Genomic DNA, 144,179 nt, shown 5'->3' on the forward strand with positions numbered 1-144,179 from the left:
TTGTGCTAATGAGATAATCTGTGGAGACGCAAAATGAAAATAGTTCCACTTGTGTGCAGAGTGGTCAGAGGTTTCTGTGTGTAGTGGGGGGCGGGGGTAGAACAACAAGAAAAGGGGATTTGAATGATCATAAAGGAGAACATCCAACTAAGCTGCTTCTGTAGTTGTGGAAACAGGCCAAGAATGACTCATACAAAGGGGCAAATCAAAGGCCACTGCTCCCTTTGCAGTGCACTGGGATCAGAGTCTAGTATCTTGCAGGGAATGATGCAGTTTTCATTTACTATGGTTAGTATATTTCAGCTGCATTTGCTCAGTTCTTGGTGTTTCAATCTCTGTAATGAGCTTTGCTGTCATAATGTTAGCTCAGAGTTCCAAAATGTTGTTATCAATACCATGGAGAGGCGGCTGCTGATCACATTCATTGCAAGGAAGAGCCTGCAATCATGTAAAAGCAGCTCGCAACATGGAAGAGTCAGGCTAGTGGACTGCATTGGGGCTGATACTGCATTAGAAAGGCAGCAGAGCTGGAGCTGTGAGGAGTTATTGTACCCCATTCTGTCATCATTTCAGAGTTTTGTTGTATTTGAATTTCATATTTACAGCTGTATGATTATGTATTTGCATACTTAGCTGTTTTTGTTATTCCCCAAAATCTGAATAAAAATGTACAGCTGATCATTTAAGCATATAAAAAGTAGAAATATCTCACTAATGCAACCTATATTTATTACTAATCACCTTAGTTAGTTTTAGAACATATATTTCAGCTTTAATCATTTTAGAAACTAGCTTTTTCTATTACGTCCTGTGAATGTTGTATATTGTGGGAACTAATTCTGGGTGTGCAGATTGTTTGCAAAGAGCTTGTTACAAGTATTCAGAATTCTTGATTGGATACATGGATCATGTCACTTATAGAACCAGGTTTCTGGTATAAATGCTTATAATTGTTTGTTCAAAATTTGCTTTTCTCAAATATTCTCCCAAACTTGCTTCCTGCTGTGAAGGCAGGGGACTGGACTCGGTGACCTTTCAAGGTCCCTTCCAGTTCTATAAGATAGGTATATCTCCATATTATGTGTGGAAACCAGATCCCTGTGTTTTATTATGTTTGACAGTACCTCTTCCTTTTGCTTTATGATTCTTGTCCTCCTCTGCTGAACTGCACCTGTGAAAGTTATTTGAATAGTTAATATTTTACAGGGACAGTGGACATTCTGTGCTTCAGTTAAATCACTTGCATCTATGAAGAGCTGTTAATTCTTGTAATCAATAGTTGCACTGTGCTTTTGAAACCAAAGACATCCTTCAGTGACACAAAGAGAAATATTTTTTTTTCTTTGAGTTAGAATCATAGAACATCAGGGTTGGAAGGGATCTCAGGAGATCATCTAATCCACCCCGCTGCTCAAAGCATGGCCACTCCCCAGACAGATTTTTGCCCCAGATTGCTAAATGGCCCCCTCAAGGATTGAACTCACAACCCTGGGTTTAGCAGGCCAATGCTCAAACCACTGAGCTATCCCTCCCCCTCTCTGTGAGTGTGTTCTAGGAGCAAAAATTATTTGCAAATAATTAACCTCACATTCTTGAAAGATCCATTGCAAGGTGTCTAAAGAGTGTGGGGCTGAATCTCTCCTCACTAACACCAGTTTTGTATGTCCAATGACTTCACTGGCATTACTCCTGATTTCCACTGGTATAACTGAGAGGAGAATCAGGCCTTTAGGTTTAATCATTTGAACTAACTATAGTATTTTCGGTACATATCCCTCCAAAATACCAGTGTCTCCCTGTGACATTTCCTTTTGGGGGAGGTCCTGAAGTGTTGCTCATAACTTTCCATCCCTCCAACGTCAAAGGCTACATTTTGCACTATTATTTGTGATATGGGACAACATATTGTTGCAGTGCCCTGATATTGAGCTACAAACATGCCAAAGTTTGCATCTTGAGTCACAACATGGAGACAATGTTGCATGGCACCAGCACAATGTCTTTATTTACAAATGCCATGGAGTCATGCTGTGAGTCTCTAATCTGACACTGTGTCAGAGAACCCTAATTAAGTCCATGACCCTTGAGTTGTCTTGTGACAACTTCCCCATGTTTTCATAATGGATGAGGAGTATCGTACACATTTCAGGGCATGATGTCATGGGACGTCTTCACTCTGGCTGGGAGGACAGCACATGGACTTCCCAGTAGCTAGTCAGGGTCATTTGGATTTGTTCATTAAAAAGTAATTTTGAAGAATCTGAAGCACCAACAGCAGTGAGTGAGGTGTATGAGGAAGACCACTCACCTTTATGCTCTCTGCAGCAGAAGGACAGCAACAGAAGGAGCAGGAGGAAACTGAAGCCTCCAGTGATCTGAAGTCCAAGAAGAAGGTGTGGAGATTGATTCGGTTCATTTCCTGTTTCTTTTCTTGTTCCTGACATATAAAAGAAAGTAAGTTGTCAGAATATTTTATAAGGATATAACTATAATGGCTAATGTATATTTTTCAGAGAAGGTCTTGGTAGGTTACAGGATTGTGCTGAACTCAGGCAGCAGTGCTAGGACAGCATAAGGTTGAGAACCACTGACTTTCCAGACTACTGTACCCCTTTCAGGAGTCTGATTGGTCTTGTGTACCCCCAAGTCTTACCTCACTTAAAAACAACTTGCTTACAAAAATCAGCCATATATATTGTACGTATATTTCAGTGTAAAGTATAAGAGCAGTATAAACAAGTCATTGTCTGCATGAAATTTTAATTTGTACTGACTTCACTAATGCTTTTTACGTAGCCTGTTGTAAAACTAGGCAAATCTCTAGATGAGTTGATGTACCCCCTGGAAGACCTCTGCGTACCCCCAGGGGTACATATTCATATCAAATTTGCAAATAGTTTTTGGTTGAAACAAATGTCGTTTTTGATTAATAAATGGATTTGTCCGAAGATGTTCACACAGCTCTAAATGTGAAGTGCTCACTGCTCTGAACTCCCAACACATGCTCGGAGAATCAGACCCTAGCGCTCTGTGTCATTCCCTGAGCACAGTAGTGCATCCTTGCTTTATTCAGATGACTGCCAAACAGTGCTAAAAATCATGCTGTTCATTCTATGCATGCACAAAATGTAATTTCCAAAGGAACATAACTCCAATAAATTAAACTCAATGTTCACTGGCATGTTTAAAAGCATTTCTCCTCAATGAGCACTAGCTCCCTGCCAATGTCAGCTTTCTATCCCTAACTTTTTTTTGGCACCAGAGCTATTAAACATGGGCTGTAAGAATCTTTTAGTCATGAAGAAAGTATATTTTTCCATTTTCCAAAATTGCTAAGCTATTTTTGCTCAGTCATTCTAAAACAAGTAACCTTTAGTCAGACACTACACCTTGAAAATTTCAACTTGATCAGTGAAAGTTTTGGAAAGTTTTGAGAACTAAGAATAGAACTCTGACCTTAGCTGGCACAAGCACACCTGCTTAATGAACGGCACACAGCAATATGACACAGGAAGTGAGGAGGCGTTCTTGAGCATTATTGTGCCTCAGAGAAGATTATTATTACATATTGTCTGTGTTCCGTATATTTACTTCCCATTGTTGTGTAACAGCCACACACTGTTTTTGATTTTTGCTTCTATGTTTTATTTTGGTTGTTACTTGTTACAACAACAAAACTGATGCCTGGTCAATTTCTACACTAGAGTTAGGTTAGGTCGACGTAAGGCAGCTTACGTTGCCGTAACTATTGAAGTGTCTATGCTCAAATTCCACTCTTGCTGACGTAACTGCCCCACTTCACTGACTTAATAACTCCACCTCCAAGACAGGCATAGCGTCAAAGTCAACTTAATTAGGTCGATGCAGTGTCGACTGTTACTGGCTTTAAGGAGACATCCCTCAATGCCCCACACCAGCACTATCGATACAAGTGCATCTGGTGAGGATGCGCACTGCAAACACAAGAAGCAAAGTGTAGACATGCACAAGTGATGTAATTACTGTGAAAGTGAGGGATTGATCACATCTTCACCATCTGGACCCGTGGGAAGGAGACTCTGGAAAAATTCCAGCATGATTTCAACAGCTTCCACCCCATTATCAACTTCAGCCTGGACCAATCTACACGGGAGGTCCACTTCCTAGACACCACGGTGCAAATAAGTGACGGTCACATTAACACCACCCTATTCCGAAAACCCACCGACTGCTATGCCTACCTTCATGCCTCCAGCTTCCATCCTGGACACAACATACGATCCATTGTCTACAGCCAAGCACTGAGGTACAACCGCATCTGCTCCAACACCTCAGACAGAGACCAACACGTACAAAATCTTCACCAAGCATTCTCAAAACTATGATACCCACACGAGGAAATAAGGAAACAGATCAAGAGAGCCAGACATGTACCCAGAAGCCTCCTACTGCAAGACAAGCCCCAGAAAGAAACCAACAGGACTCCACTGGCCATCACATACAGTCCCCAGTTAAAACCTCTCCAACGCATCATGAGGGATCTACAACCCATCCTGGACAATGATCCCTCACTTTCACAAGCCTTGGGTGGCAGGCCAGTCCTCACTCACAGACAACCTGCCAACCTGAAGCATATTCTCACCAGTAACTGCACACCGCACCATAGTAACTCTAGCTCAGGAACCAATCCATGCAACAAACCTTGATGCCAACTCTGCCCACATATCTACACCAGCGACGCCACCACAGGACCTAAGCAGACCAGCCACACCATCACCGGTTCATTCATCTGCACGTCTACCAATGTAATATATGCCATCATATGCCAGCAATGCCCCTCTGCTATGTACTTCGGCCAAACTGGACAGTCCCTATGGAAAAGGATAAATGGACACAATTCAGATATTAGGAATGGCAATATACAAAAACCTGTAGAACACTTCAATCTCCCTGGACACACAATAGCAGATTTAAAGGTAGCCATCCTGCAGCAAAAAAACTTCAGGACCAGACTTCAAAGAGAAACTGCTGATCTGCAGTTCATCTGCAAATCTGACACTACCAGCTCAGGATTAAACAAAGACTGTGACTGGCTAGCCAACTACAAAAGCAGTTTCTCCTCCCTTGGTTTTCACACCTCAACTGCTAGAAGAGGGCCTCATCCTCCCTGATTGAACTAACCTCGTTATCTCTAGACTGATTCTTGCTTGCATATTTATACCTGCCTCTGGAAATTTCCACTACAAGCATCTGACGAAGTGGGTATTCACCCACGAAAGCTCATGCTACGTCTGTTAGTCTATAAGGTGCCACAGGACTCTTTGCTGTAATTACTGCAGTGGCTGTACACTGAAATAAGTTACCTTGACTTAATTTTGTAGCTTAGACATGGCCTGAGAAAGAGGACCATCCAGGAAGCCTTAGACTTGTTTCACTTTTATCTAGAGATGAGCCTGAAACTAAACCAAATGCTGGGTGCTCTCCAAATAGCAGGCCAAACCAAAAACCCAAATCCAAACAACCTCAAATATTGGGGAAGTTGGGATCCAGATTAAAATTCTGCAGGCTGGACCTACATCCAGTTTTGTCAAAAGAAGATGAATTAGTCTTTTAAAGTTAAAAAGCCTCTTGGAATCATACCAAGCAGAAAAAGATTTACATTCAGTACTAATCAGTTTGATTCAGTATTGGCACTGTGCAAAATGTTTGCAATGAAATTTGACACTGCATAAAACTCAGCTATTTTGGGGTTTTGTTACAACCTGGAAATTCAGACTTGGATCCTCAAAAGGTGCACATTCCTTTCTAGAAACCCTAGGCTGACTTTTGGCTTTGCACTGAAATCATGCAAAATTCCACATGGCTCTGATGCAAAACCAAATTAAATATGATGATTTTGACTTGACATTTCATTTCAACACAAAATTCAAGGTAAAAACTCCAGGCGTGAGAGACTGTCTAGGATATGTGCAGTTTTCCCTGCAAAATATGAGGGGACCTCCTCACAGCAGCAGATGCTCAGGTCTGTGGTAGGCACAAGGCAGTCTCGATTGACCATGGTCATTGTCTAGAACTGTTCTTTTGGCCAAAATTTGCCAAGTGCTGTTGCTTTAGAGAAGAAAGATCCCTGTTTTCTTCCCAATCATAGTCTAGGATCGCATATTCCTTACACCATCATTGGTCAAATTGTGTGGATCTTCCACCACTGATGATCAAGCCTCCTGTTCTCACATTTCATTGGTCACTGTTTATCAGTAAGCCATGACACGGTGCGAGTAATGGAGAGGATAGAGACATTTAGGACCAATGTGTCAATGGATGTGGATAGAAAATAGTTTAGTGTTTGACCAGACCATTGACAGTCTGGGCTCATAGGGTATGTCTACACTGCAAGAGAAGGTGTGATGTAGCACAGGTAGGTGAACCCATGCTAGCTTTAACCTAGAAGCATGTGTAACAATAATGGTGAGGATGTGGTGGGACAAACCCACTGAGGAGCCTGGGTACACAGTCAATTTGCTAGCCTCTGCTGCCACATATACACTGTTGTTACACCTGTTGGATAGATTAAAGATATCACAGCTTTGTCTGCCCATGCTCCAATCACACCTTCACTTTGAGTGTAGACAGACCCACAGACAAACAGCTCTCCAACCAGAAGCAGTGGAAATCCTCTAGATCCATGAATTCTAAGAATGGGGGTTTGGGTGGTTGTTCCTTTCATCTGATGGGATTGTGGTAAGATTCTGATCTCAGCCTGAAGGAAGAGAGAGTTGGAACAGGATAAGGGTGTGATTAGTCCCTTCCTGATGTTCACCTCTGCGGTGATAAGAGCTTGGGTGCGATTAGCTGTGTGAGTAGATTCAGCAGCTACCATGCTTAATCCTATATTTAATATACCAAATTTCAGGCTACTTTGAAACAATGGAAAAAGACCTAGTAGTGTTCCAAGAAACACAGTGGATGACCACAAGCAAAGGTATACTGTAATACATGGGAATATACCATACAGGAAGAACATATTTGGTTATGAAGGTGGGAGCAGTAGCCCTGTACCTAAAAGATTCCAGTAGACTCTAAAGAAATAGCATTTCTGAGAGGACAGAAGCATTTGGTAACACGTGCATGGCTACAAATTCCAAATGACTGGATTATACTACTGGCCTTCCAACCACGTTAATGATAGCGATTGGCAGATCAACAAAGTTGATCAAAGAGGCCACAAAATCTATTGAAACAGTGACAGTGGATAATTTCAGCACACTGCATATCATCTAAGCAAATAACATTTTGAGACACAGTTTGCAGAAGCAATTTCTCAATGCCACAAAACATTACTTCTTGGAATAGCTAGTTCTACAGCACTCAAGAGGAGAGGCTATTCTCGCCTGAGTCTCAATTGACTCACCGGAGCTAGTTTCAGAAGTAGCGATAGTTGAGCAACTGTGTAATATAATAATACTCAAAATATAATTGAATTCAGTATCCATGTGGGAGGGGGAAATATAAAAAACTAGCCCTGTCACACTAAGCTTTAGAAAGGGGGATTAAAAAAAAAAAGAGGATGCCACTCAGAAAGTAATTAAAGATAAATGTGAAGAATTTAAAATCCCTAGAATCAGCCCACAGGCTAATGAAACAGCATATCAAATAAGAGAGGCATCCATACCAATAAATAAAACAAGGAAAATGGAAGTCAAGAAAAAATGGGCAGGTGTCAGGGAATCAGTGAATATTCAAGCAGGAATGGCGTACTTCAAAAGCGAAACCAGTTGAAAGGACCAGGAGCTAAAGCTGATAAATTGTAAAGTAGAAATGAGGGGGAATTAAAAAGGAATATGATGAACAATTAGCCAAAGTCATAAAAAGAAACTGCACCAAATCATGTAAGTGTGTTTGGTGTACGAAGACTGAGAGAATCAGATGCTAGCCTAAAGATATTGTAGAAAAGCTCAGACCTAGGTTTTTAAAGTGTCCTCTGATTTTGGGCATTTCAGTTTTGGGCTCCCTATTTGTGAGACTTAAACATGATTACCAACCCCAAGAATGCAAAATTCATGACTCAGGCTAGAAAAAAAAATGAAATTGGTTAAAAAATGAGATTTTAAAAAAAATAGATTTGAAATCTTTATTTCCCTTCAGCATTTTAGCTTTTAGGATACATGTCTTCAAGTATTCTCCACAACTATGGGTTCCAGAAATTTTTTTTATGTAAATAGAGATTCTCACATGACTCCAGGAGCTGGAGCTTTCAGATAAGCACCAGATATCATGAGATTTGCAATAAAATTATGAGGGTTGACAACACTGCTTAAGACCTAATTCTCACAGGCACTTGAAATTGCAAATTGTGAGTACTCAGTACCCCTGGTAATCAGGCCCTAAGAATTCCCAGTTTGGGTATCCAAAATGAAGGTATACAAAATTAGTGAAAACAGTCTTGAAAATTTTGGCCTAGATGACTACTTTGCATCAGTCTTCCCCACAGTGTATATTGGGGAGATACCTATCCTAGCCCCATTGAAGTCAATGGGAACAGGATTTCACCTGCACTCATTTCAGGTAATAAAATAGAACCACTGTCAAAGACTGAGGTGTCAAAAGAGGTGCTGGAACACATTGGTAAAATAAAGAGGAGAAAAGTTACCAGGACTGGGTAGTGTTCATCCAAGAGTTCTAAAAGATCTTAAGCATGAAGTGGCTGAGCTGCTAAAATCATATGATTAAAGCCAGCTAATTGTATCATTAAATGAGCTATTGAGAAATGGAAAGCTAAGTATTTATTAATGTAATTAATAAATGCTAAATATTGCTACTACTACCGAGGATCAATTTTGTACCTATTTTAAAAGATGTAATAAAGATGATCCTGTAAACTACAGTTAAATGAGCCTTACTTCATTTTCAGGTAAACTGATGGAACTAATAACTATAGAATGTTGTAAGGCACCTAGATGAATGTCATTGGGTGAGCTGGTCCTATAAAAGAGGTTCAATGTCCAACTTTAGCCCTGTTACAGTTCTGGTTCTCAATTCCTGGTCCCTGGTCCCTGTTCCTGATTCCAAGACTGAGGCATCCTGGGACTTCTAATCCAAAGGGACTGAGAATAGTAGACTGTGCAGCAATGTATGCTGGGTAAAGGGGCAGGAATATAAAAGAACTTTTGCTCTAGTAAGAGAGAGACCAGGGAAGAGTCAGGCTCTAATGTGATTGTCTCTACCTGAAGGAAATAAGACCTGTTATTGGTTTCTCCAAGCAAAAGGCCCAATAAGGGTTTAGGAAAAACTTGGAGGGGGGGACTAGAGGGATTTGGTAAAGCAACTTGAGAAAGTTTTGTTTTGGGCTAGAAAACTAGAGACAGGAGGAAACCTGAAGAGATCAATAGCTGTTTATGGGTCTCCATCACAGGGTTCTGGAAGTAACTCAGTTTTGTTTGGACTCTTGCTTTTATCCCAGTCAGGAAGGATCTGTGGGATTTGGCCAAATGACTACAGTACCCTAATGAGTAAGGGGAAACTGCGGCAACAGCTGCTTTATGATGAAATTACCTTTGATACAATTAACATGATCTGATAGAAACCAGTCAGTTTGGCATCTGGGAAGGAACATTTGCCTCTTGACTCTGCTAGAACTCTCCCAGGGCCTCTGTAAAATAATATTTGATATTATTTACTTGTACTTTCCAAATCCTTTGTAAAGTCCTTCACAAGAGGCTATTATGGCAATTAAGTAGTGAAGGGGTGAGAGGTAAAGTTCTGCCATATATTGGAAAAAGGTTAAAAAATAAAGCAAACAAAGTGCAAGCACAACTCTTCAATATGTAGTATAGATAGGTTAATATTATTAATGGAAGTGTCCAATATGTACTAGGCACGCTCCAAACATTCAAGAGAGATGGCATGTGCTTTGATAGTGCCTGAAGGATCCACACCAGGACCGATGTTTATGTATTAATGATCTAGAAAAGGGAGTGAACTGTGAAGTGAATGGCCAAATTAGCAGATGATATAAGCTATTTAGTTTAGTCATGATTAGAGAAGACTGAAGAACTGCAGAAAATTTAGCTACATTAGATGCTTGGGTAACGATATAGTAGAAGTGGTTTAATGTAAAATGATGCACATTGGAGGGAACTGCTTTTCACTGTTACCAATGGAGGGACAGATTTCCTCAGTGCTGTGTGCATTGTAAGTTACATACATACCACCGTCTGCATTTCTACGGTTCAGGTGAGATTCAGATACAGTTAATGTGATGTGTCTGGTTTGCTGTGGTACTTTGAAGGTGACGCTGTAGACTCCACTGTCGCTGAGCTGCAGGTTCTGAAGGAGCAGAGAAGCATTTTCAGGAAAAAATTCAGTCCGGCCTTGGTATGCAGAAAGTGTATAATTATATCCAGAGCAGCGGGTGGGAATCCCCTCGGCACTGACAGAGCAGTTAGTCACTGTGTAGGTGGTGAGTAGATTAGAGGAGTTACTGAAATACCACTGAATGGACAGAGGAGAGGGAAATGGCCCCTGGAGCGTATAGGAGACGGGCAGAAGGACAGAATGACCGACAGTTCCATTAACTGAATCCAGAGGAATGTCAATGAGAAGAGCGTGAGACAAACCTGCAGAAAACACACCGACAGAGATCAGCAAATCACCTGCACCTGGCACCAGAGAAAACTTCCCCCTTATAATAATTCAAGTGTCTGTAGGAAAATAATAACCTAATGCTATTGGTAAAGACAAAATATGAACAAAATATGCAGTGTTACAAACTGCACCAAAACTGGGCACACTGAGGTAAACTCTAGCTTCATGTGTCATTTTTTATTATATTCCAATATATATGGTTACATCATCAATATTGTAGCTCCAAGAACAGTGCTTTCCAGCAGTACACTGGAGTGCAAATTTGAACACAATGAAACCTACATGCGAGGAGACGGCAGTAACCTTGGTTCATGCTGAACAACAAATCTCCAGGGGTATGCTTATATCCCGGAGACAACTGGTGCTGCTCCAACTAAAGTTGATGGAGACTGTGTATGTGCATGTGAGGAGATGGTTGGGCGCCATGAAATCTCTCAGAATAAAGTTGTTTCCAGGGTTTCAATGAATAAACCAACAATAGGCAGGGCATGACCGTAATAGCAAGAAATGTGGTTGCATCATTTTGGGAAATAGGCTTTTTTAAAATAACCCAAAGTGCTCTCAAGAATGTTTAGTTTTTACTCATTTAATAAAAAGAATAAGGGCTGATGGGCTACTCTCTTGGCACCTGCACTGAGAGAAAGAGGGAGGGTGAAGTGCAGCTGAATCCTGCCTCTCAGAAGATCCTTTAAGGACTTGGAGATGTAATAGCTTGTATCAAGCTGGCCCCAAAGACTTTGCTTGGTGCAGAGACCCCTTGGTACACCCTGGAGATCCAACTGGGGAGATGGAGGAGGTTGCTTAGGACTAGGTTAGTGGGGGATGGGTCACTCCCTTCAAAAGACATCAAAAGGAAGAAACGAGGGACTTGAATAGGAGGTGCTGGGAAGAGGGAGAGAGGGTTTCTCCTTGGAAGTTCAAGTTAATAAGACTTCATCCTCTTAGTGAAGGTACATGTGACAGACCTCTACCTACTGCTGTGAACCCAGCCCACAGTGTGTGAGCTCCAAACCAACAGAAATCAGTGGGGTTCAAACAACATTCATACTAATCTACAGGGAAATAAGGTAACATATGTTGTAATAGTTAACAGCAAATGAACCCATTCAGAAAAGATGCCTGTACAATAAAATCTTATCATATGCTGCACCTTGTAGACTCACGGTGCCCCCAAGGCTTAATGGATTAATACAATCAAACCTTTACAGGGTATTCAATTAAATCAAATACAAACAGAAAACCTTTTTGGGCTGTACCAACCAGTTGCCTTTTCCTCACATGATGTGAAACTATGTAAGTGCTGATTACAATTTAGAAACAATGCAGAGCCTATTCGTCAAGTTTAAGTTAGGACATTTCCAATGAGGCATTTTCAGATCTCTCCCTGTTCCATACTTACCGAGGAACAGTAGGATAGACCAGCAGCTCCTGCGTGACTTCATGTCTCTTCAGAATCAGTATATGTGGCTGCAGCAGAGAGAGTGCAGGAGGAGAGCCCCTCGTTACTGACCTCATAGTCCAAGTGAACGTCTCTGAAATATCATCTCAGCCAGGAAGGAAGTTACTGACGCTCTCAGGGTCTCTACAATAGGCAGAGGGCTTTATTTATAAATGGACAAGGTTCAGGTTTTTGCCCCCATCACTTGAAACAGGTATAAAAAATTGTAGAAGTTTTGAAATAGAATCTAGTTGACCTCTTCTTAAAGTTAGTACTTACTAAAATAAGGTCTCAATTTCATTGTGAGCCAAATTCTGTACTCAGATGCACTGGTGTAAATCCACAGTAACTCCACTGAAGTCAATGGATTTACATTGGGGTAACAGAGCAGAATATCACCCTTTGCTCATAATTCCACACCCACTGAGCTCAAACGCTGTATTGCATAGCTATCTATGAGAGGAGATCAACCATAACACTTTTAAAATCTTCTCTGAAGAGGCAGTGTTCTCTAACAAAGAGACTCTTTCTTAAGCTGTGGCAGGGCATTTGCATTTAATATATGCAAGAGTAAAACAAAGTTTTAAATAGTCTGGAATAAAAATCACTCTCTCTCTCTACCTGGTTACACTTCATAGGTACCCATGATGTCATAATTCTATTTCCAGTTTTCATAGATTCTTGGAGGAAAAACAAATCAGATAAGAATATCTACAAGTCCTGCTTCCAATAAATACAGTAAGAATGTACAAATATGAGAGCACTTTTGGGAGAAGATAATGAATATTCTGTCCATCCATGAACATGGAGCTGAAACCCTGTTTGTAATTTTCCTTGGCCATTGGTGTCTAGAATTAGTAATATCAGATGACATGAAACTGAGATGAAAGAGAAGGAGACATAATTTCTAAATGGAACTGACCAGGTTCAATTAGAGGAGCAAATTCTGCTGTCAGTTAACGAATGCTGCCCTACAGGCTTCAACAAGCTTGCAAGTTCTAACTGACGGTGGAATTTGGCCTAGTTACTTCAAGACTCAAGCAAAAATTCTTAGTTGCATGGGGTGAATGAATGATGCAACATCAACCCATGCACAGAGCCTTCTTACTGTCCCAAGGGGAACCTCCATATCACCAGAAAGGACATAGGGAACACAACAATTTAAATATAATTCATGGTACTGCATATTAAACACAGTAAATATTTCCTGTGGAATTCTGTATATATGAGACAACCCTCTGTCGACAACATGTTTGCCCCCTCACTCAGACATACAGCCCTTCAAGAGCTCATGCTAACCACAGTGATAACCCTGCTTTAGCTAAAGCAACTCCAGCTTCCTGCTTCACTGGTCTTGAGACTGAGACAAGATGGGGCTTTCTCTTCTTGTGTATTCACTGAACTGTGACCTCCAGGTGTTTGAAACAGAGAGAAAGCCCTCTTATCACCTAACCCAATCTTTGTCACTGCCATGGCCAGTGGACATAGCTACATGACAAGACTGTTCTTTTACACAATGCATTTGTATTACATTGTGCTGGGGCCCACAGAGACGTATTCTATTATCCAACACACAACCTACATTATTATTGCAGTAACAGATTCAGGTCTAGTTCTGTTCTTACATACTCTGGAGTAATTCCATTTACTTCCATGGCATTCCTCCAGAGTACTGAGAGCAGAATATAAACTTAAACCTCCAAATATCCCACCAGGCATAGCAAAGCCCAAGGCTAGTAATGGTGGAAGAATTGGTTTTATCCCCCCCACTAGTTCACATCAAGGTTGTGTCTGCATTTGAGTTTTTGTCTTACCCATAATTATTCCCAACAGATGCAGACTGACTGGTGGTGGCAATGGCCGAGGAGTGGATGGTTTGGAGATGGCACATGCATTTTTTCCCAATTATGTCATCTAGACCTGCTCAGAGAATGTGGTAAAAATGCCAGCATATCGTTGACGCTGTAGCGTCCATTGTTGCTACCACTGGTGGGGCTGCACTCACTGGGCATTACAAGTAATGTACTGTAGACAAGGCTGTGATGAAGAGGCACGTGAAGGGAGGATAATGGATATTCTCTCCCTCTGAACATATTACATTTGTAATATTGCAATAAATAGCACTGAGGATAACAAAGGGATTAACTCCAAGCTATCATAGTTAAGAGTTTCAGAACTCATGTTCTGTCACATTTTCCTGTCTTATCCCATGCCGAGGCCAGCTAGTTGGATGTCAGTTTGGGCTGTGTGGAAAATGCACCCAACAATCTGTGACACTTCATGAAAATAATCACAATTTCATACTGGGCCATATTGCCTCATACTTCAAATTGCTACCTGGCTGAGCCTTCTTTCCCAGCAAGGGACTAGGCCAGTGAAATAGGGCTGCTTTCAGTGAGCAAAGGGGAGAATGAAAATGAGACTTCCATTTCTCTGTCAATTCCTCTCATTCTGATCTAATCATTTTGTGTAGAGTTAACATCCACCATGCGTCCCTGAAATGTACCTTTAGAACCCCCTCACATTTCTGTAGGTAATTACAGTTGTACAAAGCAGTAAATTCAGCTACACAGATACAAGTTCTGGGGCAGCAGCCTGAAGGTGACTAACATGCAGAGAGCAGTTCAAAGCAGCAGCTGCAAATATGTTCTGGTAATAAAAGATGCCACAAATTCAGCCCACACACAAGTAGCAGCTAGTAGACATAGCAAATGTGGTAATGGGTTGGCTCTCCAGAATAGAATACGGGTATATGTGTATGAAATCAGCTCAAGCAGAGAGTTTACAATGACTTTTTTGCTCTTATTTTTTTATTCTCTCTTTTAAAGTAAAGAAACATATTTGTTGACTAAACTTAATATTTTCTGAAGCAAACATTCTCTCCAGTTTCAAGTGTCTACTGAGTGCACTAGGTGCAAACCTGGTCAAATTCTTAAACCGAAAGACATAAAAAACAAACACACTGATTAGCAAATTGCTTTGCCTAGTTCAGTTCATTGTGATTTGTGAGATCCTGTTATCCACCACTTGCAACTATTTAGTTAAGTTGACTGCTGGGAATTTCCGACAATGCTTGCAGGTGCCAGGAGTTTCCCAAAATTTAGTCCCCATGATTATTCATCCAAAAACCTGTTGCAGAAGTTAATTTTAAAACCTTTCAATCAAGTCAGAGAAAAGCAACAATACCATGCAACTTAGGCAACCACTCATACAACACCCATGCTGAATGCCAGATATACTAATTGAACAATTTGAAGTAATCAATAGGCTGAAAATTTTTCACAGAAACTATTTGGTGAATACTTACAAATAATGAATTTGCAGAAATCAGGAACAGTTCACATATGATTTGCTAACCAAAATGGAGGTCATATTCTTAACTAATGTTCTTTGTAGCAAACAGATGAACCAGCTCTGCTCTGCACACCGGGGTTTAATAGTTTAGGGTCTCTTGAAATGACCAGGACCCTTGCAGCATATTCAGCTATAATTGTTAGACAGCTGAGGATGGATAGCCATGGTGACTGAGCTATATAGGAAGAAATATAGCGCTTTTGCTGTTTTTTGGGTGGGGAACTATTTTAGGAAGTAAGTATAGTTCTCTCTGTTACCACACTGTTAGAAGCTTAGTTACTGTTTAAGAATTTAATCTAGATGTTCAGTGATTGTGACAGGAGTGTGTTGAACTAGATCACTGAAAAGTTGTGTAGTGCAATGGTGGTGGGGTTGCCAGGTGTCCAGATTTTGACCAGAATGACAGGTCAATAAGGGACCCTGGAGGCTCCAGTCAGCACCACTGAACAGGCCATTAAGAGTCCCTGCCTGCCATGGCTCTGCGCAGCTCCCAGGAGCAGCAGCATGTCCCCTGTCTGCCTCCTACCAGTAGGGGCAGCCAGGAGGCTCCACACCCTGCCCCCACCCCAAGTGCCGGCTCTGTGGTTCCCGGCCAATGGGAGCTGCGGGGGCAGCACCTGAAGATGAGGCAGCGTGCAGAGCTGCCTGGCCACACTTCTGCGTAAGAGCTGGAGGGGAAACATGCCTCTGCTTCTGGGAGCTCACCCCCTCCCACGCCCAATCCCCTGGCCCAGCCCTGCTCCACCTCCCACCCTCTGAACCCCTCAGCCCCATTGGAGATCCCCTTCCTGCACCCCAACCCCCTCAGCCCCATCCCCAACCTGCACCCCCAACTGGAGCCCTCATACACCCCTACACTCCAACCCTCTACACCAGCCCAGAGCCCCTTCCCGCACTCTGAACCCCTCAGCCCCAGCCTGGAGCCTCGTCCTATACCCCAAATCCCTTATCCCCATCTCCACACCGGAGCCTGCACTCCCAGTCAGAGCCCTCACCCACCCCACACCCCAAGCCTCTACCGCAGTCCGAACCCCCCTCCCATACCCTGAACCCCTCATTTATGCCCCCCCTGGAACCTGTACCCCCAGCCCAGAGCCTGTACACCCTCCCCCTGCCTCATCCCAGAGCCCCATCCCATACTCTGAACCCTTCAGCTCCACCTCCCAGCCTGGAGCCCTCACCTACAGCCCAAACCCCTTATAATCGGCCCCACCCCAGAGTCCGCACCCCCAGCTGGAACCTTCATCCCCTCTCACATCCCAACATCTGGCCTCAGGCCAGAGCCCCCTCCCTCACCCAGAACTCCTCATTTCTGGCCCCATCCTGGAGCCCGCATTCCTCACCCCTTCCTGCACCCCAACCTCCTGAGCCAGTCTGGCGAAAATGAGTGACTGAGTGAGGCTGGGGAGATCAACTGATGGGAGGTGGGATGGAGTGAGCAGGGGTGGAGCCTCAGAGAAGGGGTGGGACTGGGGTGGGGCCTCGGAAAAGGGGCAAAGCAAGGCAGGGCAGGGTTGTTTGGTTCTGTGCAAGTAGAAAGTTGGCAACCCTAAATGGTAGTAATTCATGTTGTTGCCGCACATGAGAAGGGAATTGTATGTATGTTTAAAGTTTGTGCTGCGAAGTTGCATTGTATTCGATTACTGTGCAACTGAATTGTTATCTGACCCATGGTCACTTTATAGTTGTGTTCTTTGACAATGGAATGTTGATACGTTATTTTATGTATAGAAAGCAGCAGCCTCCTGGGCAATTTGTCCTTTTCCTTCCTTCAATATTATGTCCACAATTTAGAAGTGAAAATAAAATTATGCTTCCTCTAAAGTGCTGAGCATCTGGTTTAGATCTGTGCCTAGATCTGTATTTTGGATTACAGTAACATGTAGCTCTCCGACCATGGATAAGGGCCCCATTGTCCTAGGCCTTGTACAAAGAGACAGTCCCTGCCCTGAAAAACTTACGATCTAAGTATAAAAACACTTGAGTATTAGTTGTTCTATCTGTGTAATTTATACCCAATGTTAACAAGTGCACTAAACCTGGCAGTGGAATTTTGGATCAAAAGTGTTTGATTCACCTTTGGAACATGCATTATCTGTTTATCTCTGATTTCAAAATGGCAGACTTTGGGAAGTTAAGGGAATAAGCTAAAATATTCTGCTGGATTGAAGAGTGCAAGGACTTAAATATAAAGGCAGTTTGAAATTTCTTCAGCTCAACTACAAAAAGGCTATTAAATGTGCATCCCAAGTCAGAAAGCCTGTAGGAAATGAAAAAAAGGAGGTGATCAGCAAAGAAAGCTACATTGTGAAGGTTAGAAAATGTAGGAATAACTGAGAATTGCTAAAAGTCAAGATGAATTTGCCCTAGTCAAGGAAACTAAAATAAATATGAAGAGGTTTTTTAGTTATATAAATGAAAATAGATAAGGAAGGATGAAGTTTGGCCACTGTGCAGTGTGGCTGGGAAGGAGATGAAAAATAATCTAAATATAATCCAAAAACTAAATGAATATTTTGCCTTGGTATTCAATTAGGATAATAATATGGAACATGTGCATGAAGACAGTATGGCTGATGGGAATACATGTTTAGAAATGGAAATTACCACATCTGAGGTAGAAGAAAAACTTAAAGAGGAGAGACCTGGGTGTGTGGGTTGATCACAGGATGACTATGAGTCACCAGTGTGATGCAGCTCTGAAAAAGACAAATGTGATCCTAGAATGCATGAGGTGAGGCATTCCAGTAGAGACAGAAGTTTAAATGCCACTGTACAAGGAACTGGTAAGACCTTACCTGGAATTCTGTGTGCAGTTCTACTCATTCATGTCCATGGAAGATTAATTTAAACTGGGACAGGTGCAGAGACGAGCTACTAGGATGATCAGGAGCATGGAGGGCATATTTTATGAGAGGAGACTGGAAGAGCTTGGATTGTTTAGTCTAGCAATAAGAAGGCAGAGGGGGATAACATTCCTCTGTATGAATTCATTAGGAGGGTAAATACTAAGGGAGTGGAGTGAAGAGATATTTAAGCTAAAGGACAATGCTGGCACAAGAACAAATTGATATAAAATGGCTGTGAACAAATTCAGACTGGAAATTAGAAGAAGGTTTTTAACCAGCAGGGGTGAAGTTCTGGAACAGCCTTCCACTAGGAGTTGTGGGACCAGACAATTTAATTAGTTTGGAGAGAGAGCTGGACAAATTTTTGAGTGCAGTTGTATAACAGAGTTGTATGTGATGATAGGGGACAGGGCTCGGCAGTCCTGGGGTTCTCTTTGGTTTATATATTGTTGTAGCTAAAGCTCATGCTTCAGGGTTTGAGCCAGCATTGGCAAGGGTCAGGAAGGGACCCCCTAATATATTTTGGGAGGATTTTTTAAACTCCTTCACTGAAGCCTTAGGGATGGTCATAGCTGGAGATGAGACATTGAAGTGGCACCAAGCATTCTCTTTCTTAGGTGTTTGGCTGACTGGTTCATGACCATGTGCTCTAACTGATCGCCGTAGGTGTGGGTCTGGAAAGAATTCTTCCCTGGGTAGGACTGGCAGTGAGCTTGAGGGATTTTAGCTTTCTTCTGCAGCATGTGGGTGCAGATCACTTGCCAGGATTATCTGAATATACCTCACAATCATTTCCCTGTCATTGTGGGGGCCTTAGGTACTGGTGCAACTCTGTCCCTTCTATTCTCTGCCTGTGGCACATAAAAGTCTAGTCTCCTGTGGGCTGTAATACTTTGGTCTCCTTTCAGTTGTTGGTGTTAGTGTAGGTTCTGGGTGGTGTTGGTGCCTAATGGCTGTCCACCGCTTATCTTCAATCACCTTCTCCAGCCTTTCTTCCTAGCCCCCTAGGCTAGAATCATATCAATGATTTGATCATCTTTCTGGAACACAATACAGACTCTGGAAACAAGTAACAAAGTCAGCAAGTTGGGTTTGCTAGTTTGTTTAAGAAACTAAATGTTCTTTTTTAGATCCCTCCACTGACTGAGTGATGGGTTCATTAGAGCGACAAGGAGGATGAGGTCGTATCTTTTATTGGACCAACTCTATTGGTGAGAGAGAAGCTTTTGAGCTACAGAGAGCTCTTTCTCAGGTCTAGGAGAGGTACTCAGAGTATCACAGCTAAATACAAAATCAAAGAAATAATACATATTCTAAAGGACCATTCAAGGCGAAGTGACCAGTTAACACACCTTCAGTCACAGGACAAAACAAAAAAGGCGGGGTGGGGGAGGTTAGTGGATTACAGATTGTTGTAATAAACCTTCAACCCAGTGTCTATTAAGACTGTGATTTTTAATGTCTAGCAAAGTTATGAAGTTAAGCTCTCAGGCTCATCTTTTAAGAGTGTTGTGCTGGTTTCCTTTGAGGATCAGGACTGATAGGTCAGATATAGTAGGATCACTTTATAACAAGTGTGATAGGGTGTTTTTGTCTTTTATCATTTTCCTTTGTGAATTAATTTGAGAGTATAGCGATTGCCTCATTTCACCCACATAGTAGCTAGCGGGGCATTTAGTGCACTGAATGAGGCACACCACATCTTGTGATAGGTATGTGTAGGATCCATAGATCTTGAAAGGTGTTATGGAGGATGTTGATCATTGTAGTAGTGGATACATGTCTGCAAGTTTTGCATCTGTTGTTGTGACAGGGTCTGGTGCCGCTTTGAGTTGGTGTTGTTGATGGATTCATTGGCACTTTGGGAACAACCAAGCCATTTTTAACATCGATTTATCTAAAAATTGTAACCCAGAGCACTTCATTATTAAAAGCATTAAGCTATGAACAAACTATAAAAGCTGGAGGTGGCCACCCATGAAGTAACCGTCAAAGACCTAGTGGCCAGACAGACAAACAAGCTAATCTAATACAAAACTGCTTTCCCAGCCCAGATTAATGCTTCAGGGCCAGATGTGGTTGTTCCCTGCAGAACATCCCACCTCTCACACATGAAGTTCAGGATACCGCAGGCCCTACGCTCTCCTGTGTACAAGGACTATTTTCTACTAGTGCCCCTGGGAGGATATGGAGCTATAGCTCCCTATTTTGTGCAGGAGAATTATTTGCCAAGGGCAAGGAGGGCAGTTGCCTCCACCCAGAATTTTCACGAGTCTACATGCTCTCACCCCCAGACCTTGCAGAATGTAAAATAATCTCACATAATATTCGATATGCTGACACAATTTTACTTCCCTCCACTGAATTTTTCTGAAATGACATTCCTGATTCTGTGCTACCCAGTAAAACTAGCCAGTTGCACCCTCTTAAATGGTGCAGCAATGACTATGGTCCCACTGCACCATGAGAACCAGGGCCGGCTCCAGACCCCAGTGCACCAAGCGTGCGCTTGGGGCGGCATTTTGCCGGCAGGGCGGCAGGCGGCTCCGGCGGACCTTCTGCAGTCATGCCTGCGGAAGGTCCACCGGAGCCGCGGGACCAGCGGACCTCCCGCAGGCATGACTGCGGAGGGTCTGCTGGTCCTGCGGCTTGGGTGGACCTCCCGCAGGCATGCCTGCGGAAGGTCCACCGGAGCCGCGGAACCAGCGGACCCTCCGCAGGCATGTCTGCAAGAGGTCCCCCGGAGCCGCGGGACCAGCGACCGGCAGCGCGCCCCCTGTGGCATGCTGCCGTGCTTGGGGCGGCCGGATTCCTAGAGCCGCCCCTGATGAGAACTCAGGGTCACATCAGACCTCCCCAAGGGTTGTTATGGCACCTACTTGTCCCTTGCCTACACAAGGTGCACTCCACACTCTCCTTATTATTCAACATATAAGGGACCAAATAATGCAACACAGGCTGCAGGGCCAGCAATTTGCAAACACCCAGGTCTATAATTGCTTCATATCAAATGCAAACAGGACCCTCTGCCAGTAATCTCAATGCTTAGTTAGCCAAATAAGCACCTGGATGAAAACCAGCAGGCAAGTACTGAAGACCAGCATGTCTGAGGTGATGCTGGTAGAAAGACGGAAGTGCTCTGAATAGCTTCCTTCCTTCATAACTATCCCTGATGTTGAGAGTATGTGCCCCCAGAATGTTAAGGCAGTCCATTGCCTCGGGATCCTCTTGGACTCAGTGCTGTTGAACACCCAAATACCCACAGTAACAAAGACACCATTTCTATCTGCACCTGGCTAGAAGGCTGTGCCCTGTTCTAGCAGACTGCCACCCATCTGACAGGTTTTGTTGGAAGCAGCAAGAGTCAGGTTCAGCTAGCTGGTAGTTCCTTTAGCAATTATCAGACACCACCAGCTCAAGCCCCCTCTCCATGAAAACCTGGGAAAACTAAATACATCCCCTGGGGCAATAATTCCCCACTCACACGCACTGAGTCTGTGCATGAAGCAAGGAACATTGTATTAGAAGTGGAAAAAGAGACACAGAATCACCCTGGGGGAAACTAGCAAAATAAACCACAAATGTTTCTCTATATAACTACTAAATAAAAATCTCCCACCCACTCACCCCCCAGCCCAACAGTGTCTTTGGTAATAGTCTTTAGAATCAGTTTCACTTGTGATCTAAACACCCAAACAGGCAATGCTCCTTCAATAGCCAGTCCACCCCTCTCTTCCACTGCACCCCCGCTCACTGTTTGTTGTCTAGAGTTAGTGAAGGCCAGAGTTTATCCATCTCCAGCCCCTAAATGAAATGCTGGCAGGTCTGCTCTGGGGCCCCCAAGATATAATGTAGCTGTGGTGGTTTCAGCTCTAATAATTCTCGGTAGACATCACTCAGTTTCCCCCCTTATGCTGCTGCTGTCCTTTACAGCTTCACCAAAAACCACCTCCGTGCTGCTTCAGGTCACATTGTAGCAGCTGCACAGCAAAGTCGCCTCTCCACAAACTCTTCAGAGAGGGATCAGTGGCATATAGGACCCTGAACAGAGTTCCTACCACCTGGAGTGCACTCATACCAGAAAATAAAAACCTCTTTCTTTGACTTTTTCTAGGCTCTGCTACTCAACTGTGCCAGATTGCTGTATTGGTCAGGGTGACCTGTCACCCCAGGGACATTTGGTGCTGTTCTCTTGCCCTTTCGTTACCCAACAACTTTTTATTATTCCCCCCCACAAAAAATAATAAAAAATTACTGAATTTTGAATAACATTGCCTAAACCTTCACATACCAAAAATGTAAACGAGGCCTGAACTATTCAGTCATTTTCCACAGCTTACCAACAGATGTCAGCGGAGAGCTCTCTCCCCTATGAACCCTCAGACCACCTGGAGTTCTCAAGCAGCTCTGGACTGCTCTTTCCCCTGTTCAGCAATAGACAGTAGAAGTGAGTTCCCGTCTCTTCAGAGCTTCAGGCCACAGGACTTCCAAGACAGAGACCTGGTCACAGAGATCCATGCATTCATGATCTCCAGGCTTAAATATTGCAAATCATTATATCTAGGAAAGAAACCAAACTCTCCAAAAAAGTTCTAGCTCGTACAAAATGTAGCAGCCCATCTGCATAGGACACAGGTGAGTGCAAACATGACTACTTAGCGCTCCGGGTCTGCACTGGCTCCTAACTGAACACAGAGCTCTTTTCAAAAGGAGGCTACTCCAAGCCCTAGCATTGGCCCTAGGTACCTAAGGGATCTCCCTCTGTGCTCCCACGACAGATATCTTCCAGTGGAACACATGACATTGTCAAACAATAGGGGAAGTTCTTGAATAATTCTTTTGTCAACTGGGGCCTCTCTGACCCTTCCATACTACCTCACCCACTTGGCATCCCCATTCCCTCAACCTGAACTGTGGTCATGCCACACAATTAATAACAAGGAACTTTGGTTCCAGTGCTCCCTCATTAGCTTTAACATGTTTTTATAGATAGTGTTTTTTACCCCCACTTTTTTCTCTTTTGACATCCCTGCTGGGTGCAATTAAGGTTGTTTGGGTGCCATAACTGTATATTTCCATGTCTTATCATATTTGGATATTTTACATCTAGCTAAGTAGGAATCTCTTGGGTCTATAATGCTTTTGAGGATGGGATGTTTATTATTGATACATATTCTCATCCTTAACTCCAGCTTAACATGTTTTGGCTGGCAGTTATTAAACCACAATGAAACAGAATTATCCAAAACAGCCCTTTTGTTATTGTAACTAAGACCTAATCCTGCTGCTTACTCCATCTTGGCAGACCTCCAAGGAGACTCCTTGTGGTTGCAGGGGTCTGCCCAGGCAGAGTGATTTGCAGGAGCAGAGCCTAATTATAGGTACAGCCATTCTAGTTTAATTCCCCATTTCTCCACAGGTTTCTCCACAGCCCTTGTATTGTATATGATCTTCCTCATGTTGGTGATCATGGTAACACTTCTCATAAGTGTGGTCTTGGCAATTTGTCCCCAACACCTTGGGATGTTTAAAAAGAAAACAAGTAATAGATTACTTATGTATGTACCTATATATCTGTGACATTTAAGAAAAAGTTAGACAAACATCCATCTGGGATGGCCGAGGTGTAATTACTCCTGCCTCAGTGCGGGCAGATGGACAAGAGGATCTCAAGGCCTCTTCCAGCCCTACACGTCTATGAGTCTCAGAGTGAGTGGTGTAGTTGTAATGTATTGTAGCAATTATCATTGGTTATATGATACATTTCTTGAAATGCTGGGCTTTGTTGGCACATTTGGTCTGAAGCGTGACAACCAGACTCCCCCAGTTAGTGGCCTTAGGCCTGTTTTTTCCCAATACCAATTGTCCTCATATGAGCTTAACACTGTGCCCTACTTGTTGAAGGTAATAGACTTCCACGTGCCCATCAGAGATGCTAGGTAAGTACTCAGGCCGACTTGCCTCTCCCACAGCTACACTGCTATTTCTAGCATAGTAGCGCGATGAAAGCTTGTGCAGGTCTGTCTCCTCAAGCTGGGAATCACACCTCCAGCTCAGAGTGTAAACGTATCCCATATGTTGAAGGCTGTCCATGAGCTAGAGGGAGAAGAAGGTACAAGGACATTTTTCTCCCGCCCTCACCTAGCACATCTTACAAGGAGCCAGACTCAAAACTGACCCAGCAATAAGCGGTGCAGCTGGCATGCCTGCAGAATTCCATATCCAGCAAGACTGTGATGCGGGCAAGGCCCCCACGCCTCCTGAGCAGCTGCTAGTATTTCCCCCTTCCTGGCTGCTGTTTAGTAACATTTGCCCATACCTGCTTTGCCTTAAAATGTTAAACAAAGAAAACATATGTACAGAGAGCTTAACATCAAATAACATGTTACAAAACTCAATAAACCATTGCAGACCTGCTGACTCCTGTTGCTACTTGCTTCACTGAATTCTCAAGAGCTGAGACTCACTTCAAGAATCAGGTTTCAAAGGCTTTTGCAATTGTACAGGAAGCAGGAATGATCCTATGTACAAAGAGAAGAAAAAAAACAATCTCCATCGACATTCAGTTGTGTCAATCGAATATGGCAGCATTTTATTATTTTTTTTCTCTCTCCAAGTGCACTGGGTCATTCTGGATACTGCAGTTCCTGGGGGAGTGATTCTACTTGTGTTGTTTGCCATCTTCCTTATATAGCATGTCCAGCATCTCCAAAGTAAGCCCCCATCCTGCACGGATTAAAATTTACACTGTGTAGATTCCTGCAAAGATGCCCCCCCTTTTTTTAAAAAGGGAACGTAGTTATATACAGACTCAGTGCTAGTTTTTGTGCAGTTGAATTTCTTATCTGGTGCAAAATAGAGATTTCAAGTTCCTCCCACAGCCCACAGCAGCTGAGAATCTCCATAGCACTCAATGTTATAGGGACCCTACAGACGTCCTTTCCCATCTCCTGCCCTGTCCCTGTCCAGCCTTCTACACCAGGGCTTGCAAAGAGGCCTGTGTAGGATTGCTTATGACAGCCGTATGCAGTGGTGTGTCAGGAGAATTCTCCCCTGCCATCTGAAGGCAGGGCCATCCCTAGGAGGGTGCGGGGCCCAGGGCAAATCAGCCTGTATGGGGCCTCCCTTAACATTTTTAATACAGGTGAAACCTGTTTACAGTGAACTTCAAGGGCAGCTGCTGGCTGCAGGTTAAATCTTGATAGTGCCCAGCTGTATAATTATAATGTTGTTATATTATTCTTTTTTATAATTATAATTAAGTTCATATAATTAAAAAAACCTCACCAATCACGATAAGTGTCGCACCGCTTACATTCTGAAATCTACCTTCCTGGACTTCCTTGCAGCAAACTCACTAGCATATGGTGTTGCTACCCTCAGTGGATTTTAAAAAAAATGTAATTACACATTCGGAACACTGAGAGCCTATATCTCAGGAACTGGGTGGCTCTTGGAGGACCTATATGTGACCTGGTGCTGGGGGACCCCAGCACCTTCCAGTATGGAGGAGGGGCTCTGAGATCTGTTTTCTCTGGTGGCTGGGGTGGAGGGGAGGCAGAAAAACAGATGGATGGAGGAAAAAAGAGATTGGTGACAATTACATGGTGCGCCGGTGCTGTTGGTTATCATTTCCTTTTGGAGGGAGTAGGAGAGATTGACGATGATCCTGTTGTAATGGGAGAGGTCGGACCCCTTCCAGCACAAAATAATTTTATTGCCAAAGCTGCTGATACATGTGTGTATGATAATATAAATCCTTTAACTTCAAAGCATATAGATTTCATTTTACTGGAACAGGGAAATAATAAGGGAGACACAGGCAGGTATGACTTTGATTACACCAAAATGCCAAAAACTAACCACTTCAGCCATACTTCTTCTTTACAAAAATATTTTGCAGATCTTCCTGTTTTCTCTAGTATTGCGAAAAGACAATAGTCTCGTGGAATTTGGATCAGAGAACCGCTCTCAGATCCCATTTTTATGAAGGGTTCTAGTTTCACTCTCACACCACAGAGTCTCCAGTGACTTTCTTTGTGTAACATCTTTTCCTTCCACTGGGTTTGATGCTTATATAAAGCACTAAGCAGGAGTTAATCTGTCTATGCTTTCCAGATCACAGGAAGAAAAAAAAAACAAGAAAAGGATCAGCAAGAAAGAGAACCTGCAGAAGTAAGGATGCAGTGCCCCAGAAAACCTTGTCATTGGACTTTGAAAATATTCTCATTGGTTCTCCATAGTACAACAAAAGCTGAGAAATCCCCTTAATTCAGCCAGAACTTTTTTGAGCTTCCAGTACTTCAAAGCACTTTACAACTGCTTGTGTAAATATATAGAGTTACACAAACACACAGAGGACTATTGTTTAACATTTCCCAGTAAAACACCACATCTCTTTAGGCCAGGAAGGGAAGAATTTCACATGCACTTGAAAAGCTGAGAATTTCTGGAAGCAAAATGTAATGAAAGAAGATGGACTGTAGCCAGGATGGAGGGATCAGCTCTGCTGCTTTTCTAGTGGCACTCGTTACATTTTTCATGACTTGGCAGAGAGGAGTTCTGTATTTTACATCTGCTGTAGATGACAATGCATGCAGCAACACAATGCCCCCAATGCCATGCCTGGCCATCAGTGCAGTTCTAACATCAGGCTAGGTTGTAGAGAGTGGCAATATTCGATTTCTTGCCCAATCCCCTGCAATTGAGCAGTAGTCTCTTGCTCTTGGAAGGAATTGCATGCCATACAGAAACACCAATGCTAGTTCTGGCAGTACCTGTTTTCTTCCTGGAGCTGCTCTCATCAAGAGCTCTCATTCCCTCTGCAGTTCACGGAAGTGTCATGCATAGGCTCCTGGAAGATGTTCCTTTGTTGTCCAGGCCTGGAGGTAAGCTGAGAAGAAATCAAAGGTGCAGAACAGGAGAGCAATTAACACAGAAAAAATTATATTGCATAATCAGAAAGAGATTAATTTGATTTGCCACCAAACTATGCTGCAGCCTTCCTGTGATATTGTTAGTGACAAAATTAAGCTAAAGGGTTTTAAAACCAGGAATTGAAAGGTATCAGTATTTTTTAAAAAATATGAACTCAATTTAAAAGATAAAACTACTTCTAAAACAGCAACATAAATATAATCAAAAGCAAAGAATGAACAAGTTATTGAATTAAGAAATAATGCTTATGGTGTCAGCATTTGCAATTGATTAAATGTTAAAGGATAGCCGAGGCATCAGATAAACTGCAAGTTCTATTTACCTACACATTTATAGCTTCAGATTGCTTCCTGTTGGAGATGTATTAACTGAATCTTGGCTTGGGCTAAGTACATTTCAAAGTTGACTATTACCAAGTCAACAGATTAGCAATCTCAAATTATTACAATGTATTATACTGAGGTATACTCTCCTCTCAGACTAGAGCTCAGCATGGCTATTGTGAATCCATCTGCTCTGAAATCTCTGCGCATGAACTTCTACAACCATGGGACACCCCCTAATCCCAAACTTCCTGATATGTTGCCCAACTCTTTCCAATCAGAATGCAGAGCACTGCACCACTGAGAGATGACTACAGCTGTGGCTAAGTCCTAGAGCTCCCTAACTTCCTGGAATAATTCTGGCTCATCATAAAGACTCATTCAAACCGCATCAGCAGTCTTACATAAATAAATGAGAAAGGTGTATTGAAAATGGTACATATTGTATTAGAGAATAATAACACTGAAGTGTTAGAATTATTCAGAAAGAAGTTGGTCCATAGAGCTGTTCTGTGAAATATGCTTTGTTGAGTTAGTTTGTTCCCAGCACTCACTGGAGAGCAGTGATGTTAGTTAACATGAAGACAGTCTTTTGAGATTTCCTCTACCTTTCACTTTTTAGGAATTTGTTCCTATTACCAAATCCGCATATAACCTTAGGGCCAGATCCCCGGCAGTGGCTAAATTCTGCTCAGAATAACTGAGGGGAGTAGGGCAGGAAAAGTGGCTCTAATCCCCCTTTCAACTCCCCTGACCCCGTAGAATGTTGGGGGATGTTTTGGTCTCTGGCATAATTTAGACTAGCATAAGGATGGCTCTAAGTTACACCAGTGCCACTACAAGTGCAGGTTCAGATACAGGCACAATAGGTACACACCTAGGGGCCCAGGTCCTGAAGACACCTGCTAACATCAGAATCTTAGCAGTTTTTAAAAAAACAGGTGTCTATCTCTCATGGTTGTGAAGAACAGCTTGAAACATGAGCCTAGTGTAACTAATATAGTGATGCCTGCCTGAGTTTTCAGACAGCCTATAACAATAGCCCTGTTGACTTGTCTAGATGATTAGTCAGTTAGTGGGAAGTTAGGTCATAAATCTAGCCCACACTAGCCTGCTGGCCATCAGGTGTCTGTGTGGACCGTGCTACTGCACACTAACATTTCCCTGGTGCACACTGACCTACTCATGTTCCAAAGCAGGGTACACCAAAGCTCTCCAGGGAATGGTTGGTGAGCAGCCGCAGGGTTCGTAGGGACAGTTAGTGTTTGCCCAGCTAGCACGAGGTAGGTTCACACTCCAGCTTGCCATACACTGTTTGTCTAGATAAGCCCGGACAGCCATAAACTGCCCTGTTCCTCTCGCCACAGGGTTTCCCCCGTAACATCCTGGCGTGGCGGATGAGACCATAATGGGCGAGCTGATGGCAAATGTGCAGCTTGTGATTTAAAAAGGTCGCTGTGTAGCAGCAGGCTTGGGTTGGCACGTACTTTCTCCAGTAACTTGCCAGTGGCAACCTCTCATCTGATATGAGGAGAAGCAATATTGCTCAGAACTGGAAGCCATGGGAGTGGAGTCGGATGCAGGGTGCCAGAGATGATAAGCATGGTGGCATGTTACTGTGTGTCCACCAGTTCGGTCTGTGATGATCAACTCCAAACTGGTGTGCAGTACTCTGTCACCGACTACGAGGTGGCAATAGCTGATGTCCGCAAAGTTGGAGCATGAGCACCCCATGACGAACCTGCCAATTTGCTAAGAAGATTGTTGCGCTTCTTAATTTTAGCTGCTGTCTTCTTCAGGTGGGCCTGGTAACTTAGTGTGTGGTCTAAGGTCTCATCTAGATAGATTGGTTATACTTCATGCTTCACCTTCTGACAATCAGATAAACATTCAGTTCTCATGTTGCACTGGCATGATAAAGATGGAATAAACTGGAGACAGTTTTTATGATGCTTGGCTGGAGGCGTCAAGTCCTACAGTAGTCAGATAAATTTGACATGTCCTGGTTTAAGGTGGCATCAAGCTCATGGAACGTCTGGGTCTGGGTACCACAACAGATGTCATCTGCATAAATGAACTTTTGTGACTCTGTTGTTGGCAGGTCATTGATGTAAAGGTTGAACAGGGTTGGAGAAAGCACAGAGCTCTGGAGTAACCCATAGCTATGTTGTCTCCAAGCACTCATCTTCTTCCCCTTGTGGACTCTGAACTGCCTACCACAGAGGAACAGTTCAACGACGCCTGTGACCTAAGGTAGGAGGACCCATGATACCTTCATGAGCAGGCCACTGTGCCATACCATATCGTACACTACTGTTAGATCAATGAAAACAGTGCCTGTTTTCAACTTTCTCTGGAAGCCATTTTCAATAGATGTGGTCAGCGCAAGTACATGGTAGCATGTGCTATAGCCTCGGCGAAAGCCGGTTTGGTCAGGGCTCAAAAATTCTCTCCACGTTGGGTAATATGTGCTGTAGAACCAAACGCTCCAGTGCCTTGAAACACACTGACAATAATGATATGGGATGATAGCTTTATGCTTGACTTGGGTCCTTTCCAGGCTTTACGAGGCCAATGACTTTTGAGATGAGCCATAGCTTCGGTAGCAGGGGGGACAATGGATCAGCATTCCCATTGCGCCATCCCCCAGTATCTGTCAGGGAAGCTAATGGTCCAAGCAATGAGTCCAATACCACGAGCACCAGATCAACGAATCCTGGCAGTGTCATCATGGACAACCCCAAGGTGCAGCCCGGTGACTTCTATGTCATTGGTCCAGCTCTATGCATGTTACAACTCGACGTGGAGAGTTTGTTGGCTTCCAAGCTTGATTTACTCTGTGTTCTTGCTCATCAACATTCTATCAACATCATTTGCTTGCAAGAGACACCTGTGGCAACTGCCAAAGCCAGGCATTACAGTATCAATGGCTTCGACCTGTTGTGCCACGTGGCACACCCGAAGCACAGCTGAACCATATACATTTGGTCCGATATTGCAGATGCCATTCAGCTGATGTATACTGAATTCTGTGACACAGTAAACAGCAGATGCAAGAGAAGACCAACGTAGTGGCAGCCACGTCATCACAGGTTGGCCTCAACATCCACAAGGACAAGACCAAGATCCTTAGGATCAATTCCATCAGCAACGACCCAGTCACACTGAATGGAAGCCCCCTGGAAGAAGTGCAGTCCTTCACTTACCTAGGTAGCATCATCGACCAGCAGGGTGGCACAGACGCAGACATCAAAGTAAGGATTGGTAAGGCAAGAGCAGCCTTCTTACAGCTCAAGAACATCTGGAGCTCCAGAGAGCTGTCTTTGGCAATAAAGATTCGACTGTTCAACTCCAACGTGAAATCAGTCTTACTGTATGGAGCTGAAACCTGGAGGACAACCAAAACAACCACCAGGAAGATCCAGACCTTCATTAATAGCTGCCTCAGAAGGATTCTCCAGATCCGCTGGCCAGACACCATCAGTAACATCCACCTCTTGGAGAGGACCCATCAACTCCCAGCAGAGGAAGAAATTAGAAAGAGAAGGTGGGGCTGGATAGGACATACACTACGCAAGCAGCCAACCAACATCACCAGACAGGCACTGCAGTGGAACCCCCAAGGCAAGCGGAAAAGAGGCCGCCCAAGAAATACCTGGCGACGCGACCTTCAGGTTGATAGCAAAAAAATGGGCTATACCTGGAACCAGCTAGAGCGAATGGCCCAGGATAGAAGACTATGGAGATCTGTGGTTGGCGGCCCATACCCCGGTTGGGGTGACGGGCATGAATGAATGAATGAATGAATGTGACACCAAGCAGGTTGGCAGTTTCTGGCTGGAAAATGTTTACAAGCCTCCAAGCTGGAACCAACAGGTTCCACCAAGCCTGCCACACCCAGGTATCTATGTCAGAGACTTCAACAGCCATCACACAGACTGGGGGTGTCAGGGTTCCCAGCCCACTCTGAACTCTAGGGTACAGATGTGGGAACCCGTATGAAAGTCCCTCTAAGATTATTTCTACCAGCTTAGGTTAAAAACTTCCCCAAAGCACAAATTCTTCCTTGTCCTTGGACAGTATCACTGCCACCACCAAGTGAGTTAGACAAAGATTCAGGGGAAAGAACCACATGGAGTTCCTGTTCCCCAAAATATCCACCCAAGCCCTTTCACCCCCTTTCCTGTGGAGGCTTGAGAGTAATATACCAACCAAATAGGTTAACAAGGTGAGCACAGACCAGCCCCTTGAGTTTTTTGGACACTAAAAAACCAATCAGGTTCTTAAAAGCAGAACTTTATTATAAAGAAAGAGTAAAAGAAGCACCTCTGTAAAATCAGGACAGAAGGTAATTTTACAGGGTAATCAGATTCAAAACACAGCGGATTCCCCTCTAGGCAAAAAAAAAAAAGAACAAAAAAACAAAAAAACCAGAAATAAACCTCCCTCTACTCATAGGGAAAATTCACAAGCTAAAACAAAAGATAATCTAATGCATTTCCCTCCAATTACTTACAATTTGTAATCTTAGATGCTTAGTTCAGGTATGGCTTTAGGAGATGTATTTCCCCTGCCCTTGTCCTTCGCTGTCCCAGAGAGAACACACAAAGAGCACAAAACAAAAACCTTCCCCCACAGATCTGAAACTATCTTCTCCCCTTATTTGTCCTTTTGGTCAGGTGACAACCAGGTTATTTGAGCTTCTTACCCCTTTACAGGTAATGATGCATATCGGGCTACAGGTCCCAGTTGTCAACAATTCCAAAAAGTAGCAGTGGAACATTTGAAAAGTCTGACTGGGAAAAATACCAGGAAGCTCTGGAGAAGAGTGTGGTGACAATACCAGCCCGGCATATCTCAGTAAATGAGACCTACTGTCGCTTCTGTGGTGCTATCTGCAAAGCAGGCTGCAGAGCCATCCCACACAGTTGTCGCCGAGTCTACATCCCCTGTCTCGATGAGGAGAGCACTGCCTTGCTCAAGCAGTATGAGGCATCTGGTGACCCAGATGTCACGGACCATCTGATCAAATCATTGGACACTGCTCATCGAGCCAGATGGGAGGAGATGACCCAGAGGATGAGCTTTACCGCTCCAGCCACAAGTGTTGGAGTCTGCTCCAATGCCTTGGAGGAGCGCAGCAGCCACCTGCACTCTGCCAACTCTCAGTGACACCCAACCAGGTAGCTGGACACCTACTTAAAGTGGTCAGAGCACCTTTGGAGAAATAGGTGGAAAGACAAGTGAGGAAAGAATGGTATATGTTTAAATGTGTACATCATATCAGAAGCTGCCCAGAACCATTCACTGTAACAGAGCTGGAACAGACACCAGGTAGCATCAAGTGTGGAACAGCTGCGGGCTATGACAACATATCTCCAGAATTCCTAAAAAAACTTGGCCTTCATGCTCGGCTTTGGCTTGTGAAATTCTTCACCAAGGTCAGCAGTGAAGGTAGGCTACCAAAGAACACTCCTGATCACACCATTCTCCCAAAATACAACAGGTTCACAGCAGTTTTCAATGCCACATCCTGAGACATCATTTCCCACTCATCTTCCCAAGAGGGTCATTAAACAGTCTGTCCCCAGATTCTTTCTGCCCTTCTTCCATGGCTTCACTATCCAGGCCATCCACCTGAGGGCACCTCAATTCACTTCTTGCCCATGACATCTCTCCCGTAGCCCCACGTCAGGTCTCCCATGAAAGAACTCCAGCAGCGTACATTCCCCAGGCCTCCTCATCCATATGTCCTATCCTTACTGCTGGAATCCACCCTCCAGCATCAACCCTTTTGTCCGGGCTCAGCTTCCCCTGAGCACACTGGTTCTTCTGCTTGTTCTTAGAGGCCTTTGCACAAACTCTCCTGTAACTCAAAAGGGGTTCCCCAGCTCTGGCCAGACCTCACCAAGAATGTTCTTTATGATGGTGCTCTCCGCTGCTGCTTCTGTTTCTCCTGGGGCCTCTCTTTTCCTCCCCCAGAGTACTCACCTGTCTCCAGAGGTGAAAGTAACATAAAAGACTTACTGGTACTGGGGTCTGGCTCTGGGCCCCTGGAAGGGGAGAGGCCTCAGGTGAAAGGGGCGGGGCTGGGGTCAGCATCCCCCAGCCAGCCCTTCCACGCTGCTTGGCCCATACCGCCAGAGGCTCTGGTAGTGATTTAAAAGGCCAGGCCCTGGGGCAGCTGCCCCTTTTGCTGGGCGGTATTGCCAATACAGAGAAGAACTAGGATATCATACAGGAAGATCTGGATGACATTGTAAACTGGAGTAATAGTAATAGGATGAAATTTAATAGTGAAAAGTGCAAGGTCATGCATTTAGGGAATAATAACAAGAATTTTTGTTATAAGTGGGGACGCATCAGTTGGAAGTAACAGAGGAGGAGAAGGACCTCAGAGTATTCGTTGATCACAGGATGACTATGAGCCGCCAATGTGATATGTCCATGAAAAAAGCTAATGCGGTCTTGGGATGCATCAGGCGAGGTATTTCCAGTATCGATAAGGAGGTATTAGTACTGTTATACAAGGCACTGGTGAGACCTCATCTGGAATACTGTGTGGAGTTCTGGTCTCCCATGTTTAAGAAGGATGAATTCAAACTGGATCAGGTACAGAGAAAGGCTACTAGGATGATCCGAGGAATGGAAAACCTGTCTTATGAAAGGAGACTGAAAGAGCTTGGCTTATTTAGCCTAACCAAAGAAGGCTGCGGGGAGATATGATTGCTCTCTATAAATATATCAGAGGAATAAATACCAGGGAGGAAGAGGAATTATTTAACCTCAGTACCAATGTGGACACAAGAACAAATGGATATAAACTAGCCATCAGGAAGTTTAGACTTGAAATTAGACGAAGATTTCTAACCATCAGAGGAGTGAAGTTCTGGAACAGCCTTCCAAGGGGAGCAGTGGGGGCAAAAGAAGGCATTCCTTTCTTCCAAGTTGTCATAAACAGATGGTTAAGGGTTAATGTCTCTTTTACCTGTAAAGGGTTAAGAAGCTCAATAAACCTGGCTGACACCTGACCAGAGGGCCAATAAGGGGACAAGATACTTTCAAATCTTGGTGGAGGGAAATCTTTTGTTTGTGCTCTTTGTTCTGGGGGTTGTTCGCTCTTGGGTCTAAGAGGGACCAGACATCAATCCAGGCTCTCCAAATCTTTCTGAATCAGTCTCTCATGTTTCAAACTTGTAAGTAATAGCCAGGCAAGGCGTGTTAGTCTTATTTTTGTTTTCTCAGCTTGTAAATGTTCCTTTTTGCTGAGAGGATATTACCTCTGTTGCTGTAAATATGAACCTAAGGCTAGAGGGGGTTCCTCTGGGCTATATAAATCTGATTACCCTGTAAAGTATTTTCCATCCTGATTTTACAGAGATGATTTTTACCTTTCTTTCTTTAATTAAAAGCTTTCTTTTTAAGAACCTGATTGATTTTTTCCTTGTGTTAAGATCCAAGGGGATTGGATCTGGACTCACCAGGAATTGGTGGGGGAAGGGAGGGGGGGATGGTTAAATTCTCCTTGTGTTAAGATCCAAGGGGTTGGATCGGTGTTCACCAGGAACTTGGTGAAAAAGCCTCTCAAGGCTGCCCAGGGAGGGGAAAGTTTTGGGGGGACAGAAAGTGATCCAGACTCTGAAATTTCTGGATGGTGGCAGTGTTACCAGATCTAAGCTAGTAATTAAGCTTAGAAGTGTCCATGCAGGTCCCCACATCTGTACCCTAAAGTTCAGAGTGGGGAAAGAACCTTGACACAAGTAAAATAATTCATGAACAACCCTACAGAAAGATATGGTGTATAACACACACAGATATTTCCTATCTTCAGGGAAAGCCTCTATGAACATTACAGCTGCTTGGAAAAATAGTTCTTTTTCTCATGTGGCTTTGGCAAATCCATTTTTCATTTTCATCTAACTTTTCATTGGTCAAAAACTAGAATGTTGATTCAAAATGGTACTGTCCCATATCATGGAGGTTGGCCTTATGCTCCCATTCTTTTCTCTGGTCCAGACTGTCGGGCCAAATCACATCTCCCATAATGCATGACCTTTTCCCCTCTTGGTGAGCGGTGTGGCTGCCTCATAGGCGTTATGGGGCCAAGGTGTCATATGGGATATGTAGCCCAGATAGAGCCCCCAAAGAAGAGAATGGGAACAGAAGGCACCCAAACTAAAACTTGTACAAGGCACGGAGCCACCATTTTGAATAAAATACTTCAGGTTTTGGCTAAAACGTCAATTTTCAGTCAATCCTTTTTAATGACAAAGTAAGATTTTGCAGAAAGATTTTTTTAGCAAAAAATCTTGATAAGTTGAAAACCCAAGTTTTGTCAGAAAAATTTCAATCAGCCTTAATGTACACTGACCAACACTACAACATACACTTGCCTACAGCAGCAAGCAGAAGGCAGAAGGAAAAGGGGCAAGAAATTCAGAATAAAGAAAAGGAGTACTTGTGACCCCCTAGTGACTAACAAATTTATTTTAGCATGAGCTTTCGGGAGCTACAGCTCACTTCTTCGGATGCATAGAATGGAACACACAGACAGGAGATATTTATACATACAGAGAACATGAAAAGGTGGACATATGCATACCAACAGGAAAAGTCTAATCAATTGAGATGCGCTATCAACAGCAGGAGGAAAAAAAACCTTTTGAAGTGATAATTAAGATGACCCGTAGAAGATGTGAGGAGAACATAACATAGGGAAATAGATTCAATTAGTGTAATGACCCAACCATTCCCAGTCTCTGTTTAGGCCAGAGTTAATTGTATCTAATTTGCATATTAATTCGAGTTCAGCAGTTTCTCCTTGGAGTCTGTTTTTGAAGTTTTTTTGTTGCAAAATTGCCACCTTCAAGTCTGTCACTGAGTGGTTAGAGAGGTTGAAGTGTTCTCCCACTGGTTTTTTAATGTTATGATTTCTGATGTCAGATTTGTGTCCATTTATTCTTTTGCGTAGAGACTGTCCGGTTTGGCCACTGTACATGGCAGAGGGGCATTGCTGGCACATGATGGCATATATCACGTTGGTAGATGTGCAGGTGAACGAGCCCCTGATGGCATGTCTGATGTGATTAGATCCTATGATGGTGTCACTTGAATAGATATGTGGACAGAGCTGGCATCGGGCTTTGTTGCAAGGATAGGTTCCTGGGTTAATGTTTATGTTGTATGGTGTGCGGTTGCTGGTGAGTATTTGCTTCAGGTTGGGAGGCTGTCTATAAGTGAGGACTGGCCTGTCTCCCAACTAAAACCTCTGGAATTAATATGCAAATTAGATACAATTAACTCTGGCCACGTCACTTTAGCCTTGCATGTGACTCCCCCTCTCAAATGTCCCATAGTGGGTAAGGTATTAGACAGGTCTCCAGGTAGTATCATTCTGGTGGCCTTAGACTCTGCACACAGAGCTACTAAAACTCTACAAAAATCCTTTTTCATCATTACTTAATTTAGTTTATACAGAGCAGGTACTAAGATCGTCTTATGAGGACAGGGCTAGCTACCTTGTAAGACATCTGGTTAGTACAGAGAAATCACATTTTTCCATTGTATTTTCTATTTCATCATCAATTTGGCACACAGTAAACCCCAATATAGAAAACTGTCTTTTTAACTGAAGAAAGCATTACCTTCTCCCCATCCCCACGTGTGAAGAGACAGAAGCACTCTGAACCACAACACGTACCTTTTGGGTGATTGGTGTAGCTGAAATCTAGAGAATTCCAGAGTCTAAACAGCTTATATGTCCATGGCAAGCAGATAGTGTCTACAACTTTTTTGCAGCTCATAAGTAAGGGAAAGAACAAATCAATAACAGTGAGGGGGGGTTATTTAACTATCACTTTTCAACAATATTGCAGGCACATATAAACACTAAAGCAAGACAGATGCATATTATAGATGAACATAAAATATATTGTACCGTCTACTTCACAGCACCTCTCTGAGATAATATTCATTGATGTATGTGATACACTCAGGTGCTAGAGTGATCTAATAAGTATCTAGCTAGAATGCTATAAATTAATTCAAAGTTAATTAAGCAAAAATAGAGAGAAAGCAATAATAGAATTAAAAAAATGCCTGAAACTTGATAGGTCATAGATGACAAATATGATTAAGTAGATAGATAAGTAACTAAGCAATCCAGTAGTGTACAGGACCAATAGGAGCAGTGGTGAGCTGGAGCCGGTTCGCGCCAACCAGTTGTTAAATTTAGAAGCCGGTTTAGAACCGGTTGTTAAAGGGGTGGGCAATGGGGAGAAGGAGGTTTTTCTGTTGTTACACGAGTGGCATCCAAACACGCTGCCCTGAGTAGCATGGTAAGGGGGCCAGGCTGGGGCTGGGAGGAGGGGTTGGATAAGGGAAAGGGAGCAGTTGGAGAGGGCGGAAGTTCTGGGGGGGTGGTCAGGGGAAGGGGAACGGGGGCATTGGGTAGGGGTGGGGTCCTGGGGGCAGTTAGGGTGGGTGGGGTCTCGGGAGGGGGTGGTCAAGGGACAGGGAGCAGGGGAGTGTTGATGGGTTACAGGTTCTGAGGGGGGCAGTCGGGGGCAGGACGTGGGTGGGGTTGGATGGGGGTCGGATGGAGGTCAGATGGGGGGACGACAGAGGGCTTGTACTCACTGGACGGTTCCCTACTGGGCCTTTGGCAGCACTTCAGCAGCGGGTCCATGACTCAGCGGGTCCTTGACCCAGAGCAAGTCAAGGACCGGTAGGGAACCGGTTCTTAAGACTTTGGCAGCTTATCGCTGATTAGGATCATATATTAAAACTACTGCACATGGCCAAATGCCATTGTTTTTTTTCATCTATTCGACAACAGTATCTAGATACTAGCGCCAATGTTTTCAAACTTAGGTGCCTTCAGTAGGAGCTAAAAGCGGTTAGCACTTCTGAAAAAATCAGTCTGCTTCTATTTATGTGCCTAAATGTGGTTTGAGGTGCCAAACTTTAGATGCAGCAGGTCTGAAATTTGAACTCTTAAATTTTGTTTAGTTTTAAAAGTAGTTTTATTAGATTGTAAAACAAATGGAAAAAGGAAAAAAATACAACCAAAGATTACTTTAAATGAAATAGATATACAGGAGTTGGTATATGCATATACTTTGCATACATATAAGAATGTGTTACATGCTATACGCAACATAAAGGACCAGATCTGCTATCCCTCTCCATGGGGGAAGTGGGATCTTTCTAGTCTTCCCAGTGGTAAGAAAAGCAGTGGGTAACCTAACCTAACCAACACTCCATTGTCCCCAAATGAGAAGCATGGAAACTCCATTTACCTGCATTTTCACCTCACTTATTGATTTTTCCCATCCCTCAGTCTCCTGGAACTGAATTCGGTTCTGCCTGGGGGTGCAGGTGTCCTGCACCAACTACTGGAACCTTGCCTCCCCTTATGTACAGCTGCTCTGTCAGGAGAGGGGCAGGGTTACCCCTCCTTCCTCCTTCCCAGTGTTACTGCAGTTTCCTTTTGAACATTCCCTTGTTAGTGCCTCCCTGTCTTCTCTGTGCCGCTGCTGTATGTTTTTTTTCCTAACTGCAACCACACATCACACTAAAGCAAGACAGATGCATATTACAGATGATCATAAAATTCATTGTGCCTCTACCTCACCTTCTCCAACATAAACTCACCCTTAGAGCTTTTATCACTTAGAGAAACCCCACTCAGCGGAAAGGTGGTGTGAGCTTGCACGTATGAGATCTAGGCTCATGTGGGTGGGATTCACTCTGCTCCTGTACAGCTGGAGTAGTTGGTGTCTGTGCAGGTGGAGGTGAAATTCACTGCTGCGGCTCAGGCCCAGTGCCCTCCTGCAGCCCCTCCTTCACCTTGTTGCAGCTGCTACTTCAGACTTTGGGATAGAATAGCAGTTACAGCCCTTCCATACTGGTCCTACAGTACAGTGTTGCCCCCACACCAACCAGCCATCCTCAGCCCTCTCATAAATTGACTTTGGGCTGGCTTAGAATCCAGTTCTGCTGCTCACAGCGGGTGCCCAGTCACTACTGGGCAACCGTCATCTGGTCAAGCCCTAGCACAGCCTCCATGTGGGGCTAACATGGTCCAGAGAGTCTTTCACCAGCCTCTGTCATCAGAGGCTACTTTCAGCCAGAGGTGAGCAAAACCCACCGCATAACCTTTGCAATGATTTCATGCCTCATGTCCTTACCCCACTCCCTGCTACTTGTTAGTAACCTCGTAAACACTTCCAGGTGCTCTTGATTATATGGCACTAAGATACCACCTGCACACTGAGAGCCTCTTCTGGAGGGTGGGCCATAGAATGAGGAGCCAGTTTATGCCTTTTGGAAGGCAAGACAAATATTTAGGAATTGGTTGGTGAAAATGGGTAAATGGTATCACACCCCAGAGTATTGTATTGACAAAGTAATGTACAACTCCTCACCCCCATCCTAAAAACAAAAAACAAACCACCAGTGATTTCAAAGTCGCAATATAATTTGGGATGGAAGTTACAGGTAAATGAAAGCAGCAGAATGAAATAGTACTCTGAGTGTTTCAGAGTGTGGTTCTGTTCTGAGAAGAGACTGTCAAAATGGTGTCCAGCCTTGGTATGTTTGATGTATAAAATTATGTCCAGAGGAACAGGTGGGAATCCCCTCAGCACTGACAGAGCAGTTAGTCATTGTGTAGATGGTTAGTGGATCAGGGCGTTACTGAAATTCCACTGAGTTTGGTGAAAAGATCTATTGAATTTATAGGAGACAGACAGAAGGACAAACTAACCTACAGTTCCATTGCTTGAACTCTATGGGATTTCAATAAAGACAGGCTGGGAGAAACCTGCAATAAACAGAGACAGAGATCAAATCACCTGCACCTGTTATCAGAGAAAACATTTTAATTAAATACTGCTTTTCTATAGGGAAAATTGTAATCTGTTGGTATTTTAAAGAGTTTATTTCATTGCACCCAGGTTTTGCTATATGAAACACTACAAATGTTGTGGCAAAGCCTAGCACCATATTCTATATATTTTATTATTTTCCAGTAACTTAATGGTTATCATAGGGCTCAAGTAGGTTCTAGAACAATGCTTCTGAAGGAATCCTTTGGCTGGGAATTCTGATAAAAATTGAATCTGCATGTTAGGGTAGGGCAGTAGCACTGATTAATGCTCAGAAAGATGATCATATCATATGGGAAATGGTCTTTTAAAAATACTTTGACCGGGGCGGCGAGTTATATGGGCTCGTGGGGCCCATACTCCAGCAATATTCAGGGTCTGGGGGCCCAGCTCCACCAATGTTCCTCGCCCCACTTCTCCCCCCGGAGCATCCCTGCCTGCGCCCTGGGCAGCAGGCAGCTGCCCTGCCACTCCATGCTGCACTCCCTTCCCGGCTGCTGTCGCTGCTGGCTACAAAAGGAAGTGGTGCCGGTAGCAGGCTGAGAGGGAGGAGGGGATGAGGCACAGATGTGACGGTAGCCCCCACCCCGGCACCCACCACAGGGGAAGTGAGTGGGCTTCCTGGACCTGAGATGGGCCCTAGAATCACGTGTAGTGACAGTGGTGCGGGATGAGTGTGCTGCTGGGGGAGAAAGGGGGCTCCTCTCCCCTTCTCTCCCCCCTCCTGGAGCTTGCTACTGCTGGTAGGGAGAGGTCTGGGGGGTGTCCTCCTCTGGCCCCAGCCCCAGGGCAGCCTGCCTGCTCCCCAAACTCCTCATGCCCGGCCCCACCCTAGAGCCCACACCCCCAGCCAGCGCCCTCACCCCCTACCTGTATCCCAACCCTCTGCCCCGAGCCCCCTCCTGCACCCTGACCCCTCATCACTGGCCCCATTCCACAGCCCTCACCCCTGCACCTCAACCCTCTGCCCTACTCCACACCCCAAACCCCTCATCCCCAGTGCCAGCCTGAGCCCTCACTCTCCCACTCACATCTCCCACATTGTGCAATATAGGAAAACTGTTAAATACTTACTGTTTCCAGTCCACTTTTACATTATTTTAAATATATATATATCAGCTTACAAGGCAGGTGTGTGTATGGGAGGGACTTGGATCTGTTCTGGGCACCACCAAAAATTATACAAACCTGCTGCCTCACCCTTGACGATTTCAATAACTATACAAACATAAGACATAATAACATAAGAGCAGCAAAGAATCCTGTGGCACCTTATAGACTAACAGACGTTTTGCAGCATGAGCTTTCGTGGGTGAATACCCACTTCTTCAGATGCAAGACTTGCATCCGAAGAAGTGGGTATTCACCCACGAAAGCTCATGCTGCAAAATGTCTGTAAGTCTATAAGGTGCCACAGGACTCTTTGCTGCTTTTACAGATCCAGACTAACACGGCTACCCCTCTGATACAATAACATAAGAATGGCCCTATTGGGTCAGACCAAAGGTCCATCTAGCCCAGTATCCTGTCTTCCAACAGTGGCCAGTGCCAGGTGCCCCAAAAGGGGATGAACAGAACAGATAACCATCAAGTGATCCATCCCCATCGCTCATTCCCAGCTTCTGGCAAACAGAGGTTAGGGACACCATTCCTGCCCATCCTGGCTAATTGCCATTGATGGACCTATCCTTCATGAATTTATCTAGTTCTTTTTTCAATCCTATTATGGTGTTGGCCTTCACAACATCCTCTGGCAAGGAGTTCCACAGGCTGACTGTGTATTGTGTGAAGAAATACTTCCTTGTGTTTGTTTTAAACCTGCTGCCTATTAATTTCATTTGGTGACCCCTAGTTCTCGTGTTATGAGAAGTAGTAAGCAACACTTCCTTATCTACTTTCTCTACACTAGTCATGATTTTATAGACCTCAATCATACCCCTTAGCTGTCTCTTTTCCAAGATGAAAAGTCCCAGTCTTATTAATCTCTCCTCATACGGAAGCTGTTCCATACCCTTTTCTGAACCTTTTCCAGTTCCAATATATCTTTTTTGAGATGGGGCTACCACATCTGCACACTATATTCAAGATGTGGCATACCATGGATTTATATAAAGGCAACACGATACCAAAGAACAGCAGGATGGAATAGCAAATCTGACTGCTCCTGTGAGAGTTCATGGCTCATCATACTCAGTGTATGTGGCCACAGCAGACAGTGCAGGAGGAGAGCCCTCATTACTGACCTCACTGTCCAAATGAACGTCTGTGGTATGTCATTGCAGCCCAGGAAGGAAGTTACTGATGCTCTGAGGATCTCTACACTATGCAGAAGGGCTTTCTTTGTAAATGTAAAGGATTTGAGTTTTTGCTCATCATCTGCAACAGGCAACTATAGCTACTGACCTTTTGAAGTATAGTTTGGGGGAAACTCTTACAGAAGGATGCATCTACCTTAGAGAATTGCACTGATGTAAGTTGCACCAGTGAGACTGACCCAGCACAGGCCATCTCATTTCAGGTGCCCACAGAGCACTGCACCCACTCACAGCACTCACTGCAGATGCTGTGGATTATTGCACCTAGACTGCAAGGGCCAGCACCGCTTCCAGGAGCAGGTGTTTAATGTCTGTGGTTAATGTGGTTAAAAGTGTTTTTACTTTTTTTTGCTTTGTACAAAGGATGCTTCAAATAGTTCTATCCTGCCTGAGATTTTGGGCATGAGTGGGGAGAGCCAGGGCTTTGCCTTCACCACTCACACACCAGATTAGGGTGTTACTAGCCTTTCCCAAACCACTCCTAGCATGGCAAGCTCGAGTTTACCATGACGAGCACTGTTACTTTTGGGGGTGGTGCTCAAGCAAGGGAGAAGCTTGAGGTTCTCCTCCTTTATTTGTTCCATTTATTAATGGCATGGTTTTATATTAGGTTGGATAATTTTGCTTTGTTTTGAGGTTTTTTGGGAGTGGTTAACCAGTTTCTGACTCTTTTTTGGTCTCCCCTGATGAGACTGAGACAGGAGAGGTCCAGGCTTGATTTTGGAGTGAGTACTTTATACTTCCTTACCCTGCTTCACCAGTGCAACTAAGCCCAGAAGAAAAGGATGATGATAAAGTTTTAAAAAAAGCTCAGCTGGGTCTGTCATGCAATAAACAATTTACAGCCAAAGAAAGTGAAGCAAAGGTGTAGATTGTATTGTGTTGTAGTGTATTTCTTAGAAATGGGAAAAGAGACCAAACCAAATAAGAGTGTGCACTAATTAAAAGTGATCTGCATAGGAAAAGAAACATTAATTTGTGCCCTTTGTTGCTTCTTTAAGATGCATGAAATATGTTGTTGGCTTTTTGGAGAGAGGGTTACACTCTTTTCCTTCTGTTTTTAACCTAGAAATATAAATATATATTCAATTCTCTGCCCCCAAAACCTTCTTAATGCAGAGTTAAGGTTAGCTCTGCTTCAAAGGGGATTAACATCTGGCAGTTCTAGAGTGGTTTGCATAGAGTGGGTGAAGTGGTTGAATATAGGGCAGGAGCAGACAGCTGGTGTTCACAAAGCCTGCCCTAAATGTGACTTTTGCCTTAATAAGGCCACAGTCTGACCATTTCTTTCACTGTCCCCATGTGCTGTGTTCCCACAGTGCTCCATATTTGGAAGGATAAAGTGCTATGATGTCTGCCAGAGACAAGTTGTGGCATTATTCAAAAAAGGGCAGAGGCAAAAGGTGTTAACTGGCCCATTCATCTCAACAGATTTCCACGTCTACACCAGACCATGTTGTAAAACACCAATTTTCAAGAGAATATCATTATGGCCCTGGGTTTAAGAGCAACCGGAATATTAAAAGTCACTCCTGAGCAAGAGCGCTGCCAGCTTTTTTGGCACCCTAGGCGATGGAAGGTCTCTCCCCCAAAATACCGACGATGACTGGGGCGGCCAAAGATCCGGCCGCTGCGGTCACCGCCCCCCAAATGTTAGCACCCTAGGCGACCGCCTAGGTCGCCTAATGGGTTGCGCCGGCCCTGCTCCTGAGTGGGGTGCTGGTGGCTCTATTTGAGAAACTCAAATTTGCACCAAGAAGAAGACCTGTATTCAAGATAATCCCACTATGCACGTGGGTTTTAGAGCATTTTGAGAATTAAAAGAGGCTGGTACTACAGGATGCACAAAAATATTAAAAGAATTTTAGCGCGTTGCTATCGTGTTATTCTTTTTCTGGGGTGTGTATATCAGGAATCTCTTGCTAAATTACCTCAAATTTGGACCACTAACCACAGCCTGGATTCCCATGAGTCACTGCAATTTCGAAGGCAATCTGAGTGAGCATGTGGATTTTGGTTGGAGCACTTAGAAAAACTGGCTGTTGAACAGTAAACTGGCTTCGATCTGAAAGCTTCTGGCTATTCTGTGGGTATGTCTATATTGCAATTAGACACCCACGGCTGGCCAGGCCATCTGACTCTAGCTAAGGGGTAGTTTAATTGTGGGGTAGACATTCAGGCTCGGTGCAACCCCAGCTCCGGGACGCTCCCACCTTATAGGGTCCTAGAACCTGGTTCCAGCCCGACCCCAAATGTTTACACCACAGTTAAACAGCCCCTTAGCTCAAGCCCTATAAACCCGACTCAGTTGACTTGGGCCGGCATGGGGTGTTTAATTGCAGAGTAGACATACCCACAGAATAGCCAGAAGCTTTGACCAGTACAGGATTTTTTCTTCCTTTCAGATGGATAGGTCTGAAACTAATGCCATTAAATGTAATGTACTGAGGCCCATTCCCCAGAATACATAGAGAATATAATATATTGCCAGTAGTAACCCTGGGAAATTACTCTTGTTTTATAACTAGCATGTTGTTGCATATCAGTATTAGAACTGGTTGGAAATCCCAACAATTCAAAATGTCCATTCATTCTGAATTCAAACAAAAAGTTGAAGTTTACTGTGAAACAATAATTCCAGAATATTTTGTTTTGGAAACATCTACGTGACTTAAAGAAATATTGCATTTCAATGGGGGTAAAATGTTTTGGTTTGATATGGTCAAAACCATTTCATTCTGGTTTTTACGTTAAGGTAACAGTGGAAATGTTTCAGTATTTATGTTGCAGCATTGTTACGCTGGGGGTTGGGAAAAATCTTGCTGAAGCTGATGGGTGCAGCTGCCTTCTATTCAGGCTACCTGAGGGAAATACAAAAGGCCCCTTTGTTCTGAGACAGTGGAAACAATAGGAGCCACCACCCTAAACAAAGGCCACATGTAATGCCAGTCAGAAATCTGAACTATGTGAGCAGAAGGGTTTCACTATGGGCTGAATGTAAATACAGAGGTGGGGGGTTGATTTGATTGCAGCTGTGTTTGTGGGGGAGGGGGGGCCTGTATTTACACTAGTACTTTTGTCAATAAGACTGTCGTTGGTTGGGGCATGAAAAAAACCCACATTCCTGACCAACAGACGCACCTGTTTCACTGACAGAAGTTTCACCAACACAAGCGCCGGTGTGGACAGTCCTATGTCTGCAGGAGAGCATCCCACCGACATAGCACTACTGTTCATTGTGCGTGGTTTAATTATGCTGGTGGGAAAACTCTCTCCCATCTACAGAGTGGCTAGATGGGAGACCTTACGGGGCAGAGCTGCAGAGGAACAGCTGTGCCGCTGCAAGCTCTCTAGTGTAGATATAGCCAGAGAGAGAGAGAGAGAGAGAAGAAAAACACAGCAGAAATGGATACATTCTGAGAAGGAGCAAAAAAGCCCCAGAGAAACCCTGGCAGCATGACTCTGAGAACTAGCTCAGAGAGTTTTTGGGCAGAGTGCTGGCTGAAAGAGGCTTGGAACCATGAGCAAAGAAACCACCCACTATTGTTTTATTCCTGCTGTGTTTAGAGAAATAGGAGTTGGTACATTGATTGTAAATAAAAATAATTGCATCAAATAAACACCTGACTTTATCACCAATTTCTCTTCCTAACCAGAACAACCCACAAGGCCTTGCAAAATTGACGAACCATTTGGGTCAAAAAGGGGTAAAAAATTTACATTATTATATAACGTCATAACTTATAAAGTCTAAATGAAACCTTTCAGCCTTATTAAAACAAGTCATTTTGACCTTATAGAAATGAAGTGTTTTACTAATTTCCTATGAAAACTGCAGCAAAATCAGTACAATCCTTGGAAAATGTTTGTTTTGTTGAATCAGCATCTGTTGATAGAAAAAGATCAGATGGAACATTTTTGACTGTTTCTAATTAGTATATACTATATCAGTTCATAGTAACAAGGCTTGAAAAGACACACCACGTCATCTACTCCATCCTCCTGCCAGGGTAGGACTCAATCCACAGATATGTACACATGATTAGTGAACATTAAGGTCAATGGGCGTTGCAGACGCTCAGTATATCTGAAAAATCAGGCACCAGGTGTCTCAGAAATGGAGGGACAAAAAAAATAATCAATGAACACTTCTGATAATCTGGCTGTGTGAAATAATCCCGTTTACAATTATATACATTGTGGCCACAGGTGAGCACTCTCCTTAAACTTTCCAGAGCCATAAATTTATCTGAAGAGCTTAGCAAAGATCAGAATTTCAGCACTGCAAGACATTTCAGTATTTCAAGATTGGGGCCACTTTGGGACAAAAACAATCTTGAAACATTGAAAGTTTGTGCAGAATGAAAAACTGAAAAATTTCAATTTGGAAACATTGAAATTTTCCATTTTGACATTGTCAATTGAAAGGAAATATTACAAGATTCCCAAATTGAAACATTTCATTTTGCTTTGCTCAGCTGACTGAAAACACTTTGTTTCAGTCAATTCCCCTATTGCAGCGCATTGCCTCATTGGAGTTGTAGTTCAGGCTGTCCAATGCCCCCGACCTCCCCGATGAGCCATACTCCTTGGTTGGACTACGTCTCCATGATAAAGCTGCAGCCATGCAATTCCCATGATGCACCACAGCATTCAGTAACTGGGTCAAGACTGTTGCCTCATGAGACAGGTAGTGTGACCAGGGAGCTCAGCCTATAGAAGAGAATGGGCACCCAAACTATGACTCCCATAAAAACAATGAGCCACAGCAGAGAGAAACAGTTTTATTTCGAACTGACTCTCACCAAAATGTTTTGGGTAATTTCAACCCAAAATATTTCCATGTGGGTTGAACCAAAATGGAGCGTTCTGTTGCCAAAATTTTCATGGATTCCCAAAGCCAGGCCTTTTTGGCTAGAAAATGAACCACGGAGAGGCTGTGACGCCAGGAAAAATAAATAACAAACGTTCAGCACTAGCAATCAGGTTATATTGGTTTAATGTATCAAGGGTATCTTCATAGTGAAAGGGAAAGAAACTTACTTTAAAAAGAATCTAAGATTCTCTGTTACATTTCCAGGCTCCCAAATTAAGGGAAGCCCATGGACATTAGATTCCTGCCAAATGAAAAATGTAAACAGTTGCAAAAGGAAGATCCTTCCTTCCCCAGATAAGTAGCAATTCCACACCCCACTCGCCCAATTCCTTTCATCTTCACGCCGTGTTTTCAAAATTACTTTAGAATAAATAAATAGCAGCTCATTCCAGGATCTTCATGGAGCACACAGACAACAGCAGAGCCTACAACAATGTACTGTAAGTTTCTTATTCTGGATACCACTTGATGGCACCAAATGCTACACAAACGACATATAATATGTACCAGAGAGCTAGTGGAGCAGGGGCACACAGGGTACATGTCAATGGAACACATACTAGTGCTTAAGATGTCCCACATGCTTTGAGGCAGGAACAATCTTTATGTTGTGTGTGTACACTGCTTGGCACAATGGTATCCTGATCCCTGACTCAGGCCTCCAGGCTCTACCCCAATACAAAGAGACAATAATGATACTCTACACATTTCAGTGCCTCAAGCTGCACCTAAAACAGATGAGTCCTGAGTTCACAAAGACCCTTATGTTTTAATCCATCATCCATTTATATGTGTAAAATACAAATACACTCTTCTGAAGAGTTGGGAAGTCTGGAAAATCCATCTAAACAATACTGACATTTCTGTCTTGTTCCCATTAAATAGGATAATTTGGTTATTTACAGCAGAGCTCTTGAACTGTGTGGCTCCCACAGTAACTACATGTGCTGATCATGCCTAAAACCAGCTCTGCATGTTGAGGTTACAGCTGCTGTTAAGAGAAGTTTATAGAGACATAATCAGTCTGTGACTGATCTGCACTGCCTCTGCCCAGCGTCTTCTCCAATCCTTGCATAAATTGTTGATACCGTCATTGGTAACGAACTTTCCATGTGAGAATCCTCATGATTTGGGACCTAGATAAAAACAAACACCCCCCACCCCCACTGAGTTAAGAAACTTGTTCATGGGGATCAATCTTGATTAAAAAGAGATTTATTTATATATCTATTATATATTTATTTATTTATATTTCTTTATCATATTACACCAAAGAGCAATAATTGGTTCAGCTGCTGTTCCTTCCCTATCTTCCTCCCTTGAGCTTAAAGTTGGGCTGGGAACTACTGACTGCAATTGAAAACAATAAAATAAGGGACAAATTTTAAGTTTACAGAGGCCAAGACTGACATTGTGACATACTGCAAATGTATTGTGATCTGAGGCCCTGGACCAATCAATGTATGGAAAATAGGCTCAGCCAATCAGGGACATGGCTCAAATCACATGATAGAAATAACATGGTCTTTCTCCTATGTGCTTACCTCATGGACCTATCTGTAAAGACCAAGACCATCTCAGTTTGCACCTTGCACAGCAGATCAGTGCAGAACACAAATGTCCAGCAAGAGGTAAACATTTGCAAAACACCTTTTATGGAGAGATCACATTTACTACCATAGTTAGAGCAGAGCAATGCTGATTGTTTAAGGCAGTCTGAGCTCAGGACTGAGGTCAAGCTCATTTGTGACTCAAGTTGAGTCGTTCACACAGCTTTAGTCATGGGCCTGTTTGTAGGTGGGTCAGTGGAACTGTCTGAACTTTTGTCTGTAGTGGGTGTCACAGGGAGCAAAGGAGTATTAGTGGAAAGGATGAGAGTCAGCCATGCAGAGCTTGGTGGGAGGTAAGGAATGGGGAGAGGGAAGGAGAGGCAGAGAGAGCTGGGGGATGGAGGTGGTGACATATGGGGGGCCCACTATCCACACTGATCTCAGCTTTATACAAGTTTGTGTTTAGCACGTGTGTGGTGGTTCGTGCAGCTTTGGTTTTAAAGTGAGCTAGTTCCTCCATCCCCAGCAGTAGACAACTTTGTCTTGCAAAGACAGGTGTCACCAGTTTATGTAAGAGAACCCTTGCTATTGCTGCAAGAAAATCATTAAATCATGCTGACCCTCAGTAAGGAGACTAAAGGTTTTAACAGCCTAGGTGGAGTGCGGGAGCAGGGCAAGCTGCAGACCACACTCCCCAGCGGGAACTCAAGGGCTGGATTAAATCATCTGGCAGGTCAGGTGTGGCCCTGAGCAGTAGTTTGCCCACCCCTGCTTTAAACCACCTATTTTCCCAGCCTAGACAGAGCCATTGTGCATAAGGGTTGCAGAATCATATCCCAATAAGTACTGTACAGAAAATAGGCATTACTAGCGTAAGCAGAGTCAGGATGAGCTCTACCCTGACATCTGGTGGTGAATGATGGCAAGTGTGGAAAAGAACTTAGGGGGCTGATCTTGTTTGCATAGGCACACTCACTCTGCCTAGCATGAGTCCACGGCAGCCCCAAATGGTCACTTTGACAGCGGTGGGATCCCCAATTTCTTGGTTATTGGGGGAGGAGAATAAAGTGTTGTTACCCTGATTATGTGAATGAAGGACTATGAGACTGTTTTATGACAGAGGGTCTCACCATCAACTAAGTAGCACTCACTAGACAAGGGACATGGGTTCCAAAACCCAGTGAATTGAGAGAGGTTGAGGACAGGTGTGTACACCTGATAGTGTGGGACCCTTTTGAGGGCCTTAAACACCCATTGCATCTTCTTCCTTTCCACTGTTAAATAGCAGAGCTAATTTTGATTCCATTAGGAGTCTAGCTAGAGACTGCTGAGCTGAATTCACTTTGGGCCAATGGTGCACCAGCACTGGGTCTCCTCTGCTACAAGCTAAAATCACTAAAAGTGCTAAAATTATTGAGCTGAGATCACTGAGTGCTGTGTTAACTAGTGGGGGAGCCTGAAGATCTACTGCTAAGCAGCTGGTAGAGCAGTTTGCAGGACAGTTGGAGTGGCAAGTGCAGTGGAGCTGAGCAGTTTGTGGGGACAGCTGGACTGGTTCATGGGATGGCTGGTGGAGTAGAGCAGCTGGTGGAGCGGAGCAGCTAATGGGATGGTTGGAGTGGCCCATGGAATAGCGAGTGGAGCAGAGCAGAGCAGTTTGCAGGGATGGCTGGAGGAGCAGAGTGGAGCAGCTGGTGGAGTAGAGTGGTTCGTGGTGAAGGCTGCAGCAGACCTCCATGGAAAGGTGGGGCAGTTGGCTTCAGCCCACATAAGGTGTTAAAGTGCCCCTTAACACTTTGTGTCCCCCCCACCCCCAATTCCACCCAGGCTGGGGGGGGGTAAAACTCTGCATATGAGCTTTTGAACTCTGGGGCAGCATTGACCAGGGACAGAGACTCTGGGGTTGTTGGACTTTGGGATGATTGGACTTAAGACTCTAAAGGAAAAGGACATTGCCAAACTTATTTGGAGGTGGGTCTTTTGCTCATGGTTTGTGTTATGAATCCTGTTTGTGGTGTTTCCCCAACGGAATGCCGCATTGTTTCCCTCCGTTATTGAAAGGATTTTGCTACACTCAGACTCCGTGCTTGCGAGAGGGGAAGTATTGCATCCTAGAGGTGCCCGGGGGGGTGGTATGTAATTGTCCCAGGTCACTGGGTGGGGGCTCTAGCCGGTTTTGCATCGTGTTATTGAAACGGAACCCCTGGATATTGAACCCGGCCCTTGTTGCTGCCAACTCAGAGGGGCAGAAGGGTTACACTAGTTAGGAGCAGCCTGACTGCGGCCTATCATTTGTCTCTGTCTGTCTACCAGATTAATTAAAAAATAGCTCTATCATTTCCAGTACCAATGAGCATGGTGCAGGACTGATATATGCAGTAATGTAAATTATCTGATAGATAGGAGAGAGAGGCAGAAGATAAGTGAAAGAGGCAGAGTACAATTCTCTAATTTGTGCTAATGAGATAATCTGTGGATATGCAAAATTAAAATAGTTCCACTTATATGAAGAGTGGCCAGAGGTTTCTGTGTGTAGCAGGGGAGGGGTAGGACAACAAGAAAAGGGGATGTGAATGATCATAAAGGAGAACATCCAACTAAGCTTCTTCTGTAGTTGTGGAAACAGGCCAAGAATGACTCATAGAGAGGTGCAAATCAAAGGCAACCACTCCCTTTGCAGTGCACCAGGGTCAGAGTCTAGTGAGTGCCTTGCAGGGCATGTTGCAGTTTGCATTTACTATGGTTAGTGTTTGATTATGCATTTGCTCAGTTCTTGGTGTTTCAATCTCTGTAATGAGATTTGCTTTCACAATGTTATGTCAGAGTCCCAAAATATTGTCAGCAATACCATGGAGAGCTAGTTGCTAGTCACATTCATTGCAAGGAAAAGCCTACAGTCACGTAAAAGCAGCTGGCAACATGGAAGAGCCAAGCTAGTGGACTGTATTTGCACTGATACTGCATTAGAAGAGTGGCAGGGAAAACTGGAGCCGTGAGGAGTTAATGTTCCCCATTTTGTTGTAATTGCACTGTTTTATATTTGCATTTCATATTTACAGCTGTATGATTATATATTTGCATATTTAGCTGTTTTTATTTCCCAAAATCTAAATAAAAATGTACAGCTGATCATTTAAGCACATAAAAAGTAGAGAAATCTCATGTTAATGCAACCTATAATTATTATTACTAATCACCTTAATTAGTTTTAGAGCTGAGCAAATATTTCACCTGTAATCATTTTTAGAAATTGTCTTTTTCTGTTATGTCCTGTGAATGATGTATATTGTCAGGAATTAATTCTGGGTGTGCAGATTACTTGCAACAAGCTGTTTGCAAACATTCAAAATTCTTGATTGGCTACATGCATCATGTCACTTACAGAACCAGGTTTCTGGTGCAAATGCTTATATCTGTTTGTTCAAAATTTGCTTTCCTTAAACATTCTCCCAAACTTGCTTATGAGCCAAATCCCTTGCTGGTCTAAATCAGCAGTGTTCCATTGAAATCAACTGGCTTTTTAATCGATATAGCTTAATTTGGTCAGTTAATGAATTAATGTAAAGTAACACAAGCAAGTTGTAAAGAGTGTCCACACAGGAACTTACATCAGTTTAACTCCATTTAAAATCGGATTTTTGCTAAACCAGTGCAATACATGTGTGGAGACACCAAATATCTGTGTTTTATTATATTTTACAGTACCTCTTCTTGTTGCTTTATGATTCTTGTCCTCTTCTGCTGAACTGCACCTGTGAAAGTTGTTTGAATAGTTAATATTTTACAGGGACTGTAGACATTCTGTGCTTCAGATAAGTGACTTGTACATTTTATTTACAAATAATTAACCTCACATTCCTGAAAGATCCATTGGAAAGTGGCTAAAGATTATGAGACTGATTCTCTCCTCACTAACACCAGTTTTACACTATGTGTCCACAGCAACTTCAGTGGCATTACTCCTGATTTCCACTGGTATAAGTCAGAGGAGAATCAGGCCTTTAGGTTTAATCATTTGGATTAACTATAGTATTTTAGGTACATATCCCTCTAAAATACTGTGTCTCCCTGTGACATTTCCTTCAGGAGGAGGTCCTAAAGTGTCCCTCACAACTTTCTATCCCTCCACCCTCAAAGGCTTCATATTGCCCTAGAGACATCACCTATTATTATTTGTTATATAGGACAATATATTGTAGTGCCCTGATATTGAGCTGCAAACACTCCAGCGTTTACATCTTGAATCACAACAAGGAGACAATGTGTTGCAATAGTGCATTGCACCAGCACAATGTCTTTATATACAGATGCAATGGAGTCAATCTGTGAGTTTTTATCCTGATACTATGTCAGATAACCCTAAATAAATCCATGTCCCTTTAGTTGTTTTGTGACAACTTCCACATGGTTTCCCAATGGATCAGGACATCCTGCACATTTCAGGACACAATGTAATGGGAAAGCTTCATTCTGGCTGGGAGGGCAGCACATGGACTTCCCAGAGGCTAGTCAAGGTCACTTGGATTTGTTGGTTTAAAAGTATTTTTGAAGACTCTGAAGCACCAGCAGCAGTGAATGAGGTGTACGACCAAGACCACTCACCCTTGTGCCCTCTGCAGAAGAAGAACAGCAACAGGAGGAGCAGGAGAAAACTTAAGCCTCCGGTGATCAAGAGTCCAAGGAGAAGGACAAGAGGTGAATTCATTTTGTTTCCTGTTCCTGACATATAAAAGGAAACAAGTTGTCTGAGTATTTTATAAAGAAATAACTATAATGACTAATGTATATTTTTCAGAGAAGGTCTTCGTAGGTTTCAGGATTGTGCTGAACTCAGGCAGCAGTGCTAGGATAGCGTAAGTCAGTGGTTCTCAACCTTTCCAGACTACTATAGCCCTTTCAGGAGTCTGATTTCTCTTGCATATCCCCAAGTTTCACCTCATTTAAAAACAACTTGCTTACAAAATCAGACGTACAAATACAAAAGTATCCCAGCACACTATTACTGAGAAATTGTTTCCTCTCTCATATTTATGATATAATTATAGAATAAATCAATTGGAATAGAAATATTGTACTTACATTTCAGTGTATAGAGCAGTATAGAAAACTTATTGTCTGTATGAAATTTTAGTGTGTACTGACTTCGCCAGTGCTTTTTATGTAGCTTGTTGTAAAACTAGGCAAATAGCTATTTGAGTTGATGTACCCCTGGAAAACCTCTGCATACCACCAGGGGCACACGTACCCCTTGTTGGTGTCATCAGGCATCAACCAGGCCTGAATGGACCAAAGTTATTTTATGCTTGTCCAGAGTGCCTCCATATTAAACTTTAGCTGAACTTCCAGGCCAGTATTAAGAATGGAATGTGTAACTGCTCCTTATCAGTGTAACACTGAAAGCCTGTTTGTATCTAGCTTAGGAGGAGGAGGAGGGGAGGGGGGCAAAGTAATAAATCCAGGAGTAAACCAACCTAACAGCCTTGAAAAGTTACGAGATGAATTGTTTGCTGTCAAGGATGATTTAATTGCTAACTATACAATGTGTGTACTATATAGGAGGGGGAGGAGAATAATGGAGGGGTAATGAGGATGCCTGGCTGAAGTCATGTATAAGAAGAGAGACACAGCTTGCATCTGTGTGCAGGATTTGAGATTGTAATATCTCCCTTGCACCTTTATTTGGGCTCAAATAAACTTTTTCTGCATTCTCCACCTTGGTGTGTTATTTGGAACAAAGCACACCGGGCAACGAACCACTGTTTGCTGCCTCAGGCCTTTTGGGCCGGCAACACCCTGGTTGAGAACCACTGGCATAAGTGATTATTTCAGATAATGTCTGCACTTGCTACCTGGCTGACTATGCAGCTATGGAGCCATTGCTACCACTACACCTTGAAAGATGCGCACTGAGTGACACAAGGGCTTCCGTAGAGCCCTGCCTCATTCACGGCATGCTTAGGAGATACAGTCAGTTGGATTCAGCTGGGAAAATAATTGATTTCTCAGTTTATGGGTAAGAAAAAGCCACCTACATTAGGACTTCTAGCCCAGTGGTAAAGGCACTTACTTGGGATGGCAGAGACCCAGGTTCATATCCCCCTTTGGAGCAGGGATATGAACCCAGCAGTTCCTCCACCTGTCGAGTGCCCTGGCTATCGGCTGCTCTGGGGTGAGGCTTTTAAACTCCCCTGCTGAAGCTATTGGACATTGTATGGACTATTCATTGGAGCAGAGACATGAACTCGTGTCACTCCCCTTCCAGGTAACTGTGAGAGTCATTCTCTCTCTGGCCCAGGGACCATTCAAGTATTTAACACAAAGTGCAACAGCTTCAACAGAAGAGAGTGTCACCCCAGACTAGTCTGTAGCCTGGAAGTCAGGGCTCTCTCCAAGGAGAGCGGAGATCTCCATTCACATCTGTGGTCTAAAGCAAGGATTCAAGCTTGGGTCTCCCACATCTCAAGTGAGTGCCCTAACCACTGGGCTAAAGGCTATAAGGTAAGCAGTAGCAACTCCTCTTCCTCAAGCTATTTTGTGACTCTAAACCATCTTATTTATTTGTTCTGGTCAAAAAACTATTTTTCCAAAGATGTTCATCCAGCTCTAAGTGGGTGTTCGGAGCAATAAGTGCTTCACAGCACATGCTCGGAGAATCAGACCCTAGAGCTCTGTGCCATTTCCTGAGCACAGAACAAAATATTCATACTCAAAAGTGTCTCACTGGGCAGTCAAGTTCACATGTGTAGCTCATCCTCGGTTTATTCAGATAACTGCCAGAAAGTGCTAAAAATCATGCTGATCATTCTATGCATGCACAAAATGAAATTTTGAAAGGATTATAACCCCATAGAATTAAACCCAATGTTCACTGATATGTTTAAAAGCATTTCTCCTCAATGAGCACTGGCTGCCTGCCAATTTCAGCTTTCTATCCCTAACTCTTTTGGCACCAGAGCTATTAAACATAGGCTGTAAGAAATCTTTCATCATAAAGAAAGTATATTTTTCCATATTCCAAAATTGCTGAACTATTTTTCTCAGTCTTTCCAAAACAAGTAACCTTTGGTCATACACCACACTTTGGAAATTTCAACTTGATCAGTGAAAATTTGGGAAAGTTTTGAGAACTAAGAATAGAATTTTGACCTTAGCTGGCACAAACACGCCTGCTTAATGAACGGCACGCAGCAATACAATACAGGAAGTGAGGAAGCGTTCTTGAGCAGTACTGTGCCTCAGAGAATATTATTATTACATATTGTCTGGATTCCATATATTTATTTTCCATTGTTGTGTAACAGCCACAGGCTATTTTTGATTTTTGCTTCTATGGGTTTTTTTGGTTTTTACTCGATACAACAACAAAACTGATACCTGGTCTACACTACAGAGTTAGGTTGATGCAAGGCTGCTTCCATCTACCTAACTACGGAAGTGTCTACACTCCAATTTCGCTCCTGCTGATGTAACTGCCCCACTACACCGACTTAATAACTCCACCTCCATGCAAGGCATAGCATCAAAGTTAACTTAATCAAGTCAATGCAGTGTCAATGTAGACATTGTGTTACTTACATGGACGGTTACTGGCTCAAAGGAGCCACTCCATAATGCTGCTCACTGACAGTACTATCGATACAAGTGCTCCTGGTGAAGATGCGCACCACCAACACAAGAAGCAAAGTATAGACACGCACAAGTAATGTAATTACTGCAGTGGCTGTATGCTGAAGTACGTTACCTTGACTTAAATTTGTAGAGTGGACATAGCCGGAGAAAGAAAAAACATCCAGCAAGGCTTAGACTTAATTCCCTTTTATCTAAAGATGAGCCTGACACTAAACTATACATATGAATACCCTCAAATGTTGGGTGCTCATCATATAGTGGGCCAAACCAAGAACCCAAATGTAAACAACTTAAAATATTGGGGAAGTTGGGATCCAGATTAAAATTTTGCAGGCTGGACGTACCACCAGTTTTATCAAAAGAAGATTAATTCATCTTTTAAAGTTTAACAGCCTCTTGGAATCATACTGAGCAGAAAAAGATTTATATTCAGTACTAATTAATTTGATTCAGTATTGGCACTTTGCAAAATTTTAGCAATGAAATTTGAAACCGCACAAAACTCAGCTATATTTGGGTTTTGTTACAACCTGAAAACTCAGACTTGGATCTTCTGAAGGTGCACATACTTTTCCAGAAAATGTAGGCTGGCTTATGGCTTTGCTCTGAAATCATGCAAAATTCCACATGGCTCTGATGCGAAACCAAATTAAATGTGATGATTTTGAATTGACATTTCATCTGAACACAAAATTCAAGGAAAAAAAATCAAGGGACAAGAGGCTGTCTTGGATATGTGCAATTTTCCCTGCAAAATATGAGGAGACCTCCTCACAGCAGAAGGTGCTCAGGTCTGTGGTAGGCACAAGGTAGTCTGGATTGACCATGGTATTTGTCTAGAACTGTTCTTTTCGTCAAAATTTGCCAGGTGCTATTGCTTTAGAGAAGAAAGGTCCCTGTTTCCTTCCCAATCACGGTCTAGGATCACATATTCCTTACACCACAGTTGGTCAAATTCCATACGGATCTTCCACCACTGGTGATCAAGCCTCCTGTTCTCACATTTCATTGGTCACTGTTTATCAGTAAACCATGACACTCTGTGTAGGTAACGGAGAGGAAAGGGACATTTAGGGCTAATGTGTCAATGGGTGTGGACAGAAAATAGTTTAGTGTTTGACCAAACCATTGACAGACTGAGCTCATAGGGTATGTCTACACAGTAAGAGAAGGTGTGACTGTAGCACAGGTAGGCGTACCCATGCTAGCTTTAATCTAGTAGCATGTGTAACAATAATGGCGAGGATGTGGTGGCACAAACCCACCCAAGAACCTAGATACACACTAAAGTTGCTAGCCTGTGCCACCACATAATCACTGTTGTTATCCCTGCTGACTAGATTAAGGCCATCACAGGTATACCTGCCCATGCTACAATCACAACTTCACTTGCAGTGTAGACAGATCCACAGACAAACAGCTCTCCAACTGGAAGCAGTGGAAATCTTCCTGATCCATGACTTCTAAGAGTGGGGGTTTGTATGGTTGCTTCTTTCCCCTGATGGGACTGTGGTAAGATTTTGATCTCAGCCTGGAGGCAGTGATACTTGGAACATGATAAAAGTGTGATTAGTCCCTTCCTGATGTTCACCTCTATGGTGATAAGACCTTGGGTGCGATTAGCTTTGTGAGTAGATTCCGAAGCTATCTTGGTTAATCCTATGTTTAATGTATGAAATTCCATGCTACTTTGTTGGAGGAGAACATTCTAAAACAATAGGAAAAGACCTAGTAGTGTTTCCAGAAACACAGTGGGATGACCACAACCAAAGGGATACTGTAATACATAGGTATATGCTATATAGGAAGATAGATTTGGTTGTAAAGGCAGGAGCAGTAGCCCTGTACCTAAAAGATTCCAGTTGAATCTAAAGAAATAGCATTTCTGAGTGGATAGAAGCATTCGGTAACATGTGCATGGCTACAAATCCCAAATGATTGGAATATAACAGGAATAATGGATTATACTACTGGCCTAAATAGCAATTGGCAGATCAACAAAGTAGATCAAGGAGTCCACAAAATCTATTGAAACAGTGACAATGGATAACTTTGGCAAACTGGGTATCATCTAGGCAAATGGCACATTGAGAGACAGTTTGCAGAAGCAATTTCTCAATGCCACAAAACATTACTTCTTGGAGCAACTAGTTCTACAGCACACAAGAGGAGAGGCTACTCTTACTTGAGTCTCAATTGACACATCGGAGCTAGTTTCAAAAGTAGCGATAGTTGAGCAACTGTGTAATATAATAATACTCAAAATATAATTGAGTTCAACATCCATGTGGGAAGGAAAATATAAAAAACTAGCCCTGTCACACTAAGCTTTAGAAAGGGGGATTTAAAAAAAAAAGAAGAAAAAAAAAGGATGCCAACTAGAAAGTTAAAGATAAATGTGAAGAGTTAAAAAATATCTAGAATCAGCCCAGAGGCTAATGAAACAGCATATCAAATAAGAGAGGCATCCATACCAATAAATAAAACAAGGAAAATGGAAGTCAAGAAAAAATGGGCAAGTGTCAAGGAATCAGTGAATATTCAAGCAGGAATGGTGTACTTCAAAAGTCCAATCCATGCGAAACTAGTTGAAAGGACCAGGAGGTAAAGCTGATAAATTGTAAAGTAGAAATGAGGGGGAATTAAAAAGGAATATGATGAACAATTAGCCAAAGTCATAAAAAGAAACTGCACCAAATTATGTAAGTGTGTTTGGTGTATGAAGACTGAGAGAATCAGATGATAGACTAAGGATATTGTAGAAAAGCTCAGACCTGGATTTTCAAAGTATCCTCTGATTTTGGTCATTTCAGTTTTTGGGCTTCCTATTTGTGAGACTTAAACACTATTACCACCCCAAGTATTCAAAAGTCATGACTCAGGTCAGAAAAAAATAACAAAATTGGCTTAACAATGATGAGATTAAAAAAAAAAAAGATTTGAAATCTTTATTTCCCTTCTGACTTTTGAGCCTTTAGGATTCATGTCTTCAAGTATTCTCCACAACAATGGGTGCTAGAAATTTCTTTTTTTTTTAAGTAAAGCTGAGATTCTCACATGACTCCAGGACCTGAACCTTTCAGATAAGCACCAGATCTCATGATATTTGCAATAAAATCACAAGGGTTGGCAACACTGCTTAAGACCTAATTCTCAGAGGCACCTGAAATTGCAAATTGTGGGTACTCAGTACCCCTGATAATCAGTCCCTAAGAATCCCGAGTTTGGGTACCCAAAATGAAGGTATCCAAAATTAGTCAAAACACTCTTGAAACTTTTGACCTAAATGACTACTTTCCATCAGTCTTCCGCACAGGGTACGTTGGGGAGATACCTATCCTGGCCCCACTGAAGTCAAGGGGACAGGATTTCACCTATACTTTTTTCAGGTTGTAGCATTTATCCAAGAGTTCTAAAAGATCTTAAGAATGAAGGGGCTGAGCTGCTAAGAATCATATGATTAAACCAGCTACTTGTATCATTAAATGAGCTATTGAGTTATGGAAAGCTAAATATTTATTAATGTACTTATTAATAAATGCTAAATATTATTACTACTACAGAGGTACCTATTTTAAAAGACAAAATACAGATGATCCTGTAAATTACAGTTAAACGAGCCTTACTTCAGTTTCAGGTAAACTGATGGAACTAATAACTATAGAATGTTATAAGACACTTAGATGAATGTCATTGAGTGAGCTTGTCCTATAAAAGGGTTTCAAGGTCCAACTTTAGCCCTGTTCCATTTCTGGTTCTCAACTCCTGGTCCCTTGGTCCCTGTTCCTGATCCCAAGACGGAGGCATTCTGGGACTTCCAATCCAAAGGGACCATGAGAATAGTAGACTGCAGAGCAGTGTATGCTGGGTAAAGGGGCAGGAATATAAAAGAACTTCTTTTGCTCCAATAAGAGAGAGACCAGGGAAGAGTCAGGTTCTGTTGTGATTGTCTCAACCTGAAGGAAATAAGACCTGTTATTGGTTTCTCCAAGCAAAAGGCCCAATAAGGGTTTAGGGAAAAACTTGGTGGGGAGGGGGCTAGAGGGACTTGGTAAAGCAACATGAGAAAGTTTTGTTTTGGGCTAGAAAACTAGAGACTGGGGGAAACCAGAAGAGATCAATAGCTGTTTATGAATCTCCATCACAGGTGTTCTGGAAGTAACTCAGTTTTGTTTGTTTGGACTCTTGCTTTTATCCCAGTTGGGAAGGATCTTTGGGGTTTGGCCAAAGGACTACAGTACCCTAATGAGTAAGGTGAAACTGAGGCAACAGCTGCTCTATGATGAAATTACCTTTGATACAATTAACATGATCTGATAGAAACTAACCAGTTTGGAACATCTGGGTAGGAACATTTGCCTTTAGACTCTGCTAGAATTCTCTCAGGGTATCTGTAAAATAATATTTGGTATTATTTACTTGTACTTTCCAAAATCCTTTTTAAAGTCCTTCACAAGGCTATTATGGCAATTAATTAGTGAAAGGGTGAGAGGTAAAGTTCTGCCATATATTGGAAACTGGTTAAAAAATAAAACAAACAAAGTGAAAGCACAACTCTTCAATATGTAGTATAGATAGGTTAATATTATTAATGGAAGTGTCCAATATATACTAGGCATGCTCCAAACATTCAAGACAGATGGCATCTGCTTTGGTAGTGCCTGAAGGATCCACACCAGGACCCATGTTTATGTATTAATGATCTGGAGAAGAGAGTCAACTGTGAAGTGAGTGGCCAAATTAGCAGATGATACAACATATTTACTTTAGTCATGATTAGAGAAGACTGAAGAACTGCAGAAAGATTTAGCTAAATCCTATGATTGGGTAATGGTATAGCAGATGCAGTTTAATGTACATAAGCACAAAATTATGCACATTGTAGGGATCTGCTTTTCATTGTTACCAATGGAGGGACAGACTTCCTCAGTGCTGTGTGTAGTACAAGTTACATACATACCACCCTCTGCATTTCCATGGTTGAAATGAGGTTCAGATACAGTTAATGTGATGTGTCTGGTTTGCTGTGGTACTTTGAAGGTGACACTGTAGACTCCGCTATCGCTGAGCTGCAGGTTCTGAAGGAGCAGAGAAGCATTTTCAGGGAAAAATACAGTCCGGCCTTGGTATGCAGGATTTATAAAATTATGTCCAGAGCAGCGGGTGGGAATCCCCTCCGCACTGACAGAGCAGTTAGTCACTGTGTACATGGTGAGTGGATTAGGGTAGTTACTGAAATTCCACTGAATGGACAGAGGAGAGGAAAATGGCCCCTGGAGTCTATAGGAGATGGACAGGAGGACAGAATGACCGACAGTTCCTTTGACTGACTCCTGAGGAATGTCAATGAGAAGAGCATAGGAGAAACCTGCAGAAAACACACAGAGATCAGCAAATCATCTGCACCTGGCACCAGAGAAAACTTACTCCTTAGAATAATTCACACTGTCTGTAGGAAAATAATAACCTAATGCTACTGGTGAAGACAGCTTCCCACAAAATATGCAATGTTTCAAACTGCACCAAAACTGAGCACACTGAGGTAAACTCTAGCGGCATGTGTCACGTTTTATTATATTCCAATATAATCATGGTTACATCATCAATACTGTAGTTCCAAGAACAGTGCTTTCTAGGGGTACACTGGGCTGCAAATTTGAACACAATGAAATCCACATGCGAGGAGAAGGCTGTAACCTTCGTTCATGCTGAACAACAAATGTCCAGTAATATGCTCATCCCCGGAGACATCCAGGGCTGCTCCAATTGAAGTTGGTGGAAATTGTCTATATGCATCTGAGGAGATGTATGGGACCCACAAAAATCTCTCAGAAGAAAGCTGTTTTCAGGGTTTCAATAAATGAACCAACAATGGGCAGGTCATGACAGTAATAGCAAGAAATGTGGCTCCAACATTTTGTGAAATAGGATCTCTTAAAATAAGCCAAAGAGCTCTCAAGAATGTTTAGTTTTTACTCATTTAATGAAAAGAATAAGGGCTTATGGGGTCAGCACCTGCACTATGAGAAAGAGGGAGGGTGAAGTCCAGCTGAATCCTGCCTCTCAGAAGACCCTTGAAGGACTTGGAGATGTAATATCTTGTCCCTAGCTGGCCCCAAAGACCTTGCTTGGTGGAGAGACCCCGTGGTACACCCTGGGAACCCCACATGGGAGATGGAGGAGGTCGCTTCGGACTAGGTTAGTGGGGGATGGGTTACTCCCTTTCAAAGACATCAAAAGGAAGAAAGGAGGGCTTGGGCCAGGAGGTGCCGGGGAGAGGGAGAGGGGTCTTCCCCTTGAAAGTTAAAGTTAATCAAACTTCATCCTCTCAGTGAAGGTGTGTGTGAGACAGACCTCTGACTACTGCCATGAACCCAGCCCAGTGTGCATGAGCTCCGAATCAACAGAAATCAGTGGAGTTTAAACAGCGTTTGTACTAATCTACAGGGAAATAAGGTAACATATGTTGTAATAGTTAATAGCAAATGAACCCATTCAGAAAGGAGGCCTGTACAATAAAACCTTATCATATGCTGCACCTTGTATACTCACTGTGCCCCCAAGGCTGAACTGTTTAATACAATCAAGCCATTACAGGCTATTAAATTAAATCAAATACAAACAGAAAACCTTTTTTGGACAGTACCAACCAGTTCCCTTTTCTTCACACGATGTGAAACTATGTAAGTGCTGATTACAATTTAGAAACAATGCAGAGCCTATTCATCAAGTTCAAGTTAGGACATTTCCAATGAGGCATTTTCAGATCTCTCCCCTTCCCATACTTACTGAGGAACAGCAGGATAGACCAGCAGCCCCTGCGTGACTTCATGTCTCTTCAGAATCAGTATATGTGGCTGCAGCAGAGAATGTGCAGGAGGAGAGCCCCTCGTTACTGACCTCATAGTCCAAGTGAACGTCTTTGAAATATCATCTCAGCCAGGAAGGAAGTTACTGACGCTCTCAGGGTCTCTACAATAGGCAGAGGGCTTTATTTATAAATGGAAAAGATTCAGCTTATTGCCCCCAACACTTGAAACAGGTATGCAAAATTGTAGAAAGTTTTAAAATAGAATCTAGCTGACCTCTTCCTAAAGTCAGTACTTATTAAAGTAAGGGCTGAACCTTATTCTGGGCCAAATTCTGTTCTCAGATACACTGTGTAAATCCACAGTAACTCCACTAAAGTCAGTGGATTTATATTGGGGTAAGAGAGCAGAATATGGCCCTTTGCTCATAATTCCACACCCATTGGGCTCAAGTTCTGTACTGCACAGTTATCTCTGAGAGGAGATCAACCATAACACTTTTCAAACCTTCTCTGAAGAGGCAGTGTTCTCTAACAAAGAGACTCTTTCTTCAGCTGTGGCAGGGCATTTGTATTTAATACATGTGACAGTAAAACAAAATTTTAAACAGTATTGAATAAAAATAACTTTCCCTCTCAACCTGGTTACACTTCTTTGGTACCCATGATGTCATAATTCTATTTCCAGTTTTCATAGATTCTTGGAGAAAAAACAAAGCAGATAAGACCAGGCCTTCTAATATACAAAAACAACAGTAAAAAAAAAATCAGACCTTCTATAAAAAGAAGCACAAAACCCCACAAACACTATCTTCTCTTAGCTCAGATATTTAAAAATTCCTCACACAGCAGCAACTACGATTAACAATTGCTACCTTGCCTCACAATGCAAATTATTAAAAAATACCAGTAAATTACATTTGAAGGCTCTGATTTAGGAAAACATCTTTAGTATCAGGAAAGTATTTAAGCACATGATTAACTGTAAGCACGTGCTTACTTTCAAAAGAAGTTAATGGGACCTAAGTACATGATTAAAGCTCCAATTCTGCAAACGTTTGCTCATGTGATTAACTTTACCCACTATAAATAATCCCAACACTTCAACAGATTTACTTACAGTGCTCAAAGCTAAGCAGCATGCAAGCAAGTTTTTGCAAAACTGGGACATAAGTGCTTTCTGGAATCATGCCCTAAAATAGGTTTTAGCTGGGGTTCCATTATAGAATGTATCACTTCCTAGATTTCAACATAATTAGAGAAAGTATTTTAAAGAAAAGCATAGCTGGATCCTCCAACTACATAACTACATAAGACTACATAAGACCACTAATTAATCAGAAAACTTGGAGGAAAGTGGTGGAGGGAGGAAGCGGGGAGAATATACCTAACTACGTCTTTAATTGAAGTATGCTTATACAGATGGGAAAATACTTTCATTTAGATCTTAATTTTCTGGGCCTAGTACATATTTACAAATCTCTTGTGGTTTAGCAGAGACAACTCCATGCTACTTTGAGCACAAGGATTGCCTAAACTAAAATTAATCCATGTTATACTAAACCCATCTAACATGTTGGAGTCCATGTCCCCAGCAGTTACTCAACTTTACACAAGCAGAATTAGCAGCCACCAAAAATTAAATACCCTGATCTCCATGTGTGTAGAAGGATAGAGCACAACCATATTTAGACCCACATCTCAGGACACATCCTTAACAGTACCTATGTGTACTTCCACGTATCCATGATGAAAAAATCCGTTCAATTTTACTCTTAATTCCACACAAAAAGATTTTGATTATTGTTCAATTCCCAACCAGCTCTACTGAAAATAAAAATATTTTCCATTTTAATTTGTCTAACAACCATTTTTTTCTGAGCAAAGCAGACATTTTTGGTGAAAAATGGAATTGTTCCAAAAATATCCAAAAAAATTTTAATAGAAATTTTTCAACTAACCCTATCATGAAATCCAGTCAACTTCCCACTCTTGGTGAGGTGTTAACTTCAATATCTCTCTGGGCCCAAATAAATATTCAGAAGTCACTATAAGAAACAGTCAAACCCCAGGTTTCTAAGAATTTCTATCAGTCCTGCTTCCAATAAATACAGTAAGAATGTTTAAATATGAGAGCACTTTTGGGAGAGGATAATGGATATTCTGTCCATCCATCCACCCATCTAACTACCAGTCAATAGCCTCATGCACATGGAGCTGAAACCATATTTGTAATTTTCCTTAGCCATTGGTGTCTATAATTGGTAATGTCAGATGACAAGAAACTGATAGGAAGGAGAAGGAGAAATTATTTATAAATAGAACTGACCAGGTTCAATTAGAGGAGCAAATTCTCCTATCAGTTAACGAGTGCTGCCCTATAGGCTTCAACAAGCTTGCAAGTTCTAACTGACAGTGGAATTTGGCCCCAGTTACTTCAAGACTCAAGCAAAAACTCTTAGTTGCCTGAGGTGAATGAAATGGTGCAACATCAACCCATGCACAGAGCCTTCTAATTGTCCCAAGAGGAACCTCCATATCACCAGAAAGGACATAGGGAACACAACAATTTAAATATAATTCAGTGTACCGAATATTAAAGACAGTAAATATTTCCTGTGGAATTCTGTATATACGAGACAACCCTCTGTAGACAACATGTTTGCCCCCCTCACTCAGACACACAGCCCTTCAAAAGCTCATGCTAACCACAGTGATAACTCTGCTTTAGCTGCAGTGGCTCCAGCTTCCTGCTTCACTGGTCTTAAGACTGAGAAAAGATGGGGCTCTCTCTCCTTGTGTTTTCACTGAGCTGTGACCACCAGGTGTTTGAAACAGAGAGAAAGCCCTCTTATCACCTAACCCAATCTTTGTCACTACCATGGCCAATGGACATAGCTATGTGACAAGCCTGTTCTTTTACACAATGAATTTGTATTGCATCATGCTGGGGACCACAAGAAACCTATTCTATTATCCAACACACAAACCTACGTTATTATTGCAGTAACAGATTCAAGTCCAGTTCTGTTCTTACATACTTTAGTGTAATTCCATTTACTTCCATGGCATTCCTCCAGAGTACTGAGAGCAGAATATAACCTTAAACCTCCAAATATCCCACCAGGAACAGCGAAGTCAAAGTTTAGCCTTTGTTTAGTATTGGTGGAAAAATGGGTTTTATCCCCCCACTAGTTCACATCTAGCTTGTGTCTACATTTGAGTTTTTGTCTTACCCATAATTATTCCCAACAGATGCAGACTGACTGGTGGCAATAGCAGAGGTGGGCGGTTTGGAGATGGCACATGCATTTTTTCCAATTATGTAATCTAAACCTGCTCAGAGAAGGTAGTAAAAATGTCTGCATATAGTGAATGCTGTAGTCACTGCACTCAGTGGACATTACAAGTAACGTATTGTAGACAAGACTCTGATGAAGAGCCCGTATGAAGGGAAGATAATGGATATTCTCTCCCTCTGAACATATTACATTTGTAATATTGCAATAAATAGCACTGAGGATAACAAAGGGATTAACTCCAAGCTATCATAGTTAAGAGTTTCAGAACTCATGTTCTGTCACATTTTCTTGTCTCATCCCACGCTGAGGCCAGCTAGTTGGATGTCAGCTAGGGCTGTGTGGAAAATACACCCATAATCTGTGAAACTTCATGAAAATAATCACAATTTCATTCTGGGCCATATTGCCTCATACTGCAGATTGCTACTTGGTTGAGCCTTCTTTCCTAGCAAGGGACTAGGCCAGTCAAATAGGGCTGCTTTCAGTGAGCAAAGGGGAGCATGGAAATGGACTTCCATTTCTCTGTCAATTCCTCTCATTCTGATCTAATCATTTTGAATAGAGTTAACATCCACCATCTGTCCCTGAAATTTGTACCTTGTGCCTTTAAAACCCACGTACATTTCTGTAGGTAATTACAGTTGTACAAAGCAGTAAATTCAGCTACACAGATACAAGTTCTGGGGCAGCAGGCTGAAGGTGACTAACATGCAGAGAGCAGTTCAAAGCAGCAGCAGCAAATATGTTGTGGTAGTAAAAGATGCCACAAATTCAGCCCACACACAAGTAGCAGCTAGTAGACATAGCAAATGTGGTAATGGGTCGGCTTTTCAGCATAGAATACAGGTATATGTGCATGTAATGAGGTCAAGTAGAGCATTTACTTTTTTGCTCTTTTTTATTCTCTCTTTTTAAAGTACAGAAACATATTTGTTGACTAACCTTAATATTTTCTGAAGCAAACATTCTCTCCAGTCTGAAGTGTCTGCTGAGTGCACTAGGTGCAAAGCTGGTCAAATCCTTAAATAGAAAGGCATAAAAACCAAACACACTGATTAGCAAATTGCGTTGCCTAATTCAGTTCAGTGTGATTTGAGAGGTCCTGTTATCCACCACTTGCAAATATTTATTTGACTGCTGGGAATTTCTGACAATGCTTGCAAGTGCCAGGAGTTTCCCAAAATTTAGTCCCCATGATTATTCATCCAAAAGCCTGTTACAGAAGTTAATTTTAAAACCTTTCAATCATCAAGTCAGAACAGCAACTGTCATAAACATACAGCTAAGGGTAGCATAAAATCCCTCCTTACCCTGTAAAGGGTTAATCGCTCCTTTACCTGTAAAGAGTTAAGAAGCTCAGATAACCTGGTTGGCATCTGACCAAAAGGACCAATAAAGGGAGAAGATACTTTCAAATCTGTGGGGGAAGGTTTTTGTTTTCATGTTCCTTTGTTCTCTCCGGGTCAATGAGGAGACAGGGCAGGGAAAATACATCTCTCTAAGCCATATGTGAACGAAGCATCTAATATTACAGAAATAGTAAGTAATAGCAAGGAAATACATTAGATTATCTTTTGTTTTAGCTTGTGAATTTTCCCTGTGCTAAGAGGGAGGTTTATCCCTCTTCTGTAATTTTAAAGTTTTGCTTAGGGGGGAATCCTCTGTGTCTGGAATCTTTTTGTTACTCTGTAAAGTTATCTTCCATCCTGATCTTATAGAGGTGATTCTTTTATGTTTTTTTAAATAAACTTCTTTTAAGAAACTGATTGTTTTTCAGTGTCTTAAAGACCCAGGGGGTTTGATCTGTGCTCACTTTGTAACCAATTGGTTAGGATATTATTCTCAAGCCTCCCCAGGAAACGGGGTGTAGGGGTTTGGGGGGATATTTTGCAGGAGGTAGGGCTCCATTTGGCCCTCCCTGAATGTTTGTTTAAATCACTTGGTGGTGGCAGGAATACCAAGGGCAAGGAAGGAATTTGTGCCTTGGGGAAGTTTTAACCTAAGCTGGTAGAAATAAGCTTAGGGGGTCTTTCATGCAGGTTCCCACATCTGTACTTTAGAGTGGGGAGGGAACCCTGACAGCAACAATACCATGCAACTTAGGCAACCACTCATACCACACCCAGGCTGAATGCCAGATATATTAATTGAACAATTTGCAAGTAATCAATAGGATGAAAATTTTTCATAGAAACTATTTGGTGAATACTACAAATAATGAATATGCAGAAATCAGAAATAGTTCACAAATGATTTGCTAACCAAAATGGAGATCATATTCTTAACAAATGTTCTTTGTAGCAAATAGATCAACCAGCTCTGCTCAGCACACTGGGGTTTAATAGTTTAAGGTCTCTTGAAATGACCAGTACCCTTGCAGCATATTCAGCTATAATTATTAGACAGCTGAGGGTGGATAGCCATGGCGACTGAGCTAAATAGGAAGAAATTAGCACTTTTGCTGCTTTTTTTTTTGGAGGGGGGAAACTATTTTAGAAAGTAAGTATAGTTATCTCTGTTACCACACTGTTAGAAGCTTAGTTACTGTTTGAGAATTTAATGTAGATGTTCAGTGATTGTGACAGAAGTGTATTAGACGCATAGACTTTGAGATCAGAAGGGACCATTATGATCACCTAGTCTGACCTCCTGCACAATGCAGGCCACACAATCTCACCCATCCATTTCTATAACAAACCCCTAACCTATGTCTGAGTTATTGAAGTTCTCAAATTGTGCTTTGAAGACCTCAAGCTGCAGAGAATCCTCCAGCAAGTGACCTGTGCCCCATGCTGCAGAGGAAGGCAAAAAACCTCCAGGGCCTCTGCCAACCTGCCCTGGAGGAAAATTCCTTCCCGACCCCAAATATGGCGATCAGTTAAACCCTGAGCATGTGGGCAAGACTCACCAGCCAGCACCCAGGAAAGAATTCTCTGTAGTAACTCAGATCCCATTCCATCTAACATCCCATCACAGACCACTGGGCATACTTACCTGCTGATAATCAAAGATCAATTGCCAAATTAATTGCCAAAATTAGGCTATCCCATCATACCATCCCCTCCATAAACTTATCAAGCTTAGTCTTAAAGCCAGATATGTCTTTTGCTCCCACTACTCTTCTTGGAAGGCTGTTCCAGAACTTCACTCCTCTAATGGTTAGAAACCTTCCTTTAATCTCAAGTCTAAACTTCCTAGTGTCCAGTTTATATCCATTTGTTCTTGTGTCCACATTGGTACTAAGCTTAAATAATTCCTCTCCCTCCCTAATATTTATCCCTCTGATATATTTATAATGAGCAATCATATCCCCCCCTCAACCTTCTTCTGGTTAGGCTAAACAAACCAAGCTCTTTCAGTCTCCTTTCATAAGACAGGTTTTCCATTCCTCGGATCATCCTAGTAGCCCGTCTCTGAACCTGTTCCAGTTTGAATTCATCCTTCTTAAACATGGGAGACCAGAACTGCACACAGTATTCCAGATGAGGTCTCACCAGTGCCTTGTATAATGGTACTAAGACCTCCTTATCTTTGCTGGAAATATCTCGCCTGATGCATTCTAAAACTGCATTAGCTTTTTTAACGGCCATATCACATTGGCGGCTCATAGACCTCGGAGTATTGGTTGATCACTGGATGACTTTCTCCTCCTCTGTTACTTCCAACTGATGTATCCCCAATTTATAACTAAAATTCCTGTTATTAATCCCTAAATGCATGACCTTGCACTTTTCACTATTAAATTTCATCCTATTACTATTACTCCAGTTCACAAGGTCATCCAGATCTTCCTCTATGATATCCCGGTCCTTCTCTGTGTTAGCAATACCTCTCAGCTTTGTGTCATCCACAAACTTTATTAGCACATTCCCACTTTTTGTGCCAAGGTCAGTAATAAAAAGTTAAATAAGATTGGCCCCAAAACTGATCCCTGAGGAACTCCACTAGTAACCTCCTTCCAGCTTGACAGTTCACCTTTCAGTACGACCCGTACTTTAAGCAGTTCCTTATCCACCTTTCAATTTTCATATTGATCTCCATCTTTTCCAATTTAACTAATAATTCCTCATGTGGAACCGTGTCAAATGCCTTACTGAAATCGATGTAAATTAGATCCACTGCATTTCCTTTATCTAAAAAATCTGTTACCTTCTCAAAGAAGGAGATCAGGTTGGTTTGGCAAGATCTACCTTGTGTGAAACCATGTTGTATTTTGTCCCAATTACCATTGACCTCAATGTCCTTAACTACTTTCTCCTTCAAAAATTTTTCCAAGACCTTACATACTACAGATGTCAAACTAACAGGCCTATAGTTACTCGGATCACCTTTTTTCCCTTTCTTAAAAATAGAAACTATGTTAGCAATTCTCCAGTCGTATGGTACAACCCCTGAGTTTACTGATTCATTAAAAATTCTTGCTAACGGGCTTGCAATTTCATGCGCCAGTTCCTTTAATATTCTTGGATGAAGATTATCTGGGCCCTCCAATTTTGTCCCATTAAACTGTTCGAGTTTGGCTTCTACCTCGGATGTGGTAATATCTACCTCCATATCCTCATTCCCATTTGTCATCCTACCATTATCCCTAAGCTCCTCATTAGCCTTATTAAAGACTGACGCAAAGTATTTATTTAGATATTGGGCCAGGCCTAGATTATCCTTAACCTCCATCCCATCCTCAATGTTTAGCGGTCCCACTTCTTCTTTCTTTGTTTTCTTCTTATTTATATGGCTATAGAACCTTTTACTATTGGTTTTAATTCCCTTTGCAAGCTCCAACTCTACATGGCTTTTAGCCTTTCTCACTTCATCCCTACATGTTCTGACCTCAATAAGGTAGCTTTCCTTGCTAATCCCACCCATCTTCCACTCCTTGTAGGCTTTCTGCTTTATCTAAATCACCTCTCTGAGATGCTTGCTCATCCAGCTTGGTCTACAATTCCTGCCTATGATTTTTTCCCCCTTCCTTGGGATGCAGGCTTCTGATAGTTTCTGCAGCTTTGACTTGAAGTAATTCCAGGCCTCCTCTGCCTTTAGATCCACAGGTTCTTCAGTCCAATCCACTTCCCTAACTAATTTCCTTAATTCTTTAAAGTTAGCCCTTTTGAAATAAAAAACCCTACCCAGATCTATTTTTGTTTATCCTTCCATCTAGTTTGAACTGAATTAGCTCATGATCACTCAAACCAAGGTTGTCCCCTACAACCATTTCTTCTATGAGGTCCTCACTACTCACCAAAACCAAATCTAAAATGGCATCCCTTCTTGCTGGTCTTCAACTACTTGGTGAAGAAATCCATCAGCTATCACAGCCAGAAAAATCTGAGCCCTATTATTGTTACTAGCACTTGTCCTCCAGTCTATATCTGGGAAGTTAAAGTCTCCCACGATGACACAATTCCCATTAGTGTTTACTTCATTAAAAACATTAAAGAGGTCTCTATCCATATCCAAATCAGATCCTGGCGGTCTGTAGCACACCCCAAGCACTAACTCAGGGGAGGCTCTAGTAGCTTTCTTTCCCAATTTGATTTTTGCCCAGACAGACTCTGTCTTATCCATTCCATCACTTCTTATTTCTTTACAGTTAACCTCATCATTGACATACAATGCTACTCCACCACTTTTGCCTTTACTTCTGTCTTTCCTAAACAGCATATAGCCTTCAATACCTGTACTCCAGTCATGACTACTATTCCGCCATGTTTCTGTTATCCCTATAATATCTGGTTTCACTTCCTGCACCAGTAGCTTTAGTTCCTCCATTTTGTTACCTAGGCGCCTCGCATTAGTGTACAGACATCTTAATTTTTGCCATTTGGCTTCACTGACATTCTTTACCCGGTTAGGAACAGACATTCTACCATCAGTATCACCTATTAGACTGGTATCTACACTACCCTTCCTCCTTATGTCCATTCTTCTGCCCACAGCTATATCCTCTCTTACTTTGTTTTCTTCCCTCTCAATGTTAAATTCCAGCATGGAGATTACCTGGACATCTCCCAACCATCTCCCCCAAATTCCTAGTTTAAAGCTCTCTTAATCAGTTGTGCCAGCCTCCATCCTAGAAGTCTATTTCCCTCCTTACTCAGGTGAAGTCCATCCCGAGAGAACAGTCCTCTGTCCATGAATGCTTCCCAGTAGCTGTACATCCCAAAGCCCTCCTTATAGCACCACTGCCTGAGCCATCTGTTGATCCCCATAATCTTGTCACACCTTTGTCGCCCTTCTCTAGGAACAGGCAAAATCCCACTGAAGATCACCTGAGCCTCGATTTCCTTAAGCGTCTTCCCCAGTCTGGCATAGTCTCCCTTGATAAGTTCCAGCGAGAATCTAGCCGTATCATTCGTTCCTACATGAAGGACAATCAAAGGATTATTTCCCACTCCGGTTAGGATTCTTTTCAGCCTCAGGTCCACATCCCTTATCTTAGCACCCGGCAAACAGCACAACCTTCTGTTCTCCGGATCAGCTCTAGTTACAGACCTGTCTATTCTTCTCACTAAGGAGTCCCCAATCACATAGACCTGCCTTTTCCTGGTGACAGTGTGGTTTTCCGGTCTATCCCCTGCTCTCACTGGCTGCAAGTCCTTTCGATTCCTATTCACCCTTGCAATCCTCTGCAACCCATCCCATAGCCTCCTGGGACTCATATTTGGTGTTGTCTCCATTGACTCTTCCCCTCTTCCTGTAGGATTGACTGCTCTTCTCTCCTTCCTTGCCCTCTCACCTTCAGCGAACACCTGCTGTGCCCCTTCTTCATTTTCCAACTCTGCAAACCTGTTCCTGAGCTCTATTTCTCCTTCACTGGCCCGTCTTTTCCTCTGCCTGGTTCTCTTAGTCACATGCTTCCACCGTCCACTTTCCTCACCCAGCAGTCTCTCCTCAGAATTCATTGGTCCTGCTTCCATCTGCAAGTCTGAGCTTATCCCTTCAGCCTCCTCATGTCTTTGCTCCATCATCTGCTCGAACCTCCTTCTAAACTCAACCAGAGTTTCCACCTGCATCTCCAGTCCTCGGATCTTTTCTTCCATCAGCTCTATCAGGCGGCACTTCATTCAGACAAAACTCTTTTCAGGTACCCCCTCCAGGATCATGTACATGCCACAGCTTCCACATCCGGTCATCCTCATTGTGTCTTTCACTGCTGCCTCTCTATCAGTCATAGCCTTCCCACCTAAAACCTGTTAGTCCAGGAAACACAAACCAAAACAAACCCCCAACAGGCACCAGAACACCGGCAGACCACCACTGACTCTCTTCGCTAGCCTGTCAGTTCCTCTGCCTAGGTCTCTAAGTCTCCCCTACAAACTCCCCCTGTAAACTCCCACTGAAACTCCCCTGTTTACAGCTCTGTTTGCTGGCTGCTGTGCCACTGCAGCTGTCTATGCCACTGCCTGACTGGCTGGCTGGCTACCTTTATAGGACCCCTAAGCAGAGAAGCCCCGCCCCCTAATCAGGGCTCAGCTTCTCTCCCAGCACACTGCCCCTACCAGCCTCCACACATACAAACTACAAAATACAATACACAAAATACAAAAACCTGCTCCTCCAACAGAACTCCCACTGAAACTCCCCTGTTTACAGCTCTGTTTACAGCTGTCTATGAACTATGTATTGAACTAGATCACTGAAAAGTTGTGTTGTGCAATGGTAGTAGAGTTGCCAGGTGTCCGGATTTCGATCGGAATGCCCGGTAAAAAAGGGACCCTGGCAGCTCCGGTCAGCACCACTGACCAGGCAATTAGGAGTCCGGTCAGCAGCACAGCAGAGCTAAGGCAGGCTCCCTGCCTGCCATGGCTCTGAGCGGCTCCCAGAAGCAGTGGCATGTCCCCCCTCTGGCTCCTACACATTGGAGCAGCCAGGAGGCTCCACGCACTGCCCCCGTCCTAAGCACTGGCTCTGCGGTTCCTAGCCAATGGCAGCTGCAGGGGCAGCACCTGCAGACAGGGCAGTGCACAGAGGCCCCTGGCTGCACCTCCTCATAAGAGCCAGAGGGAGGACATGTCACTGCTTCCAGGAGTTGTTTGAGGTAAGCGCCACCCGGAGCCTGCACCCCTCACCCCCTCCCATGCCCCAACCCCCTGCCCCAGCTCTGATCAACCTCCTGCCCTCTGAACCCCTCGATTCCAGTTCAGAGCAGCCTCCTACACCCCAAACCCCTCATCCTCAGCCCCATACCAGAGCCCGCACCTCCAGCCAGCACTCTCACCCCCTCCTGCACCCTAACCCTGTACCCCAGCCCAGAGCCCCCTTCTGCACCCAGAACCCCTCATATATAGCCCCACCCCAGACCCCATACCCCCATCCCAGAGCCTGTACCCCCTCACACATCTCAACCCCTTGCCTCAGCCTGGAGCCCCCTCCCATACTCTGAACCCTGGTGCCACCTCCCAGCCTGGAGCCCCCTCCTGCAGCCCAAACCCCTCATCCCTAACCCCACCCCAGAGTCTGCATCCCCAGCCGGAGCCCTCACCCCCTCTTGCATTCCAACCCACTGCCTCAGGCTGGAGCCTTCTCCTACAGCCTGAACTCCTCATTTCTGGCCCCATCACAGACCCCGCATCCCTCACCCCTTCCCACAACCCAACTTCGTCAGCCAGGCCAGTAAAAATGAGCAAGTGAGTGAGGGTGGGAAGAGCAATTGACAGAGGGAGGGGGGGATGGAGTGAGCAGAGGCGGAGCCTCAGAAAAGTGGCAGGGCAGGGGAGGGGCCTTGGTGGAGGGACAGAGCAGGGCAGGGCAGCGGTGTTTGGTTCTATGCAAGTAGAAAGTTGGCAACCCTAAATGGTAGTAATTCATGTTGTTGCAGCACATGAGAAGGGAATTGTATGTATGTGTTTAAGGCTCTGTTCTAAGCAGTTGCATTGTATTTGATTAGTGTGCAACTGAAATGTAAGTTGACCAATGGTCACTTTAGACTTCTGTTTGCTAAGAATGGTGTAAGCAGAGTCAGGATGAGCCCTACCCTGACATCTGGTGGTGAATTGTGGCTAGTGTGGAAAGGAACTTGAGGGGCTGATCTTGTTTGCATAGGCACACCCACCCTGCGTAGCATGAGCCCACAGCAGCCCAAAATGGTCACTTTGGCACAGGGGCGGCTCTAGGTATTTTGCTGCCCCAAGCACGGCAGGCAGGCTGCCTTCAGCGGCTTGCCTGCGGGAGGTCCCCGGTTCCGCGGATTCGGCTGCATGCCTGCGGGAGGTCCGCCGAAGCCGCGGGACCAGCGGACCCTCCGCAGGCAAGCCGCCAAAGGCAACCTGCCGCCCTCGCGGCAACTGGCAGAACGCCCCCCCCCCCCCCCGTGGCTTGCCGCCCCAGGCACGCACTTGGCGTGCTGGTGCCTGGAGCCGCCCCTGACCACACTAAAGTTATCTATAGCTGTGAAATAAAATACCTGGGACAAGATTCAATTTGTAACTTGGTTACGAGCTCCCTCTATGGGACAATGAATGCTGTTGCAAGGCATGAGAGAATCTTTTTCATCAGTTTCTTTTCCTATAGCCATGTTGTTTTATTCAGGGAGGTAGGATAAAAGTTGACAAGACCCATAGCACATATATTTTTGCAAAGAAAAATTGCTTTTTGTGTACAGCCGAAATGGGGTCAAGCCACAAAATAGAGATCTGGATTTTCAAACCCACAAGGTTCAGTGGTTTGAGGTTGTCTCTGTCTCTCTCTTGCCCCTCACCCCCTGACCCATCTCAACTTCAAACTTGGCTAACTACCAAGTTTATTTTTTCTGAGAATTTTTTAGAGTCACATAATATGAATGCAGACCAGCCATTCTCCTATGGTCCAAAAATACTGTTATGGTAGCCCTTTCAGAGTTTAATGCAGCAATGTTAAATTCACTAGAAAGAGAGCTGGATTCCATGTTTAATTTTGGTTCATGGGCCAGGATATAAATTCAGGACTTTATATTACACCCTGACATAAGAGAGAGGCTTGCAATGCGATCAAGGGGTAAACTCCTCTGAGTCATTGTTTCAGACTGTCTGCAGACCCCGGCAGACATGCCATCACTTTATGCTCAGGTCACATTTGGAAGGTTCTGTGTGCAGCCAGGAGGGCTAGACACTTACTTTTATTTTTAAATGAAAACTTAGGTTCTTCATGATCTAAATATGTCATATAAGTCACCTAAATACATCACAATGCCCTGATCTGGCCTGGGGGTCATATGTTTGGCACCCCAGGTCTAGTGGAATGGCTTTTGTCATGGAAGATCAAATATGAATCTTTTGCTGATTTATTTAACTATTGAACCTTTACAAAATCCAGTGTTACCTAACAGCTCTGTGTTCTTGGGGAACCAGGGCGCAGTATCCACCTTGTATGACTCACAAAATACCTCCCCCACCCCAGCCCTCTGCAGCCTCTGCTTGAACCAAAACCGATCAGAAGAAAGACTTACAAAAAGCAATGAAAAGACAATGGGAGACACACCTAAACCCCTGGGATAAGGATGACAGGATTAAGGAAACTCCCCTAGCCTTATTTGCATCGAAGATGGGACAAGGAGGCATCGTCATTAGAATACAGAATGGAGAACAAAGATTCCAAGGCAAGAACCACATGGAACTCTGGGACCAGAAAAGCAGGGAAGCACTGCATCATGGGGGATCGCTGCTCCAGACGTTAATGAACCCGCGCCTGCACGCACCCAGCTCAGTAGTTATCAGGCCAATTATAGTAATCAATCCTTTATTGGTATCCAAAATAATGAAGCTCCCTAATTGCATTGTGACCTCCCTGGGAAGGAACACCGCCTATAGCCAGGAATGACCAGCTCCCATTGTCTAGCCTGAACAAAACAACTTTGGTATACTCCCTTGAGCCATCAGTTTACACATTAACAAATCTAGTGTTCTCCCTTGAACCAGTGTTGTTTCTCTACAAAAACCACTATCCACACTCAAGTAAGTGTTCTGATCATCAGTTCCATTGGGACTTCATCTTCTCCTGATTGATCGTGCTGGGGGCTCTGCCTGTCTCCAGCACTGTGGACCCTCAGCTACCACCACCACCTGGGACCTCTGATTGATTCAAGCTTCACGGAGTGGTGAGAACCCAGCTCTCTCTCTCTCTAGGTACAGCCTTCTGACCCTGATTTGTGTGGTCAGTTATAGTTTTTTAAACCTGACTTCTATAATCAAATTTAGGTTAGATTTAATATTATAACTGTTTTGTTTCTTTGGATCTCCTTGTATGGTTATTACCTGGCAAGAAATAACTTTAATGATTAAGCTGGTTTCTTCTCTCTCTCTCACTCTATACCGAAAACCTACCAACCTCTATGCCTACCTTCATGCCTCTAGCTTCCAACCCAAGCACACCACACGATCCATTGTCTACAGCCAAGCACTGAGGTACAACCGCATCTGCTCCAACCCCTCAGACAGAGACCAACACCTACAAAATCTTCACCAAGCATTCTCAAAACTACAATACCCGCACGAGGAAATAAGGAAACAGATCAACAGAGCCAGATGTGTACCCAGACGCCTCCTACTGCAAGACAAACCCAAGAAAGAAACCAACAGAACTCCACTGGCCATCACATACAGTCCCCAGCTAAAACCCCTCCAACGCATCATTAGGGATCTACAACCCAACCTGGACAATGATCCCTCACTTTCACAGGCCTTGGGTGGCAGGCCAGTCCTTGCCCACAGACAACCTGCCAACCTGAAGCATATTCTTGCCAGTAACTGCACACTGCACCATAGTAACTCTAACTCAGGAACCAATCCATGCAACAAACCTCGATGCCAACTCTGCCCACATATCTACACCAGCGACACCATCACAGGACCTAACCAGATCAGCCACATCATCACCGGTTCATTCACCTGCACGTCCATCAATGTAATATACGCCATCATATGCCAGCAATGCCTCTCTGCTATGTACATCAGCCAAACTGGACAGTCCCTATAGAAAAGGATAAATGGACACAATTCAGATATTAGGAATGGCAATATACAAAAACCTGTAGGAGAACACTTCAATCTCCCTGGACACACAATAGCAGATTTAAAGGTAGCCATCCTGCAGCAAAAAAACTTCAGGACCAGACTTCAAAGAGAAACTGCTGAGCTTCAGTTCATCTGCAAATTTGACACCATCAACTCAGGATTAAACAAAGACTGTGAATGGCTAGCCAACTACAAAAGCAGTTTCTCCTCCCTTGGTTTTCACACCTCAACTCCTAGAAGAGGGCCTCATCCTCCCTGATTGAACTAACCTCGTTATCTCTAGCCTGCTTCTTGCTTGCATATATATACCTGCCTCTGGAAATTTCCACTACATGCATCCGTCGAAGTGAGTATTCACCCACAAAAACTCATGTTCCAATACATCTGTTAGTCTATAAGATGCCACAGGACTCTTTGCTGCTAGTACATTGATGGAATTACAGAAATTCCACCCCTCCCACCCAGAAGAGTAACCCTAATAAATTAGCATACCCCAAAGTAACAGGCAAAGCTGGTAACACCAGCCAGTGAGAGAGTGGGTTTCCAGGATGTGAAGATACAGTTCTGCCAGCTCATGGTCCTGCTAGTGAAGGCAGGGGGCTGGACTTGATGACCTTTTTTTGGGGGGGGCGAGGGATAGCTCAGTGGTTTGAGCATTGGCCTGCTAAACCTAGCATTGTGAGTTCAGTCCTAGAGGGAGCCATTTAGGGACTTGGGGATTGGTCCTGCTTTGAGCAGGGCATTGGACTAGATGATCTCTTGAGGTCCCTTCCAACCCTAATAGTCTATGATTTACCCTTGTTTGACTGGAAGTTTCTCTGTAAAACAGAGGGTAGGACAACAGTGCTAGGAAGAGAAGAGTGAAAAAATGGGATTGTAACAGAACTATTTTGAAATTTGAACTATACTAACACTACCATTCATGCTGTAGTAGTTTTACTGGAGAACTTCATCCTAATCCTTCTCATTGTCAATGTTGGTGAAAGAGAAGGAGCTAAAACATGCTGCATTTCGCTTCCCATGTCATAGATGAGTGAACGTATTTGCCTGTCTCCTACCTGTTTGCTCAGCTGTGTAGATGCCTCTGATGATGCCCCACACTGGCCCATAAGGGGTTAATAGAGCCCTAGGGAGGCTGCGCAGGAGGCAGCCAATCACAGAAGGGCTTATAGGAGCAGCCAATCAAGGCTGGGCAGGCGCATATAAGAAGAGCTGCAGTACAGAGCAACTTCAGTCACTGCCTGGAGCTTGAAGAGGGAGGAGGACTGGCTGCCTTGCAGGTAGAGGGCAGTAAGCACCTGGGACTTAACAGTTCTGCAGGCAGAGACCCAGGGAGCTAAAGGCAGTTCCTGGTGGGTTGCAGGGATCTGCAGGCTGAGGCCGTAAAGCAAGAGCAAGGGGGGTTCTGGGGCTGCAGGGAAGTAGCCCAGGGAGGTTTTCAGAGGAGATGCAGCAGGTGGTGGCCATCTAGAGTGGCTGAGACCCAGAGGAGTGGGCAGGGCCCAGGTCTCCCCCCGCACACTCCTATTTGACTCTGAGGAAGTGGCTGCAGTGAAGAATGGCGGTACTGTCCCCTAGAAGGGGGGAACACAGAGTGTGGCACAGCTGGTGTGCTGTGTAATGAAGAGGATTCTGCGGTCCTGGGAGTAACATGGGTCCCTGGAGCAGAAATGACAGTGGCAAGACCAGAGGAAATCATACTGGCATACAGAGTTAATCCCCAGGACAGCCAGCAGGAGGTGCCACAGTGGTGAGTCAAGCCCTCTCACAATGCTTAAGAAAATCTTTGCTTCCATTCCAGCCATTCCACAAGGTTGGCAAGACTGGAAGGTTTTAGGGCCGGTCCTCTCTCTAGAGGATGAAGTTCTTGGTGCATAGTAGGTTGCAGCCCCTACTTCAGCTCCTCCAGAACCTCTTATTGAAGTTCTAGCTGCACTCCTCCTCCCACACTCTTTTCCTTTTGTTCACTCCACAATGTCCCATGCGATCTGTGTAAATCTCTTCCTGGCCTTGGCCAAACTGTCTGTGTAAGAGGCTAGGAAGAGGAAACTCATTCATTGCAAGGCTTCCTCTGCCTGTATTCCTTGCGTTGGTTGTTCCTGCATCCAGACAGAATTTCCCTGTGGAGCATGGCACTTAGAGCAGTGGGCATCATGCACAGGTCTCTGCTTGGTGTCCTTGCACAGGCAATCTCTATTATCTGCTTGACCTATCACCTAGACCCAGAGGCAATGTGTAACTGTTGGTAGTTGTGGGGGGCACAATTTAAAGGTGTGGGGGGGACATGATGACCCCAGGCATTGCCTCTGAATCTAGAACAGAGCTCTTCAAACTGGGGGTGTGTGCCCTCTAGAGGAGCACAGAAGCATGTTTGGAGGTGGGGAGAAGCAATGCCACGGGGCTTGGGGAGAGAGTGCCACCTCCACCCCCTGACTCAACCAAAAACTGTAACTCCAAGGAGGGGGTGGAGGGGGGCTCAGCTCAGAAAGTTTCTCCCAACCCAGACAGGCTGGGTAGCCCGCTGACATGAGTTGGGGGTGGAGGTGGTGCTCCCTCCCCGAGCCCTACCATGTGGAACTGACCTGAGCTGCGTGGCATCACTGCTCTTTCTCCCCCTCCACCAAAAGCCCCCCAACATTCCTCCAAGCTCCTTGAGGGAGGTGCACCCCATCTTGAAAACCTCTGAAGCTGTTGCTAAATGGAAGGCATAAAACTGGGGGAAGGGTACATGACCCTCACACACCTTGCCTCCACCCAGAACTACACTTTTGTTTCCATTGTCCCAGTCCATTAACCTCCATTTCTAGCCATAAAACATTTTAAAATGAAGTATAGGGTAATTTGCACATTTGCTAATATGCAAATTAATGTATTGGATACTTTGCTTAAAATGTCACACAATGTCTGGCAGTTAATGCACAAAGGAGTCTTGAGTCAGTTTCCTTGAACTGAATGCTCACATATTTTGCTTTCCTGTTACGAACACTGACTGTGGGGATCAGGTATCTGCTTGTTGTGGCTTGTATTTATTCAAGTTGTTCAAAATAACCAATCAGGCAAACATGACTGTTAGAGAGAGGAGTGACAGGGGAAAAAAGTCACATGGTCAGTCTCCTTTGCAGTTTTCAGATGCTGTTAGTTCCCGATATAAAGAGATCTGGGTGAGCTCCCACTGGCAACTGCTGGTAAGTGGAACTATCTCTGCTTTTCCTTTGTAACATAAAATTCTTACTAGCATTACTGTTCTTCTTCTTTGTGCTGTTGCAAAGCTGTACTGTATAGTTTCTGTAAAATTTATTTTCAGCTTTCCTGGATTATTTTCACTTTCTAAATAATGCAAAATAAATGCTTTAACAATAACACTGACTGCACTTTTGAAGACATTATCAAAGCATGTGCATTACATGCAGCTCTATTGCTCCTCAATAGCTGGGAAAAATTATTTAGATTGTAGTCCCAGTACATAATAGATCATCTTGATTTAAGCATAAGCAGAGAAGGAGTCTGCACCACTCAGTTGTAAGCCTGGGAGCATTTCACAAATTTTAGGCTGTGTTTGAAGTGTGAATAGTGAGCAGACTCAGGGCTGCGCAGTCTAGGAGAGAAATGTATTATAATGGCACTAAAGTTCAATAGTAGAGCTGGTGGGGGGGGGGGAGGCAATTCTTTTCAGTGAATATTTTCAAAGGAAACAAAACTGGTTTTACTTTGTTAAAAAACTCTCTCAAAATGTTTCAATTTTTCTATCAAAAGGCTTATTTAAAAATATGATGCAAACTGAAATGAAACATGTTTGGAATTTGCACACCCTCCCCACGGTATCTTTCCTTTTCTCCCCCAGAGATGGATTAGGTTTTTTTTTTTTAAACAACTAACAAAATCATCCAAAGCACAGGACTTGGTGGTGATAGTGGACTTCAGCTACCCAAACATCTGTTGGAAGATAGTACAGTAGGGCACAGATTATCCAACAAGTTCTTGGAATGCATAGAAGATTCGTTTATTTCAGAAGGCGGAGAAAGCAACTAGGGGAGAGGCGGTTCTAGATTTGATTTTTGACAAATAGGAAGGAACTAGTTGAAGATTTGAAAGTGGAAGGCAGCTTGGGTGAATGTGATTACGAAATGATAAGAGTTCCTTATTCCAAGGAATAGTAAGAGAGAAAACAGCAGAATAAAGATAATGGATTTCAAGAATGTAGATTTTAGCAAATTCAGGGAGTTGGTAGGTAAGATCCCATGAGAAGCAAGTCTAAAGTGAAAAACAGCTTGAGAGAGGCGGCAGTTTTTCCGATATCCATTATTAGGGGCCCAAGAGCAAACAATCCTACTGCACAGGAAAAATAGGAAGCATGGCAAGAGACCACTCTGTCTTAATCAGGAGATCTTCATGATCTGAAAATCAAAAAGGAGTCCTACAAAAAATGGAAACTAGATCAAATTACCAAAAATGAATATAACCCCCCCACAAGCATGTAGGGACACATTTAGAAAAGCCAAAGCACAAAACGAGATTAAATAAACTAGAGACATAAAGGTAACAGGAAAACATTCTACAAATACATTTGAAGCAAGAGGAATACCAAGGATAGGGTAGCCCATTACTCAGTGAGTGGGGAAAGACAATAAGAGAAAATGTGGAAATGGCAGAAGAGCTAAATACCTACTTTGATTCAGTTTTCACCAGAAAGGTTAGCGATCGGACATCTAACATAGTGAACATGGAAAATTGTAGAAATTCCAGAGGACTGGAAGATGGCAAATATAGTGCCAATCTATAGAAAAAGGAATAAGGACAACCCAAGGAATTACAGACTAGTCAGCTGAACTTAGTAGCCAGAAAGATAATGCAGCAAATCAAGCAATCAATTTGTAAACACCTAGAAGATAATTAGGTGATAAGTAACAGTCGGCATGGAATTGTCAACAACAAATTATGTCAAAGGAACCTGCTAGCTTTCTTTGCCAGGGTAACAAGCCTTGTGGAAGCGGTAGACGTGATATATCTTGACTTTAGTCATGCTTTTGATCAGTGTGGGCAACCTGACAGTTTGTTTACAATTGCAGGGCTGCCCGCAGCCCTCAGTGGCCACGGTTCGCCATTCATGGCCAATGGGAGCTGCGGGAAGCAGTGGCCAGTACGTCCCTGTGACCCACGCCGCTTCCCACAGCTCCCATTGTCCAGGAACCACAAACTGCAGCCACTGGGAGCTGCAGGCGGCCATGCAAATGAAAACAAACTGTCTGGCGGCCCACCAATGGATTATCCTGACAGGCTGTGTGCAAGCCACAGGTTGCCCACCAGTGCTTTTCATACTATCTTGCATGACTTACTCATAAACAAACTAGGGAAATATAGCCTAGTTGGAGCTACTATAAGGTGAGTAAATAACTGGTTGGAGAACTGTTCCCAGAGAGTAGTTATCAGTGGTTCACAGTCAAGCTGGACGGGCGTATTGAGTGGGATCCAGCAAGGATCAGTCCTGGGTCCAGTTCTGTTCAATATCTTCATCAGTGATTTAGATAATGGCATAGAGCGAGGGTGGGCAAAATTTTTGGCCTGAGGGCTACATCTAGGTATGCAAATTCTATGGCAGACCATGTATGCTCATGACATTGGGGTGGGGGTGAGGGTTCTGGCTGGGGGTGCGGCCAGAAATGAGAAGTTCAGGGTGCAGGAGGGGGCTCTGGGCTGGGGCAGGAGGTTGAGTAAGGGTGGGGTGAGGGCTCCAGCTGGAGGTGCGGGCTCTGGGGTGGGGCTGGGGCTGGGGATGAGGGTGCAGGAGGGTGCTCTGAGCTGGGATCAAGGGGTTCGGAGGGTGGGAGGGAGATCAGGGCTGGGGCAGGGGGTTGGGGTGCAAGAGGGGCCCAGAGGTGTAGGCCCCGGGCGGCATTTACTTTAAGCAGCTCTTGTAAACAGCATCATGTCTGCCCTCCGGCTCCTACGCAGAGACATGGCCCAGCGGCTCTGTATACTGCCCTGTCCACAGACACTGCCCCTGCAGCTCCCATTGGCTGCAGTTCCCAACCAATGGGAGCTCCAAGGGTGGTTCTTGGGGTGGAGGCAGTGTTAAGATCCCCCTGGCTGCTCCTACATGTAGGAGCAGGAAGGGAGACATGCTGCTGCTTCCGGGGCCCATGGCGCACACGTGCAGAGCGGCTCCTGACCCCACTCCCCGGCTGGAGTGCAGGAGCAGGGAAAGCTCCAGACCCTGCTCCCCAGTGGGAGCTCGAGGGCCAGATTAAATTGGCTGGCAGGCCGGATGTGGTCCACTAGCCATAATTTGCCCACCCCGGCATAGAGAGTACATTTACAAGGTTTGCGGATGATACCAAGCTGGGAGGAGTTGCAAATGGTTTGGAGGATACAATTAAAATTCAAAATGATCCGGACAACTGAAGAAATGATCTGAAATAAGCAGAATGAAATCAATGATAAATGTAAAGTACCCCACTTAGGAAGGAACAGTTAGTTGCGCGCACACACAAAATGGGAAATAACTGCCTAGGATGGAGTATTGCAGAAAGGAATCTGGGGTTCATAGTGGATCGCAAGCTAAATACAAGCCAGTGTCAGACTGTTACAAACAAACAAACAAAAAAATCCTTCTAGGAGGTATTAGCAGGAGTGTTGTAAGCAAGACTTGAGAAGTAATTCTTCCACTCCACGCTGATAAAACCTCAACTTGAGTTTTGTGTCCAGTTCTAGGCTCCACATTTCAGGAAAGATGTGGACAAAGTCCAGAGAAGAGCAACAAAAATGATTAAAGGACTAGAAAACATGACCTATGAGGGAAGATTGAAACAATTGTTTGTTTAGTTTGGAGAAGAGAAGACTGAGGGGGGACATACATTTTCGAATCAAAGGTTGTTACGAGGAGGGTAAACAATTGTTTTCTTTCTCCTTTGAGAATAGGACAAGAAGCAATGGGCTTAAATTGCAGCAACGGTGGTTTAGGTTGAATATTAGGAAAAAACTTCCTAACCGTCAGGGTTGTTAAACACTGGAAAAAAGTGCCTAGGGAGTTTGTGGAATCTGTCACTGGAGGTTTTTAAGATCAGGTTAGACAAACAACTGTCAGGAATGGGTTAGCTATTACTTAGTCCTTCCTTGAGGGCAGGGGACTGGACTAGATGATCTCTCGAGGTCCCCTTCAGTCCTACACTTCTATGATTTTCTTCAGTGGACAAGAGGGGGGAGGGAAGGGGTAAGAAAGAGGGAAGGGAGAAAAAAAATGAAAAAAAATGTTTTGAGTCCCACTCAGTCAAAATGATTTTTTAAAAATTTCACTGAGAAATCAGAAAAAAAGAAAGGATTCAATTTTTTAAAAGGATATTTTTCATCAGAAAAAATTTTTTACACAAAAACATTTGACCCTCTCAGATATCAACCTGTGTCATTTCCGACAACAGGTGCATGATAAGGAGATGTTGCATTCCTGTTTTATGAAGGAGATGGGGTCCCACTTGCCTCTGTCCCGTGTGTGGGTGGTTACACAAGCAGTCAGTGAGAGTAATGCTAATGCAGTCTCTAACCTGCAGTATTCCAGGTGAAAGCGCCCCAGCAATTTATAATGTCATTTAATATATAATGACATATATATAATGGCATTTTTAGTATTGTTATATATCATGTTCTTTATATAACCTAATATTTCTTTTGCTTTTTTGTCCACTTGCAGGAGCAAGATAAAACCCTATTGTGATAGGCTCTGTACAAACAGAGTTAAAAGGACAGCCCCTGTTCCAAAGAGTTTAACATTTAATTTAAGACAAGATACATTAGTGAGTGTAAACCAGAAGGGAAATGGAAATAGATGGTCAACTCTTCCCAATGCCAGAGAATCTAAGAGTGAAATTTGGGGACTGGAGGGCAAAGACCAGTTAGACCAAAACTGGCTGCTAGGAAGTGGTTGGGCAACGAAAGGAGGGTGCTGGAGAAAATGAGGAAACCAGGTATATCTGGTTGGAGAACTTTCCAGAAGGTTTGCGGATGGATAAGGGGGCTTAGTGGAGCTGGGTCACTTGCAGGAAGGGTAAATCAGGCATTAGCAGTTGAGGATTGTGGAATTGAGGGGATATGATTTAGTTAGTACAATTCTCCTCAGTGCTTGGAGAGTTAAATGGAAAATGTCCAAGAAAAAGCTTCCAAGCTGTTAAATCATAAACGGCTATCACATCCTGTAAACAGTAACGACATTAGAGAGGGGAACATCTGCTACTCTCATGAGCTCTTTCGAAGCAAATACACTGTGTGTGTGTGGAGGGGAGATAGGAGGGCGGAATGGAGAAGGTCAAAAGGAGGCAGCTAATAGCATAACAGGAAGTAGATACTGGGAGCTGGAGCAGATAACATCCAAGGGCCTTTCCTGCATCAACAGTGATGATATTCAGCCATTCACTGTGAGCTTTGTTTTTTAAATTTAAGTTAGAAGTAAATGTTATGTGCCTGATTCATCAATGCCACGTAGCTAAGTCACGGTATGTTTACAAAGCCCACAGCAGTGAGGCTCGGAGCCTGGGTCGACAGACTTGAGCAACAAATGGCAGCTTGGACTGGAGCCCACCTTCCTCCATAGGCTTGAGAGTCAGAGCTTCTGCCTAAGCCACAATGTCTGGGCAACGATTTTCTGTCAACCCAGGCTCTGAGACTTGCTGCTGCTTGCTGGGTAGACGTACCTCAGTGGCCACTATAAAGGGACCGTTCTAGGGTCATGCCTATTTCTTCATCCATTACTATTTTCTGCTCCACACATGCCCACACTAATCAGTACCCCCCGCCCCAACCTTCTTAAAATAGCCTCTCTAGGGGCATGTTTTTCACCCCTTTGACGTCAATGACAGAAAATATCATATAGCCGTTATATAAATCCATGTTACACCCACATCTTGAATACTCCATGCAGACGTGGTCAAAAAAGATATATTGGATTTGGAAAAGGTTCAGAAAAGGGCAGCAAAAATGATTAGGTGTATGGAACAGCTTCCGTATGAGGGGAGATTAATAAGACTGGGACTTTTCAGCTTGTAAAAGACAACTAAGGGTATATAATTAGACGTCTATAATCATGACTGGTGTGGAGAAAGTAAATAAGGGAGTGTTATTTACTCCTTCTCATAACACAAGAACTAGGGATCATCAAATGAAATTAATAGACAGCAGGCATAAAACAAAAGGAAGTATCTATTCACGCAACACATAGTCAGTCTGTGGAACTCCTTGCCAGAGGATGTTGTAAAGGCCAAGACTACAACAGGGTTTAAAAAATAACTAGATAAGTTCATGGAGGATAGGTCCGTCAATGGCTCTTAGCCAGGATGGTCAGGGATGGGGTCCCTAGCCTCAGTTTGCCAGAAGCTGGGAATGAGTGACGGGATGGATCACTTGATGATTACCTGTTCTGTTCATTTCCTGTGGGGCACCTGGCATTGGCCACTGTCAGAAGACAGGACACTGAGCTAGATGGTCCTTTGATCTGACCGAGTATGGCCGTTATGTTCAATGGGACTCTCTTCATTGACTTCAGTGGGCTTTGAATGAGGCCCAAAGTTAGGAGGTTTTGTGTGTAACATGGTAAGTTACTAGTATCAGTGAATAGACATTTCTGCCCATGGGCGCCAACTTATATGGGCTCTTGGGGCTAAAGCCCCAGGAATATTCATAATCAGGGGCTCTGCTCCACCAATATTTGGAGCTAGGTTCCCCCCCCCCCGAAGCTTCCCTGCCTGAATGTAAAGAGAGCGCACAGCGAGTGTCTCTCTCCCTTGCTTTTGCTGCCATAGCCTAAGGCTACAGCTGCAGCATTAGCATAAGAACAATGCTAACTAACTGCTGCTGTAGAGGGGGAGGGGAGTGGAGGGGGCCTCTTCTCCCCTCCCCTGCCCCTACCTGGAGGAGACGCGAATGGGACTTCCGGCCAGGAGAGGGACATCACTCACCTTAGCAGCTGCTGGGGCTTCCGTGAGTGTTTGACCCTATGATTTTTTTTATTATGTTTGAGTGTTTGACCCTATGATTCCCCCCCAGCCCCAGCTCCAGCCCCCACTCCTACCCCCAGTGAGGCGCAGCAGGCTGCACAGGGGAGGCAGGAAGCCACATGTGAAGGCAATGCCCCCTCCCCCAGCACCCACCAACCCACCCGCCACAGGAGGGATGGGAGAGGGAGGCTTCCTAGACCTGAGCAGCTGGGGCTTGGATGAATTTTATGACACCCTGCTCCCCCACCCCATAGCCAGCCACCACCCTGCCTACCCCACGTCTGCCCCATGCTGGGCAAGGGGCAGCCCCATCACCCATCCACAGTGAAGTTATGGTGAGGGGCAGCATGGAAGGCCACCTGTGATGGCAACCCCCCCCCAGTACCCACCATAGGGGAGGCGAGTGGGCTTTCTGGACCTGAGGGGCCCTAGGAGCATGTGCAGTGACTGTGGTGCAGAGTGAGTGTGCTGTGGGGGGTAGGGGGCAGAGGAGGGGTCCCTCCCCTGGAGCTTGCTGCTGCCAGTGGTGGTGATGGGGAGTCCTCTCTGGCCCTAGCCCTGGGGCAGCCTGTCTGCACCCCAAGTTCCTCATCCTCAGCCCTGCCTCACCCCAAAGCCTGCACCCCCAGCACCGAGCACGCTCCTGCACTGTGAACCCCTCATCCCCAGCCCCACCCCAGAACCCTCACCTGAGGGGAAAAACATGCAACTTAAATTTGGTGGTCAGTTTGGAGTATCATTGTATTTAGCACAATATTTGATTATTTTACACCCTTCAAAGTATGTAACTGGTCATATACAGGTGTTTTCTCTGAATACTGTCTGTATGCCTCAGTTTCCCCAATGCATTTCTTAAGGCTCTAGATGGTGGGATAAGGGGGTGTGATTGTTGTAAAGCCCTAGAGGGCCAGTGTGATGCCGTCTGCACAGATAATGGCTGCAACCCTGCCTCCAGGCAACTGATGGCCTGGGTCACCCCCATGCAAGGTGCCAACTGAAGGTGTTGGAGAACAAAGAGATCAGGTGGCCTCCTAATGCCTGGAAAAGAGACAAAGGCCAGAGGAGGGAGTGTCAGTGCCTGTGCAGACTTCCGGGAAGCACATGGTGTGGAAGGGGATTCTGGGATGCTTTGGAACAACTACATACAAAGCCAGTCAGGACTCTGGGGGAGCCTCCTCTCTGAGCAAACTGTTTCCAGAGCAAGAAGCTTACACCTTCCTGGGTCTGACCTCGGAGCATTCAGCATGCCCTTCCACACCATGCACTTTCTGCAGCGAGTGGGCCCAGGCAGGTCCTGGGGCAACCAGAGGTCCCTGCACCCCAACTCCGCAGTCAGATGTGATTCTCAGCCAGACAGTAAAACAGAAGGTTTATTAGATGACAGTGATACAGTCTAAAACAGAGCTTGTAGGTACAGAAAACAGGACCCCTCAGTCAGGTCCATCTTGGGGGGTGGGGAGCCCAGACCCAAGTTCTGGGCCTCTCCCAATTTCCCCAGCCAGCTCCAAACTGACACTCCCTCATCTGGCCTTTGTGTCTCTTCCGGACAAGGAGGCCACCTGATCTCTTTGTCCCCAACACCATCAGTTGGCACTTTGCAGGGGAAACTGAGGCACCCACACAGTATTCAGAGAAAACATTAAGAACATTCCCACTTTGTCACAACAGGTGCAACAAAATTTAATACCGTATATTGAAGCAGGCAAGTGCTGCTTCTGACTTTCCACTTTTAATTGACCCTTGTAATCTTGTGGTGCTGACGCATTGTAGCTTCATTTTATATCAGCTTACAGGGTGAGAGCGGGGGGTGGGACCACCATTTTGGGCCCCACCAAAAATTATACGAACCTGCCGCCTATGTTTCTGCCTTGTCATTTACTGTAACATAGAAGATCATTTAATTCCTAGTAGATTCTGGCAATTCCTTCTCTTTTGTGCAGGGTCTGCCTTTCTTCACTATAGTGAAGGAAAAACTTTCACCAGCAGGTGTATTCCTGGAAAACCTACTGGATGGGTTGTGATTGCTGGTAATAGAGGGAGGGGCAAAATGAGGAGGGGGTCAATAGGATAAAAGGATGGGGGAAATCTGAAAACAGCCTTCTAGATTAGAGACCTTCAGTGGCACGATAAGATTGCCAGTGATTGACGAAACTGACTATCCAACCAGACCAGCTTAAAGACCTTGCTGGTGATCAATCCAAGTGTCACTCAGTCTGTAAGGGGGCCATGTCATCCTGGGATTTGCCATGATGATGAGGATGAATTATCAAAAAATAAATCCCTGAGGAGAAATTCTAGCAGCAGGTGGTTTATATTGTTTCAGATAATCACAGATGATTACTAAAGAAGTTAAAACCTGAAGTTCAAGGTCACAGGGGATTAAAAAAAGCAGGTGCCAGGCATATATGAAAGGGTATTTCCAGGTTAGACTCCACCTGCCGGACACATGTGTATCTCTCTGCGTAAGACTATCTATTGCAGTACTAAAGTTTTGTTGAACAGATCAATACAATTTCTAAATGCAGCTGTTGCAGCCTTAAATCCAGTTTCAAGCTGAATTTCTCCTTCAGGTAATGAGGGAAACAGTCATCTATTTACTAAGGGCCTGATTCAAAGCTCATGAATGGGAATTGTTCCCTTGACTGTAGTGGGCCCTAAATACAACACTTAAAAATGGAATTTCAGTAGTGGGCAGGAGGCCTGAAGTTCTCATGTTGGGTCAGGTATGTGGATATACATTTCTAATAATTCTTAAAAGCAGCAAAGAATCCTGTGGCACCTTATAGACTAACAGACGTTTTGCAGCATGAGTTTTCGTGGGTGAATACCCACTTCAAACATCTGTTAGTCTATAAGGTGCCACAGGATTCTTTGCTGCTTTTACAGAGCCAGACTAACACGGCTACCCCTCTGATACTTAATAATTCTTAGTACATATGTGGGGCTAGAGTCTGGGACTATTTACAGTGCCACATCTGGAGGGGAAGATGTGGAGTTACACTGCTTTGGGACACAAATGTTCTCATACATATACTCTGCCCCCACCCCATAGCACCCTGTTCATCCATCCTGCCTCACAGATAGGTGCACTGGGGAATAAGGCCATGGACACACTTCTCCCCATCCTTTTTGGTGTCATTTCTGCTTTTTGGGTGGTAGGAGAAGAGAGCAATTCTTGTGTTTCTCCAACACAGGAATCCCTGTGGAGGGGACTGGGGTGGGTCCGGGAATGGCACGAAGGATGTGGGAGGTTTTACCAACACTACTGATTCATACAACAGTTCTGAGTTAGGTAGGGAAATTATCCCTCGATTTCATCTCTGTCTCAGGCCTGGTCTACACTAGGAGTTTATGTCGAATTTAGCAGCGTTAATTCGATTTAACCGTGCAACCATCCACACCAGGAAGCTAATTAGTTCGACCTAGAGGGCTCTTTAGTTCGAATTCGGTACTCCACCCCGACGAGGGGAGTAGCGCTAAATTCGACATGGCTATGTCGAGTTAGCCTATGTGTGGACGGAAATCGACCTTAGTAGCTCTGGGAGCTATCCCACAGTGCACCACTGTGTTGACGCTCTGGACAGCAGTCCGAGCTCAGATGTTCTGATCAGCCATACAGGAAAAGCCCCGGGAAAATTTGAATTCCTTTTCCTGTCAGGCCAGTTTGAATTTAAATTCCTGGTTGGACATCGGGGCGAGCTCAGCAGCACTGGCAGCGATGCAGAGCTCTCCAGCAGAGGAGTCCATGCAATCTCAGAGTAGAAAGAGGGCCCCAGCATGGACTGACCGGGAAGTCTTGGATCTGATCGCTGTGTGGGGCGATGAGTCTGTGCTTTCGGAGCTGCACTCCAAAAAACGGAATGCAAAGACCTACGAGAAGGTCTCCAAAGCCATGGCACTCAGAGGATACAGCCGGGATGCAACGCAGTGCCGCGTGAAAATCAAGGACAAGGCTACCAAAAAATCAAAGCGGCAAACGGACGCTCCGGAGCCCAGCCCCAGACATGCCGCTTCTACGAGGCACTGCATGCCATTCTCGGTGGGTCTGCCACCACTGCCCCACCAGTGACCGTGGACTCTGAGGATGGGATAGTGTCGACGGGCAGTTTCTTGGCGATGTTCGCAGATGGGGAAGATGAGGAAGGGTTTGTGGAGGACGAGGCAGGCGACAGCGCTTACAATACTGCTTTCCCCGACAGCCAGGATCTCTTCATCAGCCTCACAGAGATCCCCTACCAACCCTCCCCGGCCGTTAACCCGGACTCTGAATCAGGGGAAGGATCAGTTGGTAAGTGCTATAAACATGTAAACATTTATTTTTTAAAAAACAGGAATAAAAACTATATGAAAAGAAGGTCAATACATATAGGGATAGAACAGAAATCCTCTTGGGAGAGTTCCACGAAGCTCTCGTAGAGGTACTCGAAAAGCCTCCGCAGGAGGTTCCTGGGGAGAGGTGCCTTATTGGGTGCTCCGTGGAAGCACAATCTTCCGCGCCAGGCCATCCTCAGGTACAGTGGGAGCATTGACTCGACGAGCATGGCAGCATAGGGCCCTGGTCTGTGCAGGGATTCACGCAGCATGCGCTCTCTGTCTCTTTTAGTGACCCGCGTCAGGGTGATCTCGCTCGGCGACTGCTGCATCTAATTAGGGGAATTACTGTAATGTTACTATTGTGAATGCTTCACTTTTCCTTTGCATAACAATGACTGTCATTTAACAGCCACTTGGTGGAGGCTGCAGAGGGAAAGCATACAGGGATCTTTCCCGGGGACAGCCACGAGAGGCTGGAACAGGGTCAGACTTTATGCTTTCCAGATTGCCTGCAGCAGGAGGGCACTGCTATCCATTAACTGTTAAGCAGCCTAAAGTTTACGGCTTACCAGGCCTGGCTGCTACACGGATTCTGCTGTCCTGCCCCGCTTGTCTGATCTCCAGTGCAAGACCCCAGGCAATGAAAGCGAATGCCGAAAATTCAAACTTGTCCTGAGAGCACATGAGATAGGTGCCCTGTATGGTCTTGTTCACAGAAACAGACTAGACTGTGTTCAGTGTTCGCAAACATGTATCTTTGCAAGGAAATCACTTCCTTTTTCCCATCACACAGCTGCAGCTCTTTCCCGAACTGCCCCGGCATCCCCCTCACAGAGGCTGGCGCAGATTAGGCGGCGAAAGAAAAAGACTCGGGACGAGATGTTCGCTGAACTGATGGCCTGCTCCAGAACCGAGGCGGCCCAGCAGAGCCAGTGGAGGGAGACCCTCTCTCAGCAGCAGCGCTCACACAGCGAACGGGAGGACAGGTTGCGGCAGGAAGACCAGCAGGCAGCTCAAACGCTGCTTGGACTAATGAGGGAGCAAACGGACACGCTCCGGCGCCTTGTGGATGTTCTGCAGGACCGCAGGCAGGAGCAGAGCCCCCCTGAACTGTATCTGCAACCGCCCTCCCCCGCCACAAAGTCCTGTCCCCCCTCACCCAAAATCACAAGAAGGAGGGGCGCTAGGGGCTGTGAAAACTGTCACTCCACCCCAGCAGAGCGCTCATGTACCAAACAGCTCTCATTCCCTAAAGTATGAGAATTGCTTCCCTTCCTGGCTCACCCAATCCAAAATCCCAGTTTCATCCCCCAACTGTGTAGTTGAGTATTAAAAATAGTTTGCTGTTAATTACTGTTTCCGTCATGTTTCTTTGCAGAAGATTTTTTGTGAAGGGGAGATAGGGGTTTGTTAATTGCATAGGACAGCCACCATTACCAGGCTACAGACACGGGGGCAGGATCAACAGCAGGTCACACACAGAGTGCAGTCACTAGGCACCCGGGTCAGTCTGGGAGGTGTCTGCTGCCCCAGGTCAGTCTGGGAGGTGTATGCTGCCCCAGGGTCCGAGCACCTGGCATCCACAAATGGCAAGGCAGGCTGCCCTTACCATGCCCTTCCACCCTAGCCATGAACCTCTCCGATGCCATGAGCCCCAGCCAGAGCCATCATCCCCCTACACCTACTCACCCTTCCCACACACCCCTCACCCCTTCCTGCAAACCCACCCCTTCCTGCACACCCTCCTGTAACCATCCTCCCCCCAGAGACCGCTGTAGGAGCAGGATCCTGTCAGTCCTCGAGTGTAGAAGCGGTCTGTACATCACTGCACACCATACCCACCACAGTCTGCGTCCCTGTTTGAACCCTTTAACACGAATTTGTTAGTAAAGAAAACTTTGTTAATTAAAAATGTTCCAATAACTTTATTTTTAAACGTCTGTTGGAAGGGGGGAAACCTGGTGAACGGGGTATGTAACCGCTGAAAAAAGTCAATAGTAACTGAAACAGGGGCAGGTTCAGCTTCTCTGTAAAGAGACTGGACAGTCATAGGTTACCCTGCTCTCTGAGGAACCTAGCTTTCAAAGCCTCCCGGATGCACAGTGCTTCCCGCTGGGCTCTTCTAATGGCACGGGAGTCTGGCTGAGCGTAATCAGCAGCCAGGCGATTTGCCTCAACCTCCCATCCCACCATAAAGGTCTCCCCCTTGCTCTCACAGAGGTTGTGGAGCACACAGCAAGCTGCAATAACAATGGGGATATTGGTTTCGCTGAGATCCGAGCGAGTCAGTAAGCTCCTCCATCTCCCCTTGAGACGTCCGAAAGCACACTCCACCACCATTCTGCACTTGCTCAGCCGGTAGTTGAAGAGCTCCTTGTCACTGTCCAGGGCGCCTGTATAGGGCTTCATGAGCCAGCGCATTAGCGGGTAGGCTGGGTCCCCGAGGATCACTGTAGGCATCTCCACATCCCCAACAGTTATTTTGTGGTCCGGGAAGAAACTACCTTCCTTCAGGCGTCTAAACAGACAAGAGTTCCTGAAAACACGCGCGTCATGAACCTTGCCCGGCCACCCGACGTAGATGTTGGTAAAACGTCGCCTATGGTCCACCAGTGCTTGCAGCACCATTGAAAAGTAGCCCTTTCGGTTAATATACTGGCTGGCCTGGTGGGCCGGTCCCAGGATAGGGATGTGAGTCCCATCTATAGCCCCACCGCAGTTTGGGAATCCCATCGTGGCGAAGCCATCTATGATGACCTGGACGTTTCCCAGGGTCACTACCTTTGAGAGCAGTAGGTCAACGATTGCGTGGGCTACTTGCATCACAGCAACCTCCACGGTAGATTTGCCCACGCCAAAGTGGTTCGCTACTGACCGGTAGCTGTCTGGCGTTGCAAGTTTCCAGAGGGCTATGGCCACTCGCTTCTTCACACTCAGGGCTGCTCGCATCCAGGTGTCCTGGCGCTTCAGGGCAGGGGCCAGCAAGTCACACAGTTCAAGGAAAGTGCCCTTACGCATCCTGAAGTTTCGCAGCCACTGTGATTCATCCCAGACCTGCAGCACTATGCGGTCCCACCAGTCCGTGCTTGTTTCCCGGGCCCAGGATCGCCGTCCCATAGCATGAACGTGACCCATTGCCACCATGATCTCCGCAGCCGATCCGTGCTGTGAGAGGTCTGTGCCACTCTGACACTTCATGTCCTCACCGCGCTGCCGGAGCCTCCTCGCCCGATTTCTCAGCAGCTGACTGTGGAAGAGGTGGATGATAAGGTGCGAGGAGTTGACAACGGCCATAAGTGCAGCGATGATCGCAGCGGGCTCCATGCTCGCAGTGCTGCGGCGTCCGCGCTGTCACTGACCAGAAAAGTGTGCTAACAGATTTCCTGCCGGCGCTTTCAGGGACGGAGGGTGGGAGTGACGGTTGAATGATGACAGTTACCCAAAACCACCCTCAACACATTTTTCCCCCAGCAGGCATTGGGGGCTCTACCCAGCATTCCAATGGGAAGCGGGGACTGCGGGAACTGTGGGATAGCTGCCCAGAATGCACCGCTTCCAATGTCGACGCTTGCCCCGTTAGTGTGGACTCACAAAGTTGAATTAGTGTCCTTAGTGTGGATACACAAATTCGACTTCATAAGGTCAAATCCACAAATTCGACCTAAGTTAAATCGAACTACTCTTGTAGTGTAGACATACCCTCAGTAACTTAACTTGGGGGAGGGGGGCCAGTTTTAGTTGGAATTAGATCCCAGGGGTTCCTGGCCTCTAATCCAGTGCTCAGACCACTAGTAACCTTTGGGGACAATTACTAATTATTGCTGCTGCAAAACATTTCCCCAGGAGGTTGTCAGATCCCCAGGAGCTCCACAATTCCTCTCCTCCCCTTCCTTCAACATCCTTCACTGCTCCGAATGTCCTATGTTGCATTAAGACACTGTTCGACAGAGAGGAGCTACAGTACTTGCAGCTCCTACCACAGCCTCTCCTTGGGTCAGCCCTAGAATAAGTACGACCTTAACTCTGGCCGTGCCTGATGCTAACTGTGCAGCCTTCACATTCTCCTATGGGAGGGATTCATCTGGAACTGCAGGTCACTTCCAGTGATTGCACTGATCCCTCATTACCGTGTTGCTGAATTTTACTGTATGTTTCCACAGGGTCCTGCTGGTATGGTACCAAAACGTTACCTGCTAGTGCAGGCCTCCTCAGCAGGATGAGTTACAGAATGATGAGCCGGTGCCTGAGTATGTATAAATTCCTTCCAGTACCAAAACATATCTAAGCATAATATTAGTTGGGCACTGAAATATGTGTCAATCTCTGTTTTAAGCCCTTTTTGCATACTATATTCTGGAGCAGCCGGTACCTATCTGACACCTTATGTAATCTAGATTAGCCTCAGGGCTGCTCCAATTTATGCTCTACTTCCCATGGCCCACAAGGCCATAGCAAGCCAAAAATAGCAGCAGTGCAGGGCAGTTTGCCCATGGTGCTTTTCAGTTCCAACAGTAGTAGCACTGATGTGGTGGCACAGTCTTCAGCATGTACTAGCAACCTGAATATATACCTCATCTTGTACTCGCGGGCACAGACTAGCTGCCTATGTCTTCACTACCGTTGTTACCCATGTTCACTAGATTAAAGCTAGCACTGGTATTTGTAGATTGCATGGCCAGAAGGGACCATTGTGATCATCTAGTCTGACCTATATAACACAGGCCAGAGAACTGCCCAAAATAATTCCTAGAGCAGAGCTTTTGGAAAACATCAATCCAGTTTTGATTTAAAAATTGCCACTGATGGAGAATCCACCACAACCATTGGTTGGTACATTGTTCCAACAGTTAAATTACCTCACGTTTAAAAAATTATACTGTATTTCCAATCTGAATTTGTCTAGCTTCAACTTCCAGTCATTGGATTGTGTTAGACCTTTCTCTGCTAGATTGAAGAGCCCATTAGCAAATATTTTTCCCCAAGCAGCTGTTTATAGATATGATCAAGTCCCCCCGCCCCGCCAGCCTCCTCTATAAGCAAATTATATTGAGCAACTTGAGCCTATCACTATGAGACATGATTTCTATTGTGTATCTGTGCTACAATCACACCCTCATATTGCAATGCACACATACCCAGAGCCCTTACTCCAGCTCTACATTGGCTGTGGAGATCCTCTGCATGAAGAGTATCCTCAAGGACTCATTTCTACCCCATTTAAGGCCCCCTTATGCTGCCAGAACAGCACAAAGGGACTTCCATGAGAGTGGGAATCAGGATCTGCTGGTGCAGCCTCTGTAGGCATTTCATTCTCTGCACTAGCTCAAGCCCAGCCTTAGGCACACCACTCTGTTTTACTGAGCAGTAACATTCACCAGACTTACCTGGGTATGAAAAACACAAGAACAGCCACACTGGGTCAGACCAATGATCCATCTAGCCCAGTATCCTGTCTTCTGACAGTGGCTAATGCACCACTGGAACTGTAGGTGAATAATTACCACCACTTGCTTGGGGACACTACATTTTGGCTCTCTTGGGGTATGTTTTGATCCAAGGCCAGCCCCGAGTGCCTGCAAAAAGTGCTGGGTGGAGAGTACTTGAGAGAGAAGTCCTCAGTTTGTTCAGTGAGGGCCTTATTCACTAGTGCTCTCTGGCCTGAAAACTAGCCACAAAGCAGCTGACCAGCTGAGTCCTCTCCCTGCTATCCATTCTGGTAAGGGGACTCCCTGCCAGGTGCAGAGGCAGCTTTATTAACTCTCCATTGACCTTGGTGGAGCTCCTGGAAGAATGAGTGAGAGGAGGTGTGGCTGCAGCATCCCTATGCCTTGCCAAGTCCCAGCTTGTAGTCAGGCTTATGGCAGTTAGGGTATCCCTCAGAGCTGCTCTAAGTTACCCGGAGAGTTAAACTGATCCCTCAAAATGAAGCCTCCGATAAGCATAGGATGAGGAACAGCAGCAATGAAAACTTTCTACGTTAGCCCTTGCCAACATGCCCTAACCCTGTCAGGATGCACCACTTCTGTGCCTGTTCCATTCTTGGCCACCGTTCTGAGGTTGCCAGCCTCTGAGATGAGCATGTGGCTGAGCGGTAAGGGCAATGGACTGCTAATCCCGTGTTCTCTGTATGTAAAGGGCTGAATCTTCCACTTTACCACTGAAACAACTTACCAAGGGCTGTGGGAGATTCACCAGGACTGACAATTTTTTTCTAAAAATAGATGCTCTAGTTCAACCAGGAATTATTTCAGAGAAGTCCTAGGCCCTTTGCCATATCCCAGGTCAGCCGAGATGATCAGTGATCCCTTCTGGCCTAACAATCTATGAAACAAAAGTGCCAGTTGCAGTTCAGATACAGGTTCAGATTTCAACTCCCTCCCCTGCCCACATCACCAGAATCCAGAGATGTCTGAATTTGGGATTCCGGCTCACACCTCTCTAAGGAGATGTCTATACGTACGGCAGTGTGTAAAGTACATTCACTGCACACACCCCTAGTACAGCTATAAATAACCGTGTAGATGGTTAGGCACTGCTTAGGCAAACAGAGAAGAGACCTGGTGGGTAGGTATCCTACATGTTTCTGCATACCCAAGCTGTGCCTCCCCCATCTGTGCTGCAGTGTCCCTGTGTGCTCACTGCCAGAGCCTTTCACCCACTGCAGAGAGCTGCCAGAACCTTTCCCTGGTGCTTCCTCTCTGCCAGAGCCTTTCACTGCCACATGTAGCTATACACCACAGCGTAAATGCAGCCTGCTTTTCACTGTGGCGTGTAGCTACACATACCCTACACGCCACCAACATATGAGGCCTAACTGTGATCCAGCCACCTCTCCAGTAGGAAATGGACAGAGAGCACCAACTGCTTAAACATAAGCCACCCAACCACCATCAGAAAGGTTATGTTTCATCACAGTCTTTCTGGTCCAGATTCACATTAACATCCCTGAGGAACAGGTCCCCATTACCATTCCCCTGTCCTAGATCCCCAAATGAACATTGTTTCATAGATCTATACTGCCATAAGACTAATTAGCCTGGCTCTTCCTGTCTTCCCTTTCTCTCTAGTGCTGCTGCTGGTTTTCCACTGGGCTCCAAAAACAGCAGAAGCCCAAGAACATAGAACTGTTGGTACAGGCTCTTCAGTGCTGTTGACTGCATTGCCCACCAATGACCGAACAGTCATAAAACATATACAGTGGGAATACATAAGTAGTGGCCCAGCTCTCAGTGTTGTGGATTACTATGGAACTGGAACAGAACCTATTATCTTTAAATCCTATAAAGACAGAGTCATTTTCTATTCATCCAATGGCTCCCTCTTGTTGAAAAACGTACAAGAGACAGACAGCGGGACCTACAGAGCTACCGTCAATTTGAACAAAATTAAAGCCAGGCAAACTACACTACTAGTCTTAGGTAAGTGAAAGAGCAGAAATATTTATAAAACAGCTGGCAGCACAGAACATTTTTTACTGAATAGATCACACTAATGGGAACTGAGGCTGTGCGGGTGCATGTTTCAAGGAAGCAGCTGCACAACCTGTTCACCACATAAAAAAAGCCTTGCAGTCATTTATAAAACATTTACCCCTGTAAGATTGGACAAGAATCCATTACGCTTGACAAGGGGATGACACTTATGAAAAATAAGCTGGACATCAGAGGGAAAAAGTTTTAGTCAATTCTGACTTTGCAGGAAAAATGCTAAGTCTCATATCACTACCATTATTTTCCGGGCAGTCTCACATCAAAGCCATCCTAACTTGACCCTGATTAACTTATGAAAGCAGAATAAAAAATGATGTGGCTGGAGAACTGAGACACTCTGGTTCTAGCCACACTACACTTGTACATTTTGACCCAAGCAAGAAATACTAATTTTGATTTCACTATGTTGCACATTAAGGTTCGGCAGCATGTAGTCATAACGTCCTTTAACCTTGTATATGACACTGAGAAATAGTCTTCCAAAAGTGGTGGAGACTCCATCTCTGGTAAACTATATAACCAGACTGAAGAACGTAGTGAAATATATTGTAGGGAATAGCCCTACACAGGTCCCTAAGAGTGGGAGGGGGGAGTGATAGATCAGTGGTTTGCGCATTGCCCTGCTAAACCCAGGGTTATGAGTTCCATCTTCAAGGGGGCCATTTAGGGAACTAGTATAAAAATCTATCTAGGGATTAGTCCTGCAGGTGGTTGAACTACATGGCTTCCTGAGGTTCCTTCCAACCCTAATATTTTATGATTCTATCAGGACCATATCATTTGAGAACAAGAAATTTCTAAATGGGTTAGAGCAAAGGAGTAAGGAGACAAACAAAAACTAATAAGTTTGAAAGACAATGGTGTTAAAAAAACCTCCCTGAAGACTCAGTATCTCAGAACTCTTGTACTGAGGATTACCTAGGCTATGAAGACTTATACATGAGCTGATAAAAATTGGCTTTTGATGTCTACTGAGCTATTAATCAAGCCTACATCACTGGATGTTAGATGTTGTCAAGGTTCTTTCCCCACTCTGAACTTCAGGGTACAGATGTGGGGGCCTTCATGAGAACCCCTAAGCTTAATTACCAGCTTAGATCTGGTTGCTGCCACCACCCACATTGTTAATGAGTCATTTGGGAAACTCTGTCTACCTCCCTGCGAGAATATCTCCCTCCTAAATACTATAAACCTTCCCTGGGTAGCCATGAGAGACTCCTCCACCAATTCCCTGGTGAACACCTATCCAAACCCTTGGATCCTAGAACAAGGAGAAATTAACCATTCCCCCTCCTTTCCCCCCACCAGTTCCTGGTGAGTCCAGATCCAACCCCCATGGATCTTAAAACAAGGAAAAATCAATCAGGTTCTTAAAAAGGCTTTTAATTAAAGAAAGAAAGGTAAAAATCATCTCTGTAAAATCAGGATGGAAAATAACTTTACAGGGTAATCAGATTCAAAGAGCCCAGAGGAACCCCCTCTAGCCTTAAGTTCAAAGATACAGCAAACAGAGGTAAACCCATTAGCAAAAGGCATATTTACAAGTTGAGAAAACAAAGATAAACCTAACACACCTTGCCTGGCTGTTATTTACAAGTTTGAAATATGAGAGACTTGTTCAGAAAGATTTGGAGAACATGGATTGATGTCTGGTCCCTCTTAGTCCCAAGAGCAAACAACCCCCAAAACAAAGAGCACACAAACAAAATCCTTTCCCCTACCAAGATTTGAAAGTATCTTGTCCCCTTATTAGTCCTTTGGGTCAAGTGTCAGCCAGGTTACCTGAGCTTCTTAACCCTTTACAGGTAAAAGGATTTTGGTGTCTCTGGCCAGGAGGGAATTTATAGTATTGTACACAGGAGGGCTGTTACCTTTCCCTCTATAGTTATGACAGATGTAGTCCTAAAACTTGTGAAATCATCATCTATCATATAGATAAGCAGATTTAATTGTTTGATTTAGATGCCTAGCTTGGACTTTTAAATGTGTATATAATCTCACTCTCCCCCTCCCCCCCCCCCCCCAGAGCCTATGTCCAAAGCTCAGATACAGATAAATTCTACTGTGGTCGGTTCATCCATTGAATTATCCTGCAATGTGCTGGTTGGCAAAGTGCAAGCTATTGACTGGAAGAAAGATGGGAAGCCCCTACCCAGGAACAGATGTTACGAGGTCTCTGAAAACTTCAGTCTTTTGTACATACCAGAAGCACAGAAATCAGATTGTGGATCCTTTTCCTGCAATGCGAGCAATGATATAAGCTGGCAGGAAACCTCAGTGAATTTGACCATTGAAGGTAAGTGTTATATTAGCATCTAAGACTGCAAACACCTGTCCTGGCTAATGCCAAACCTGATGTTTAGCAGTGTCACATGTTACCCTCTTCAGGTTGCAGATTAGATTAAGGATAAAATGAAAATGCTAATCTCTCATATTCTCCCCCTTTCACAGTTCCTAGTCTTAATTCTATTAAGCATCCATGGAAATAACACAACCTTAGAAAGTAAAATTGCATAGAGTGATGTTAGAAGATCCTCTTCGGATAACGTTACAAGTCTTTTGCTATGTGGTAGCAACACTGCATACAGAAGGCCTGATTCACTGCTGCAGGATGCCAGTTTTGAAACAGCATGTAACTCCTCTGAAATCCAATGAGTTACCCCAACACAAAACTGAAGCAATGCAATGGTGAATCAGGCCTAGCGAAACGTACATGTTGATGCTTCCTGATTTATGCCAGGGCTCATACAGACAGTCCCAGGAAGGATGAAAGTCTGAGCTATGTAATTGATTTCATCTTCACACCTATTGTGGAGCCCTGTACTTAGCATCTTTAAAAGCTTCAACATTTGCATGAGACATCCGACTCCATTTTCTACAATACCTTGTACTGTTTTCCAAAATGTTACATACATTTAAAACTTATGGTTGAAATTTACAAGCTTAGGTATCCAAAGTGAGACATCTAGGCTTAGAGTCACAAAGGGACGAGGTATTGTAACACTCAGCGCCACAAAGCATAACTTTTAGACCCCTAGTGAAATCACAGGAACAAAACACCAAGACACACACAGCCTGCATTAGGCACCTCATCTCCCTATACAATGGATGGGGAGAGAGATGCACTCAAGAATCCAGTTCACAAAAGCCAGCATGGTAGGTGGGGAGCCACCAAAGCTAGCCACTGGAATATGCCAACAAGAGGAGGCTCCTCTAAGTCAGGGGTTCTCAAACTTGGGCTGTGATTTGCTCATGGTAAGCCCCTGATGGGCCGGGTCAGTTTGTTTACCTCCCACGTCCGCAAGTTCGGCCGATCGTGGCTCCCACTGGCCGTGGTTCACCACTCCAAACCAGTGGGGGTTATGGGAAGGGTGGCCAGCAAGTCCCATGGCCTATGACGCTTTCCGCAGCTCCTATTGGCCTGGAGCGGTGAACCGCAGCCAGTTGGAGCCGCGATTGGCCAAACCTGCAGACATGGCAGGTAAACAAACTGGCCCGGCCCGCCAGGGGCTTACCCTGAACAAGCGGCTTTCCAAGTTTGAGAACCCCTGCTCTAAGTCTCTTCCATCTCACAGACATAAGCACCTATGTCCAGGCTACAGGGAGGCACCAAGCCTTGCTTGTGATTCCCAGCTGGTAACCCCTCTCCTGGACTTACTGGAGCCAGGGGAGTGGATACTGATCTGCCACCAATAACCACCAGGCTCCAGAGTTAGTCATTCTCATTGGTCCAGTGACTAAGTGTCTAATCACAGTGGAACAGTTTCAACAGGAGAGAATGACAGAGCCCCACATCAGAACATCCCGTAGCTCAATGGTTTGAGCACTCAGAGGTAGGAGACCCCTGTCCAAATCCTCTCTCTGCCTGAGGAGGGGGATTGAACCAAGGTCTCCCACATCCCAGGTGAGTGCTCTAACTACTGGGCTAAAAGTTACAAGGTGGGTAGCACCACCTCTTCCTCCAGCCAGATTTTGAACAGAACACAATCTGTTAGGTAGCCTCGGAGCACGCCTACATGACTGGGCCCTACAGGTGAGTTAGGTTGACAAACACCTAATTTCCTGGCTCGTGAATCCCACTGGAGTTGCAGGGGAAGACAGTCACCTGGACGAGTAGGAGGCAGCACCCATGTGTGTTCCCAGAGGCAGAAACTTAGGCATCCAGGGTACTTTGACCCTGAAAATGTAGGTGCCAAGTGAATTTAAGTGTCTACAGGGTTCAGTGGGAGTTTTATGAGCAGTAAGGGAGCCTAAAACTAGGACTTAGGCCCCTAAATGTGGGATTTAGTAAACTAATATCTTTGTGAATCTTGACCCTAAATCCGTATCTAAACACCTAAATCAAGTGATTGATTGTCAGCATGGGCTCCAGGTTTGTATAATTTTTAGTGGTGCCCAGAATGGGTCCAAGCAGAGCCATCTCATCCATAGGACAGATGCTTCAGGGGGATGTGGGGGTCCAGGGCAGCCTGAGGGGTTAGTGGGGGCCTGGTGCCGGCAGCAGCTTGTTGCTTGTTGGCGCCAGGTGCTCCACCAACCTCCCAGGCCACCCTGGACTCATGGGATCCCCCAAAGCACAGTAAGCCCAATCATTGGTGGAGCCAGGCTCATGTTCCTAAATACTGGCAGAGCATAGGCACCACAGGCCCATATAACTCGCCACCTATGATTGTCAGTGGGTCTGAGAATCTACTGCTCCCTTGGCTGTCAAGGGAGCAGCGGATGCTCACTAAACTGAACTGCAGACAAAAATAAAATTGTACTTATGTAACCCACACACCTTCGGGGGGGGAGGGGGGCGGGGAGGTTCTGTTCCATCTAGTGGCACTGAGACCACTTACAGAAAGATTAATGAGCCTGCTCTACAGTCTTAACTAACAGCCATGTGGGTTTTGGCTCATGCACTAAGCTCCCAGTCATCCCAAGTTCAATCCCACCTGCAGACAACTAGGGTCTGTTAGACTAACAGAAGTATTGGAGCATGAGCTTTCGTGGGTGAATACCCACTTCGTCGGATGCATGTTGCATCTGACGAAGTGGGTATTCACCCACGAAAGCTCATGCTCCAATACTTCTGTTAGTCTATAAGGTGCCACAGGACTCTTTGCTGCTTGTACAGATCCAGACTAACACGGCTACCCCTCTGATACTAGGGTCTGTTATTGTTACACTTACACTGTCCTTCAAGCAGAAAGGAAGAGCAGGGAAAACAGAGCAGCTTTCAGTCCTCCTGAGCCCCTTCTGTTCTCAGCTTTCCAGTGATGGTTTGGATTTGTGTGTCCATATTGTAGGGATCAGGCCTTCACTAAAGCATGCACTGAAAATTTCTACTGTTGCTCTTGCTATTGCAACAACATTGGCTGCTGGATCTGGATTGGGCTTCATTATCTTGTGCTGTCAGTCAGAGAAGAGAAAACTTAGTAAGTATTTCAGCTCATTTCCCTTCAATCTTTGACAGCATGTAAATTGCAAATAAACCTAAAAGTGCTTAATTTCTTCCATGTATGAAAACATAGGTGATGGGGTAGCGTTGATGGCAAAAAGGTATATGGTCTTCTGGCAGTATCTGATGGCATTGTATATATGCCTGTAGCAGGATACTTCAGTTATCTTCACTATACATCAGTTTTCATGTTCACATCTAATTAGATTTCTCTGAGAAATTCCAAAGCTCCTGGGTATCTTCATTATTCCAAAGCCAACATTTCCTGACCTGGGTTCCTAATGTTAGAGTCTGAAATCCATGTGGAGACACCTAAATGAGTGACCCAATTTTCTTTCATAATTCTTCAGTATTTAAGGTAAGTTAAAACAATGGGGTCTGGTGGATGGGGCACTGGCATGGGAGTCATAATAATAAATGCCTCATCAGGACTCCCATGCCAGTGCCCCGTCCACTAGACCCCATTGTTTTAACTTCCCTTAAATACTGATTAGCCGTTCCTTTCTCTCCCTTCCTCTCTTTCCCAGCTCATTTTAGTATCAACTCCTGTGGGTTTCTCTTTAGCGAGTGGGCTACACCACCTCATGCTGGTATGAGGCAACTTTCACCCCAGGCCTCTTAACAAAATACAGAGCTTATTCCTAGTATGGCATGGAGGTCCCCTAAACCTGCCCCACTTCCAGATTTCTCTTTAATTACACACATATGAGGCTATAACTATGTCCTCACTTCTTTACAAAGTGAGAGGCATGGGCACAACAATACTTTAAGGTCCTTTCCCCATTAATTCTCCTATAAGTGATTAATAGATTAGGAGATATATTAACACAGCCCTAATTAGTTATAGAAGTTCTTTTTAATATTAACTAGCACCACTCTCCTCTTGCGTGTGTGTATAGTGAATTATCTCCATTCATCCCGTTTATAAAGGGGATCTCTTCTGAGCTGCAATATTTTGCCTTAGTTTAGAATCTGGTCCAACCTTTTCAGTGCTTTTGGCCAGATGCTAGTTTTGGGGCATGTCCACGGGTCACATATGTGCTCTACAAAATGGCATCTTCCATACAGCATGACCTTGCATGTACAGTGTTTGCACGGTCATGCTGTGTGTAGGACACCATTTTGCTCTACAATGTGGTGTCCACTATGGATCATGATCTTGGATGGAGGACGCCATGTTGTAGAGCAAGTCCATTGGTGATGAGGGTGGGGATGTCACTCACTAATGTATCTGTCGCTTTTGTAGCAGGAGAGCTGTGGAGATGGCCTGTCGTATTCATCCATGGGCTGGTGTGTGTCTCGGCCATCCTGATGTTCACGGCTGCTGTCCTCTGGATGTGGGAAGAAGGTAGGCCCACCCTGATTCTTGTACTTAAGTGTGTACATGCAGTGAATGAAGCAGACAGAACAGATTGCAGAAGGAAGGTGAAACATACTCTGAGTCAAAGGAGCAGGTTCAGCACTAGACACAAAGCAAAAGCACCTTATTAATCTCATATCTGGAAGATTCAGAGGCAGGGTGTCACCCTCTGGCTGTAGCATGGGTTATATGGACTATAGAATCATAAAATCAGCAAAAGGGCAGAAAAGGCAGGAGGCCACTGTACATATCCGAGATGGGAGATTTGAAATTAAAGCTCAATACAAATCAAAGCTCTAACCAGCACTTACTCCCAAAAGATGGCAACCACTTCTTCATCCCCGGGCTCCTCCTTCATCTTACTGCAGCCAGTGAGCCAAACTTTTCCAAGCTGTTTCTCTAACACAGATGGGGCTACATGAGGGTATAAATCACAGCACTCATAGGCCCCCTCCCATGTCATAAAATGGAGTCAAAGAGCCACTAGTAAGTAAACCTGGCTTCCCCCCCTGGGGTGGAGAGAGATGCCCCTAAGATAAGTGCCCAGATCTCCAATTTTATTCTAAAAACCAGAAAGGAGAGAGAGAAAAAATCAGTTCCAGCCCTTCCCATATTGCTGTCCTGGCCCCAAAGCAGGCAGTACCAATATTCTGGACACCACTTAAACACATAACTTCAAACGTGTGCTTAAATCCCACTGAAGTGATTAGGACTTAGGCACATATTTAACTTGAAATACAAGTTTAAGTCCCTTTGTAAACTGAGGCATCTCTGACCCTTTCCATGCCACCTCACCCGCTTGGCACTCCCATTCCCGCAACCTGCACCGTGGCCATGCCACACAATTAATAACAAGGAACTTTGGTTCTGGTGGTTCCTTATTAGCTTAAACAGATTTTTAAAGATAGATTAATGTTTTTTTCATAATTTTTTCCCTTGTGACATCCCTGCAGGATGGAATTAAGGTTGTTTGGGTGCCTTAACTGTATGGTTCCACACTCTGTCATGTTTGGATGTTTTACATCTAGCCTTAAGTAGGAATCTCTTGGGTCTATAATGCCTTTGAGGATGGGATGTTTATTACTGATATATATTCTCATCCTTAACTCCAGCTTAACATGTTTTGGCTGGCAGTTATTAAACCACAATGAAACAGAATTAACCCAAACAGCCCTTCTGTCATCGTAACTAAGACCCAATCCTGCTACTTACTCCATCTTGGCAGACCTCCAAGGGGACTCCTTGTGGTTGCAGGGGTCTGCCCAGGCAGAGTGATTTGCAGGAGCAGAGCCTAATTATAGGTACAGCAATTCTAGTTTCATTCCCCATTTCTCCACAGGTTTCTTCACAGCTCTTGTATTGTATATGATCGTCCTCATGTGGGTGATCATGGTAACGCTTCTCATAAGTGCGGTCTTGGCAATTTGTCCCCAACACCTTGGGATGTTTAAAAAGAAAACAAGTAAGTAATAGGTTATTTGTGCATGTACCTATATATCTGTGACATTTACAAAAAGGTTAGACAAACATCTGTCAGGGATGGCCTTCGTATAATTACTCCTGCCTCAGTACAGGCAGATGGACAAGAGGATCTCAAGGCCTCTTCCAGCCCTACACGTCTATGATTTTCAGAGTGAGTGGTGTAGCTGTAATGTATTGTAGCGATTATCATTGGTTATATTATACATTTCTTGAAATGCTGAGCTTGGTTGGCACAGTTGGTCTGAAGCGTGACAACCAGAAACCCCCAGTTAGTAGCCTTAGGCCTGGTTTTTCCAGTTCCAATTGTCCTCATATGAGCTTAACACTGTGCCCTAGTTGTGGAAGGTAATAGACTTCTACATGCCTGTCAGAGAGGCTAGGTACATACTCGGGCCAACTTGCTTCTCCCACGGCTGCACTGCTACTTTTAGCACGGTAGCGCGATAAGAGCTCATGCAGGTCTGTCTCCTCAAGCTGGGAATCATCCCCCCAGCTCAGAGTGTAAATGTATCCTATATGTTGAGGGCAAAGTTTTGGCTGCCCGTGATCATGGCTAGAGGGAGAAGAAAGTAGAAGGAAAATTTCCCCCGCTCACCTAGCACATCTTACAAGGAGCCAGACACAAAACTGACCCAGCAATAAGCGGTGCAGCTGGCTAGCGTGCCTGCAGAATTCCATAGCCAGCAGGACTGTGATGCGGGCAAGGCCACCACGCCTCCTGAGCAGCTGCTAGTATTTGGCAGCACATGAAGTGCACTTTGTACCTTTCCCCCTTCCTGGCTGCTGTTTAGTAACGTTTTCCCATTTCTGCGTTGCCTTAAAACGTTAAACAAAGAAAGCATGTGTACAGAGAGCTTAACATCGCATAACATATTACAAAACCCAAATCACTGCAGACCTGCTGACTCCTGTTGTTACTTGCTTCACTGAAGTCTCATGAGTGAGCTGAGACTCACCTTGGGTCACCTCAAGAATCAGGTTTCAAAAGCTTTTGCAATTGTACAGGAAGCAGAAATGATCCTGCATACAAAGAGAAGAAAAAAGCAATCTCCATCTACGTTCAATTGTGGTCCTTCAAATATGGCAGCATTTTATTATTTCTTTTCTCTTTCCAAGTGCACCGCGTCATTCTGGATACTGCAGCTCCTGGGGGAGTGATTCTAGTTGTGTTGTTTGCCATCTTCCTTACACAGAACATCCACCATCTACAAAGTAAGCCCCCATCCTGCATGGATTAAAATTTATACCATGTGGTTTCCTGCAAAGGTGCTTTTTTTTTTTAAAGGGAATATGTATATTTGGTGCAAAATAGAGATTTCAAGTTCCCCCCAAAGCCCACAGCAGCTGAGAATCTCCACAGCACTCATTACTACAGGGACCTTTGGGCACAGTGCGTCCTCCCCATCTCCAGTCCTGTCCCCAGCCCTGTCCCCAGCCAGCCTTCTACACCAGGGTTTGCACAGAGGGTGTGGTGTTTTGTCTCCATAGCGACACCAATATCACTTAGAGAGAGAGCATTAAAGCCAGTTGGCTTTTTAGCTCATGCAGTAGATGCTCGTGCACTAAGCTCCAGAGGTTCCCTGGTTCGATCCTGACAGCCGGGATCTGTGGGTGTTAAATATGTAGTACTGCATGAGGAGGATTCTTCTCTGCCAGCTGTAGGGCTTGTGAAACCCAGAATCCCAGCTGCGAAACTTCCTGTAAGCAAAGAAACGAATGACATGGTATTTCATTCCTTTCTTCTTTTGACCTCCAGGAAAAGGCTGCTCACCATTTTTTGACAGCACAGCTGCCATCCTTATCGCTGCTGCAATTTCTCTCCTTATTCTTCTGGCGCCCTTTGTGTGGTGTAAGTATTAACCCTGCTCATTTTATGCATATTTTAGAGCCTTTTAAAAGAACTCTCTCCATTACAGCATATTGCACCATCAATTTTAAATATTCCTTATTTCCCCGGGAGCTATAAAGAAAAAGGATAACCTTATAAAGGCATTAGAAGGCAAGGGCAAGTAGATGAAATATACAGCCCATCTACCATCATTTAGTGCGAGCTGGGATGGCAAATATCTCTTTAACTTGGAATCTTCTTTGGGGTTAAAAATAAAAATATATTTTTATACATCTCTCAGGCCTCCCTTAAAGTGAGATTCACCGCATGCAGAGAGCTAGCATCAGAGTCTGTGTCACTGATGTCCCACTTACGCCCTTTAGCTCTAACTCCCAAGTATTCCCAGAGCTGAGCAGTCCAGGCTTTCTGCTTCTCCTTCCCTCCTTACGGCTCCTTCTGCGTACACCCTCACTCCCCCATGCCTCAATGCAGCACAGCAGACAGGGATAGGAGGCCATTACAGCTGCTTCCCAGTCCTAAGGTCAGCTCATTTCACCCCCAGGAAGAGGCCATGGTGTGAGGGAGATCGAGCCAGTAATTAAAAAGCAATTCTGGGAGAGAAAGAACTGAGGGGAACACTGGGTCACTGTGGGAAGAGCCAGCTGATGGGCAAAGAGAGGCAATAGCAAAGGGGAAAAAGGAGTTGGGTGACAATTACATGGTGCGCCGGTGCTGTTGGTTGTGATTTCCTTTTGGAGGGACTAGGAGAGATTGACGATGATCCTGTTGTGATGGGAGGGGTCGGATCCCTTCCAGCACAAAATGATTTTATTGCCAGAGCTGCTGATACATGTGTGTATGATGATGTAAATCCGCTAGCTTCAAAGCACATAGATTTCATTTTATTGGAACAGGTAAATAATAAAGGACATGCAGGCAGGTATGACTTTGATTACACCAAAATGCCAAAAATAATCACTTCAGCCAGACCTCTTCTTTACAAAAATGTTTTTCAAATCTTCCTGTTTTCTCTAGTATTGCGGCAAGACAATAGTCTCCTGGAATTTGGATCAGAGAACCACTCTCAGATCCCATTTTTATGAAGGCTCCTAGTTTCACTCTCACACCACAGAGGCTCCAGTGACTTTCTCGTGTAACATCTTTTCCTTCCACGGGGTTTGATGTTTACATAAAGCAGTAAACAGGGGCTAATCTGTCTATGCTTTCCAGATCACAGGAAGAAAAAAAAACAAGAAAAGGATCAGCAAGAAAGAGACCCTGCAGAAGTGAGGGTGAAGTGCCCCAGAAAACCTTTTCATTGGACTTTGAAAATTTTTTCATTAGTTCTCCATAGTACAACAAAAACGGAGAGATCTGTTAATTCAGCCAGGACTTTTCTGAGCTTCCAGTACTTCAAAACACTTACAACTGCTTGTGTAAATATATAGAGTTACACACACACACACACACACACACAGGACTATTGTTTAACATTTCACAGTAAAACACCATGTCTTTTTAGGCCAGGAAGGGAAGAATTTCACATGCAGTTGAAAAGCTGAGAATTTCTGGAAGCAAAATGTAATGAAAGAAGATGGACTGTAGCCAGGACAATGGGATCAGCTCTGCTGCTTTTCTAGTGGCACTCGTTACATTTTTCATGACCTGGTAGAGAGGAGTTCTGAATTTTGCCTCTGCTCTGCATGACAATGCATCTAGGAACACGATGCCTCCAACGCCATCCCTGGCCATCAGTGCAATTCCGACGTCAAGCTAGATTGTAGAGGGTGGCAATACTCTATTTCTTGACCAGCCCCCTACAACTCAGCAACAGCCTCTTGCTCTTGGAAGGAATTGCATGCCATACAGAAACACCAGTGCTAGTTCTGGCAGCACCTGTTTACTTCCTGGAGCTGGTCTCATCAAGAGCTCTCGTTCCCTCTGCTGTCCAAGGTATTGTCATGCATAGGCTCCTGGAAGATGTCCCTTTGTTGTCCAGGCCTGGAGGTAAGGTGTGAAGAAATCAAAGTTGCAGCACAGGAGAGCAATCAGCTCACCAAAAATCATATTGCATAATCAGAAAGAGATGAATTTGATTTGCCACCAAATTATGCTGTCGCCTTCCTGTGATATTGTTAGTGACAAAATTAAGCTAAAGGATTTTAAAACCATGAATTAAAAGGTATCAGTATTTTTAAAAAATATGAACTCTGTTTAAAAGATAAAACTACTTCTAAAACAGCAATATAAATATAATCCAAAGCAAAGAATGAACAAGTTATTGAATTAAGAAATAATGCTCATGGTGTCAGCATTTGCAATTGATTAAATGTCAAAAGATAGCTGAGGTATCGGATAAATTGCAAGTTCCATTTACCTAGAAGTTTATAGCTTGAGATTGCTTCCTGTTGGAGAGGTATAACTGAATCCTGGCTTGGGCTTAGTACATTTCAAACTATTATTATCAAGTCAACAAGTTAGCAATCTCAAATTATTACAATGTATTATACTGAGGTATACTGTCCTCTCAGACTAGAGCTCAGCATGGCTATTGTGAATCCTTCTGCTCTGAACTCTCTGCGCATGAACTTCTACAACCATGGGACACCCCCTAATCCCAAACTTCCTGATATGTTACCCAACTCTTTCCAATCAGAATGCAGAGAACTGCATCACTGAGAGATGAATAGAGTTGTGGCTCAGTCCTAGAGCTCCCTAAATTGCTGGAATAATTCTAGCTCATCATAAAGACTCGTATTCAAACTCCATCAGCAGTCTTACATAAATGAGAAAGATGCATTGAAAACTATACATATTGTATTAGCAAATAATAACACTGAAGTGTTAGAATCATTCAGAAAGAAGTTGGTCCATACATCTGTTCTGTGAGTTCTGTAAATGCTCAGAATAACTGAGGGGAATAGGCCAGGAAAATTGGATCTAATCCCCCTTTCAACTCCCCTGATCCTGTAGGATGTTGGGGGATGTTTTAGTCCCTGGCATAATTTAGACTAACATAAGGATGGCTTTAAGTTACACCTGTAAAAATTGAGCCCCTACAAGTGCAGGTTAAGATACAGGCACAATAGGTACATGCCTAGGGGCCCAGTTCCTGAAGACACCTGATAACATCAGAATCTTAGCAGTTTTTTAAAAACAGGTGTCTATCTCTCATGGTTGTGAAGAAGACCTTGAAACAAGAGCCTAGTGTAACTGATACAGTGATGCCTGCCTGAGTTTGCAGAGAGCCTATAACAATAGCCCTTTGGACTTGTCTAGATGAATAATCAGTTAGTGGCAAGTTAGGGCATGAATCTATCCCACATTAGCCTGCTGGCCACCAAGTGTCTGTGTGGACCGTGCTACTGCACACTTAAATTGCCCTGGTGCACATTGACCTACTCATGTTCCAAAGCAGGGTACACCAAAGCACTCCAAGGAACTGTTAGTGAGCAGCCACAGGGTCCATTAGGACAGTTAGTGTTTGGCCAGCTAGCACGAGGTAGGTTCACACCCCAGCTTGCCTTGCACTAATAGTTTGTCTAGACAAGTCCCAACAGTCATGAACTGCCCCATTCATCTCAGTGGAGTGTTAACTGTGAAATCCACTGTTCTGCTGACACCACCTGAGGGTTCCATTGTGTAAGGGCCCCTTGCTGCTGCCACATAGCATGGTTCTGGGGGCGATGGCAAGGCCTTTCATACACAGGGTATATGCTTGAGTCGGTGGGGCAGGGACTGAGGAGGCTGCATCCTGCCAGAAGAGGAGATGTGGTGGGGTCCCTACCAGCCCAGCAGTTGTGTGTGTGTGTGTGTGTGTGTGTGTGTGTGTGTGTGTGTGTGAGAAAGAGAGAGAGAGAGAGAGACTTGCCACTATTACCTCAGGTAGGGTGAGGGGCATGGTGGGACTCCATAGGGACCTGGATTGCCTTAATCGGGCCCTGATGTCCTAGAGGCCACTTTCCCAGCCAGGGATCACTGGAGCACAAGGTGCTCCAGCCTCATCCTCTCCTGCCATTTTCATCTCCTTAGATTGATCAGGTGGCATAGAACTGGCCGTCCCATCTTTTAAAATACCTGAGGATTCTTCTACATCAGAGGAAGCCCCACCTCCCACTTCAGGGCAGCTTTCTGATGCAGGATGCTGCATGAACACCACAAACTGGTGGAATGGGAGCTATTTATGGTGTCTTTGGTGCATGGTTTTTCTTTGTGTTCATGTAAAGGCCGTAATGTGTATCCTGATGACAAATTTTATTTATTCTTATTCTAGCTATAACAGTCCTTGGATGGCCAGAGCTGCAGAACTGACCAGCTAGCAAACATGGTTGAAGGCAGTGGCATAGCCAGGTTCTAAGTGTAGGGGGAGCAAACATAAAAAGGCGCCCCCCCCCGGTTCCTTCTCTGGCCTCGCCCCCCCAACTCCACCCCTCAGGGCCCCCATGAAAGTTTTTCGGGGTCCCTGGAGCGGGGTCCTTCACTTGCTCCGGGGGGCCCGGAAAACTCTCGCGGGGCCTGGGCCCCCGGAGCTTCTTCCGCTCCAGGTCTTCGGCGGAAATTCAGCAGCGGGGGCCCCCCACCGCCAAAGATCCCAGGCCCCCTGAATCCTATGGGTGGCCCTGCCTCCCCCCATTGGATCCCTCCCCAAATCACCACCCTCTCACTGCCCCCCATTGGATCCCAAGCCGGGCCTGGGGAGGAGACGTCCCTGTGCAGCAACCTGGGCACACGGCCCATGGCTGGCTGGGGCCGGGAGTGCAGCGTGGAGGCTGCTCCAGCCCTGAAGCCCGCGGGGCAGCGCAGGGGTCCGGGGTCAGCATGGAGCAGGCAGGGCCCGGGTGGGCAGTGCAGCCCGGGGGCGTGGGCCACCCGCTGGAGACACGCAGCAGAGAGGGGCTGCGGGAGCGAGACTTGTCCCAGGTGGGGTGACCGGCGGACAGGGGCGAGGAGCCAGTCAGGGTCCCCCGAACCGAATCGGCTGCGCTCCGGGGCAGCGGTCACCCAGACGGGAAGGAGCCGCTGGAGCGCAGCCGAGCGGGAGAGGTGCGGGGCTCCCCGCTGGCAGCGGTACATGTCACATGTACCCGGGGTGGGCCAGGGGGCGGGAGGCTCCGCGGGGAGGGCAGCACACGTGGCCGGGGTGCTGTGTGTGATCCTGTGGCACGGCCAGGGCCTGCTAATGGTGGCTGCGGCAATGTTGGGGCCGCACTGAGCGTGGGATGCGATGGCCCAGGAGCCGGCCCCCTCGCTCCTCCGGCCGCGCCTGCCACCCCTGCCCCATGGCTCCTCTGGCCGTGCTGCCCCCAGTGCCAGCCCGGCAGGTGCCGCTTTTGGAAAATGTGCTGAGGGGAAGCGGCTGCTTCCCCTGCACTCTGCTAGCTATGCTACTGGTTGAAGGGACACTTGAGGTGATAGCAAACACAGCACAACAAATTTCAAACATTTTCATTGCTTTCCTATGTAGGTAGAGCTAAATGAGGCTCCAGAAGCCGAAATCCAGGAATGAAAGGTATGTATCCTCCATGTCAGTGCTTCTCAGGTGGGATTATGCGACACTATTAGGTGTATCAGAATTTAGGATGCAACATGGTTTTTGCTTAAAACTGAATTATTCCTCCTTCCAAACAAAGATACAATGATCTGCTTCAAATTTGGAATGCTCATTCAAGACCCAGGGTAGAGTTTGTAATACAAATTTGAAGTCTTATAGCCATGTGTTTGTGACATACAGCCACCCTCAAAACAGGACCCATGAAAATAAGGTCTTTTTTGTGTGTGAAGAGATAAGGATTGATCAGGAGACAAGAGATACCTGGAGGGAAGATGATCTCTTCTCCCCCTGCTTCCCCCCTGCCCCCTCAGAACAGTTTGTTCTAGAAGAAAGTCACTTACAGAACAATGAGGACTGCGGGAAGCGGCGTGGGCTGAGGGATGTGCTGGCCACTGCTTCCCGCAGCCCCCATTGGCCTGGAACGGTGACCCAAGGCCAGTGGGAGCTGCGATCGGCCGAACCTGAAGACGCTTCAGGTAAACAAACCATCCCAGCTCACCAGCAGATTTCCCTGGTGGGCCGTGTGCCAAAGGTTGCCGATTCCTGAAGTAGACTATATAAAAGTGGCACCTTATTCAGCAGTTCTGCCTTTCTTCCCCTGTAAACTGAGCACATTTGATAGGGGATCACTGAAGTTATGTCTACACTGCAATTAAAAAAACAAACAAACCCTGTACCAAGTTGCAGAGCCCAGCTAAATTGACTTGAGCTTTCAGGGCTACAAATAGTAGTGTAGACATTGACAATCTGAGCTCTGAGACCCACCCCTCTCATGAGCTGGCCCAGCTGCAGACATGCTGTGGGTCTTTTATTGCAGCGTAGATGTATCCTGAGAGTAGAATCATGCTCTGCTCACCATGCTTAATGTACCCATGGGCTGGTAATAGATCGCTAGAGGGTACAAGATTTCATGGTTTGAGAATTTAGAAGATGAGATGGGGGAAAAACCTCCAAACTACCTGTCAGCTTCATTGGCACCTAGGCCAAATCAGTTTGGAAGACTTACATAGAAGTTTTCTTCAGACTTCTTTCCAAAGATTTTCTTCTGAATAATTCATCTTCATTCATTCTCTACTGAGGTAAATGAAGAATTCATTCCCCATGTTCATTCAATCCTGATCTTTCTCACATTATTCCTTCAACTGATCTCGATCAGGGTTAGAAATAGACCAGTTTTCCCCAAAAATCTCATTTTGTGCTAGAAATGGACCTGCAGCTTTGCTGCTCAAGTTTATGGTAAGTATGAGGGAGAGTGGGAAAATGCGTGTGTTGTGTTGGGACAGTTGTTAGTTTGTGCAGGTAATAAATGAGGAGTGTATGCTGTGGTGAGGGTCTGTGTGTGTGTTAGCTGTGTTGATTTGTATGTAGAAAGAGTTGGGCTGGGAGATTTGTATTGTGTGCACGTGACAGTTGGGCACACAGGTTGGGCAGTTGGTCCACCTTCTGTGCAGTCTCCCTCATACAATCAATGAAATAGCTGCATGCAAAGTAGCTGTAGAATAAGGGTGGTGATTTGTTGTATTACCCTGATATCACAATGGTCTAGGACTCTTGGCATGGCACAGACATTCCATACTGTAGCTGTACACTGCACAAGTGTAATTTGGAAAGTCCAAAATGGCAGAGAATTTAAAAATAGGATATTAACAGATTGCAAATGTCAGTGGTTATTCAGAATATCACCAGGAGTAATAAAGTGCTCTCGGCCATGATTGCAGCTGTTTCCATTGCTTCACACTAACTCAGAGTAGGCTCCAGCATGACAATCCTATTATATAGACTTTCAAAATTTCTGATTGTCGTAAGGTTTCTCTCACTTATCTTGTCACTGAGTGCAAGAAACTAAATAATATCTGAGGAGAGCTGGTGTGTGTGTGTGTGTTCCTTTTAGCCCCCTCCCCTTCCTTTTGCCAATCTGTAACTTTTCAAAACTTAAACTTTTACAAAAAGTTATGGCATGGCAGAAGAAAAAGTGAAACGTTACAAAGTGGTATAGTTTCATTGTTCTTGTCGCCACTTTTCTGAATTTCAGCTTTGATTCTGCAGCCATCTTTCACATGCTTAACTTTGCTAGTGGGAGTAATGCAATGATTTCAATGGAACTACTCAGAGTAATAAAGTTAAGCACATTCATACGTATTTGTAGGATTGGAGCCATGAGGGTGTTTGGAAAAGTTGTATCAAAAGGGAAAAAATGGAAAAAGTGAAAGAAACCACAACCCCTCAAAACAAAATCTTGGCATTCATTCTGTTTCACTCAGTGGCAAAGGAACAAGAAAGTGGGTGGGAGACCGTGCAGTCTCAAATTTAAAAAAAAAAAGCCTGCTTTTGAGGAAAGAGAGAGAAGGGGGAAGGTATGCGGTGGGTTTTTGTATTTAATTGTTTTTCTCACCTCTTCCAGTGAGGAAGGAGGAAAAGTGTTTGGTTTTTAAGTGATAAAAACGGGAGGGGAAAAAGTCTGAAAACAAGTGTATTATTTCAGTGGCCGAAAAGTAAAACAAAATGAAATGTGCAATTTAAAAGTAAACAAAATTAAACTTTTCCATCTCATTTCAAAGGGGAGGACAGAGGTGAACAGCTAGAATGAGGTGTGTCTTGAAAAGGGGGGTGTGAGTGCAGGGATTAGGGAGGAGATAGTGGTGGGGCTTACTCCAGTGTTTGCTGGGCAGAAAGGTGGAAAAATCCTATACAGATGGCCTTTTGTGGGTGGATTGTGTGGTGTGTATTCATAGATTCCAAGGCCAGAAGGGACCATTGTGATCGTCTAGTCTGACTGCCTGTATGACACAGGCCGTAGAACTTTCCCAAAATAATTCCTAGAGCACATCTTTTAGAACAACATCTAAAACATGTTGGTGTGTTGTGAGCGTGCTAGTGTGCTGATGGTGCAAAGGTGTGTTAGAGGAGTGTGCATTTTGGTGTGTGATTGTGTATGTGTGTGGGAGGGGGTGTTTGGTACAATGCTCTGTGATATTTTTACAAAAGGAATGAAAACTCCTTAATGGCATAATAGAAGATAGGCTGGAGAGCCTGAAAGCTGGAGCCAAGGAATTCTGATATAGAGGTTTTTATATTTTTTTATATTTTTATATTGAATATATATTCAATCTTCTTGATATCTTATACTTAACTTTTTATCTTTTGAAAAGATACAGAGTTTACTGGGTTGGCGTGGATTTTATTTTCAAAGCTAAGCAGTGTGTATGTTCCCCTTAGCCTGCTTTCCATTGCCATATCACTGTAGCTTGCCATAAATAGAAACAGTGGTTGCTAATTTCTGTTTTGGTAAAAATGGCTGATCATTGCTTTGTCACCAGCTGATCTTTGGTAACCCAAGCCCAGATTCTCAAAGGCATTTAGATCATGGGGGTTAGGCACCTTTGAGAATCTGGACCCCAGTTTATGTATTACCAGGACATTTAAAAAAATCGTTCTGCTCTCTCTCTTTTGCTTATAACATATATTTGTATTTTTCATGTAATACTTTAGTTTTTTGTTTTGGTCTCCTGGGCATTTTTCCGATCGCTGCCTAGAGGGTCAGAAAGGAATTTCCCAGAGTTTTTCCCCTCTTTAAAAAGAGGGGTTTTCCCTCTGGGTTTTTGCCTTTCTCAGGAGAACTACTGAGGACTAAAAATATATTTTGCCAGTTTGACTCAGTTAATTTGTTGATAATTTGACTCAATAAATTCACTGCCAGTTGGGCTCAATAAAAAACTTTCATTTTTATAACTGATCCTACACTCGGTGCCTTTTCTTTCATTTGTATCATTAACCTCTGGACAGCTGCCTGACCACAAACATGTCTGAGAAAAAGATTTAACATAAGATCCAATTGAATGCATGCAACACTGCAGGAAAAAAATGGCTCCACCCAGCCAAAATGGAGCAGAGGAGCCTTTCCCAAGATGCAAACTACACCTATTACCATTAATCCCTGCCATGTGTTAAAATCTTTTGCTTGACCTTGAGGCATCAAACCAAAGTCTTACTCCATGTACATGTAACATACACTACCCATGTTCCATACATGGTACTCACAGAACATCTGGGTGAATGCTCCACTCCCATCACAACCAGTATTTTCTTCTTCTTAGTTTTTGTTCTAATGTGACATCCAAGTTGCTCCGGAGGCTACCTGGGAAGTTACTTACTGTTCCTGCAGGTAGATCAGTGCAATTGAGCTTCTTTTCCCCTCCTCCACCTGGCTGGCATGTGGTGAAAGAGTGTCTTGGCTCCCTGACACTTGATGCATCATGGTCGAGCATCAGAAAAGAGTGAGGGAATGGTAACCAAGAGTACGAGAGGGAACATAGAACCACAGGATTCCACCTAAACCAACAGGCCCCCCCCCATAGTTTGACTCACAACCAGAGGAAAGTTGAGGAGGTGCTAAGTGGTTCTGGAAGCACAATTGGCTGCTAGGCCAAAGAAGGCATCCCTTTCTTCCAAGTAAGTAAAATAATTCATGAACAACCCTATAGAAAGAAATGGCGTGTAATGCAGCACAAACATTTCCTACCTTCCAGGCAAGCCTCTATGAACATTACAGCTGCTTGGAAAAACAGGTCTTTTTCTCCTGTGGTTTTGTCAAATCCATTTTTCATTTTCATCTAACCTTTCACTGGAAAAGGTTGACTTTTTCACAAAAATATTGAAACAAAATATTTTGGTCAAAAACTAGAATGTTGATTCACAGTAGCACTGTCCCATACCATGGAAGTTGGTCTTACACTCCCATTCTTTTCTCTGGGCCAGACTGTCAGGACAAATCACATCTCAATCATAATGCACCACATTTTCCCCTCTTCGTGAGCGGTGTGGTTCATCATAGGAGTCATGGCCCATGGTGCCATGTGAGTATGTAGTCCAGTTAGAGACCCCAAAGAAGAGAATGGGAGCAGAAGGCACCCAAATTACAACTTGTACAAGGCACGGAGCCACCATTTTGACTAAAACACTTCAGGTTTTGGCCCAAACATGTCCATTTTCAGGCAATCCTTTTTAATGACAAAGTAAGTTTTTGCAGAAAGATTCTTTTAGCAAAATTTTTTGATAAGTTGAAAACCCAAGTTTTGTCAGAAAAATTTCAACCACCACACCTGTACACTGACCAACACTACAACATACACTTACTTACAGCAGCAAACAGAAAGAACAGGGGCAAGTAATACAAAATAAAGAGAGAAACCTCGTGCACTATATCAGGTCACCTCATGCAGAGAGATCTAAAAAAGGAAACCACCATCTAGCTCTTCCCCGCTGGATAGGAATACCCGGTGGAGGAATAGTCTCCCTGCAGGACAACAGAGGGGAACCCACCAAGTGGACAGACACCAGTGGTAAGAACAAGGGCAGGTTGGCCAGTGAGCTGATATCCATGGCACTTGAGCCTTGTATGCGACTTCCCCTCTCAAACCTCCCATAATGGGTAAGATATTAGGCAGGTCTCCAGGTAATCCTTTTGACTTCCTTTTTGGTCATTATTTGACTTAGTTTACACCTCTACAGAGCAGCTGCTAAAATCGTCTTATGAGGCCAGGGTTAGCTACCTTGTAAGACTTCTGTTAGCACCAAGAAATTACATTTTTCCATTATATTTGCTATTTCATCATCCAGTTGGGCACACAGTAAACCCCAATACAGAAAACTGTCTTTTTAACTGAAGAAAGCATTGCCTTCTCCCATTCCCATGTGCAGAGAGACAGAGGCACTCTGAACCACAACACGCACCTTTTGGGTTATTGGTGTAGCTGTTGGATAGAAAACAAACAATCTAGAGAATTCCAGAGTCTAAATAACTTATATGCCCATGGCAAGCAGATAGTGTCTACAACTTTTTTGCAGCTCACAATTAAGGGAAAGAGCAAATCAATAACAGTGAGGGGGCTTTATTTAACTATCACTTTTCAACAATATTGCAGGTACATATAAACACTAAAGCAAGACAGAGGCATATTATAGATTATCATAAAATTCATTGTGCCCTCTACTTCACCTTCTCCAACGTAAACTCACCCTTGGGGCTTTTATCACTTAGAGAAACCCCACTCAGCGGAAAGGTGGTGTGAGTTTGCACTTATGAGATCTAGGCTCATGTGGGTGGGATTCACTCTGCTCCTGTACAGCTGGAGTAGTTGGTGTCTGTGCAGGTGGAGGTGAAATTCACTGCTGCAGCTCAGGCCCAGTGCCCTCCTGCAGCCCCTCCTTCACCTCGCTGCAGCTGCTACTTCACACTTTGGGATAGAACAGCAGTTACAGCCCTTCCATACTGGTCCTACAGTACAGTGTTGCCCCCACACCAACCAGCCATCCTCAGCCCTCTCATAAATTGACTTTGGGCTGGCTTAGAATCCAGTTCTGCTGCTCGCAGCGGGTGCCCAGTCACTCCTGTGCAACCACTCGTCTGGTCAACCCCTAGCACAGCCCCTATGTGGGGCTAACATGGTGCAGAGAGTCTTGCACCAGCCTCTTTCCTCAAAGGCTGCTTTCAACCAGAGGTGAGCAAAACCCACCGCATAACCTTTGCAATGATTTCATGCCTCATGTCCTTACCCCACTCACTGGTACTTGTTAGTAACCTCGTAAACACTTCCAGGTGCTCTTGATTATATTGCACTAAGATAACACCTGCACACTGAGAGCCTCTTCTGGAGGGTGGGCCATAGAATGAGGAGCCAGTTTATGCCTTTCAGAAGGCAAGACAAATATTTAGGAATTCGTTGGTGAAAATGGTTAAATGATATCACATCCCAGAGTATTGTATTGACAAAGTAATGTACAGCTCCTCACCCCCACCCTACAAACAAAAAACAACCCCCTCCTCCCCCAAACTATGACTTTCTACCCACCCAGTGGCTCCTTCTTGTTGAAAAATGTAAAGAGGCTGACACGGGGGTCTACACTTTTTCCAGTGATTTCAAAGTAGCAAGACAATTTGGAATGGAAGTTACAGGTAAGTGAAAGCAGCAGGATGAGATAGTACTCAGAGTGTGTTTCTGCTCTGAGAAGAGAATGTCAACATGGCATGATGGGATTTCAGGTGTATTGGAGCTCACCTACCCTGGTGTACTTCCTGATATAAATGAAATTAGGCCCTTGTCTCAGTGATTCCAAATCACATTTGCTCACGTTACGATATATTCTTAACTGCCAGCCCTGCAAACCTGAAGAGTTTGAGAATTTGAGTCAGTCAAGTTGGTTCTTTTCTGGGCAGTACATCATCACCAGAAATAAAGACTGTGTGGGTCACACGCTAACCTCAGTTTCACCTAAACCACCCTATTATCTTCAAATTCTGTCCTCGGTTTGGGCTAGGCAACTCTACTGAGCTACTTTCCTACAGGCATGCTGGCTCTGTAGGACAAAGGAGGGAAGAGGGCAAAGCAGACTTAAAGCTGGCCTAGGCCTGGCTCCTGCAAGGGGACATTCTCAGGTGGTATAGATCGCTCTATACCACCTTTTCCCTCAGCCTCCCACAGCATAGGAGGATGGGATGGGATCATGTCAAGGAGCTGAAGGGGTATGGATAGAGTGCACTGTGCTGTGGCAATCCCAGTTGGTGTAGTGCCACTCAGTGGCAGATCCAGTTTGTAACAGCCTCAGAAGTTACCGTATACTGAACACGGGGTGGGGAGCAGGAAGGCAATGAAACTTCTCACATCTGCCTGCCCAGGGCCAGAAGGGTGGAAAGGCTGTGGTATATCACCTTTGCCCCTGCTCCCCTGTCACCTGCGCCAAATACTGCTGGGCACACCCAACTGTTTGGCCCAATGTTTCCACATTCTTTTTCCTAATCCCTTATGGAAAAGTTCTATAGAATTTAGTAGAAAACAAACAGAATCATAGGACTGGAAGTGACCTCAAGAGGTCTTCTAGTCCAGTCCCCTATACTCAAGGCAGGACTAAGTATTATCTACACCATCACTGACTGGTGTTTGTCTAACCTACTCTTTAAAATCTCCAATGGCAGAGATTCCACAATGTCCCTAGGCAATTTAATCCAGTGCATAAGCACCCTGACAGGAGTTTTTTGCTGATGTCCAACCTAAACCTCCCTGTGACGGTACCTCCCATAAGGCTTTATGGAAATATGCTTGAGGACGTTCAAGGTAGCATGTAAAAAATGGATGCTACCTGTAAAAACTGTGAGTCATGCATGGACATGTGACTTGCCCATGTGACTCCAAAACTCCATCTTGGAGCTGGACTTTGCATAGGAGAGAGGAGGGGGTCTCCACCCACAAAAAGAAAGTCTATTTAAGCCCATGGGCAACCCCTCCATTTTGTCTTCAGCTGACTAAAGAGAGGAGCCATCATGAAGAAGGTACCACCTGAGCTGGAACAAGAGCTGTACCAGGGGAAAGAATTGTGCCCAGGCCTGGAAGGTGTACAGTCTGAGAAAAAAAACTTACTGAAGCATCTCTGAGGGTGAGATTATCTGTATTCAGTTTGATTAGACATAGATTTGCACATTTTATTGTATTTTGCTTGGTGACTTACTTTGTTCTGTCTGTTACTACTTAGAACCACTTAAATCCTACTTTCTGTATTTAATAAAATCACTTTTTACTTATTATTTGACCCAGATTATGTATTAATACCTGGGGAGCAAACAGCTGTGCATATCTATCAGTGTTATAGAGGGTGAACAATTTATGAGTTTACCCTGCATAAGCTTTATACAGGGTAAAATGGATTTATTTGGGTTTAGACCCCATTGGGAGTTGGGCATCTGAGTGTTAAAGGCAGGAACACTTCTGTGAGCTGTTTTCAGTGAAGCCTGCAGGTTTGGGGCAAGTAATTCAGACCCTGGTTCTGTGTTGGAGCAGACGGGAGTGTCTGGCTCAGCAAGACAGGGTGCTGGGGTCCTGAGCTGGCAGGGAAAGCAGGGATAGAAGTAGTCTGGGCACATCAGGTGGCAGCTCCCAGGGAGTTTCTGTGATCCAACCTGTCACACTCCCTTGTTGCAATTTAAGCCCATTGCTTTTTGTCCTATCCTCTCAGGTTAACGAGAACAATTTTTCTCCCTCCTCCTTGTAGCAGGCCTTAGATCTTGATTTTTTAAAACGTTAGAGGCACAGCTGTGCAAAATGCATGTACAGCTGCCACCACTGCAGGGTCACCCTTAAGAGACAATGGGCCTGCACTGATTTTATTATATATAAATATATTTAACTAGCTGTAATAGTCATTCGGTATGTAGGATGCTCTTGGTATTGGGCCCAGCTTCTTTCTCTGGGCAGCCTTTCCTGGCAGCTAGGGAATGGCAAAGTATCCCATGGACAATTGAGTCCTTTACTTGCAGCACATGCTGAGAACGAAACTGATTATGATTGTGATTGCAGAGTATTTGATTCGTAAAAGGTGCTCTGGGGAGTGCATTTCATTATAGGAGCATCAAGCTACTTTCTACAGCTGCTGGTTATAATTTAAGAAAGAAAAAGACACAGATAGAGACAAAAAAGTTAGGAAGAAAGAAGAGGAGAAAGGAGACAAAAAATGAAGGAAGGTAGAACTACAACAGTGCTGGTCTAGGTCCACAAGCTTTTCCCCTCATACTTGTTTCCAGCATAATGTCTACAATGAAAATAGGGGGCTACACAAGTTTAAAGACATGCTACCAAAACATGGCTTTTGGCATTTACTGTAGTACGAAGCTACAGAAGAATTATTCATAGTTCAATGTAATGCCTTACTACAAGAGTTGATTAGATACCAAGGTGATGGTCACCTTGTAAATACCACAGATTTGATAGTTTTTAAAAAAATGCATAGATTCTCTGTATAGTTGGGGCAGAATTTATTCTGTCTACAATTAAGCATCTTAAAATGCTGAACATATTTGTTTACAGAACTTGTGTCCAAACCTTCAGCTTCAAAGCAATTTGAGTCTGATACCAGCAGGTTCAGACACTGAGTTATCTTATCTGGTATCAGAGGGCAAAGTGGATCAGATTGTTTGGAAGAGACCTCTTACCCAGGAGAAAAGTTACCACCTTTTTGAAAACCTCAATGTTTTGTCTCTAAGGAAAATAGATAATGGATCTTTCTCCTGCAATGTCAGCAAGTAGGTCAGTTGGCCAGAAATCTCACTGAATTGACCCTCTCAGATAAGTGTTGCTTTCATCCCTTGGGCTGAGATTTGTCAAAGTTTACTAGGGATTTAGACCCACAGCTCCCAATAAAAATTGAACTGGGCTTCAAGTCATCTTCGGTAATGTTGACAGATAGCTTGCCCTACAGGTCTGGATTTGGGGTGGATCTCTTTCTAATTTGCCTGAACTAGCTCAGGGTATAGTGAAGCTTTGTAATTTGATTAATATGTATTCAATTTTCTTGATGAAAGAATGGAAAGGATTATCCATGAGCCTATTGTTACCACAAGCTCTGAGCTTTATTGGAATGTTAAACAATCTAAAAACAGTGCAGGTAATTTCTTTGTCTTTATGATAATCCATGGTTTCTAGAGAATTTTAAAAGCTCTTATTTTGATTTACAGGAGAGAAATGGTACCAAAAACCAAGTAGATCGGGGATTGGCAACCTTTGTCATGCAGCCTGCCAGGGTAAGCCCCCTGGCAGGCCAGGCTGGTTTGTTTACCTGCCACGTCCGCAGGCTCAGCCGATCACGGCTCCCACTGGCCGCGATTTGCCACTCCAGGCCAATGGGGGCTGTGGGAAGCAGCGCGGGCCGAGGGATGTGCTGGCTGCTGCTTCCCGCAGCCCCCATTGGCCTGGAGCAGTGAACCGCAGCCAGTGGGAGCAGCGATCGGCCAAACCTGTGGCCGCGGCAGGTAAACAAACCGGCCAGGCCCGCCAGGGGGCTTACCCTGGCAGGCCACGTGCCAAATGTTGCCGATCCCTGAAGTAGATATTTTGGATTAGGGAGTTCTGACATTTTCCGCATTCTGCAAGATACAGTTTCAGGGAATTGTTATAAAAATGCATCATGACTATTTAACTGCTGAAATTGGAAGGGATTTATGGATAGCTGCATTAAATATGTTGCGGGGTGGGGGGAGAAATGTGCTAAGTTCCATTAAGCTCATTTGTTAGTCAGTAGGCTTGTGTGAATGCACGTGAGAGCAGAATCAAGCGCATTATCCTTATTAATTAATCAAAAAGCGGTAATGAAGTGATAGCATTTTCTGCATATGGATTCAGAGAACCATTTAGGAAATGAAATGGAGATTTAGAGTTGGATTATATCCTGGCAGATTGGACCTTTTGTGTGCACAGGTATAAACCCTGTCCATATAGAACAGCGGTACTGTGGTTTTTATTTTCTTTACTGTGAGATTTAAGATGATGACACAGGACAGGGAAGGTGCATCCTGGGTCATTGAGTCTAGTGCTCTGTTACTGCAGGCAGCCTAATCATACACTCTCATGCATAAACTCAAAGCTCCATCCCAAAACCAGTTAGGTTTCTTTCCCCCACTGCTCACACTGGAAATCTGCTCAGTTCCTCACTGGTGGTTAGAAAAAATAATAATTTACTGATCTCCAAATTAGTTACATAAAATGTTACCATTTAAACCAGAGTTCTGAAATAAGCGTGAAGGGATGGTACATTTTCTACACAAATATGGCTGCAAGGATCCAGGAGAGTGCAAAAGGTTGTGGGTAAGAGGGGAGTACCTACAGGACCCAAGAAGTATGCTGAGAGCTTTCATGCCTCTCCTCTGTAATTCAGCTCAGTGTCTCATTGTTAGGAATTCTTGCTGCACTTTTAAAAAGCTGTCCCTCATTCCGCATGGCATGATGTGAAGCAAAGTGATAACTGAGAACCCTAGGCAGCCAGAGATTTGTTATAATAGAGATGGAAAGAACTAAATAGGTCATTTGGTCCATCTTCCTGCCAGAACCAAGTGTCAGAACACAGTCATACAGACCAACAATACTATTCCCACCAGTTTAAATAAGGATTAACATGGATTATCAGTACTACAGTTATGCCAAGGGGCGAAGCTCCACAAACAAGTAAAACAACCTCTGCCAGAGATTACAATCTGCACTGATGACAAGATGCAGCTGGTGGAGGCAGGAGCTGGAAGGACGCAGTTAATAGTAAAATGAGTACAGGTTGCATGCAAGGCAGTGATTTTGCTTTCGCTACTTAGCAGAGTTTATACCCTCCAAAATAATTTAAAATGCAGTTCAGTGCTGTGTATCCTGGTATCACGCCAGACATTCCCATTTCATGGCAGTACCCAACAACGGGTTAGTTATAGCGGCTCTACTTTGGGGGCAGCACCATGAGCCCCCTCTTGCATTAGTGTACTGAGCACAGAATGGCTAAAGTGTTGTATGACATGTTTAAAGAAAAACAACAAAGAAAAACAAACCACCCAGATAGTTATACTTCTATCTCAGCCAAATAATGTTAGCAGAGAACTTCCTGAGGAAGGCCTCTCTTTCAAGAGAAGAAATGAACTACAGTCCTTTTCCTAAAAACATTTACATACAATAAGTGCAGTAAATTACTTTATTCTTGTACATAGTCTCACTGAGCTCACAGGGACTACATAAGTCAAGTTATTCTGCAGCATGTTTGCAAGATCAGGAACAAAGATTGCCCGTTTACAGTAAAAGTTACTAAGCCAATCTTTCTGGGGCAGTGGCCAAGGTTTATTTAATAGTAAGGAGTGAAAAGACGTGACTCTTCAAGAGCTCTTCAATGTCCATATAAGAATTGAAGACAGGACTGGTTCAAGTACATATAGGAAATAAGAGGGAAGTGAACAACGTCTCCAACTCTACAGCAGTTGAACTCCAGAAGACAGTTCAGTCTTAGGCTAATGTTGCTGATGTGGGCAGGAAGACAAGAGCCGTGAGACAGAGGAATAGCTTCCCATGGAGAGGGAAAAGAAAAACTTCAAGATGAAAATGAAGGCCAAGAATAGATGTCCCAAATTCTCAGCCAAAAAAAGTTTCTAATTAAAACAGACACCATCTGCAAAGCAAACAGATACTGGGGGAAGGGGGATGGGAATTTGTTAACCACACACACATACGTTTTAAATTTGGTTTGATCTGCCACATAACATTTAGCCTTTTATTGAAAGCCCCTCTCTCAAAACATGAAATAAGCTTCTTTACAAAGGAAGCTAGGAGTTTCCAACCATATCTTTCATGCACAGGAGTGAATGATACACAATGCCCTGCCTTTCACAGGGACTGCTACACAGCAACCTTCCTGAGAGTATCTAAAGTCATGGATTTTAATGAATGAAGGGACCATTTTGATCATCTAGCAAGACCTTCTGCCTTCAAGGTACCACCACCATAGCTCCTAGCCACCTGGCCCCATTTTGCTAGGTGATATACAGACAGGACAGGTAATGATTCCTGCCCCAGAGTACTTACTATTTAAGTATAAGACAAGACACCAGGTGGGGCAGCAGGCAGAAACAAGGAGATAATATTTGTCACTGTTAGTGCTGCAGAACATTGTTACTGCTGCAATGTCCGGGTGCTAAGTGCTGCTGTTTGTGGAGCTCCGATGCCAGCTGCAGTAGCAGAGAGCTCAGCTTGGCAATTCAGCAGCCCTCCATGTTTTTGTAAAGGGAGACCACAGGCGTGTTTGGGTGGCGAAGGCGGTCAGCCAGGCAGGGGTGGCTCCAGGCCCCAGCACGCCAAGTGCGTGCTTGGGGCGGCAAGCCGCGGGGGGCGCTCTGCCGGCACCGTGAGGGCGGCAGGCAGGCTGCTTCCGGCGGTTTGCCTGCGGAGGGTCTGCTGGTCCCACGGCTTTGGAGGACCTCCCGCAGGCAGATACAATTTATACAGATAAAAAGGGAGCGAACTTGACAAGATAACAAAGGGAGCAGAACTGACAAGTTTACCAGAGGCTAGACATGTATAGTTAATTTCCTTACTAACTTTTACCAATCTCTGGCAAATGTTTCACCATTAGCTTAAGTGGACTCATTGTTTATGCCTTAATGTTTCTTTTCCTGATACCTGTATTTTAACATTCTTTACTTTTGCTTAAAGGTACACACAGCATTTCTTTAATCCTTTCTATTTTTACAATATAATTCATTCTACTTTCACAGACTTCTCCTTTTATCCATTTATTCAAACAAGTTTGGTATTGCATGCCAGATGTTGTTAGTTACCACCCTTTACCTTGTACCTGCGAGTTAGAACAAGACATCCTCATCCATTATCCTGTCATTCCCTCATCTTACCAGGGGTTGATGTGTTCTCGTACCTTCTCTTACAAATGTGTTTACATAGTCACTTGAGAGAACAGTGTGTTTTTGTATTGACCTCTCTGGTCAGGAATGTGCTTACTCGGTTAGCTGACACCTGGGTGTTGCTATTTTGCCAAGGCCAGGGCTACTCTGGTTCACACATGTATTTATGCGTAGGGCTCCAGCAAGGCCTACAGTCACAGTGATAGGCAGTGATCTCAGCACACAAGAGGCCTAACCTAGGTCAAGTTTTTTGTAGATATCCCACCAAAGGAGAGTTGGAAGGAGTGGTTTGGAGGGCAAGGAGGTAGTTTTGCAAGTATTTATGGGGAACTCCTCCCAAGCATGAGGGGCAGCATGGGAGAAAGCACAAAGGTAATTGAAACTTGATCAAGCAGGTGACGGAGGCTGCCATCATGGGCTGATCAAAGATGGGAGTTGACATCTCAATACTGAATGAGAGATGACGGGTGGAGTGGAGATAGGTCATGAAGGGCCTTGAAAGTGAAAATCAGTAGCTTCTGTTTGATTCAATAGAGAAAGAGGAGTCAGAAACGGTAGTGTGGTCAAAGTCACAGGCTCTGAAAATGGTCTTTGCAGCAGCATTCTGAGTGGATGTGAGTGAGGGCAAGTCTGTAATTAACAAGGCGAGAGAAAAGGATGTTGCAGTAATTGAGATGGAAGATGAGAGCCTGGACGACGGTTTTAGCTGTGTGGATATATAGGAAATGCCATTTCTTAGATTTGTCACGCAGAAAGAATTGGGAAGATTTAGACTTAACCTGGACGAGAGGCCCTAGAGAAAGACCGTCAAAGATGATGCCCAGGTTATGGGTCTGAGTGATATGCAGGATGGCGGTGGTGTCCATAGTGATGAAGAAAAGAGGTAGCAGGGAGGATGGGGGAAGGAGGAAAGGGAGATTAAGAGCTCTGTTTTAGCAGAGGTTGAGCAGATGGTTAGATGTCCACAAGAAGATGTCAAAGAGACAGGCTGAGATTTTAGTTTGGACCGGAGACAGATATGGAGTAAAGCAGATCTGCGAGCCATCAGCATAGATATGGTAGCTGAATTTGTGTTTCTAGATGAGGTTACCCAGAGATAAGCTGTAGAAGAGGAGGGGACCAGGGTCAACACCATGTGGAACCCTCACAGAAAGCTGAAGGGTGGATAGAAGGATCCTCTAAAGGATATCTGTCTAATCGCTCCTTCAGTGTCTGAGGAGAACCAGGAGAGGATAGAGTCACAGAAACTACAGCAGGACAAAATGTCAAGAAGACCATGGACCATAGAGTTAAAGGTAGCTGACAGGTTAAGAAGGACAAGGATGGAGGACTGGCTTGGAAGAGATCAAAGACTTTGGTGAGAACAGTTTCAGTGGCATGCAAGGGGCACAGTCAAGGCGGAACTGGAAGAGAGGGTCTCCAGACACTATGTTCAATGAACTTAGAGATGGAAGGGAAAAGGGAGGTAGGGGGTGATGGTTGGATGAGCAAGTGAGGTCAAGATGTTTGTTTTTAAGATGGGAAATACTAAAGCAGGTTTATATTGTGAGGGGAAGAGCCAGAGGAGAGTGAGAGGTGAAGTGTCAAGGACGGGATGTGACGGGGCACAAGGGAAGTCAGGAGATGGGGAGTCATGGGGCCAAGTGGAGGGGATCAGATGAGATACTTCAAGCAGATGGCACTGGTGTAAATCTCAGCCCCGGCAGACTCAGCCTGGCCTGGGAGCCCACATATTCAGGGGCTGCTGGTGCTGCTGCCACAGAAGGATAATCTGTCACCAGGAGTCTGCCTCTGGCCTCTGCGGTTAGAGGAGAAGCAACAGACCTTTCTAAAAACCAGGATCCATGAAAATGTCTCAAGTTAGGCACTCAGAAATTAAGGCACCCTAGATCTGCCACACATGAGAAATCTCACCTTTGTGTGTTGTGGGGATAATATAAAAACACACATAAACAAATCAAGTTAAAATGAACTGGGTTAATATCAAATTAGTCTAGTTATCAGGCTTATTCCCTGGGTTATGGAAAAGAAAAGAAAACTAAGAAGATAGATACTTATACAGGAGGGTTGTCACAGCTCTTGATTCATTCAGTTTCAGGAAGCTGGTACATGGTTGAAAGCCAGTGGGCTTATCTGCTCAGATGTTTTATAATTGATATATGCAAAATGCACCACCACCACAGATATGTTAGACTACATCACCTACATGCCTGGGTTTTAGCATTTGAAAATGCATGCACAGGTATTTACGCCCACATATAAAAAGACACTGGTTTGAGGAGCCGTAGGAAGTTTGGCATATAGGTGTAACCCACCTCTGGAAAATGTAACTCTTCAGTGGTTAGCAGGGATTGTGTCTCTGGCCATCAGCGAGCTCTTGTTCTCATCTGATTACACCTCTGAAAAATTTATAGCTTGAGCGTCTTCAACCATTTTTATTTCCGTGTATTATCTAATGCATGGCTGTGCTGTTCACGTTACATTTGGCTTTTTAAAAACAAGATTTCCTTATTCAAGCTACAGTGGAAAACTTTCTCCAAAATAAAAAAAATGCACAATTTGAGAACAGAAACCAGTGTTAGCCCTAATTACTCTAGAGCTCAGCTAGGTGAATAATTCAAAGAGAGTAGTTTATCTGACAAATTTCACCTCCTGTTCTGTTTGTAAATTGTCTGCCAGCAGATATTATGTGAAACTTGCCAAAAAATGTTAGTGAATTATTCAGAGTATTCACTATTTGAATGTCTCTGTGTGCTTAGTTTTGATTGGACACATGGCTCATATAGGATAGTATGTTTTGTTTCAATAACAGAGTCGTCTTGGGTCTAAACTGTGTAACCCTAACTCATACAAATGTGAGCTTCCTCATAGGTCTAAAGGGACTACTCGTGTAAACTCATGTCTCCATCACAAAAAAGCAACCTAGCCCTTACAATGTAATAGCCCTATTTTCCTCCTACAAACAGACACTGGAATTCTACATAAAAATCATTTTACTAGATTTGGTAGTGTTGGGGAGACATTGTGCTAGAAATTATTATTGAAACAGAAAATTAGATAGTGCAGTTTCATGTAAGTTTGGTAGCTAGTTGAGAAGATATTTAGTTCTTATTCAGCTGAGTTTTTCCAGTTTCCTTGCTAAATTCACTGTTTTGATCAGTCATAACACTCCAGGGTTCCCTCTGGTGGCTAACGGAGCACTTACAAGTTCCCCACATCTAGTTTTCTGACACATTGTGAAGCTCACAGCTAAAGAAGTATTTGATTTTCACTGTAGCTATGCTCTGAGTTTATGATGTTTCCATAACTCTCCAGTACATAGTGCAGACAGCTCTCCTCTACTGGCAGTGCTAATCCTGTCACTCCCCGAGCAGTGTCCACACATACACACTTTCTTGTGTATGGGTTTCCAAGCAGTCAAGGTGTTTTTAAACCCAGGTATTAGTCTGGATTTGTGTTTAAACTTTGTGGTACCAAACCTGATTCTCAGTTACTCCAAAGCAACTTTATACTGCTCTGGCAATTTATTTGGGTAATTACGTCCACTTTAAGTTCTTTTTACAGAGCCAGAGTGGTGCCCCACAGTAACTGAAAATTCAGGCCATTGATTGCAAAGGGGTAAATCAGAAGAATCAGATTCTCCATGTGCATTCAATTTATGCATGTGTATGGTCTGACATCCAACCAATTCGATATTTTAAGTACGGGATGAGCTCAGCTTAATGGAACTATGTCTAACAAAGTTATCTGTTAAAGGCCAGATTGTGAGCTCCTTACTCATTGGACAACTTGTGAAAATAAATGCTCACCAGTGTGTGTAAAGGGGTCACAATCTCTCAGGGTATGTCCATAATACCCGTTGGATCGGCAGGCAGCGATCAATCCAGCGAGGGTCGATTTATCACGTCTAGTCTAGACACGATAAATCGACCCCCTAGCGCTCTCCCGTCGACTCCTGTAACTCCACCGCCGCGACAGGCACAGGCAGAGTAGACAGGGGTGCGGCAGCAGTCGACTCACCGCAGAGAAGACACCATGGTGAGTAGATCTAAGTACGTTGAGTTCAGTCATTCACGTAGCTGATGTTCCGTAACTTAGATTGAGACACACACCCACACCCACACCCACACCCCCCACAGTGTAGACCAGGCCTCAGACCACTATGGATTAGCCATGATGTGATATAAAAGTTGTTACAAAACACCAGTTCACCTTCACCGGTCTGGTGCTAGAAGCCATGATGATCTCTGAAACTTTTTGGCTCTTTCTTTGGAAGGATCCTGTTACGTGTTTTCTTCTTTGCTAGGGGGTGAAGAATGGGTGTGGTTCACTGTCTCCCGTCAGGGGCCAGTGTTTCTCTCTACCCTGCTGTTCATGGACATTTTCATCAGGCTGCAGAGAAAGGTAGAATCACACCAGCTGATATTAGCAAAGAGCCAGATTGTAGCCTGGTTTGTGACTGGTGTCAGGAGTAAGCTGAGGTGTAAAGCTCTCCCTTACCCCCTTGGGCTAGTTGCCGGATTGGGGGTAGCTATGCAGAGGGAAGAGCAGCTGCTACCTCCCCCACCAAGCAAGTGGGCAGGATGGGGCTGGGAATGGGAGGAGCCATGGGTCTGCCTCCCTCCCCACACTGTGTCAGCTAGTACAGCTATACCAGCACACCAGAGCAGAATGCTACACCAGGTATAGATTGGGCACAGGGTAATTCCTGGTGCAAGCAGAGGGAAAGTGGAAGGCAGATTTTGCAGGGAAGGTAAGCCCTGAAAGTCATAATCAAGTCAAGTTATAACAAAAGTGCTGCCTCTAATTCAAAGCCCATTCACAGACACCCTTAAAATCAGCACATGATGTTTTTAACTCAAGTTAGCTAGCGCAGAAAGGGGTATAAGGTAAAGCCTGAGTTGGCACAATTCGTCAGCTGCTAACACAGCCACTCGTATTGATGCAGGCTAGCTCTCTTGGGTGCCACTGGTCCTCCAAGGCCTTCCCACAATTCCCCACGTGCCAGAAATGTCAGAGAAGCTCTCCCACAGTTCACTGGGAAAGACGTCAGAGCAGTTCTTCTTACTGCAGCACAGGAAATCATGTGTGCTGCTAAGATTTCTGGGGACACATTCCAAGGGACTGCAACACCACTATGGACTCAGCGGCTCATGTGTTACTACAAAGTGTGGCTCAGCTAACTTGAGAGGATGAACTTGGGCACAAATAAATTCGAGACATCCCCTGTGAAAAAGGGGACTGGTGCCTTATGTTGAAGAGTTGGGGCTGCAGAGAGCTGGTTGGAAATTTTTGGATGGAACATTGTTCTGTTGGAAAGTGCCAATTTGATCCATTTTTGTGAAACTTCTTGCTTTTGACAATTTCAACAAAACATCATTTCAAAAGAAAAATTTACAAGAGTATTTTGATAAGGTCAAAGTGTTCTGTGTTGACCTTTCCAAAGGTAGCATTTTGATTTTCCATTTTGAAACCATTTAGTTTCCGTTGTAAAATTTTATATTATATAAGAGTCAAAATCAGAATGAAGGATTTCAGTTCTATCAAAACTGAACACTGACCCCAGTTATTAGAATTTTGTTTTATTGGAAATTTTAGAAGTTTTTGGTCTATTTCAGAATTTTTAAAAAAGCAAAAGCGTGAAATGGTGACATTTCCTACAAAATGGAAAATCCTGTTCCTGCCCAACTCGAGAGCTGAACCTATTGTGCAGCTCTTCCTTGTTGTTTCTTCTCCAGACACTTGAGCTCAGAGCTTTCCCATTTGCAGGGGATGGCCGTTACTGGTGAAATGTGCCTGACTAACCTGTTAATTTAGATTTCTTTTGTTTCCCTTTTGGCCTACCATGGGTCTGGAGAAGGCAGCCAGACTCCCAGGCTAGCAAATGGAAAGAATTCCCTTTCCTGCTTTCTTTTTGTCCAGGGGAAACCCTGAGAGTAAGAGGCCTCAAAAGGAAGCCAGCAGCACCATCCCATCCCATTTCCTGCTCCCTTTCAATCTTTGTTTTAGCCCTGAGCAGAGAGGAGACTGTCCTGTTATGGGCATATTTCTTCATTTGGCTTTGTATTTGCTCCTTTTCTCACTATCAGTCTTGCATGAAAAGAAGCAGCCACCCACTCTTATTCTGAAGCAGTTTACATGTGCAAACAGCACTTGCCTGGACAACTGCCTTTGGGCAGAGGCAGACCCAGCTGAGACTGAACGCCACAAGTGGACAATTAGCAGCCAGTAGCAGAGTAAAGCTGGTTACTTTTATTGAAGGCCTGAGGAAGCAAGTCACACAAGGCTAAATTTTGGTATAGCCAGCAAACTGAGCATTCTTAGGCTATAAACATTTATCTGAGAGACACGTTTTATTATGTTTAACTTTTAATAAGTGTTATGTCATCTTCACCCCACAACCAGTCCTGCCAACACCTGGCTCATCATCTGCCCCTAGCTGCTTGGTACAGTGAGATATGATCACAATCATGAAAATTAATGCAGTGTCTTGGGGACTTCTTGTATTATGATTTGTCCTTTAGTACCTGTTACTCTGTGAAGAAATGCCTTTTTCTTCATATCATGTTATATTTTTATAGTGCCTTTTGGCTTAAGATTTCCCCAAACCCTTTACAGTGTTGTTAAAATAACCATAGAGAGATCACTTCAAAGCTGCTTAATAGTGCACCCCGCACAAATATTTTGGTGAGGAACAAGAACATACTGTTAAGATGGAAAGTGTTAATACTTACCATCAAGCAGGTCTTTGCTCTATAGATAAACAGAGACCTGGTTACCGTACTTTCATGCTAAGTAAAAGGCACCATGTATTATTACTTTGTGTACTAATCGTTGGAAACAATAGAGGCCACTGCCCAATGCACTTGGTTGTATGGCAAAGTCTGAGCAATAGCTAACCCAAGGAGATAAGAGGGAATTCCTTGGGACTGGCTGATGACAGAAGGGCTAGGGCAGGGATCAGCAACCTTTAGCACACGGCCCGTCAGGGAAAGCCGCTAGCAGGCCGGGACGGTTTGTTTACCTGCAGCGTCCCCAGGTTCGGCCGATCGCAGCTCCCACTGGCCGTGGTTCACCGTTCCAGGCCAGTGGAGGCTGCGATAAACGGTGCAGGCCGAGCCACCTCTTTCCGTAGCCCCCATTGGCCTGCAACGGCGAACCGCGGCCAGTGGGAGCTGCGATTGGCCGAACCCGTGGACACTGCAGGTAAACAAACCATCCAGCCCGCCAGCAGCTTTCCCTAGCGGGCCGCATGCCAAAGGTTGCCAATCTCTGGGCTAGGGAATTGTTTTGGCAAGCTGTGTGTGTGAGGTCTGGTCTACACTACAGAGTTAGGTTGATACAAGGCCGCTTATGTCAACGTAACTATCAAAGTGTCTACTCTAAAATTTCACTCCTGCCAACATAACTGCCACACTGCGCAGACTTAACTCCACCTCCCCAAGAGGCATAAGGGTCAATGTTGATGATGTAGTTAGGTCGAAGCAGTGTCAGTGTAGACACTGCGTTGCTTATGTAGACAGTTGGCTGTTACTGGCTTTCAGAAACCGTACCACAATGGCTCACCCTGACAGCACAATTGATACAAGCATACTTGATGAGGACACATACTGACACAAGGAGCAAAGTGCAGACACGTGTACAAGCAATGTAATTACTGCTGCAGCCGTATGCCGACATAAGATAGGTCGACTTAATTTTGTAGTGTAGACATACCCTGAGAGGAGAAAAGAGCAGACAGTGAGACAAACAGTTGTGAGTGTGGCCCAGAAAGGGGGCAAAGACACAGAGCTTCTTGGGGACAGAACTGGCTGGAGGAGCAGACTTGGAAATTGCCAGCTGCTGTCTGATCCTACCGTGCTCAGGGAAACAGGACTTTGTGTACATTCTTTGTAAATAAAAAAGATTGCACCAAAACTCTCTGCTGTGTCACCCATGTCTCTTCCCTAGAGGAACACCCCAGTAAGGTCCTGAAAACTGGCTAACAACTCAGGCCAAAGGGGCAATGATCTAATTCTGGGGGTCAAATCCCCAGCTGTTTTAAATTGATTTAGCTCCATGACTTCAATGGAGTCAGCTGAGGATTTGGCCGTTTATTTTTGCGTTTGTTTCATACTGAAACACTTCGCTACATAGCAGCCGTGTTAAGAGAAAAAAGCAGACAGTAGATATGAATATATTGACTGTGGACAACTAATAGTGCAATTTGAATAATGAATTAAAAATTCAATAAAAATGAGAAAAATATACTGGACAATTTAATACAAACTAGTAAACTAAAAGTAAAATCCACCACCATTTTGAGTGCTTGGTTTTAAGTGATATATGGACCTGGTACAGCCTACTGCATAGGGGTGGATATCACCCGAACTGCCTGGTTGTTAAGAGGTGGGGCTATAGAAGTGGCTGCTTTGGTAAAGTTTGGTAAAGTTCTATCACTCTGCATGCACATGTGCCCCAAACTCATTCTCTTCACATCAGGGGCGGCTCTAGGAATTGCGCTGCCCCAAGCACGGCGGCACTCGGCGGGGGGCGCTCTGGCGGTCGCCGGTCCCGCGGCTCCGGTAGACCTCCTGCAGACGTGCCTGCGGAGGGTCCGCTGGTCCCACACCTGCGAATGCTCCACCGAAGCCGCAGGACCAGCGGACCCTCCGCAGGCATGCCTGCGGGAGGTCCACTGGAGCCGCCTGCCGCCCTCCCGTGACACGCCGCCCCAAGCACGCGCTTGGTGCGCTGGGGTCTGGAGCCGGCCCTGCTTCACATATTGCGTGGGACTCTCCTGCTAGGTGTGATTATGGGAGCATTCCTGATAGCAGGCACATTTGTTTAAACCTATAAAGCTTAAGGAGTTTAAAAACAAGATAAGTTAAAGATGAGTTACTTATTTTTAATGATATATAATTAACATTAGTTCTTCAGTAAGTAACATTTGATATGATAATCCATCTGCGTCATTACCATAAGACTTTCTTGGAATACTGTAGTGTACCTTTCTAGTGTGCATTGTTAGTTTAGGGCAGCTTTACTAGTCCTATTATACATACAGTATCTTTCCAAATTAAACTTTCTTCATAGTCCTATGAACCACATTTTAGTATAGTAAATAAAAGGAGATAAGTATCTCATTATAATATTACTTTCCTAGTGTTCCTAATCTACCAGGATACAGTGATAATGTGCTTCCTTTCCAAGAAGCATGCTAGTGTAGTTCATTTTATGCAGAATTGGGATGCTAACCATCAAATCTTTACTACCAGGGTAGTCCTTCGCACCAGAAATAGTTCCACTGATGTCAAGAGATGTACTCATGGTAATAAGGATGCCACCTGCTAGTAATTGTTTGTAGGATGAGGGATTGCAATGGTTCCTTCAAAGCATGGGATCCAGAGACAATGGCCTGCAAGCCATTGATCAGAAGGTTTGCTGTTGATGGCTGGTGAAACTTTCAAAATGTTAAGTGTAGCCAAACCATTTTAGTATAAAAGCACAGTTCAGTCATTGCATGACAACTCTGGGAGCTCATATACTGTTAGTCATGACTCCTGCTAAGAGAGGGAGGTTTTGGGGGGTGGGTGTCCTGGAACTGCAAGTGTATTGCTTTTTAGGCTCTCTCAATCAGTATTTAGCTGCCATGTGAAAACAAGAGTGCTTCTTCCCTCCCCAAGTGGTGTGTCACCCTAGACTCTGCAGCCTCCTGGGAAGTGATTTGAGTTGCGGTGTTTGGAACTGGTGAATGTTCTGTATGGAAAAGTAGCAAAGTGAGAACAGATCATCCAGGGCTGAATTCTCCCCTTGGATGCTCATGCACTGATGAAGTGAACACAGCATGTTTCTATGCTGTCAAGCCCTCACCGCTGGGAATTGTTAGTCATACAGAGCAAATTCTCTAACTTACAAAAATAGGCTGCTTAGAGTTTGTTGACCCGACTACCACTGCATTTTCCTCAGCTGTGGCATCTCTCCAGGGCCTAGCATCACTCCGAACAATGAAATAAAGTTGTATTTCTTTAAAGTGCTCTATTTCAACAACAACAATGGCTACATGGGGAAGGGGACCTTCAGCCGGCATTAATTGATGTAGCTCCTCTGAAGTAAGTGAAACTAAACTGAGCCTCTGGCTCAAGATGTTTAATATTTATCCGCAGCAGGACCCAGCCCTAGAACTACTTCCAAAGGAAATGCCTTGCTAAACTAAGGCTGTGTCTATACTACAGTCTTCCGTGCAGCCACTCTACACCCCCCTCAGCAAGCCATGGTAGCTATGTCGGTGGGAGAGAGGACCAAGCTCAGGAAATAGCCCTGCAACACTTCAATGAATGGGAGTTTTTCCATTGCCTTGAATGGGAGCAGAATTTAAGTCCTACATTCCTGCTATCTCAGCATTTCTAACCCCCCCCCCCCCCCCCCGCCAACCAGGATTAGGTGGCTCTTTCCCTCAGGGTGGGATATTTTTCCTTGCATTAGGGTTGACTTGATGTTCAGCTCTCTGGCCTGCTTTTGTTTTTCCAGAAGATGCAACAGCTACTGTAAGTGAAGAGGGTTTGCAGTTGTCCCCAAGACTAATTTGGCCTTCAGATTGTTTATTGTGGATGACAATGCATTAGATGAAGTAATGCAGGCCAGACTTTCAGATCCCAGCCTGAAAAATTTTCATGTGGGAGAATGGGTGTAACTGAGGGAAAGGAAATACTGAGGAGTCGATGCACCACGGTCGGGGGAGGGAGAAGATGGGCATACTGAGCGTGGGGGAAAGGGATGGATGTATTGATGGACACAAGCTGCAGATGTTCTGGGGAAAGGGGATGGGTGTAGTTAGAAGGGTGGAAAGTGCATACACTAGGAGGGGAGGAGATGTGGAATGAACCCAAATAAAAAGACTCCTCACCCAAAAGATTACAAGTTTTGGCCATCTTTAGTAGCAGCTCCCCCGGAGGGGACTGCTGCAGAACAGAGAGCTCTTGTGTTCAGCCCTCAGCTCTCATAGCCACCCTTTGGCAAAAGTAGCCATGCATCTCAAAATGTCCCTCTCCTTTTAGTGCCAAATTTACCTGTGCACTGCAGACTTGGCATTCCCCCCATTTTAGGTAGAGATTACATCCGAAATCAGGAATCCGGAATCCTAAACTATAGAAAGTTATTTTCAATAACTGGACAAATCTTGCAACATTTGAAGTCTGCTGCATTGAAGATGTTATGAGGCCACAAAGTATCTTCTATGCCTCTCAGATGGAGGTTGAGAGACACAGAAGGAACCAAGTGCTAAATTAGTGTCCCAGAGGCTCAACATGGCTTGCCACATCATTCCCACGCCAGTGACCACATGGCTGAGGAAGGAGGAGATTGTGCAGGGCAAAAGGATCCTCCCAACATACCTAGGAGTCAGGAAGAAAAGAAAGGGACAGTTTAGAAGCTGGAGGAATCAGGATGGGCAGGGGGTGGGAGGAAGGGAAGAGGAGTGACTTCCAGGGAACAGTTAGTCCTCCACCCACTAGCAGCCAGGAGGGCAGGGCAGAGCTAAATAGTTAGAAAGGAGAGTTTGCATAAGGGCTGGTACTAGAAGGGGGATGGGTAGAGAGGGAGAGGTTAGGGGGTGGAGCAGAGCCCAAGGGTGCGGCTTAGTCAAGTGTGTTCAGACAGAGGTTTTGTTTATTCTTTAATCTGTACCTTTGCTTATTGCTCTTCGCAGAGCCTGTATTTTATTGCTGTTTCAGCTGAGCAGCAGGTCTAAGTTAGCCCTGTTTGCCCAATTTTTTTTTTTGTTGCTATTATGGCCTTCAGCCTTGTCCCTATGGCTTGATTTATGTATAGTAAAGGCAAGCTCATTTGCCAGTCAACGGTTGTCACTTTTGAACCAGATTTTATTTTTAGCCCCTCAGTCAAGACAGGCTTTTACTGTTCTTTCTGGACCAGGTTTGAGAGAGCCCCGCTCCTAGGCAGTCATCTAGCGAAAGGTGTCCATTGTCAGGAGTGCTAAGAACCCAGCAGCCCCCACTTTATCTCAATGGGATGAGTCAAATCTGAAAATCTGACCCTCTGCTTTATTTAATACGTTGCTAGTGCTGAACAGAATGTTAGGAGCTTTGATTTCACTGGGGGGGGCTCCTGGGAATGTTCCTGATTGCTTCACAGACAGACAAGGAGGAATTTTCCAGGGCTTTTCTCCACCAGTAAGAAAAGGGTTTTCCCTTCCCTTAGGAGAGCCACTCCGCAATAAAGAAACCTGAAATTCCCTGCTAATTTGACTCAGTAAACTCACTGCTAACTGGGATCAATAAAGCTTTCAGTTTTTATAGCAACCCTTCACTTTGTGCTTTTGTCCGCCTCGTTTGTACAATATTTAACCCCTTCACTGCTGCTAAATCAGCAATGTATGCCACCGGGAAATGTAGGTGGAGATTCTCCAAGCCATGCAAGGGACACCCATCTCCCATTAGTTTTAGAGGGAATTGAAGGGTGGGGTTAATCCCAGAGATGGCTCTCACAGTTTCAGCCTTAACATATGGCCTGTTGAAAGGCATAAAAATGGTGAAGCAAACCAGCTATGCCCAGCAACAATGAGAAGGAACCTTTCCCACATGTAGCACACCTTGGCCATTGAAGAGTTAAACATGCAGTGGGTATGCTTGGCCTTGAACATTTAAGGATTGAACTGAAAGCCCTAGTCCATGCAAGCAGGAAGATGCTCATGTAGGTGATTCATGCTGTGCCTGAACTTCTAATTCAGCTATGCATACTGCCCCCCTCCCCCGCATCATATCCTGCATTTTCTCTATAGTTTATGTTGAAGTATGGAGCCAAAAATCAGTCTCCCTGCTCGCTTTGGCTGCTGGGCAAACTGCCCATTGTGTGTGCAGGCAGGTTAATACGACTGAACTCCCCCACCCCTTCCCAGGGCTGGCAGAGAGCAAGAGAGACTGTCAGCCCCTTTGGTGAACCATGGCTGTGTACCAGAGAAGAGAGGAAAGGCTGAAGAAGAAGCAGGGGGGATGGTAACCAAAAACAAAAGACTGGATTAAGCACCCAGCACCTTGACTCCCTGTGTGTTTAAGCGAAGGTGCGAATTGAGACAAGACACATGGCTGGTTGCTGCACTGAAAGGCACGGCTTTTCACTGCTGATGTCTTGGTTAAGACTACGTCTTCACTACCCGCCGTATCGGTGGGTAGCAATCGATTTTTCAGGGATCGATATATCGCGTCTCATCTAGACGCGATATATCGATCCCCGAACGCGCTCCTATCGATTCCGGAACTCCACCACCGCGAACGGCGGTGGCGGAGTCGACATGGAGAGCCCCGGACATCGATCCCGCGCCGTGAGGACGGGTAAGTGATCGATATAAGATACTTCGACTTCAGCTACGTTATTCACGTAGCTGAAGTTGCGTATCTTATATCGATTTCCCCCTTAGTGTAGACCAGCCCTTTGAGGGGCAACTTTGATCTAGTGAACTGAGCACAGAGTGAGACATGGTTTTATTCCCGATTATCCCACTGACTTGCTGTGACCCTGAGCAATTCACAACCACTATGCCTCGGTTTCCCCTACACTAGACTTTTGTACCTCGAGTTAGCTGCCTGTCAATTGTTAACTTAAGGTACAAAGATGTGCCTAATGATATTGACCCAGTTTGAAATTAACCCCCTGGGCAAAAAG

At 44.5% G+C, this 144,179-nt stretch overlaps 2 protein-coding genes and 1 long non-coding RNA gene across 10 annotated transcripts; 1 reads left to right on the forward strand and 2 right to left on the reverse strand.

Annotated features, from left to right (window-relative positions):
* Positions 1-10,184: 10,184 nt before the first annotated feature.
* Positions 10,185-24,741, reverse strand: LOC120371328. Its single transcript, XR_005584281.1, has 3 exons — positions 24,675-24,741; positions 12,020-12,087; positions 10,185-10,302 (listed from the first exon to the last, which is right to left on the reverse strand). It is a non-coding gene; the product is annotated as an uncharacterized LOC120371328 (long non-coding RNA).
* Positions 24,742-39,347: 14,606 nt separating this feature from the next.
* LOC120372517 (hepatocyte cell adhesion molecule-like) lies at positions 39,348-67,866 on the reverse strand. 2 transcript variants are annotated; one of them, XM_039489707.1, is made up of 7 exons: positions 67,834-67,866; positions 63,571-63,753; positions 61,742-62,149; positions 53,755-53,871; positions 52,858-52,904; positions 40,291-40,347; positions 39,348-39,394 (listed from the first exon to the last, which is right to left on the reverse strand). In XM_039489707.1, exons 2-6 carry the CDS (start codon positions 63,611-63,613, stop codon positions 40,291-40,293), a joined length of 672 nt encoding a protein of 223 aa, XP_039345641.1. In that variant the 5' UTR covers positions 63,614-63,753; positions 67,834-67,866; the 3' UTR covers positions 39,348-39,394. The 2 variants fall into 2 exon arrangements, with proteins under 2 accessions (XP_039345641.1, XP_039345640.1); XM_039489706.1 differs by lacking the exons at positions 39,348-39,394; positions 40,291-40,347 and adding an exon at positions 47,852-48,738.
* A 14,064-nt stretch (positions 67,867-81,930) lies between these two features.
* LOC120371879 (natural killer cell receptor 2B4-like) lies at positions 81,931-120,056 on the forward strand. Of its 7 annotated transcripts, none has more exons than XM_039488285.1 (12): positions 81,931-82,063; positions 97,330-97,416; positions 100,237-100,587; positions 102,686-102,955; positions 105,951-106,079; positions 107,349-107,450; positions 108,802-108,924; positions 110,061-110,156; positions 110,701-110,793; positions 112,003-112,954; positions 115,046-115,122; positions 116,237-120,056. In XM_039488285.1, exons 2-10 carry the CDS (start codon positions 97,386-97,388, stop codon positions 112,218-112,220), a joined length of 1,413 nt encoding a protein of 470 aa, XP_039344219.1. In that variant the 5' UTR covers positions 81,931-82,063; positions 97,330-97,385; the 3' UTR covers positions 112,221-112,954; positions 115,046-115,122; positions 116,237-120,056. The 7 variants fall into 7 exon arrangements, with proteins under 7 accessions (XP_039344219.1, XP_039344218.1, XP_039344217.1 ...); XM_039488284.1 differs by having other exon boundaries at positions 112,003-112,779; XM_039488283.1 differs by having other exon boundaries at positions 115,046-120,056.
* Positions 120,057-144,179: the final 24,123 nt, after the last annotated feature.

The sequence above is a fragment of the Mauremys reevesii genome, linkage group 9, assembly GCF_016161935.1.
Source record: "Mauremys reevesii isolate NIE-2019 linkage group 9, ASM1616193v1, whole genome shotgun sequence".
NCBI classification, from domain to species: domain Eukaryota; kingdom Metazoa; phylum Chordata; order Testudines; family Geoemydidae; genus Mauremys; species Mauremys reevesii.

What these genes read in the sequence shown, in the direction of transcription:
- LOC120371879 (XM_039488283.1), top strand. Translation starts at nt 97,386, where the DNA reads ATGAGTTACAGAATGATGAGCCGGTGCCTGA. An exon ending in AGTGAATTTGACCATTGAAG is followed by an intron (nt 102,956 to 105,950) that starts GTAAGTGTTATA and finishes TCCATATTGTAG; the next exon opens with GGATCAGGCCTTCACTAAAG. An exon ending in CCTCTGGATGTGGGAAGAAG is followed by an intron (nt 107,451 to 108,801) that starts GTAGGCCCACCC and finishes ATTTCTCCACAG; the next exon opens with GTTTCTTCACAGCTCTTGTA.
- LOC120372517 (XM_039489706.1), bottom strand. Translation starts at nt 63,613, where the DNA reads ATGAAGTCACGCAGGGGCTGCTGGTCTATCCTGCTGTTCCTCA. An exon ending in CTTCTGCAGAGGGCACAAGG is followed by an intron (nt 52,905 to 53,754) that starts GTGAGTGGTCTT and finishes CAACTTTCACAG; the next exon opens with GTGCAGTTCAGCAGAAGAGG. An exon ending in TCATAAAGCAACAAGAAGAG is followed by an intron (nt 48,739 to 52,857) that starts GTACTGTAAAAT and finishes GTTTTTATCTAG; the next exon opens with GTCCCAAATCATGAGGATTC.